The sequence below is a fragment of a genome, unplaced genomic scaffold (assembly GCF_019419815.1).
Source record: "Pyrus x bretschneideri cultivar Hongxiangsu unplaced genomic scaffold, Pyrus_bretschneideri_v1 Contig34, whole genome shotgun sequence".
Taxonomy (NCBI): domain Eukaryota; kingdom Viridiplantae; phylum Streptophyta; class Magnoliopsida; order Rosales; family Rosaceae; genus Pyrus; species Pyrus x bretschneideri.
The window spans coordinates 1923013-2066495 of NW_025999657.1; the positions used below are offsets into that span (position 1 = coordinate 1923013).

At 36.9% G+C, this 143483-nt stretch overlaps 9 protein-coding genes and 3 long non-coding RNA genes across 15 annotated transcripts; 3 read left to right on the top strand and 9 right to left on the bottom strand.

Annotated features, from left to right (window-relative positions):
• Positions 1-8351: 8351 nt before the first annotated feature.
• On the bottom strand, positions 8352-16889 carry LOC103960313 (CCR4-NOT transcription complex subunit 11-like). Its single transcript, XM_048591601.1, has 12 exons — positions 16578-16889; positions 16122-16232; positions 13578-13673; positions 12222-12275; positions 11888-12033; positions 11660-11810; positions 11442-11579; positions 9987-10058; positions 9828-9901; positions 9516-9657; positions 8793-8871; positions 8352-8601 (listed from the first exon to the last, which is right to left on the bottom strand). The coding sequence occupies exons 1-12, from the start codon at positions 16725-16727 to the stop codon at positions 8504-8506; spliced, it is 1311 nt and encodes a 436-aa protein (XP_048447558.1). The 5' UTR covers positions 16728-16889; the 3' UTR covers positions 8352-8503.
• Positions 16890-19076: 2187 nt separating this feature from the next.
• Positions 19077-25790, top strand: LOC103960314 (T-complex protein 1 subunit alpha). Its single transcript, XM_009372771.3, has 17 exons — positions 19077-19234; positions 19327-19391; positions 20066-20155; positions 20240-20326; positions 20432-20491; positions 20638-20688; positions 21030-21125; positions 21371-21436; positions 21570-21787; positions 22253-22349; positions 23023-23109; positions 23530-23664; positions 23865-23969; positions 24611-24739; positions 24834-24955; positions 25196-25286; positions 25387-25790. Exons 1-17 carry the CDS (start codon positions 19162-19164, stop codon positions 25465-25467), a joined length of 1653 nt encoding a protein of 550 aa, XP_009371046.1. The 5' UTR covers positions 19077-19161; the 3' UTR covers positions 25468-25790.
• Positions 25791-37360: 11570 nt separating this feature from the next.
• LOC103960316 (GATA transcription factor 26) lies at positions 37361-43375 on the bottom strand. Of its 2 annotated transcripts, none has more exons than XM_009372772.3 (8): positions 42879-43375; positions 40996-41367; positions 40146-40575; positions 39689-39761; positions 39224-39327; positions 38669-38855; positions 38475-38583; positions 37361-37936 (listed from the first exon to the last, which is right to left on the bottom strand). In XM_009372772.3, the coding sequence occupies exons 1-8, from the start codon at positions 42916-42918 to the stop codon at positions 37626-37628; spliced, it is 1626 nt and encodes a 541-aa protein (XP_009371047.2). In that variant the 5' UTR covers positions 42919-43375; the 3' UTR covers positions 37361-37625. The 2 variants fall into 2 exon arrangements, with proteins under 2 accessions (XP_009371047.2, XP_018506172.2); XM_018650656.2 differs by having other exon boundaries at positions 38669-38864; positions 42879-43374.
• Positions 43376-52546: 9171 nt separating this feature from the next.
• Positions 52547-53783, bottom strand: LOC125480623. Its single transcript, XR_007260962.1, has 3 exons — positions 52946-53783; positions 52707-52850; positions 52547-52606 (listed from the first exon to the last, which is right to left on the bottom strand). It is a non-coding gene; the product is annotated as an uncharacterized LOC125480623 (long non-coding RNA).
• Positions 53784-58933: 5150 nt separating this feature from the next.
• On the bottom strand, positions 58934-59632 carry LOC125480551. The gene is made up of 3 exons (XR_007260907.1): positions 59322-59632; positions 59083-59226; positions 58934-58982 (listed from the first exon to the last, which is right to left on the bottom strand). It is a non-coding gene; the product is annotated as an uncharacterized LOC125480551 (long non-coding RNA).
• Positions 59633-68099: 8467 nt separating this feature from the next.
• On the bottom strand, positions 68100-70683 carry LOC103960317. 3 transcript variants are annotated; one of them, XM_009372775.3, is made up of 4 exons: positions 70545-70683; positions 70267-70469; positions 68662-68772; positions 68100-68476 (listed from the first exon to the last, which is right to left on the bottom strand). In XM_009372775.3, the coding sequence occupies exons 2-4, from the start codon at positions 70381-70383 to the stop codon at positions 68246-68248; spliced, it is 459 nt and encodes a 152-aa protein (XP_009371050.2). In that variant the 5' UTR covers positions 70384-70469; positions 70545-70683; the 3' UTR covers positions 68100-68245. The 3 variants fall into 3 exon arrangements, with proteins under 3 accessions (XP_009371050.2, XP_009371052.2, XP_048447452.1); XM_009372777.3 differs by having other exon boundaries at positions 70267-70443; positions 70545-70677; XM_048591495.1 differs by having other exon boundaries at positions 70267-70679.
• A 1521-nt stretch (positions 70684-72204) lies between these two features.
• On the bottom strand, positions 72205-74522 carry LOC103935836 (bax inhibitor 1-like). The gene is made up of 6 exons (XM_048591494.1): positions 74328-74522; positions 73409-73552; positions 73212-73303; positions 72870-73056; positions 72599-72754; positions 72205-72468 (listed from the first exon to the last, which is right to left on the bottom strand). Exons 1-6 carry the CDS (start codon positions 74442-74444, stop codon positions 72418-72420), a joined length of 747 nt encoding a protein of 248 aa, XP_048447451.1. The 5' UTR covers positions 74445-74522; the 3' UTR covers positions 72205-72417.
• Positions 74523-85707: 11185 nt separating this feature from the next.
• Positions 85708-91797, bottom strand: LOC103960339. Its single transcript, XM_048591519.1, has 16 exons — positions 91315-91797; positions 91181-91230; positions 89870-90754; positions 89702-89768; positions 89536-89598; positions 88894-88957; positions 88711-88804; positions 88553-88636; positions 88381-88470; positions 88160-88253; positions 88034-88039; positions 87386-87913; positions 87235-87296; positions 86481-86590; positions 86312-86399; positions 85708-86226 (listed from the first exon to the last, which is right to left on the bottom strand). Exons 1-16 carry the CDS (start codon positions 91697-91699, stop codon positions 85990-85992), a joined length of 2907 nt encoding a protein of 968 aa, XP_048447476.1. The 5' UTR covers positions 91700-91797; the 3' UTR covers positions 85708-85989.
• Positions 91798-93571: 1774 nt separating this feature from the next.
• Positions 93572-97432, bottom strand: LOC103960319 (vesicle-associated protein 2-1-like). Its single transcript, XM_009372779.3, has 8 exons — positions 97289-97432; positions 96961-97099; positions 95920-95990; positions 95722-95803; positions 95317-95432; positions 95098-95226; positions 94450-94524; positions 93572-93877 (listed from the first exon to the last, which is right to left on the bottom strand). The coding sequence occupies exons 2-8, from the start codon at positions 97019-97021 to the stop codon at positions 93743-93745; spliced, it is 669 nt and encodes a 222-aa protein (XP_009371054.2). The 5' UTR covers positions 97022-97099; positions 97289-97432; the 3' UTR covers positions 93572-93742.
• A 9064-nt stretch (positions 97433-106496) lies between these two features.
• Positions 106497-109179, bottom strand: LOC103935839 (50S ribosomal protein L19-2, chloroplastic). Its single transcript, XM_048591520.1, has 5 exons — positions 109151-109179; positions 108107-108542; positions 107621-107707; positions 107401-107534; positions 106497-106732 (listed from the first exon to the last, which is right to left on the bottom strand). The coding sequence occupies exons 1-5, from the start codon at positions 109177-109179 to the stop codon at positions 106624-106626; spliced, it is 795 nt and encodes a 264-aa protein (XP_048447477.1). The 3' UTR covers positions 106497-106623.
• A 2252-nt stretch (positions 109180-111431) lies between these two features.
• LOC125480604 lies at positions 111432-112235 on the top strand. The gene is made up of 2 exons (XR_007260946.1): positions 111432-111749; positions 111888-112235. It is a non-coding gene; the product is annotated as an uncharacterized LOC125480604 (long non-coding RNA).
• Positions 112236-114554: 2319 nt separating this feature from the next.
• LOC103935854 (putative glycerol-3-phosphate transporter 4) lies at positions 114555-118361 on the top strand. Its single transcript, XM_009345660.3, has 3 exons — positions 114555-115585; positions 116724-117266; positions 117817-118361. The coding sequence occupies exons 1-3, from the start codon at positions 114559-114561 to the stop codon at positions 117849-117851; spliced, it is 1605 nt and encodes a 534-aa protein (XP_009343935.2). The 5' UTR covers positions 114555-114558; the 3' UTR covers positions 117852-118361.
• The last annotated feature ends 25122 nt before the right edge of the window (positions 118362-143483 follow it).

The window sequence follows — 143483 nt, forward strand, 5'->3', positions numbered from 1 at the left end:
GACCCATTTTATGCCATTGCAGGTGGCTTTTGTATGAGTTTCGTATCCCTCCACGAATTAATCGACATGTTTTTCCGCTCTCAGAGTAGTCTGTAGTTGTTTGGAGTAGTCTGGTTTAGTTTGATTTAGCATAGTTTAATTTAGTTTTGCTTAGTTAGTTATGTCGTCTTGCCTAGCGAGTGTTGTGGCCTCACTGCAACAATAGCTGGATATGGTTTTCGCATTGAGCGATGTGTTATGTGGTCTCATTTACCTACGATGACTTTATGTGGTCTCACTTCCGTGATGACTTTATGTGGCCTCGTTATTCAATGGTGACCTTTTTACAATTGCTGATACAAGTCTATTATACCTATCGTCTTATGACAGTTTTGCATGGATGGTTTGTGAAGTTTACATACGTGTGCTAGCTGCTTAGGGGTTTACTATATTGTCTTGTTTGAGCAAATTCACCTCCAGACCATTTTCTTAATCACTGGAGTTTTATACCCAATTGACACCTATGTATTGTTTGAGATGATTAATAAAATATCAATCTATTGTTGCTTGTCCCAAAAAAAAAAATATATATATATATTCGGTATATATATTCGGAACTGCTGTAGGTAAACTGACTTCCTTTCTTTTGACAATACTTGAGTCATCTTCGCCATTGGAGCTAAATATAGCTCGTGTCATTTTAGCCTTGAATATTGTAAAGCTAAATTTTTTTTTAATTCAGTTATTCTGAGCTATACTTTGGCCTTCTCAATATTGTATTATTTTTCAGTATATTTGGAATGTATATTGTTACCCAAAAAAATGGAAATACATGTACATCAAAATTATATATCTTTAGAGCCTATATTTAAAATAAGCTTTTAGTGTGCGTGGCACTTATGAATCTTAATCATTTCTCAAATATGGTTTTCAAATGAAACATGTCGGCTCGAGAGCAACTCTCTAGATTTTCGATGAGATTTTGTCGACGTGATACTACACTTCTTATCCTTAGCTTCACGTGTTAATAAATGGCGTGCATTGAGTTTTATGTCTCACCACTTTATCTGCTTTCTTTGCATTTTCTGTCATCTTGTAAAATTTGTCGACCAATTTTGCAATGTATGACAACTCTGAGTTCAATTCCAACTTGGAATCTGGAAGGGAAGAGCCGAGACAGCCGAATCATAAAAGAATAGGAAGAGAAATTGGCCATTTTCCATTTAGCCAGCCATTGGAGATTGGGTTTAGTGAGCATAATATAATGGGTGGAATGTCCAGCCACAATTTGCTTAGAATTTTAATAAAAACTATTAATTAACTTAGGGGCTAATTTTTTAATCTAAATGATGAAAAACTGCAATGGAATGTATAATTCCTAATTTTTTTTAGGACATGTATAATTTGTAATTAAACCTATTAAACTTATTGTAATTAAACCTAATTTTTAGGACATGGCTAATTTTTGGATTGTTTTGCATTTGGATTTAATTCCATGCAAGAACGTAAGACCATTCTTCGAGTAGGGCCTTGGTTATATAATAAGCAATATCTATTGGTGCTTGGCGAGGCTGATAATCTGGCTTACCCATCTAGGATCCTACTTTGCTTTCAGGAATTTTGGGTGCAATTTAAGGGACTATCCCACAGCCTATGGGGAAGTTTTTGGGGAACTTGCTAGGAGAATAAATCCTAACGGACCAAAGTCGAAAGAAGGAACAGTATGGTAGTATTCTTAGAGTGTGGGTGTGACTAGATGTGAGGAGGCCGTTAAGAAGGTTTGTGAACATACAATTCGAAGGCACACATATGCAAATTGATGCTAGGTATGAGAAATTACCACTCACTTGCTTCCTATGTGGAATGATGGACCATGTTGAAGACTAATGTGAGTGCTACGAAGGACAACAATTAGACGATAAGGCAAAACCGTATGGTAGATGGTTCCAAATAGATGTGCTTGATAAGGATTATAGACGTCCCGCAGGGAGACGATTCGGTTTAGATGCAAAGGGTGGCTAGGAAACGAAGGCTCCGCCATCGAATGAGGTGGATGAACCAATAGATGAGGAAGAAGATGATGACACTGGGGCAATGTCTCAATACCTGATTTGAATGAAATAGTCTACGATCAGGACACCAAGGTCAATAATATGGCTGTGATACCATTTATGCCGAGGGAACAGGGTAGACAATACCCGGAGCTTATGGATGATAGGAGGGAGGGGATAATGACAGGTATGAGGCAGCCCTTAATGTTGTTTAGGTCCGAGATTGAATCAACTATAGGAGATGAGGGAGTCGGTCAGGAGGCGCACGGAGGTGGTGTAGGGACTTTAGTTCTATCTTTGGCGAGCGGGGATACTGGAGAGCAGGCGAAGGCCAGGGGTGAATCTCCCCAGGCCATGGATTCCAACCCTTTCAATTTGGATCCGTTTATCTTTGGCATGGGCTCTGAACATGGCTATCGATCAGGAGGAAGGATATCTCGCAGGAACAAAACTAGGCAGTCAAAAATCGAACGTTTTATCCCCCCCTTCGGAGTTGGAAAAAAGATAACAGCTTGAGAAGGAAGAGAAGGGGCTGCTCCCGGTCACAAAGAAGCATGTTGCTTCTATTTGAATGAGTTCTACAGCGGTGGAGGCTGACGAAGATCAGCCCCACCGAGTCCAATGCGTTGTATTAGCTGAAATTGTCAGGGGCTTGGGAACCTCTGGGCAATTCGAGCACTTAAAAGAGTTATTCTCTTTAAAGATTCCATGTTGATTTTTCTATGCAAAACAAAAAGCTCGAAGAAGCATATGGAGAGGTTAAAATCACATTTGAAATTTGATTTTGTGTTTACAGTTCCAAGTTCGGGAAAGTTCAAGGGTTTATATGCTATTTGGAAAGCAAATGCTAACCTTTTGCTAAGGTCGTATTCGTCTAATCATATTGATTTGGAAGTTGGAGGAATAGGAGATGATTATCAATGGAGACTTACTTTCTTTTATGGTTTTCTGATAGAGACGGATAAACACAAAACTTGGAGTTTACTTCAAAGGCTGCATGACAATTCAGAGCTGCCGTGGTGTTGTATGGGGGACTTTAATGAGATTTTGTGTGCAGAAGAGCAGGTAGGAAGTGATAGACGAAGTGAATGTCAATGGAAGGTTTTCGGAATGCCCTTACAAGCTGCCAATTACAAGATTTGGGGTTCGTCGGAAATAAATTTACTTGGGTCACTACCAGGTGTGGGGGAATCGAAGTAAGATTAGATAGAGTTGTAGCAACATAGAATTGGATGGATGTGTTTTTTGGGTTTCAAGTTTCTCATTTGAAACCAAACTCTTCAAACCATATACCTATACTGTTAGAATGGATACCAAAGAACCAAGTTAGATTCAAGAAAACCTTCAAGTATGAGGAAGGGTGGTCGGTGGAAAAGGGTTGTGGAGCTGCAATACAACAAGGGTGGGCGACAAAGTTTCATGACTCACCAATGTTTAGAGTTACGAAGAAGATTAAGGCAACACGAATACAATTGGCTAATTGGGCAAAAACAACAAAGCGTTCAATTCCGAGGGAGATCTCAGAAACGGAGGATAAGTTGAATGCATTATTTGGAAGGCCTTTTACTGAAACCACTATAGCACAACAGCATGAATTAAATACTCGGTTGCAATCCTTATTGGCACAGGAAGAAGCGTTCTGGAGGCAGAAGTCAAAGGAAAATTGGTTAAAGATTAGGGATCAAAATACAAAAAATTTTCACTAGAAGGCTAATGGAAGACAATGAAGGAATGCTTTACTAGGGTTATTTGATGAGGTCAAGGTGTGGCATGAAGACAAAAGGGGTATGGAAGTGGTGATTGTAGATTATTTTTCGAAGTTATTTGACTCTTAGGGTGCAACGGATGTGTCGAAAATTATGCTGGTAATGACTCCCAAAATTTCGGCAAAGATGAAATAAGAGCTTATACGGTAGGTTTCGAATGATGAAATTAAAGATGCAGTGTTTCAAATGCATTCGACAAAAGCTCCAGGACGTGACGGTATGTCACCGAGTTTCTATCAAAAGCATTAGGAGACTGTCGGCCAAGATGTGTGTGATGAGGTAAGGCATCTTCTTTCATCTGGTCATATGCTTACGAAAATCAATTATACCCATGTCACTTTGATTCCAAAGAAACTTGATCCCACAACAATAACTCAACTTCAGCCGATAAGTCTTTGTAATGTGATTTATAAGATTTGCTCCAAGGTTCTTACTAACCAATTGAAAGTCGTTCTCCCGGAAATTATTTCACCCTCGCAAAGTGCGTTTATACCTAGAAGGTTAATTTCTAATAATTGTTTGGTAGCTTCAGAGATTGCACATTATATGCATAGGAAGAATAATGGGTGGAATCAGGTGATGGCAGTGAAGTTGGAGATCAGTAAGGCTTATGATCGTATTGAATGGAACTTCTTTGACCAAATTATGAAAAGGCTAGGATTTGCGGAGGAATGGATGCACTGGATAATGATGTGTGTTTCTACGATGTCTTACTCGTTCAAACTGAATAGGGAGCATGTGGGGCTAGTATATCCAAAACGGAGAATTTGTCAAGGCGATACATTGTCACCGTTCTTATTTGTTTTATGTGCGGAGGGTTTATCGGCTTTATTTGATTCGTGGGAAGCACAAGGCTAAATCCAAGTGGTTCAGGTATGTAACGAGGCCCCAAGTGTTCATCATTTTCTATTTGCGGATGATAGCTTCATATTTGCCATGAGTTCTTTTCAGGAGTGTTTGCAATTGAAGGAATTATTACGTACTTATGAACGGGCCTCTGGGAAAACGGTGCCAAAAGTAATGTTGCATTTAGTCGTAATCTCACAGAGATAGAGCGTGTAGAGTACCATGACCGGTATCTTGGTCTACCGGTGCTTATTGGTAGGTCCAAGAAAGATACATTTGCTTATATTAAAGATCAGTTGTGGAAAAAGTTGAATGGGTGGCGTGGATCTTTGTTGAGTAGTGCGGGTCAAGAAATCTTGATAAAAATGGTTGCACAGGCAATGCCATTGTATACAATGCAGACATTCTTGTTGCCTAAATCCTTCTGTGAAGAGCTAAACCAAATGGTGGCGCAATTTTGGTGAGGAAGGGAAGCAGGTAAACGTAGAATACATTGGGTGAAATGGCAGCGATTGTGTAAACCAAAAAGTGAAGGTGGTTTAGGATTTAACAATTTATTTGCGTTCAATTTTGCTTTGCTTGCGAAACAAGGGTGGAGACTACTACAGTAGCCTAATTCTCTTGTTGCAAGAATTTTCAAAGCCCAATACTACCCTACATCAGAGTTCTTGCAAGCTCCAGTCAAACCTAATTCTTCTTACTATTGGCGCAGTGTGGCAGCATCTCAAATAATTATTTTTTGAGGTGTGAGATTGAGGGGGGGGGGATGGTCTACAAATACACATTTGGGGGGATAGATGGCTGCCACAAGAGCATTTCTATAAAGTTCTCAACCCAGACCGATGGGGGTGCACCCATATCTTACGGTGAGATCATTGATGGTGGAGGATGATGGGGTTCGTTGGAATTCGAATTTAGTTCGTAGCTGGTTCTTGGAGGAGGAAGCAGATTTGATTTTGAGCATACCCTTAAGTTTATTTTACCCCGCTGTTTCTATGATTTAGGCAAAAGAACCCAAGGGGTTCTTCACAACTAAGAGTGCGTACTTTGTGGCAAGATTGTGTCAGGGAATGGATGGTGATGAGCCTACGAGATCAGTGGTTAATGTGGACACAATTTTCTTATGGAAAGCGTTGTGGCAAGCCAAAGTTCCAGGGAAAGTGAAAATTTGTGTATGGCATGGGTATATGAATGCGTTGCCTTCCAAAGTGAATTTGAAGAACAGACGCGTACTTACGGAGGATACTTGTGATTTCTGTGATAAAGAAGCGGAGACAGTAGCACATGCATTATTGTTGTGTCCTAGAGTGGCAGCTGTTTGGTTTGGAAGTCCGTTGGGACTTTGTTCGTTTCATAGAAGTAAGGAAGGGTTCAGAGGGTGGCTGGAGTATATGGCGTAGAATGTATCTAAGGAAAGCTTTGAGCTGATACATTTCCTAGTTTGGAATATTTGGAAGGTACGTAATGATTTTATTTGGATTAGTGTTGATGTCTCTCCGTTGGATACCCAAATCAAAGCACAAATGTGGCTGGTCGAATTTAAAAAATGGAATGATGCTACACCAAGAATATATAAATGGCACTCTCCGGCTTCTGGGTGGATAAAGTGTAATTTTGATGCAACATGGGATGAAAAGGGGTCGATTGGAGGATTTGGGATGGTAGTTAGAAACTCGGAAGAAGGTTTTGTGGCGGCACAAGTAAGCAGGGGGGAAGTCGCGCGATCAGCATTACAAGCAGAGGCTGATGCTGCACGTGTAGCAACGCTGTTCTTGAGCAGATGGGTCACGGAACAGGTCGAGGTGGAAGGGGATGCGTTGTAGGTGATTTCTACAATTCAGAATGCAGGTCGAGCGTATAGTGGTCATTACGGGCATCTGTTTGGTGGATACAAGGCACCTCCTACAATATTTCAAGCAATGGAAAATTACATTTGGTCGAAGAGAGATGAATAAGGTGGCTCATCGCCTTGCGAGGTTTAGTCTAACTATTGATCACCCAATTTCTTGGTTCAAAGAGTCTCCCGATGTAATTTCCGATTTATTATTGGAAGATAGTACTAGTAGTTAATTTTGGTGCGGGACACTTTTTTTCCCTTCGATCGAGTTGAAAGCCCCCGGCAAGGTTTTTATTGAGACCCAATGTAAGCACCTTATTTTCGATTTATACGTATTTCAATCTTCAATGAATATCGTACTTCTTTTTAAAAAAAATGATACAAAGATCTAGTTTGCACCATTAGTTATGCGAAAATGAAAAGGGAAAAGGAAAAAAAATCATCAAATTGAATATTAGGAAGAGAAATTTCACAATACACAAATGATAATTACACTTGTTTTGCTCTCTCTTTCTCTCTACCCACGCTCCTTTATTTTTGACAATTAAATTAAATAATCAAACAAAATAATAGACAATTTTATACAATGTACAAAAAAAAAAAGAAAGGATGTGTGGTTAACATTTCCAAAAAAAAAAATTATACGGATTGTTGATGGTAAATACTCATCTTCAAAAGCTATAAATTTTTTTTTTTTTCCCACCATGTAATAAGCCTTTGATTACCAAGTCACTGCTATGGGCCGATGATTGCTCATCATGTAGCGATAGTTTACACACACACACACACACACACACTAGCAAAGAGCAAACATTTTGTATGTGTAAACAACCGCTCACCTCCTTGCACGTTCTCTTCAAGCGCAACTGCTTCAGTTCATTCAAACTATCTAAAAAACATCATGATTTCACTTACGTGTATGAAAAAATGTTGATAGGACAATTTCTCTTAATAAGTGCATATTTTTTATCTTATGTAAATATTTTGATATAAAATTACTATTTTCCCCTCCTTATGTAAATATTATGTATCAAAAGTAAGGGGAAAAGAGAAAAAAAGGGGAAAAAAGTTCAAAAGATACAAAATTACTATTTTGCCCTCATGTCAACATTGTATATTCAAAAGTGAGCAAAATTGGAAGATAAGGGGGCAAAAAGTTGACAAGCTCTCTTCTCTTAATAGAATAGATATATATACATATATATATATATATATATATATATATATTAATCTTTTAACAAGAGGGATCCCCATTTTTCTAAAAAAATTGGGATACCCTTTTGACCGTTGGATTTAATTTTAATGAAATTGTGTGGTTAAGATTGTGTGGCCTGTGATTTAATCTCAACCATACAATTTCATTAAAGTCAATCCAACGGTCAAGAGAATGTTCCAAATTTTTTAGAAAAATGAGGAACCCTCTTGTTAAAAGACGTGTGCATACTCCTGTTAAAAGGCTTTGTATACACACACACACACACATATATCAGACGACATGCCGCCAGTTTTTTTACACACATTTTGTAAGAACCACTTCCTTGCAAGTATTAGGCCATGAGAGAACATCTCCTAGAATTTGTACCAGATCTGGTTTATTTGCACAAAATCATCCAGACTTTTCAAAATGATCGATCGGCAATAATCCTGAGAGTTGGGTAGAGAACTTGGGTGAGGAACAGCCTGAAAACCACCAGAATCAGCAATTTCAAGGAGACAACGGTGACAGATAAGGGTTTGGAGAAAGAGCGCGCGTTCATTTTAATCTTTTTTTAATTCAAGTCCCGCTTATATTTGAGCGTTAGGTTTGTGTATCTAAATAACATTACTCTGTTTTTATCGTACTTAAGCGAAAAAATAGCAACACTGCCAGCATAAAGGAGAAAATTTCATTAATTGACCTCTAAAATCTAAATGAAGACATCCTCTATCTACATGCTGAGCGGAAAATAGGCAGAGCAAAACATACAGAAAATAATTGCTAAGCATAGAAGAGTAGCAATCTTGCGAAGCAAAAACCAACATATTCATTCCAAGGACTTTAGGAGCCTGAAGAGCGCCGCTGCTTCCCTAATCCGCGAGAACTCTATGCAAAAAGCTTGGACTTCGATGAAAAGATCCTTAACTGCAAGGACAACCATTAATAAAAGTAAGCAACATAACGTTGAGATTAAAAATTGTTCACGTGTTGCTTCAATTGTTCTTACAACTAGTGTACTTTGCATCCCATTTACTGTTTCTACATTAAGCATGCGTGTTCAATCCGAATCAAATGACCAAGATAACATTAAATTGCAAGTAGAGTGTGGCGCTGACCATTGATAATGTTGTTTCGGATAAGGCTCTGAAGAAACACGCAAACTAGTCTCACAAGCCTGTTCTGCATGTATTTATCCTGGTAGTAAAAAAATTTAAACTGCTTAACAAGTTTACAAAATAAGAGTTTGGTAATGACCAAAAACCATCGTCTTAATACCCTCTCACACAGAGTGACAGAGGAAGAAAGAATTATAATCAAAATAGTTGGTGAAGCAAGCATATGGTGACCCTACTAGTAATATTGTTTCAAGCGTATAAGTGAATACCAAATAAAACCACGGCAACTTTAACAAGTAATAGTTTACACCACAGTAAAAGCCAGCCTAATTGAAGAAAGAGAGACACACGTAACTGTTCGTTCCTTCAACTTAGGAAACCAAACCAACCTATACTATTGAGGTTCAATCAGCAAACACTAACACATTGATTTGCTTAACTTTCCTAAAAATGCTAGGCCTTAAAACGAACCTTAAATAGATAAGCCCTCATTTGAACATCTTCAACAAAGAATAGGGGGAAGCAGGATGCTATATATTTGTATATTTTTTAAAGAAAGAGCGCAGAATTTCCTTGTGTTCAAGCAGGCTCCTAATTATTTTTCAAGTTAAAACCCTTGCATGAAATATTTCACCACATATAGTCTAAATCAAGACTTGAACTGTGCCTTTGAATCTCAGAATACCGATAAGCAGAGTCCACAGGCAAGGTGTAAGCAAGTACCTTGATGTTCTCACAGGATGATATACAATTTGTTATGTACAGGTGTATGAACTCAGAAGGAAGATCGACTGCTGTAGTAAGCCTGTTCACCACTTCCATAGAGTGCAGACTCATGTCCATATTGACAAGCACTGTAAAGTATCTGTGGCCACATATAAAAGTTTTACAAAGCATAAAAGCCTTGAAAATGAGGAAGTGAACAGGCTTAAAAGTTTACAAACCAAATAAAAATAATAAGAACAGGCTTAAAAAATAATTTCTGATTCTCTGTATATTTTGACACAAAGTAAATCATAGAGACCAAAAACATACTCCGCTATTTCAGGGGAATTTATCAGCTTGGTGAGGACTTCAACTGCAATTAGGGGATTATTTTCCACCAATTCCTGAAAACAATAATTGAGGAATAATACAAGTGTTAGATTAAATCATATTTATGTTGATGACTGATAGTTATGTGACAACAATTACCGGTAGCTTTCTTGGTGTCAGCCCACAGTGATATACAAGTTTCAGGTCATTTGCCAACTCCGAAAAGACTTGCTGAACAAGGAAAGGGCAAGCATTACGTCATCTCTTCCTTCAAAATTACTGACGTAACAGTTTATCAAATAACATGAACTTTTCAGTAAAATGAGGCCGTCAGAAACCCTTTATCATAAATAATTTATTTTAGCAAGAATAATATTCGGGGGAGGGAGAATGAGACCTTAGGGCCATCACTTTAGCAGACGTGCAACTACTAACTAGAGTATACCCTAGCCACATCTTTATCCCCAGGTTCAAGCATAAGACTAAAGTCAAAGATGCTTACAAAGTATCATTTCTAATTGACTCCAAAACTCCAAGGTCCTTACACTAATTAAGCTTCAGCGGATCTTTACATATAAACCTTGGGGTCCAAACAAGAAGGGCCTCCTTTCAAGTTTCAGCGTTTTGTTTTGAGGATAGGCGTCACTGTGACTTTTAGCCTGGCCAAAATCCTATAAAAAGTAACAATAATAAGTAATTCCATGGCTGGATTGGGTGACCTACGTTCTAACCCTGCCCACTGTTTGGGGTTTCTGATGCTCAATCTCAGTATTGCTTCAGAGTCTTGTTGTACTTAAATCTTTTTTCAGGTCCTGTTCCGCACTGCTTCCTCCCACTTCTATAACTATCGAATTTACTTTACCTCGTCACAACATTTAATACGGGCTATCCTTTCTCTTCAAAATCTAGACAAGCGTGCAGGCAGACAAGGTAATCTCTCCCATAATGAAAAACCCATCTCCTCCTCCTTTGGAAACTCTAACATTTCTTCCCAACCAAATAAATATAAGAATAGCTAAATACAATAAGTCCACAGAGCTTATGTCCTTTTTCCACCAGCACAGTATTTCACTATTTCTTAAGAAGCCAGAGTGCCCAATTCAATCTCCCCTTAAAAAGGTTATTCCACATTGAATCCACATTTGGGCTACAAAGGAAAGGATGATCAATATGCTTCACTCTCTTTTTGGCCATAACACAAGAAGGTCAGGTATAAGCATTACGCCTGTTTGTTAATCAACATCTTTATTATACTCTTGCCATGAACAATCGTCAAGGCAAAGTATGAACCTTACAAGGTACCTTAGCCTTCCAAATCACTAGAATGGGCTGAGAAGGTGTAAAGATGGTTCATCAATATTATCCCCCCCTCCCCCGCTCTCTTTTTTTATTAGGCCCAGCCCGACAATGGTTCATACACTAAATCCTAGGACCCACATCACCCAAAGGCGAAACACAAAATGTTTGACTTGACTAAATGATATGAAAATATTCAATCATTCAACATTTGGACTGATACATAGAAGTATAAAGGCATTTTTATATTAAACATGATTATATTGATTAAGATATATTAAATATTATGAAGGGTATACTGTATATACATGTCGACACCTCTTGTTGTGCAGGCGCAAGTGGTCCTTTTAATGCTTTTGCAATCAAGTCCCTGACAGCTGCCCCTCTGCTAGTGTCAATACACATGCCATCATCCCATAAAAGTTCATGATTGTCAACAGGGTTGAGCCACACTAGCTGAAACATGTTTGACAAGCGAAATCAAGTGAACAAGTATTCCCTTACAAATAATCAATAAATATACCCTTACGTCTTACTTCATCATCCTGAACTGGGAGCCTTGGTGGAATAGGCCTTTTCCAGTGTGGACCTAACCCTTCCAGCGCTAAATTGGATAGCAAGCCAAGCACTGTCTCGTCTCTATCTCCAGATCCAATTTTAGGTTTTGTTCCAGTTTGTAGATCAAACCTAGAACATGAATCCTAATGTCATTTGGAGAAAGAGCAAAGAAGACAAAAATAGATATCCATTGTTAAAGGTCTTACTCTAATGAGTTAACATCACAACCACGAGGAACATCAGGGTCTGCGACCACATTTCTGACAGAACCATCCTTGAATGGAGAAATAAATCGGTCTGGATGGACTTTATCGGCATACTGCTGCTGCAACTGTTCTTGTTGCGGGAATGCCTGAGAGAGAGGACAATTGAAAAATATTTATTATAGACATAGACTGAGAACGTTTCATAGACTGAGAATGTTTCTCAACACACTGTGTAACAAAATCCCTGAATGCAGGTGGATCCTACGTAGGCTTGAAAGTTTACTAATTATGAGTGTATTTAATAGTAAAATATACATAGGTCTACGTAACTTACATGTACTGAAGGATCAAAACTTTTGATGTACTCTGTAGCAGTTTGTTTAAGTATCTGAAAAAGACGATTCTCCTTCAGATAAACATAATCTTGCCAAAAAGGATTCAAGATAAGATGAGGAAGTAACAAAACAAAGTAATACAGCTGCTGGTTACAGTTCACACTGGTGTAGTTAAAATGGTTTCTGATACTAACGTTTCATTTACGTATACTACAAATATCAATGACAACTAATTATAAAACAATGCATCCTGCAAATAAAAACAACCAAGGTTGACAAACTTGAACAGATAATAAACAAGAATTCAGTCTCCTGGTGGGGTTTTTATTTCCTTGTGGAGTTGTTGAGAAAATGAAAGCTGGTATGAATGCTTGCTGAGATATAGGAAAATCAGTTCTCTATCCGACAAAATTTGTAATTTCGAGAGAAGAATCTACAACAAGAATCTTACAACAATAACCAATATAGGAACGAACACAAGATGTGTTTTTTTATCAAAACTTGATGAGCCAACAGCTGCAAGATAAAACTTCAAATTCAGACATCCAAATTTTGATTTGCTTTACAAAAAGAACTCGGTGGCTTCAAAAAATACTTACAAGCTTAATTAAAATAAAATAAAAAGACCTTAAAATAAAAAATAAAAAATAAAGACTCATTACAATGAGGAATTATAAAACTTAAAAAGTTTTTCTAAATGACTCTTAATACACTAACAATAGATTCACCCTTTCTTATTTTATCTTCTTTCTATTGAACATCATATGCCACGTGCAATATCTTCGGACCAAACAGGCCTTATGCTTTGACCTGGGCATTGGCATAGTCTTGGGCTTCCAAAAGGGTTATTTCTTTTGTAACCAAAGCTGTTACTACCGTCCAAGAAAGGAAGCATGAAACTCACAGGGATTATTGTTTTGTAACCAAGCTGTTACTACTGTCCAAGAGAGGAAGCATGAAACCCAAAGGGTTATTCTTTTGTAACCAAGCTGTTACTATTGTCCAAGATAGGAAGCATGAAAATTTTGCGGGTTACAATTCAAAGTAATGTATTAGAAAGGTTCTGAAGTTAACAATTTACTCGACACTAACAGACATCAATGCTAACCATAACTCATAATTAGCTGCTAAATGCCCCTAATAAGCACACACATTCAACAGGTTAAGTCAGATTCATTGTAAATTTGTAATGCTAATTTAGCAACATTCCTAGGGGAAAAGAAGAAAATAAAAAATTTCATATTGGTTGGCAGTTTTGTGTCACAGGTACAAACATAAAAGTAAAAGTTTGTAGAAACTAAATCAACAACATAATTTAGATTAACGAATTAAAAGGCTAAACAATAATGGAGAACCTCTTTGCCACCACTAGAGCCATCAGATCCAAATAGTTGTAATAGCTGCAGAACAAGTGCCCTCTCATACTTTTCGGCTTCAACATCACATGCAGCCTGCACCCCAAGCATAAAAGCTCACATCAACAAATTGATTTTTTTTTTTTTTTTTTTTTAATAAGAAAGCAGTTTACAATGTTATTGTACTAAAGCATCAAGAAAGCAACTTAAGTGCCAAATAAACTGTTAAGCATAGATTCAACCCCATATCACTTCAAACAATGGTCTGTCGCTTGTTTAACTATTGCTTATGTTGAGAATATCGCGCTTAAGAATGGGAAAAACAAGAACAAACTTCGGGAATCGAAAAACAAATAACCAAGATAAATAACACCAAGAATTTAAGTGGTTCGGCAATATGTGCCTACGTCCACGGGACAGCAACAACAATCTTTCACTATATCAATAATGAGTACAACCAATAATCTTACCAAATCTCTAGAACTAGGACTTGACAATAAACCTTGACGATAAACCTGAAAGAACAAGAACAAGAACTACACTATTTCTTTTCTTTTCTCTCACACACACTTTACAATATTTTCTCACTCTAATCCCTTGAGTGGCTTACAATTTATTGTTTTGCTCCCTCCTCAAAACTAGTACAATAGCCCCTTTATATTGACATAATAAAGGTCTTCTTCAATAAGGATTACTAATCCTAATTGGAATCTAGTTATGAATCCTTCTCCATTTGAGAAAACAATTTAATCCTCTAAGACTATTAATTCCCAATAGACTTAGGACAACTTATCATGGGCTGGAAAAAACCGAACAATCTCCCCCTCCAGACCATAAGGAAGGTATACCGAAATAGGATTGCTCCTCTTGACCAAACTCCCATTGATCGAACTTTTCATGACCAGACTCCCCCTGATAGAATTACCCATAACCAAGCTCCCCCTGATCGAACTACTCATTAACCAAGACCCTCTTGATTAGACTTCTCTTGACTAGGCTCCCCCTGATCGCAATACCCATCGTCATTGGCAAAGGCAATTAAAGACCTCTTTGCCAGAAAACATCACTTATCGTCATCTTGGTCCAATCAGCATCAGACATACTTGCTGGCTTGCTCTTAACAACTTCAGTAAAGCATGTCCTCCTCTTGATTTCCATGTAACCCAATTAAAGCGGGTTGCACCCTCCATTCTAAACAGATATCAGCCAAATCAGGCTCTGATACCACTTGTTGAGAATATCGCTTTTAAGAATGGGAAAAAGAAGAACAAACACCGGAAATCGAAAAACAAATAACCAAGATAAATAACACCAAGAATTTACGTGGTTCGGCAATATGTGCCTCCGTCCACGGGACAGCAACAACAATCTTTCACTATATCAATAATGAGTACAACCAATAATCTTGCCAAATCTCTAGAACTAGGACTTGACGATAAACCTGAAAGAACAAGAACAAGAAATACACTATTTCTTTTCTTTTCTCTCGCACACACTTTACAATATTCTCTCACTCTAATCCCTTGAGTGGTATACAATTTATTGTTTTGCTCCCTCCTCAAAACTAGTACAATAGCCCCTTTATATAGACATAATAAAGGTCTTCTTCAATAAGGATTACTAATCCTAATTGGAATCTAGTTATGAATCCTTCTCCAATTGAGAAAACAATTTAATCCTCTAAGACTATTAATTCCCAAAAGACTTGGGACAACTTATCATGGGTTGGAAAAAACCCCAACGGCTTCAAATTGGTAACAGAATCATAAACAGTAGAAGTATTGAGATGAAAATTAATGATAAATAATTTGAAACCACAAGCTCATCAAACTTTTCATACTTCCATATTTACATTCTCATTGTTTACTGTGATAATTTCTTCATATAGAAATCTGAAACTGATAGTAGAGTTATCAGCCCAGACTTGATCTAAATGGTCATGTAGGTTATTAGACCAACCAAACCTAAGAATCTTGAAAGTGTGGCCTTCAAACCAATTTATTCAGTTATAGCCAGTGTCTTAGTTGAGTTGAGTCCTTTCTTTTGCATATATCCTAATAGTATTTCTTTTTGTTTTGGGTCATTTAATTGATAAGAATATAATAAACTGAACAATTCAAGTGATTCAATAATCAAAAAGGTGAAAGATCAGCAAGAGATCTATTTCAGAGATTATAAAACCGTTGTACACAGGGGAAAAACAAAGGAAACGACAATCAGTTTTGTTCATAATTTAAATTAGTACTTGACTGAGTCTTAAACAATGAGGCAGATAGCATACATGTAGGTATATTCTCAGTTATATGTTTCATATCTTAGGTGTGATAATGTTCAATATCGAGGATGAGGTTGATATCATGGTAAATGATTCAAAAGAGCCTTTTCAGAGAGAAGTGAGGTTCCTTACAACTTTATGCATACTGGTGCAACATGCCTAGCAAATAGATACCAAGAAACTGATTTCAATCAGATACCGATCATTGTTTGTGAACCCTAAAGCAACCAAGACTGCCGATTCTTGAAAGACAAATGCGCAATGCTTACGTTTATAAGTAAACTAAAGAATGGATTTGCAGAAGGTTTCTGGGACGAATATGCCTGCTGAAGAATAGTGAACGCAATCAAACGTTGAGTGGAGTTCAGCATCTTCTTGTCCTGCGAAGCATAGCACCAGCTAGTTAGAATCCCACATCACAAAACCCAACATTTTTTTAACACAAAAAAATTTTCAGTTAATATCAATATATGTCTTCACTTTGGGTATTCATAATCATACATTCAAATTATAAAAACCCCATAATTGATACGCCATTGCACATAACACCCTAGCAACATGATGGCAAGGGATCTAGGGTTTTTCTTTCAATTCTGTAAAGAAATGAAATTGGGCACCTCTCAATGCTTGTCCTAAAGCAGGCGCCACGAGGGAGGGGGAGAGAGAGAGAGAGAGAGATAGAGAGACAGAGAGAGACAGAGAGACAGAGAGACAGAGAGACAGACCTGTAAAAGAAGGGAGAGAGAGAAGCAGGGAATGAATTGGCGGCCATGGGAGAAAAGGGAGTTGAACTCAGAGACGATCTCTTCGATCGGGCGCTGCTCTGCTCTGAGCAGTCCAAACACCGCTTTCGATTCTTCAAAGCCGAGCTTCATCTTCTAGCTTTTCACCAACACCCTCGCAGACGTCGACAGAGACAGAGAGAGACGAAAGGAAGAAGAAAACTATTTCTTTTCTTTTTCTTTTATTTCTTTTTTATATATTTTATATTTGAAGTTGGAGGAAGAAGAAAGAAAATCAATTATCCATCTGCGTACTGAATCCAGTGTGACGTAAGCAAACTGGTTCGACTTTCAACGGGTTCAACCCATTCCAGACTTCCGGTTCCATTCTTCACGCAGCAAAACAAAATTTTGCCAAATCCCAAGGGAGATTTTTCGGTATTATCGGCACACGAGGTGATACACCATATGTCATTATATAAATAATCATGAATTTTATTTTTTTAAGTTATAGATCTTCCTCGATTTGGCCCGATTTCACCTTCAAACGTTCGGTTTGGTACAAATCTACTTAAATTTATTATTAAAATTATATGGTTCAGTTGACGTCAAATTATGTTCAATTCATATGCGTTTATGGTTCTCAATAACAAATCATTTGGATATCAAATCAAAATGGTATTTAAAGCTTACTAGTACAATTATTATATTATTAATATCAGATTCAGGATTCTTCGGGATACATATTGTACTGGATCTAATTTTTTCTTTTTCAATTACTCCTGATCTTTGAAATATTAAATGAAGTAGAGTATTGTATGTTTCCGAGGATATATACTTGGAACCATAGTAGGGCTCTACCCATTTATTCACTCGACCAAATATCTTCTTTTTTTTTTATTCTCATAATTATCCATTAATATGACATGCTGCTTTTTCCATTCGTTGCTTTCATGATCACTCGTGGTCTTACAAACTCTACCAATGGTATGGATAAATATTTTGCTTCATACAAAGATAATTTATCAATAATAGCCAAAATTTAACACTCACTTTCATAAATGTCACTTTTTATAAAAAAATAAAAAAAAATCAAAAACAACAAAAAATTCACATGAATAGACCTAAATGCCCTCAACGTCCAAAACCCATTTACATAGAAAAACCAAAACAATTGAATAGATCTCCTCTACATCTTTGTTTGAGGAACTATCATCCCCTATGATGCACGAATACTTTACCTTGGTTGCGTATCCTGTATTCGATCCTTTTCGAATATGATAGTTGCTGGATACTCTCGAATACTCGTCAAATACATATCATAATTAAGAAACACACTTTGACTTGACGGATACACATATCCCACATTTGGAATACAAGTATCATGCTTTTACTTTTACACTTCCATATTAGAAATTAAAAAGAAAAAATTAATAAGAGACGGAGCTTTATTTGAAATCAATAAATATGAATTAAGAAGAGCCAACCTCTAATTGAAACTATGAATACAACTGTCACCCTTCTTTTATATAGACCAAGGGAATTAGATTTCTAACTTTTCTTCTCCAACAAATCAAATGAACTTGAATTTGGATGATCTTGTGTTATCAAAATATGTTCTAAGTTATATATTTTTATTTTATCAAAATATGTTCTAAATTATATATTTTTATCTTTGTTTGTTATTATATAATTTTAATTGCAGTATCTATCGCGTATCATATGTTACTTTTTAGAGATTTTTCGTATCACCGGGTTGTACAGTATCGCATCGCCGTATCCGTGTCCATGTTCCACAAATCATCCCCAAATTTCAACCTCTTTTTTCTGTTAAGTTGCACAATTTGGGAAGCTAGGAACTCAAGGTTTTGAAATGGAAAGATGGAAGCCCCGAACATCCTTGTATCCCATACCACCTCCTCATGGTCTGATTTTGTTTGCAGCAACTCAAACTCCTCCAAGCCTAGACCCTTTGCTCTTCTTTCTTTTCTTCTATTCGTGGTGAGATGGAGTTTCTCAATTTCTGCTGAGGACTTCTTTTTGTTTCCAAGTTACAGTTGGGTTGACATCATGAAATGTGCCTCTCTTTTTTCCTTAATTCTGATAAGGGTACGGACTACGACTCTCCAATAAACAAAAAAATGTGGGAGGTCCTGGGTTTGATACTCCGAAATGATGAGCATGTTTGACTGTGGTCAAGGACATGGTGAAATTCCGCATAGACTCTCCAGGTCCGAAATGAATGGCTTGAAACCAGTTATCTCCTCTTTCCAAAAATATAAAATAAAATAACAATCTCAAAAGAGTGAGCCCCATATAGAATAGCGGGCTTTTTGTTCTTGGTTTAAGGTGGACTGGACTGGACTCTCTTTGGTGTTTTGGCAGTGAGATTAAAACGACGTCGTAGCGAACGAAACCCTTCCGATTTAGCGCAGTCGGTTTTGGGCTGCCGAAGCCAAATTTTACGCGCACTTGCACTTTTACAGTAAGCACCTTCTACAACCCTCTCGTTTTCTTCCGTTCTTCCTCCAAAGATCCGATCTAGGGTTTATCTAGGGTTTCTGCTCCATCTCTCTCTCTCTCTTCTATGACCATGTCCTCTCAGACCCCCGATATCTTGGGCGACCGTCAGTACGGTCAGGACGTCCGCACTCAAAATGGTTCTGCCTCTCTCTCCCATCTGGGTTTTCCATTTTAGGGTTTCGTACTGAAATGCTGCTAATTTTGTCCGACTTTGTTTTGTTGAACACAGTGATGGCCTGCCAAGCTGTTGCAAACATTGTCAAATCTTCACTCGGCCCCGTTGGCCTCGACAAGGTCTCTCTCTCTCTCTCTCTCTCTCTCTCTCTCTCTCTATATATATATATATTTGTATGAGTCTGAGATGTTATGTGCGTTTAAGGTTTCAGTTGGGCTATTACTACTTTATACATCTAGTAACATTGTTTGGTGTACTTTACTACTTAAAAGCTTCAAAATTTTCAGTCAATGTTTGATTTGTCATCAATAGTTCTTCTGTAGAAGTGCTTTTACTCATTGGTGATTTTGGTAATTTCAAAATTTTTATTGAAACCCTATGACATTCCCTTATTTTTCTAAAAAAATTCACTTCCAAGGAGAAGCAACTTGCTCGTGCTTCTTCATATAATTACTTAAAGTTATTTAATTCTTATATAAATCACTCTTCAATTTTTTCTAAGCACTCTATTAGTGATTTGGCTCGCCCTAATCACTCCTAAACGGGGTCCCCACAAGGGTATGGAGTTTCATTCTTTTAGTTGTTGTCCTTATGGTGAATTTGTATGCTTAAAAATCAATGGTGGAGTTGATGTTTGTCTAATGGAAGGGTTTCAGCTAGTTGAGCGGGCCCCTCATAGTGGAGTCGATGCTTAAAATCACTAGTGAATTCGTATGCCTAATTGTGTAATATTATAAATTATGTATGCATGGGTTTCAGCTAGTTTACTATGTTTATTGATTGGTCATTTCAGATGCTTGTCGATGATATTGGTGATGTGACTATTACTAATGATGGAGCTACTATACTCAAGATGTTAGAAGTTGAGCATCCTGCTGCCAAGGTGTGTGAGAGTTGGTTATTTCTTGCAAATATGATAATATAGATGCGTTTATACATGTCTGACTATGCATTTATACATGTGTAGGTGCTTGTGGAGTTGGCTGAGCTCCAAGATCGAGAAGTTGGAGATGGGACGACATCAGTGGTGATTGTAGCTGCAGAGTTGCTTAAGGTGGCCCCACATGCTTTTCTAGAAGCAATATTATGTTCTAAAGGAATTTTTTTTTTTTTTTTTTTTTTTAACTGGGTAATCGACGATTTGCTTCTAATTCTGCAGAGAGCAAATGATCTTGTAAGGAATAAGATTCACCCAACATCCATAATCAGTGGTTACAGAGTGAGCGCCTCTTCTTGTTTCTTTTTCTATTTTTGATTCAATATTTAGCAACAGCCTATGCTTGTAAAATATTTTGTGGCATATAACATGGTGCTGTTCTTTTGTATTTGAACCGCTTATGTCTGACCGTATCACCCTCTGTGCAGCTTGCTATGAGGGAAGCATGCAAATATGTTGAGGAAAAATTAGCTGTGAAGGTAAGGTTCCTCCAGTAAATTCTTCTTTCAATGTGTGCAGTAAAAGGGTCTCTTGTTATTGGAATAAATTTCACTTTGGCTGTACAGAATACGTGGGAATTCTTTCCTGAATTTTTTTAGAGGTTTGGAAGGATTGCATATAGTGTGGAAAGAATTAATAGTTTTGGACATTCAATTCACTCTTGCCAAAAAGGCTTACTACTCGTACATTCATAGTCATAAGTCATTGATTGTCTCTAGGCCTTAAGCTTTGACATACAGAAATGTGTGGTTCATTTGTAAAACATTTGATACAAAAAATGTTCCTGTTTGTTTAATTGATTGTACCTTGATTTTCTTAGGTTGACAAGCTTGGAAAAGATTCTCTAGTAAATTGTGCAAAGACAAGCATGTCCTCAAAGTTGATAGGCGGTGACAGTGACTTCTTTGCAAATATGGTATGCTATTGTGAATTTATATTTCGTTAGAAATGAATTTTACATGAGTTGAATTTATTTTCTTAAGGGTTAATGTTACTGGATTTGTTACTCATATGAATTCCTTTTCTCATGTAAAGTTAAATAGTTGGCAAATCTTATTTGCGGTTTCAGGAGCAGAAGTTAAATCCATAGTTTTTTTTTTTTTTTTTTTTTTTTTTCCTGTGCATGTTTTAACGATCCTAGTATACAATTGCTTTTTCTAGGTTGTCGATGCAGTACAAGCTGTAAAGATGACCAATGCTCGGGGGGAAGTCAAGTACCCAATCAAGGTTGGTACTTGGTAGTTATGTATACACATGGTCATGAAGTTTCCATCATAAGCTCATATGCCTCCTTATATTATTCTATCTTTTCTTTGTTATTGCTTTAGTACTTTGTCTTAGTTGCTCTTTTTATTTTCAGGGGATTAATGTTTTGAAAGCTCATGGAAAAAGTGCAAGAGATAGCTATCTCTTAACTGGTTATGCACTAAATACAGGCCGTGCTGCACAAGGAATGCCACTTAGAGTTTCCCCTGCAAAGATTGCCTGTCTTGACTTTAATCTTCAGAAAACCAAAATGCAAATGGGTGTCCAAGTTTTAGTTAGTGATCCCAGGGAGCTTGAAAAAATTCGCCAAAGGTGATAAGATGATCGACCTTAATTTATACATCATATCATTGCATGTGTATATCACTTAACCAGCTTTGCAGACCCTGTCCATAGCATGTTGTTGGAGGGTATGAACACAGTTTAGCATGCTGTGGTATAGAATAGGTGATTCTGCTGTGATATTATGTAGTCCTTTTGTCCATACCGCTAAAAAGACTTGGCTCAATCACCCTTTAATCATTGAAATTGTTAGGCCCATATTGAATTATGGAATGTACCTAGGATTCAAAAACTGCTATGAATCCTCAAACATAATGGTAACTGCCTAAAATAGATAGGCTTGGGAAGTTAAGGATGTTACTGATCATTGCTTACACTTGGGAAAGGATTTGAATCACTTTTTCTGTATTGATGATTATCATTATGTTAAAAAGCCATCTATTGATGCTTTATTGTGTGTTTGGTAATGTATTGATGATATGTATATCTCTACAGAGAAGCTGATATGACAAAAGAGCGTATTGAAAAACTTCTGAAAGCTGGAGCAAATGTTATTCTGACTACCAAGGGGATTGACGACATGGCACTCAAGGCAAGATTCTTTTGTATTTGTTTCTCTAACTATTTTAGATAAGCCACTACTGATATTCAATTTTTCAGTTCTAGATTATTAGCACTCCAAAAAGATCATCCTGCAGTCCTTCCCCTTTCATTTTGTCTGTTACTAAGGAGTGCAGGAAGACTTTGATGGAGTGCCAATAGCAGATCCCTTATTATCATTTTTTTTTAAATTTAATATTATGGTTAATGTTAGCTTGGTCATACACCTTTGGACCAGGCCAAAAATTTGAATGGCTGAACAACACTCACGGTTAATGTTTTTGGCGATACTTTTTTTGTAGGTTCCTCTCTTATTTGAAAATTGTGTAATCTTTATGATATGTTACTCTTATCCACTTCAATACATCTTTATGACTATAAAATATGCTGTTGTTTAATACAAAAATGCAGAAGCTTGAGGTCTCAAAGTAACCATGTTATGAAACTAACGAGTAGTTGTACTGTCTTTATTTTAACTTCTTTGTTGTTCTTTGGCATACAAAGAAATATGATTTATATATTGGTGGTGTGGGTATATGTAGAGTCCTCTATGTGGCTTCACTGTTGTTAGTGTGCAATCTATCTACAATGAGTGGTTTATCAATGCACCGGGTGTATTGAGCTCATCAATTGCATTAACTTTATATCCTTGATTGTTTTTTCAGTATTTTGTGGAGGCTGGGGCTATCGCTGTAAGACGTGTTCAGAAAGAAGATATGCGCCATGTTGCTAAGGCTACAGGTGCAACAATGGTAATATTCTTCATGTCTTCTCGAATAATATAATTGTCTTGCAGAGTAATTTTCCTTTGGAATCATTTTGGAGTTCAGCTATCACTCGTGTTCAATGGAAATGGTTTCTTTTGCAATTCTATTTTCCTTTGGAATCATCACGTGTCATATCCTAATCATCAGCCTATAAATTGAAAACAATACATGAATATGTAAATTTTTTTTGTGAAGAACCTAAACCCAAATTTAGGGTGGAATACTTGATAACAGTATATCATTGGACTCTTGAAAACAGTACGTCGGTATACTACTAAACAATTTTTAATTGAAAACAATCAATCAGTGGACTACTTGTTCACTCATGTTGTATTTGTTTTTTATTGTCAAAAAGTAGATCCATATGCTGTATAACTATGTCATCTTGTGTTTTTTTATCTGTAGGTTTCAACTTTCGCTGATATGGAAGGGGAGGAAACATTCGATACGTCACTTCTTGGATCTGCCGATGAAGTTGTAGAGGAGCGCATTTCTGATGATGATGTGATTTTGATAAAAGGAACAAAAAATAACAGTGCGGTGAGTGAGTTCAATTAAATTTTTAACATTTTTCCCTGCTTGACTTGAGTTCTTATTCCTGAAGTTTTTGTGAAGTTTATGCATTTATGTGTAGGATATGACTTAAGATAACTACGCATGACCGTGACCAATCTATTCAAGAAGTAATGAAGTTACACGAGTATGACATTTTCTATAATCATATCGTATATTATTTTCAGGTGTCATTGATCCTCAGAGGTGCAAATGACTATATGCTTGATGAGATGGAAAGAGCCCTTCATGATGCTTTGTCTATTGTCAAGAGGACTCTAGAATCTAACATGGTAAAATTTGGCACTTCCTGAGTTCTTTCTCCAGTGTTTAAAATGGGTTGGTGATCTTTTCTTTTAATGGTGTGCATTGTTTAGTAGTGGTGATAAATTAATTATTTTTTTTCTTTAATTATTATGATTGCAAGAAATTTATGGAATACATTGTCTTTGAGTATTTGTGGTCCTTTTCTTTTAAAAGATATCGTAGATCCTATATCAGCAACTGGATTGTTGATGTTTTTGTCCCTTTCCTCCCTTTACTTGGGCTTTTCAATGAGATAACACATGGTAACATCTATTTAATACATCAATGACAAGAAAAGGATCATAACATTTTAAATTCACTCTCCTGAACTAAATTATTTTTGCTGCTATTTGCTATTAATAAGGTACTTTTTCATGATAAATGGATTTTATGTCTGTTTACTTGATTTGTGCAATGCAATTTTTTTTTTTGTAGATTCTTCCGAATCATGAGTGCATGTGTTTGTGCGTGTGTGTGTGTTGGGTGGGGGAGGTGTGGGAGAACTTGAAATGTATTTTTCAACGGAAAGAAAAAGATAAAACTGGGAAGGTTTCACCACCAAGCTTGATGATCGTGGGTTCTTTATGAGTTTCTTGTTATTTACATTCATTGGTATATTACCATACAGGTGGTACCAGGTGGAGGTGCAGTTGAGTCCGCATTGTCTGTGTATTTGGAGAGTTTTGCTACAACATTAGGATCACGTGAGCAGTTGGCAATTGCTGAGTTTGCTGAAGCTTTGTTGATTATACCAAAGGTTCTAAACATCTTAGAGCATGTTGTGTTTTAGTGGTCTTTCTGCAATTCTTGTCTGTTAACGGTGTTTGTATTGTGACTTTTATCTGGTTTAGGTGCTTGCCGTCAATGCTGCCAAGGATTCTACAGATCTAGTTTCAATACTACGGGCCAACCACCACAGGGCACAAACCAAGGCAACAACCAAGACTGACAAGAAGGATAAGGATTATTCTAGGTATTCTGATTATTGCCATGGCAATTCTTCCCGATTGCACATTTTTTTTCTTTTGGGGAATGCTTACTGTCAGTGTTGATTTTCTTTTTGGTTTACGTAGTCCTCTTTGTTTATGGTGTCTTTATATTGAATTTTATGGCATTGTGATCATGCATGCAACTGAAATTATTCTGTCTTGGATGCATAGATTGCACATTCTGTGACTGCATACTTATCGGGATTGCTTTAAAATTGTTGCAGCATGGGCTTAGACCTATTAAAGGGAGAAGTTCGTAACAACCTTGAAGCCGGAGTCATTGAGCCTGCAATGAGTAAAGTGAAGATAATTCAGGTACAAAATCCTAGATACAAATCAGTAATAATTTTGGATAAGTCTTGTTCAATAACAGCCTTACAATGTTTGTTAACTCGAAACATTTCTTGTTTGGCAGTTTGCTACTGAAGCAGCTATTACCATTCTCCGAATTGATGACATGATCAGGCTAGTCAAGGATGAAAGTCAAGAGGGTTAAGATGCGTGGAGTACCATTTGACCCTCTGATTTTGAAGCAGAAGGGTGGGAAGCGAATCTGTGCTCGGAGAGGATTTTACAGTTTGTATTCGTTCCATGCGCTAAAGATGGAGGATTTTGTTCGTGTGGTTGTGTGGGAATTGCTATTAAACTCTAATTTTCGCCCAACGGTTTTCTAGTTGAAGGGAGTGGGTTTGGGTGTGATGGAGAACGGATGGTGGCTTTCCCCTTGAACACACAAACGTGAAATGTTTTGTATGATTAGGTGACTGGATGGTTGTACTGGCTATATTTTCGAAACATAAATATCAAACTTTTTCTGTAGCGAAATGGCGTGGTCCTTGTTTAGCTTCTCTAACTTTTATACATGTTGAATGATTTTCTGTATCGAAAAGATTTTCGAAACATACTTGTTCGCTCCTCCTTGGGGGAGGAGGGGACTCGGACCAGAACAAGAACTCGGGTGCAGGGGCGAACCTTTTAAACCCGTTCAACAACAAGCGACTCTAAACACTCCCGATTGTTAGCCGATAGAAAACGCTTATCAGAACCTAAGGTTATCTCATAAGCTAAACAAATTCAGTTTCTTTGGAACCCAAAAATTAAGCCAGTCAGTCCAATGAACGCGCCCCAATTGGTGGTGCAGCGCCCGCAAGCGTGTTTGTTTGAGGAGGGTTTTTCCGAAAGCAGATGGATGCCAAAATCTTGTTCCAAAATTTTCAATGACTAGGAGTATGGCCTCTTGTTGTTTGGCTCGTTGGTTTAATGACTTGCGATATATTTTGACCCCATCAATATGAAACTACATCTTTATCTTCTTATATATAAAGCCAAGGGCCCAATGAACAGTGTTTTTTGCTGTCACAAGTTTCACAAAAAATAATTGGATAGAAATGCCCCTCAAACAAAAAACTTCAAAAGCAATCCAAAATAATGCATCAAATGTGGCAAGGGTATTTTCATCATTTTAACGGTATTTTTTTAATAATTAATTTTTTTTGTATAGTTTTTTTAAGTACCTCACAATAGGCTAGCAATAATATGATTTAATAAGTTGTCTATTAAATATTATTTTCTCTATTTTTTAAACACGTTCAAAACATCTTAAGAGTCGCGTAATACCAGTTATAAAAAAGGCCTTTCGCACGCAAATAATAATGTGATTAAATTAGTTGTCAAATGATTGTTTTTATTTTTATATTTTTTGAATATTATCCACACTAAGGGGGAGGGGGTGAGCTTAGCCTCACAATGGGCTAATAATAATGTGATTCAATCAGTTGTTTATTAAATATTATTTTCTCTATTTCTAATGTAAATTCAATAGAGACCGATTTTATTATGTAGATTCAGATGCTTTAATTGGTTTATTAGGGGTTTCTTCTAGCATGATCTAATATTATTCATTTACTTCAAATATTTGACTTTTCTTTTGTCAATTTACGTATATAAATACACCAAAAAAGGCTAGTATAAAACAAAACTAGTTGTTATATCGTATTTAACTGCTCAAGTGTGCTATAATTATGTTTTATTTATTTATTTTTATTATTTAAGGAAATATATCAGTGAGACTGCTAAAATTGGTAAACAATAATCACATGCTCTTCCTTGAAGTGAGCGGACGACGCCTTGTGGCTCGGAAGTATCATTGACTAAGCGGTTTACTGATATGTTTTTCTTTTCACCTGTTTCTCTTACTGAATTGATAATTACGATTTCTTTGAGAAACAACACCACCACCACAATCACCGCCGCCACCACCATCACCACCACTTATAAGTCAGAGATACGATTCTAGTCACTTAATTCAAGTGCATAATTTTCTTTTGATAGGCGATCCTAAATCTTTTCAATCCAAGAAGATCGGAGAATCTATACATACAAAAATAGTTAATATTCTAATATAATTTCAAACTTCCAAATGAGTTGTAACTCCCGCTATCCTTGCACTCAAACAAACAAAAAAGAAAAACACTTGTAAATTCCTCCCTCATCCTTATCTCTCCATTCTTTGGTGGTGATTTAAAATTTTGCAAGCGTAGCATTTCCATGTGTGCCTAAGATTTCCCATATGTAGATCGTACAACGAACAAGTGGGGAAAATTCGAAGAAATCGAAAAATCGTACCGAATCCATTCCATAAACAACCTATTCTCTTTAGCCATAAAATCACATTGTGACTCTCACATTCTTCACAATATATAGTCAGAGCAACCCTCTCTCTCTCCCTGGAATTTTTCCGTGGTAAAAAAAAAATCTCTGGTCCTTCTCCCCCACCTCAAATGGAGGCCGTTTTCGTTAGAGTGCTCTGAACCATCTTCCGCTTCATCTTGGCCTTCAAATGCCTCTAAACTGTCTTCTTTTTCTCAACGATACCAAAATCCAAGGCAAAGCAGGTCAAGATTTGCCTTTGTTGTAATTGTGCACAAACAAATTCAGTCTAGGAGTTCTTTTAATACATGAAGTGGAAAGCTCTAGAATGACGGTTTTGAAAATAAACTGTGGACCCAAATATGTATTTGGTGTTTGAACTCTCATGCACACAGATTTAGGTCCGCAGTTTATTTTCAAAATTGTCATTCTAGAGCCTTCCACTTCATGTATAAAAAACACCGCAAGACTGAGTTTGTTTGTGCACAATTACAAAAAAGTTATATCATGATCGGTTTTTCTTTAGGTTTTGGTTTGGTTGAGAAAAGATGCTAGTTTGAGAGGCCTTTGAAGGCCAAGATAAAGAGGAAGAAGGTATTAGCTTTTCTATTGCTTATCAAATCTATGATTTACCAAAATTACATATTCGACCACCATATTTTCACTATTTCTTGTTAATTTTCAATTTTAAGGATTAATATTGTAAATGCGTGCATTGTAATTATTTTTATTTTATTTCCTACAATTGTTTTCAACAAGCATTTTTTATTGCACGTGGGGTCGAGAGAGAGGTGCGCCAGTGTTGGGAAAAGGGTGGCTGTGGCCTGACGGTGAGGAAGATGTTCGTTTTTTTATAATTTTTAATAATTATTTTTTGTGGCACAAGTTTGGTAGCCACATCAGCATAAAAAATAGAACTAACTGTTGTCACGTTATCACTTAACTTTTAACTTAACAAATTTTCTAACAGATGTATGAAATTGAAATAAATAATAAGTAAATGTAGAAGATCGAATGTTTTAAAGATGTTTTAAGATATTGCAATTGATCCCAAATTTGAGGTAATAAATTGTAATTTACCCTATTTAAGGGGGGTGTAGGCAAATTAGGATTTTAATAGATTTTAAAATTTGGGTGTAGTCCATTAAGATTTTAAAAGACTTTGAAATCATGGTGTAGTCAAATTATGATTTAACAGGATTTTAAGGAATACATCCAAATCCACCGATAGTTGATTAGGATTTTAAAAACATCCACAAATGTCTAGGTGTAGTCAAAATACCAGTGATTTTCTAGGATTTTAATAAGTGAAGGATTTTGATGGATTTGAGGATGGTGGTATAAATACCAAATGCCATCAAGAATCCAACCCTTCCCCCTTTGATTTCTGATTTCTTTTCATGCTCTAGAATTAGAACAGTCTTCCTCTCTCAGATACACACGAGTAATGATTGTTGGTTTTCTTTGATTTCTGATTCCTGATTCCGTCATCCCTTAACGTATTGATTTTCTCTTCCAAATTCTTGTATGGTCCTATTTTTATTATTTCACAGAATACTGTTATTGTTGTTGGTTTGTAAGGAATGACTGTTGGTTTATTTGTGATAATTGTTTAGGCCAAATCACAGATTTTGTGACTTTGCGAATTTGTGATGATTGTTTAGGCCAGCTATTTCTTCCATCCCATAATAACCCACTCTATTTTGCATGGTCCCTGCAATACTTTCAATCCGAGCTTAATTACTTAAGGAGGAACCCTAATTTGGGTGCCAAATTGTTCTTTATATAGGTGTTTGGACGAGGGATGGGCAAATGGGCCCTAGGCCCGCGGGGCGAGTTGGTTCTATGCGGTTCGGGACGGGTCTTAAATTTGTAAAGACAAAATGGGGCAGGTGCAAAGGCCTGAGAAAACGGGGCCCCAGCTGGGCCCGTTTCTCCCTATTCTCATTATTAGTAGTTTGTTCACTCGCCCCCAAGTCAAGTTACTTTCCCTTACCCGTGACCCACACCATTTTTCCCTTATGTCTGCAATCAGCCTCACTCTTTCTCTGTAACATTTGAACTCTCTCTCTAAGCTTCGAGAAGGAGACCACCATCACCCACGCCATTTTTGTCCAAATCAAACCCCTAAACTTCTACTTTCGAGACTTATGGGACACAAGGAATTATATGGTGGTTTTGCATGCACCATTGGAGCACTGTGAGGTGTTCTTCCATGGAGTCCGAGAGCTTTAAGCTCTTAGAACTCAAGTGAGGCTACCTCTTTTCTATCTAAGATTTTCTGGGTTGTTCTTGATGTGTTGTGATTTCGAGGTTGGGGCGTGGCATCTATTGTGTTGTTTTAGGGCCTAAGGTTACTGATTTAGGGGTTTTCTATGATGGTGGATTGAATGGCTAGCAGGTGTTGGGTGGTGTCTCTGCCGGTTCAAAACTCAGCGTTGTCCTCATCATCGCGGTCCGATCATCGATCATCATCGTCACCGTCGTCGTCGTCGTCATCTTACTCAAAAGTCGACAAGCAAAGGAAATTGGACTGCGGCGCTGCCAACAAAGGGTTTAGGTGGGAAAAAAAAAACAGAGGACCCGTGTACCCGGCCCGAACCGGCTAGTTTCAAATGGGTCGGGTTAGGTTCGGTTCCAATGATCAGATTTGCAACGCCCGGCCCGGCCCCACCTGTTTCCTTTTTAAGCAGGTCCGATCCGATCCCTCCAAATTTGGGCCCGGCCTGGCCCATGCCCACCCCTAGTTTGGACCCAAAATTACACCATCAGTCTAAGTAATCGAGACTGTTGAATGAGTAGAGTTCTAGATCGTTGCATGAGTAAAATATCAAGGTGTTCGAATGCAATCACATTTGTGATACCAAGGTCACCTAACCAGGCCTAAGATCACGCATGCTAGCATGTTGTTATTCATTATTCGTTATTATTCTTTGGATAAAGGATTGAAATGGGATAATAGGATGCAAATGATATCTCCAAGCAAGCAGTGCGATTCAAATGGGTTTGGGATTCTTGTCATCGGATTGGAGCACCATGGGGGTCGATCAGAATTGTTGGGATGCATGGTCTTCATGCATGTATAGGTAACTTGCAGATGAGATGAATTCCAGTAGCAAATTGGATAGGCATCTGCAACATGTGGGGCATATGGGCATTGAGAAAAGTAAGGTGATTATTTTGGGAAGTGAATAGAACTGTGTGTGATTGTCCAACTAATTCAGTGATGGGATAAAAGATAAGTCAAAGTTGGAATGAAATGGATTAGCATGCAGAGTCCCCATTTGTCGTCCAGATTTGCATATAGTCATCATTTTATTTCTCATAACATTCCATTACAAAGTCTTCATGTGCAATTGAAATGCTCTATTTATCATTCAGGCCGCGCCAAGCAAGTACATCAGCTCTATAAATACAAAGCGATGCACATCATAAAAGGCCCCCTTCAAATCAACACACAAATTGCCCCGTGCAAAGCTTCTCCACAACCTTTGATATTTTATCCTCTTCCCCTTTGTTCATGCCAACACATCTTCAGTTTGGATAAACAGCACTGTGAAGGCAACCGGCGACATCTTCAGTTCGGATAGACAGCACTGGAGTCGTAGAATCAGCCGACCGAGGAGCACCTTCAGTTTAGATAGACAGCACTTCTTCAAGGTCGACTGGTTATTTATCCAAGTCTTGGTCAACAAGGATTTTTGAGTCCTCATTGGTAGAGGTCATCTTATTAGCCTTCTCGGCGAAGTGAGGTGTTACCAAGTTACTACATTCGGCACATTAAAAGCCAAATTTGAAATTGAATTTCGCATAACTAGCAGCCTTGTCTTCAGGCTTTGGAACCCGAAGGTCGAGACATGTTCCTTCCTCGCCCGTAGTCGTAAGATCAAAAAGTCAGCAGCGCGCCCAACACCACATCAACGTATTTTACTCCCCAGCCAAACTTGGTCGATGAGTTGGCACGCCCTACACACAACCAAATGATGTAGTTAGCTTATTAATTACTCGGCATGCGTGCCACGTAGGCTTGGTAGTTTTTCGGATCAACAATAGGTTATAGAAGTTCAAGTCCAAGTGTAATCCAATCTGCATAATTTGGGTTCATGCATTTTGACATTAAATGGCTTGTTCATGCGACTTAAATGGCTTGTTCTCGTGCATTTACGTTATGTTTCTTTAGTTATTTTAGTCCTTTAAGCTATTTTCGTGTGTTTGTAGGTCCAAAGGGCTAAAGGAGCAAAAAGATGCATTTTGGAGACTTTTGGAGCACTTTTGGGCTAAGGATGGATAGCTTATGCTTGGCGCCAAAATGTTGGACGAAATTGAAGACCAAAGTGTTGGAACTTTGTTCCCTTTAGTTTTAGGACATTTAAACCTTTCCAATTCCCTTATGCCGTGCATCTCCACCTTTCTCCCAAAACCATACACATGCATTCATTATTCATTCTCTCACATGCTCCCATTACTTATCATAATCACATATCATATCACTTATCATTCACCACTTATCATTCATCACTTATCACTTAACTTATCATTCACCACTTATCACTTATCTTATCATTCACCACTTATCACTTATCATATCATTCACCACTTATCATTCATCAAACACATGCATTCACATGTTTTCACAATCTGCCATCATTCCAACCAAAACCGTGCACATGCTATCACCATGCATTCACATGCACTTGTTCCTCCATCATTCCATCCTTTAAAACATTGCACATGCACTTTAATCATTCAACACATGCATTCACTTCATCATTGCAGCCACACATTCACCCACATGCTATCCCATTTCAGATTGCATTTCATTCATTTCACATGCATTCACTTCATCATTGCAGCCACATTTCCACTCACATCCATTTAATTCACATGCTTTCACATGCATTTTCAGCCATGCACATTCACCTTGCATTTGCAGAAAATCCACTTCCTTTGCACATGCATTCATCATCATCACTCTAGTTTTAATTCACATGCATTTCAGATTGCATTCCATTCATTCCACCCTTTAATCACATGCATCTTGGCAGATTTCACATGCACACACAAGCATTAGCACATGCAACCTAGCTGTCATGTTCCCCCCATTTCACCTATAAATAAGCATCCATTGCATTCATTCTCATACACACTTCCATTTCAGAAACTCATCCATTGCAGAAATCAAACCATCTTTGTGCCGTGAGTCTCCCTTACAATCCAAACACCATCCTTCCATTTCCACCACTCCCCAAACCATTCACACCATCAAACTATCCCTAGACCTTGTGCTACAACGAAGAGGAAGATAAGAGTGCCTAAACGTTCATACAATTCAAGTTTGAGTTGTTGGAATGTTTAGGTGTTTCTTTGATTTCAAAGTTATGAGGAAATTCAAAATATATGTTTATGCTTGCATTTTGATTTGATTACTTCTAATTGCGTTTCATAAGTTGTGATTCAATTTGTTTAACCGTTTGATTGATAACTTATTTATGTATGTTTATTGAGAGTGCACGCTTAATTTTTATGCATGAATATGACGCTAGAATATAAGTGAGTTTCACCTAATAGTTACGAACTTATATTCACAAGTAGTGGAGGTTGCTTATAAACAATCGCGTTAAACGAATTCTTGGCATAAGTTTCATGCGTATTCCATAGTAACGAATGCCTCGTCAACACTTATAATTTTCATAGAGCGTAATGATTCTTGCTTGTATCTCTATTATGCAATCATGTAGGGGACTTGTGGGGAATGTTTTGAATTGTTGTATGCGCTAACCCATCCAATTCAATAACGTTAGGAAGATTTGAAGGTTAATTAGTGCATCACGGTTAACTTGGGGTGTTGAGAATTCATGGTTTATTGAAATGCAATTGGAAATCATTTTATTATGCAAGTGTAACATGTGTGGAGAAGAACTTTCTAGCTAGCATTCATCCATTCATTTCATCACATTCATATATACTATCTGTTTTAATTCGAATCTGTACATTTTATTTAATTTCGTATAAAACTCAATCCCCCTTTACTTTATTGTCCAATTTAGTTAGAAAGTGTCTTAGTTTATGTTTATAAGTGTTTTGATTCATTTTATTTCCCAATTTCGTCCAAATTCACCAAAGTGCTCAAAACTGCCCAGAAAGTGATTTTAAGGCAGTTTTGAGTGTTTTGGGTGATGTTTGAGTCTTTTGGTTTGTTTTAATGTTTTAAGTGTTTAGTTTTACATTCTTTGAGTTAGTTTAGTGTTTTATATTGTGTTTTTACGTTCTTGAGTCAAGTTATTACTTAATTTCGTCCAAATTTGTGTTTGTGCTCAAATCTGCCCAGAAAGTGGTTTTTAGGCAGATTTGAGTGTGTTTGTGTTGTTTTGAGTCTTTTGGTTTGTTTTAGTGTTTTAAAGTTTAGTTTTGCATTCTTTGAGTCTAGTATAGTGTTTCATATTGTTATTTTACGTTTTTGAGTCAAATCCAAGTGGTTAACAATCCCTCCTAATCCCCGGTCCAGAACGATCCCTACTTATACATATACTACAATTTGACGAAAAGAGGGTTTAATTTGTGTGCGTATAATTCTCGCATCATCCTCATTGGTAGAGGTCATCTTATTAGCCTTCTCGGCGAAGTGAGGTGTTACCAAGTTACTACATTCGGCACATTAAAAGCCAAATTTGAAATTGAATTTCGCATAACTAGCAGCCTTGTCTTCAGGTTTTGGAACCCGAAGGTCGAGACATGTCCTTCCTCGGCCGTAGTCGTAAGATCAAAAAGTCAGCAGCGCGCCCAACACCACATCAACGTATTTTACTCCCCAGCCAAACTTGGTCGATGAGTTGGCACGCCCTACACACAACCAAATGATGTAGTTAGCTTATTAATTACTCGGCATGCGTGCCACGTAGGCTTGGTAGTTTTTCGGATCAACAATAGGTTATAGAAGTTCAAGTCCAAGTGTAATCCAATCTGCATAATTTGGGTTCATGCATTTTGACATTAACTTTCTAATTGTTTTACTAGCCTTAGCTTCGATTTCATGTGAATTGCCTTGCTTGTCATCATAACCAACTTTACTTAACCAATCTAGTTTCTATCGTGAGAAGAACTATCAATGCCATGTTCCATTAAGTACCGTTTGGTACGTGGGATATGACGGAACAGAGTGGGACAAGATGTTCCGTCCCACGTTTGGTGCGCCTAAAACGGGTGGAACGAGCTATTCCACGGGACGAGTTTTGGGTGAATTTTCGTTCCACCTCACCCCCCCTGGAACGACTCGTTCCACATCCGTGGAACACAAAACTATAACCTCTCCGTCTCCTTCTTCTTCCTCCTTGTTTCCATCCGAGGGCATCTTTGCTCCCGCTCCGTTCCGTTCCGTCCTGTCCCGTCCTGTCCCGTCCCGTCCCGTCCCGTCTGCATACCAAACGATACCTTAAGGCCTAGAAATTTATTAACAAGAAGACATGCATGGCTATTATTTCATCTCTAATATATTTCCCATCTTTCCAAGACATTGAAGCATCATATCTCAAACTTGTTGGAGAGAGTTGAGTTGTTGTTGAAGTCCGGACTAGTATGATATCCACTGTTATATATTCTTTTGGTGTTATAAAATCTTTTAAAATCCTATGTAATTCATAAAAGAAGTTCATACAAATCTGTAGAAATTTATTACAAAAATTTATATAAATCCGTTAAAATCCATATAAAATTATAAAATCCATTAAAATTTGTCAGCTATAAATAGTATTTTAAAATACTCTAAATTCCAAACTTACTGCGTCCCCTAAATAGATCGTTCTTTAAGCATTAAAGCGTCCGCCACATTTAAATATCCAAAAGTGAACCCGCCTAAACCCATCTCATCAGTCATCCTCCACCGTCGATCAGAACTTTGGCGGGAATCTCCTAAACCAAAACCCTTCAAATATTAAATTTAAAAATAAATAAAAATGAAAAATTCCAGACCCTTTAAAATGACAGGAGTGAAGACGAACGAACCCACCCCAAAGAAAGGCGGCCTCATGTACGACAACGACGATTCCTTCCAGTTTCCGGACGACTCGTCGTCTGACTTGAACTCCGCTGATGACGTCATCTCCACCGCAATCATTATGGTCTCGCCTCCAGAGACCTCGGACGACGAAGATCCCATCTGCAGTGGCAGCACCAGCAACAACAGAGCGTTCCAAGACGTCTTCCAGACCCCGCCCCAAGACTCGCATCCACCGGCCTCAGATGGTATAACCCCGCTGGCGGAAGTCGATCGGAGCGACGATGATGACGATCGTCCGTACGAGGATGCCGGAGACGGTCGCGGCGTGGCCGTCCCCTCCGGTGATGGTTTTACAGATGGCCCCGCCGGTGCGGCTGCGGGTGTGGTTGATTTGGGGCGGGACACGGATCTAGGATTTTCTGAGGCGGAAACGATCGAGGTTACGGGTTTCATAGCAGAATTGGCTTCGGAACGCGGTCAATTGGAGTCGCCGTTGAAGAAATTGAGGGTTTCCGAGGACGATTTGAGGAAATCGGAGTTTCAGGCGACGGTTCCGCACAGTCACGGCTGTAATTCAGGCAAAAGTCTTGAAATTGACGGCGCCAATGAGAAGTCGAGCGAGAAAGAATTGGAGGTGAGGAAGCTGGACTCTTCTGAAGACGAGAGTGAGAGTTGTGTCGAAGAATCTGAATCGGACGGTGAGGAAGAGGAAAGCATAGAAGACATAATGAAGAGGATACCTAATGTGACTATTGAGGAGTTGCGCCGAATGGACAAGCTGTGGATGCGGCGGAAGCTGCCTCCATCGATCAGTGGGCAGACAGGGTCGAGTGCGATGGACGGCAAGGAGGGGAAGGAGGAGGTGTCTATATTGGATGTGTTGAAACTTCTGAAAAACGGTGATGATAATGGTAACAATGAGATTGGCAAATGTAGTTTTTTGGAGATAAGTAGGCGCAGAGGCATGACTTTTCCCCAACCGGTGTGGTGGCCGAAAGGCGGGTTCGGATTTGAACAAGGTGGCCAACCTTGAAGAACAGAAGCATGGCAACTGAGGTAGGACTTTTGGAAGTCGTAAGTGTGGAACCTTTTTGTGTGAACATCTTGCTCATGTATAGTGTATCATTGGGCGCATGGAACCATTTTTGTATGAACATCTTGCTTGTGTATTGGCTTGCATCTCCTTGTATTGCATGTATGTCTCACCTTCTTGGTCTTTTCTTCTATTTAAAAGGCCAAATTTGCCATGTCTTCTTCCTTTGAAGTTGCACAATTTGGAAAGGTTCATCTTTTGGAAAGAATTGACATATGTTTTGGAATATGCACTATTTGTTTGATATTGCTAAGTTTGGTCACACATCGTAATTTTCCAAAGTTTGGAATTTTCTTAGTTATTCCCGGTTGTATATTTTCGATGCCTATCTTATGACATGAACGTTTCTTCCCTTAAACCTTTAAGAATAGTAGCAAACTAACAAACCTTAGTGGAGTGAATTGTTGGATAACGAAAAAAACCTTATCGTAAACGTGTAAGTCAACAAAATTGTACAATTCGAAAAAGGCATAAAAGCCGGCAAAATGTCCACTCCTTTTACATGCACCACGCAAAGTTATTTGTTTTCTCTCACCCTTTTTCTTTTTTTTGTTCAATCAGCAACGCTAATAAGCAACAACAACCAAAGCCACCAAAATAGCATCTAACTTATTACCAAAAAAAAAAAAAAAAAAAAAAAAAGTGGAGAATTCATACAAAAACTAAGGAACTTAGCAGTTGTGCAATATAAGTTATATTACAACCTGTTTGTCAACCTATACAAAAAAAACCCACCCAAATTTCATCCCTTAAGAGTTTCAGGTTCAAAGAGTTGAAGGGGCAAAAGAGAGCAACCATCGAACCTCATTCATGTCTTGACCATTCAAAATACATGAACCCTGTCATGGCTTTTGGCCGAAGGTGTACGGTTCCTACATAGTTGTATTCATCAACATAGCATATGACATATCCAAACTTGTCAGGGATGGAGTACATGTGGGTATATCGAGCTACTACTAGTGCTTGCCTGTGGGGCACCAAAACTCATGGCTGGGTGAAGGAGCTCTGCTTGGGCAAAAGAGCCATTGGACGGAACATCAAGGAGGAGATCCTGGTCAGAACTCTCGTCAACAAAATTCATAGAATCCATTAGGAAAGAACCCCCATCAGTAGGCAATGCAAATAGGCTTTTTGGACTAAAGCAAGAACCTCCATCGTAGTCCATGGGATCCTTGTTTTCATAGCTACCCTTCATAATTATCCTTTTGGGGCTTTTCATAATCTTTGCATCTGAAATATGCAAGATAGTTAAGAATAGTTCTAATTTTTCAAAATGATGAAAATTGCATGTACAGATAGTGGTGAAGTTGCTCTTCGAGCACATGGCTATGTGAGTATGAGAGGTTTCGTACCATTTTAGTTCATTCAATGTACAGGAGTGAGCATAAGTGCGTTATTGAACCCTAATACACTACGATTGTTATCTTATAAAACATGCCTTCGTTGGAATTAGTTCCAAGAGTTCAGCAGCACTTTATGGACCCATGATACTTCGTGCACATGAAAAATACAAAACCCCCGTAATGATAACTATAGAAGTTTAATGAAAGTGAAACTCAGGATTGTGTATTCCAGCAGTCCTCCCAAGAAATGAGTGCATAGAAACAAGGGAAATTTAAAAACATGGTAGACAATCTCTTGCAAATGTTATGTTACTAAGATGTTAACTTTTGTTTGATCTTATGTAATGTTTATGTATCGAAAAGAGATATAGAGGCAAGAATTCCACCATTCAACTAAATATAAGAAAAGAGAACTTTCAGCTAACCTGGGAAACTTTGAGTCTCGTTGTCCCACAGTCTCTTGACATGTCGAAGATTACTAGATGCCATGTTAAGCCCAGAAACAACAGACTTTCCAGAGCTAGTTTTACATTTCTGTGGAAAACAATAGATAGCAACTATTGTAAATTCACTTTGAAATTCCTTTGTAATGATATTCAAATTTCAGAAAAGCTCAAACCTTGAGAAGATGATAGCGTTCAACCCATTTAGATTTTGGAGAATTGGACAATGCAAGCCTTTTCAAAGTCTTACAGTCTTCGGTTTTTACCCCCGGGAAGGAGATATCAAACACGCCTTCTGCTAGCAATTGCTGAAAGGAAGTCAAGTTTTCTCTGAATTGAGGGCTATCAAACATGCTTTTGAGGCTGCACATACTAAAAACAAACAAACCACCATGAATGTCGTTTATTATGTCAATATGTCTAACTTCTTAAATTTTCAAATATAAATTTCAACTCGGTAGCTAATCTGTCCCAAAAACATACCATAATGACATTCCACAAGTAATTAAATTTAATTTAAGCATGTGGTGATGATTTAATCATGTACCATGGGATAGTTCATATTTTAGGGATCTGGAAGCCCATATGAAGCTTGCAATGTCACATGCATTGATAAATTTCTTTTGGAATAATATATGGTTCACTGCTATACTTGTAAACTATTTGTGGATTTCGATCTTCAGTGGTTAACCACAAAATATGCTACTAAATCATACAAGAAGGTTTCTAACCTATAAGGAAATTTAACAACATCAACTGGAGGTAGATGCTTCAGTAATTGCTGTTGTTCCTCATTTGTCAATTGCCTCGTAAACTCTTCAAAAGTTAAAATATCCTGCACCAAACAAGGACTGAAACTATATAAGGGCTCAAAATTGAACGAAGGACAACTATTCAAACAGATGAATTACGAGCTTGAAAATATAATAGAAACTCCAGACGCTGTTGCCAAGAGGAAAATAGTTGTAAGTTTTACAACCTAAACATGTTTGATAAATCACAATACTGGTTAGGATGAAAATTTACACATACATGGAACAAGTCACATCACTAAGCTTTCATTAACTTGTTGAGATATGATATGGGGTACATAAATTTAACGGCGAATATTGTCATGAGGCTTATTACTCTTTAGTAACAAAAAACAAAGGAATTTGAGGGAACTGCTTTCTTTTGTAACATACAATTCAACTTACATTTAAATCTACATGACGCAGTGGTGAATTATGGTTTCCCAAGATTTGAAAGTTGTCAAGTTGAGACTTATCCCTGCAAATCCAAACGATAACAGTATTAGTTACGGTGTGAGAAATCGATTTTACATCACCTTTCTTTCTCCAAAGTATCTGCTACTTTTAACTGCATGCAGATACTTCATATACAAATTTATCACAGAAAAAGCCGTATTTCCATCCTGCTACCACTAGATACTTAAAAATGATCCATGACTCGCAAAAAGGTCGGTTACTTTGTGTTTCTAAGGTAGTTGCTTAACCAAAAGTCCTAAATTTCTTTCAGAGCTTGATAATTACAAACACCTATCAACATGTACAAAGCATTGTAGTTGAGCAATATCACTCATGTTTGTCCTTTTGACATATAATTGACAAAAACACATATCAAAGTCTGTTAAATAGTACAGGAGAGTATTACCTTTTCAGTGGTTCATGTTGCATTCCTTGTCCTGCAACATTATTCATCCTTCCAGATACAGTACTGGCCATATTGACACCCTTATTATTATGTACAAAAAGGGTTGCAGAACGGGAATAAACCTCATTTGCAAGGCACTGTTTATTATCAACCGAGATCGAGCTAGCTTCAGATTCCTCTTCTCGTGCTATTGAGTTGGGATGCCTAATCAGAACACTTCCATGGCCTATCTCAACAGAAACCATTGGCGTTTCACTCTCAAAAAGCAGATCCTCTTCAGAAGACCCGGAGAAGCAGGAAGACTGTTGTTCATGTAAAATAGTATACAGATCCTTTGTGAGCTTTTCCACAGGAGATGGCTTAAGACGGCCTATACAGGTCCTTTTCCTAGAAGGTACCATTGAGTCCCATACCATCGACTGCGCAGGACCTGGAAAAGATCACTCAAACGATTAAGAACAGTTAAGAATTATTAGGTTACGTTATGAGAGATAATTTCATGAAGGATTGGAGGCCAATCCTAGAAATAATTCAATGTGCACAAAGTATTGGCGGCCAACTGCCTGAATAAGAGATTCTGAAATCACTTGACCAGTGAATATTTTCTTTTAGTGGTTCAAAGGAGGCCTAATTAGAAAGGAGGATAAGGTTGATCTCTGATCATGGACGTGCGAGTGCTCTACCACTAAAATCTACTACATTGGGCATGAGTTTCATCCTTCTTTCACGTTCTCGGTAATTGTCACCTTAAATCTAATAAGATCGAAGTAGGCTAATTTTTCATAGATAGAAAAATCAGAGGAAAGTTCAAACATCTTTAATTGAATATTAACTGTCAAAAGTATCCAACCTGTCAAATCACTAGCATCTCCACTGCCAAATTGTGCGCAGCTCTCAGAGTTAGACACGGCAGACCCAGAACTGGATCTATTACTTTTATCTTCTTCAATTATCTTTCGGAAACCATGGGAATAATCAGAATTAACTCCTCCAATCACCATACTCTCAGGATTCTGCTTTCTTTTAACCAGTTTTATTTCTTTGTTTTTGTTTACAGATATGCTCTTCACCCTAGAAACTCTGTGATCTTCAATATCATCAGGTTCTGCTCGAGCGTGTAGAGGAGTGTAATTTACTAGTGTTCCCTTAGTCCTCCATCGAGATCCACAAGCATTGCAAAGTACTGGCTTGTCGGGTGGTCCATTGCGCCAAAGAGGAGTGCCTGTTTCAATGCCCGGTTGTCAGCATTCAACGCGCAGAAAATTACTTAATGCAGATGAAAACAGGATGTAAAGCAGCTAAATATATTTGAATGAGCCTAATTATTTCTCTTAAAATGGAAAAACTACTCGTTGCCACTTGCCATTACTCTCGAAGCATATCTATTCCAAGTTAATTGTCGTATCTATGTAACGGATAAAAAAAAAAAAAAAAAACACGCACACACAAATTGCTTTAAATAATTCACAAACGACAGATAGTGACCACGGACAAATGAAGGCTACCCTGTTTTAGTTATACTGGCAGAATTTCAAAAGGCTAATCAAGGCACAACAAGTGTGTAACGTTCAACAATCAACACCACCCTTTCCCTGTGCTCAGTACGAGTAGTAGCCCTGAAATTCACTTCTACAAAAAATGATAAAGCTACTGCCCTTGTTTACACTACTGATTATACATGACAAGACTGAACACGAACCTTACAAGTTAAACCATAGAAGACACTAAACAAAGATTTTAGTCACAGAGAAAAGATAATGGCATTTCAGAAAGAAAAAAAAAACATGGATGACGATTCATTTTATTAGGCGGAATAGAGTTGTTGGAGTTGAATTTTGAAGAGATAAGAATCTTGGAAGTCACAGCGACTACACTTGCAACAAATGCACTACAAACTAAGTTCAGAAAATGGTACAAAAACGTTCGGGAATGACAAGGAATGGTGCAACTTCAACTGGAAACTAACTCTATTACAATACATATAATTTCAAGTGCAACTTATCAGTTTCAAGGTTTAAACTTGAGAACAAGTAGCATTCAAATAGATTGACTCCACAAAATAGCGCATTGTAGAACATTTTTGAACAATTACACAGGAAACTTGACCGAAAGCTAGAGAAGCAATGCAATTACTACATAGTTGGAAACATGGTTAACAAGGAGTGTGGGAAACAACACTGTCGCTAACTTACGGAATGGATAAACAAACTGAAACATGGGCATTGCTAAACGTACATTCGTTGACATCTGAATCATTTTACAGACACAAGTATTTGCTCTGACTGGGTATTTTTGGGATCATAAGGACCTCAAGAGCAATGAGCAAGTATACAAAATCAGACATTACTCTATAGTTCCTCATTACACAACAGATTACAAACTCAATATGCATTGCAGGACATGTCGAAATTCGAGTGAGAGTCAAAACCCAATCAAAATAAGTAAAGGGTTGAAAAATGTCATTGAACACAATCAAGCTCAACCCAGTACAGCAAATTCAAATAAACAAGGATGCTGGAAGTAGTGAATTCATAGGCAAACAAAACAGGTTTTCACTTTTCGTCACGCTTTCGCAAAGTTAATCTCTTCTATTCTGTGATTCCAATTCATTTCTGTGCATAACAACCAGTTACAAAATATATGCTCCGAACAACAATTGAAATGAAACCCAATTTTTTTTCAGTGCTCAAAATTAAAAGAGCAAAAAGAAAAAATGGAGAAACAAGAACTCACTTGTGACTCCACAGTGATAGCAAGGTCCTTGCTTGCCCATGTCTCTCTCTCTTTTACTCAACTCAAAAAAATACTAAATTCAACCAAATTTTACAGAAAGAAAAAAAAGAGGAAATTTATTGGGCTAAAAAGTGAAAAATAATCAAAATTTGTACAAAAATAAGATGATTATTCTCTCCAACTTTTTTTTGGTGGCATACAATACCAGTGAGCTTTTCTGCAGCAAACCCAGAGAGAGATTGCAGAAGAAAGCAAAAGCCAAAAGACCCAGAAGAGTTTTATGTCTTTTAGTCCCAAAAATTCACAGAAAATATGGAAAACAAGGAAAATTCAGGGATTTTTTAGATGGGGTTTTAGCTGGGAATCTGTACAATCCAATGGAAGAGAAAAGATCATTACAGGAATCTCATAAATGGTTGTGAAAAGGGAAGATGAAATGTGAGAGAGAGAGAAAGAGAGAGAGAGAGAGGAAAGAGAGGTTGAGTTGTGTGTTTGTGTTGTTGTATTGTATATGAAGTAAATGTTGAGCTTTCTTTTCTTTGCTTAAATTTTTTTTTTTTTTTTTTTTTTTGTTTTTGGACATTGAAAGATTTCTTCAACCTTTTTATTACCAGTTAAAAAAAAAAGGAGGAATTAAATCTTTTTGTTTTAATTATTTTTAACCAGTAATTGTTGTGATATGAGGGGTAAAAGTAAAGACATATTATTATTGCATATTTCCTGTTGACTACAGCCATAAAAATCTTTGCTTCCACACAAAATTTGAAAAACAATTTGACTAGAGAAATAAAATTAATAAGAAAAAATAAGGAAAAAGATAAGCGGTAGCCAATAAGAAAAAAAAACGAAAAAATAAAGAAACAAAAAGAGTCTGTTTGACATTTTATTTTCTTCCTCATTCCATTTCTTTCGCTTTTTGTTTGAGAAATGAATTACATCAAGAGAGAATAGAAAACAAAATTAAAAGCGAAAGGTAAAAATTGTGAAATCAAAAACCATTCCGCTTCGATTTTTATTTTGTACTCAATTTTTTGGTATTTTATGTGTTTGTGAATTGCGATGACATGATGCTGATGATATTAGTATGTTTCTTTATTATACAAGATAGTAAATTCCAAAATAACCTGTCACACTACCATTGGTAATCACAACAGTAACCTCTCACCTTAAATTTAGGGCAAAATGTTAAATGAGGGCCCCGTCAGATGTTAGCCACGTGGCTTAATTTTTGTAATCCGACGGTGATGTAGAAGCTGTCAACTGTTACTGTTTCTGGTGGTCACAGAATGTAATCTACAGAACCCAAAATGCAAAAGCACTACCGCATAAAAGGGAAATTTCCGGTTTATTTCAGAAAAGTCTCCCTCTTTTTATTTTTATTTTCTTGTTTAATACTTTTATTTAATTTTCTCAAAAAAAACATACTTTTATTTAATTAATTTCGATTTTTTGTGAAAAATAAAGAAGACAGAATTATACAGTTCCATGATGCATAGTGGGTATCTCATGAATTGGACTCATTTGGTGCCATGTGGTCTCTTTTATTTAATTAATTTTTTGTTAGCTATGGGCCCTGTTAGATCTAATTTGTACAACATGAACGGGTACACCACTACGATGACGTTTCAATACAATAATTTGATTGAGTTATCTTACCACATGATATCTTGTTATACGAATGTAATGTCACCGTGACGATGAACTCAATCTATTTAACTCTTTCTAAATAAGTATGGGAAACTTTGCCGTCTCTTTTGGGTCAATCGTTGGGAGCAACATTGGCCATCTGATTGCCTGGTCCGTCCTTCAAAAGATTTTGACCTGTGCCCAACTTATACGCACAAACCACGCCCTGTTGAAATCATGTTCTAATCCGACGGCTTAGGACCATATATTCTAAGATGCACATAAGATTAGAGAAATTCAACTCTCCAAATCCTAATGACCAATTCCATTAAGTTTTTTCTTAAATGAATAGAAATATCCCCCTTCATTTGTAATTATAACTTATTGACAAAGAAAGAAATTATTTTCATAAATTAAGTAGTAAGAAAAGGAAGGTTACAGTGAAGTAGTTTATGAATGAGTGAATATAATTCAAGTAGTGTTTGTCTGTATGGACATGTTAAACATGAATTACTGATCAACATTTAGTCCGAAACGTGAAAGCTAACACAACTCAATGACTCAATATGCATCAAGTGCTCACAAACTAGCACAACTCGTAAACCAATGGTTCACGAACGGCATGTATCCAGTAAAATCTTATTGGAAAAACTTATTGTTAGTTTAGATGTGTACTTTTATTTATTTATAAAATGATAGTGAAAGAGTGTTCATAATCACTTTTATAAGCTTGCTTGGAAGCATATGTGTGCTTTCAGTTTGGTATACATCGAACCTTTTAATCAGATTGAATCCGTGAATCAAGGCCCTTCATTTTATCAATCGGACTCAATGAGAAAAACTCTCCATCCAATAATCCTCACCCTCTGATTCTCAAACTTCCCTTAACACAATACATCTTACCTACTCCATGTTTTCTACAATCTTTTCTCAGTGTGCAATAAACAATGTGGATTTGGTTATGCTACCTTGTCACCTTAAAGAGAAATTCTACCATTAAACACCCGAGTTAAGAATGACTTATATGACATGAGTACATAGTTATTGTAGTGTTTCATGTCAAGAATAAAACGCAATATGTAAGTTTTTTTTCACATAAAATTATATCATTGGCACAAGACGCTACAATGACAATATATTGATGGAATGTAAGTTGCTTTCTCCCATAACACGTGATTGTGTTGTGTGGCACTACTCATAGAAACAACAAACCCCCTTGTATTTGGTTTCACCCACCATAAGTTGGACTTATCCAAGTCAGTTTGATGCCATATGAAGGTACATGCACATAAAAACTCCTTCATATTGATAAGAGATTCTTTCATGTCATAGTTTATAACGTGCCATTGTCTATTAGACAAATAATGCACTTTTTTTAGGAAACTTTAATGAAAAACTCTCGGTACTATTCATTTTAACGAAAAACCACATTTTTACACTAAAAAGTCAATTCTGATACTATTCACCTTACCCTTTATTTTGTCTTTATCGTTAAAACTCAAAGTTTTCAAGCCATTTTCATTAGTTTTCCCTTTTTTTTTATAACACGTGGCACATAATTGTTGAACAATGACACTTATGTGACTAAGGGGGTGTAGTTTATTAAGATTTATATCGACTTTTGTTGAGTTTTATAAATTCACAGATTTAAGTAGACTTTTACTGACTATTATAAACGTTTTAAAACCTCATAGACTTTAATGATTTACTTTTGTGGAAAAGAATGAGTTAAATGATGGACTTTACCAGAATTTTAGAGAGTTTAGTGCTAGAACTTTTTAGAATTCTAGTTGTCATAGACTTTTAATGACCAATTTATTGATAAGCTTTATTTTTTCTAAGTTTTTACTATTGAAATGGTGATGATGACCATGACAAAGTAGTCTTATGAGGTGGTGGTGACAACGATAGTGGGGGAAGTGTCACGTGGTGATGATCAGCAAGATGGTGGTAGTAAAGTTGGTGTCTTTAGTGGCGTTAATCATAATATGGGTGTTGATTGTGGTGGCGAGGTGTTGTTGGGGTGGTGGAGGAGTAAGGATATGGGTTTGGTGATTGGGTGGTGATGACGATGGTAGAGGCGGTGGTCACGGTGATGGTGGTGTCGGTAGTGGTCATAGTAGAATTGGCAATGATGCTCATAGTAGTGACGGTGGTGGTGGAGATGGTGACAGTGGTGCTTGTAGGAGTGGAGGAGTGGTCATGGTAAGGTGGTGTTGGCGAGATGGTGGTGGAAGTGGTAATAATAATAGTTATTGCATAGTGGTGGGCAGTGAAGTTTATCATTAGAGAATTGAGAAATAATGAAATCGATCAATATCTTAGGAGTAGAGGTTGAATTTGTTATGATGGCAAAAAATTTACCATAAAAGCACTAAAAGTCCATCAAAACTCGATTCAATACGTGATGACTTTTATTGGCTCACTAAAACTCTATTTTGAGTGCACCTAGATTTCAGAGTCAAGCAAATTCCCTCAAACTCCACATACAGTACACCCCATAAAATTTGATTGGATGAGAAAATGTGCTATATTACACTAATGGGGATTTTGCACAAGTACCACCTGAGCTTGCAAGCATGTGCACCAATACCACCTAAACTTTCAATTTTTAATTTTTACCACCTAGATTCTCTCTTAACTGTTGGAATCTACCACCTTCATTAAAACATGCCAGGCGCCCGTCTTGTGGAGATGTATATTTGTCAATTTATTTCCTAGAGATTGCTGGAATCAATTTGTACAAAGGCAAAAGACATTTTTTTTGTAGCAGCATTAGAATCAGGTCATGAACAGAAAGAGTGAAGTTAGATTCAAGTTTGATTTTGTCGAGAGTTGTTGAAGGATTGAAGTGAAAATTGATTGCTAGCATCTACATTGGCATTAAGTGAAGAGGGTGGAGTGTAATGAGTTCAGATTTGGGTAGAAAATTGTGTATTTTATGTTGTTTTTAAGTTTTATGGAATGAAAAGTATCATGCATAGAAATTATGCAAAAATCTAGTCTTTCGTTTACAGTGAGTCCAGATATTTTTTGCAAGTCAGCAAGTGAGTGTGTGATTCATATTAATTATTTAAATATTAATTTTTCAAATGCTTGTGGAGGGAATTACAGAATTGGGGCTATATTAACCCCCAATTTTGGAGTCATATTGACTCAGGCGGTTTATCTTAGAGCCAATTTGATTCTTGCCAGCCCCATGAAGTTAATTGATAAAAATATCCCTACAGGTTACATATGTTTTAATAGCAAAATGTAACCAAATCATTTAGTTGCGGTTCGGTTCGGTTTTAAACGGTTTTGGTTTTGGTTTCAAACCATTTACAAACTAAATGCTTTATGCCATTAATACAACCCAATTGATAAAAAAAAAAAAAAAAAAAAAAAGAAGCATGATCACTATACTAAAATTCAACTTGACTATTATAAACGTTTTAAAACTTCATAGACTTTTACTTTGTAAAAAAGAATTTGAATGATAAACTTTACCATAATTTTAGAGAGTTTAATGCTAGAACATTTTAGAATTCAATGGATTGTCATGGACTTTTTAATGACCAATTTATTAATAAGCATTATTATTTTTTATGTTTTTACTATTGAGATGGAGATGATGACCATGACAAAGTAGTTTTATGAGGTGGGGGTGGCAATGATAGTGGTGGAAGTGTCAGTTGTGATTATCAACAAGAAGCTGGTAGTAAAGTTGATGCCTTTAGTGGCGGCGATCACAATAGGGGTGCTAATTGTGGTGGCAGGGTTGTTGGGGGTGGTGGAGGAGTAGGGATGTGGGTTTAGGGGATGGGGTGGTGATGACGATAGTAGAGGTGGCCGTCATGATGATGGTGGTGTCAATGCTAGTTATAATATGGTTGGCGACGATACTCATGGAAGTGATGGTGGTGGTGGCAATGGTGATAGTGGTGGTTGTAGGGGTGGAGGAGTGGTCACGTTAAGGCGGTGTTGGCATTGTAGTGGTTGTGGGGGTGGAGGTGTGGTCACGGTAAGGCAGTGTTGGCGAGATGGTTGTGGAAGTGGAAATACAATTGCTTTATTTTGCAAGTAAATTAATTTTGAATCAAATAACATTTCTTCATTATGTGGGTATTTTATTTTGTCTGTATCATCATATATATTGGGCACATTTTATTATTATATGTACAAATAATAGGTAAACTAGTATTGAATAAAATAATAACATTTTTTTATGTAGGTATATTATTCTGCATATATTTGGGTTTGCTTTATTATGTAGGTAAATTATTTTGCATGAATTTTTATGTATATCATGCACATTTTTTGTTGTTGTTATATATATATGTGTGTGTGTGAAATAATTTACCAACATTTATATGTACAATATAATTTTATTGACTTAACTAAGCATGTATTACTACATTTATTAGGCATGATTTATTGTTATTATATATTATGCAATGAATTTATTATTTTTTTATTTTTGTAAAATCATTAATTCTCCCTTACAATTTGTATGGAATTAATTGTGTAAATCAAACATTCAAATAGGGGTGTTTTGGGCATTGAAATTTTTTAAATGTGTAAAGTTAAATATAATTAATAAATTTGCTGATGTGGAATCTAGTCAATAGGTTTTATTCCAGTAAAAAACTTATGTCGGGTTTTATGTGGAGAAAAATAAGTTTCAGGGACTAAAGTCATATTTTCAGTAATAATAATAGTCATTGCATTATGGTGGGCAATGAAGTTTATCATTAGAAAATTGAGAAACAATGAAATCCATCAAAATCTTAGTGGGGAGGTTGAATTTGATATGATGACAACAAATTTACCATAAAAACACTAAAAGTCCATCAAAATCCAAGAATTTTTAGATCCTTACAATGAATAAAATTTTAAATACACCTGAAATTTTTAGACACACAAAAAGTCATAATTAAGTACCACAAAAATTTTATAGACTTTTTATAAGTCATAAAAAGTCTTTATTCAATACATGATGACTTTTATTAACTCCGTAAAACTTTATATTGAATATATCTGGATTTCAGAATCAAGCAGAGCCCCTCAAACTCCAAATACAATACACCCCTAAAAATTGTTTGAATGAGAAAATGTGCTATATTAAATTAATGAGGATTTTGCACAAGTACTATCTGAACTTGCAAACATGTTTGCCAATACCACCTAAACTTTCAATTTTTAATTTTTACCACCTAAATTCTCTTAATTGTTGGAATTTACCACCTACGTTATTTTCTATTCAGATTTTCGTTAAAACATGTTAGGCGCCCCTCATGTGGAGGTATATTTTTGTCCCCATTTACTTCCTAGAGCTCGCCAGGATCAATTTGTATGAAGGCAAAATGCATTTTTTTGTAGCAACATTAGAGTCAGATAATGAACAGAAAAGGAGAAGTTGATTCAAGTTTGATTTTGTTAATATTTGTTGAAGAATTGAAGTGCAAATTGATTGTTGGATCTACATTGGCATTAAGTGAAGAGAGGTGGAGGATAATGAGTGCATTATCACTAAACTAAAATTCAACTTGAAATAAAGTTCAACACCAAAATACCTTATGACATTACTTTAGTACAACCCAGTTGAAAAAGTTAAGCTTACCGAACTAAAACTAAAGTTCAAACAAACTTCAACATCAAAATGCCTGAAAAAAAATAAAATTGTTCATGCAAAATAGTGCTTTAACTTTTCAAGCACTATTTTGCATCATTCAACCTTTCTCTTTCCCTTTCTTTTTGGACGCTTAATCTTTGAAGATTGAGGAGGCCCTTGAGCTTGTGAACGGGCTTGATAAGGTGATACTTGGGAAGACTTTGGACCATGTGAAAGTGAAACCGATGGATGAGAAGTCATTGAACCTTGTGAACTAGAAGCTTGAGATTATCTTGGAGCTTGTAATTGTGGTTGTTGATTAAGAGTAAGACAGATCTGGCATTCATGTCGTGTTTTCCATGTTCGTGTCGTTTTCATGACATATCGTATCCTGTAACACTCATTAAAGTAAATGGATAATATGACCCGACTCAAAATCGATCCGTTAATATTATCAGGTAATATGATCCGACCCGTTACCCGTTAAAGAAAATATATTTTAAATCAATAAATAATGAAAAACATAATTTGACCCCAAACAAATGGAAAACATAATATTTATATGCATACAACACTATCACGTAAATATTACTTCAAAATATTAAAATAAAAAAAAAAGGAATTTATCTTTCAAGTATTACATTCTCCAAAATAAGAGCATAATGAAAAAAATATTAGTATATTACTACAAAATACCAAATGTTAAAGAATATGTAAAATGAATGAAGTTGCGTTTCAAGGTTGAGAAACCTTGTACATTTATATATGCTTTCACATTTTTTAGACTTGTACATTAATGATTATGAATTTTATTTATTTCGAACTCTCTTAAAATATTATTCATGAGGTTTGTATGGTTTTAAAAATTTAAACGATGTTGTACCTATACTTAAAGCGTAGAGAATTGATCACGAGCGTTTGCATATTTTTTCACATCGTTCGTACTTGTAAATTAATTATTATAATTTGTAATGTGTTTGGTATTTTTAAATTACTTGATATTTTTACTTTTAGTGTGTTTTATAAATTTTCATATCACTCTTGGCCTATACTATACTATAAAAATTAATAAATAAATAAAATTTAAATGTTTTAAATTTATATAGAATAATACAATAATACATATTTAATACAATATATGACACACCCCGTCCCGAAGGAGGGCATGCTGGCCGTCACGTGAGAGTGACGTAACCATTTGCACAGTACGGAAGCTTTAAAGATACAATTTCTAAGATGAAACACCCAAAGGTGAGTCCTAATTTTTGGCCATTCTGTCAGAACACCGTTGAATTTCCTCGTAGTCACCACACCTTTTCAATTCTTGAACCTGGAGGGGCGCAAAACAAAGTTGAGTGGGTCAGCAAAACGAACTTATTCAAAACCTTCTTTTCTCTTTGAATATACTAACCCCTCGCCGTAAAACAAATATAGTTTCCCAGAAAATAAACATATATACGTATGTATAGATATGCCAGTCATGCTCAAAGATATATCAATCATGCTTGCAATATGCCATTCATGCTCGAGAATATGCCACAACAGAATCTCATAATCAAATGTAAATGCTCAAGCATAATTCACATCAATAACATATAATCTGGCAGCCGGGAGTCACCTAACGTGACATGTACCGCTGCATATAGAGCTCCAATCTCAACTCATCATCTGAATCTGCACACGAGTCGGAACCACCTAACGTGGTCTGTACGACAAGACTGGGTGTAATATATACGCTCTAGTGCTACGATCACGTGAAGACTGTGCGAATAATCGCGGGTCACCTACGAGTCGGAACCACCTAATGTGGTCTGTACGACAAGGCTTGCACCTAACTTGGATCCAAGGCGAGCGTGTGGTGCTGGTGAACATCACGTGAAGGACTGTGCCCTGGCCCTGGGCGGGAGCACTAACACCGGGGTGCAGATTATGAGCTCTCTAAACATCTCAACTACTAATATTGCATACCAACATGAATACCACTTACCTGGCACTTACCTGGGCCTCCTCAGCACCATGCAACAGTATGCATAATTATGGTAATGCACATATTAAAATATGATGCATATATGACAGGATATTTAATTCGTATTTCTTTTAAAAATACGTTTTCTGGGAAATACGTCAAGCATACGTATATATATATATACTGAAAAATAACTGCCCACTCACATATCACATCGACGTCTCGTAGGTCCCTGAGCCTCCCCTAGATTGGTTACATTCTTCCTCTGTATAATTTTCACCTATACAAAAAGTAACCAAATTGACGTTATTTAACACGCATACACCAAACATTCGTCCATAACTTTCTCATACGTTACTCAATTTGGGTGTATGAATATACCACGGTGATCTACACGACGTCACGAACGCGTGACAATTTTCAGAACTCAATTTGGAGCTCTCACGCGCCCCCACGCGCACTGTTCACGCGCTGCCCACGCGCGCGTCTTCTTCCTCGCGTCGCCGGACTGGTTTCGCCGGAAATAGTGTTTTGCCGGAATTTCTGGGTAAATTTCAAAGTGTCATAACTTCTTCATTTCTTAACCATTTTCAACGTACTATATATCAAAATGAAGGTATTGACGAGACGAACACATCCATACCTGTCTCGACCCCTAACTCGCCGTGGTTTCGCCGGAAAAAGCCCCGACAGCTCCGGCCAACTTTGAACACGACGATCCCGACGTCCAAACTTCTCCAACGAAGTACTCCGAGGCTCCTTGGGACCTCACTAACACATCTACAAGCTTCAAAAGTCCAAAAACTAACTAGATTAATCTTTCATGAACAGTACTCGAAATCGGAATACCTCGAATCGACACGAAAACGAAGGATTTCTCACCTGAAAATGGTATGGTTGCACTCGTACGAGCTTCACGAGTTCGATGGTGTCCTTAGTTTCTTCGATCCATCAAGGTTTGGGTGATTTGTGTGTTGTCCGTACGTTTTTGAAGAAAGAAGGAGGAAGAACGGAGCTTGGGAGAGAGAGAGAGAGAAGTGACAGAAAAGAGACAGAGGGAGAGGAAAACACGGGAGAGTGAAACGGGGTGTATGAGTGTGTGTGTGGTCCTACAACACCACACAACACAAAACTACACGTAAAATAACGAACTAGGGGTAAAATTTGTAATTTCAAATGTACGTTTCGATATTTCCGGGACGGGATGTCACAACCTACCCTCCTTAATAGAATTTCGTCCCGAAATTCAAAACAACCAATCAACAACCCCTAGTGGTCAAAGAACAATCTAGAATACAAATTCCTCGTCTGATCTTCTGTCTCCCATGTAGCTTCCTCGACTGACTGATTTCTCCACAAATTCTTTACCAATTACACTGTCTTAATTCTCAATACATTCTTTTTCCAATCCAAGGTCGTCCTTGGTTCCTCAACCAGTCTAATCCGGATTAATTCTCAATAGTTGCACCGGAACTCCATGTGACGAATCTGCCACCTAGTGACAACACATCGAAATATAATACATTATGCACCTTAGTCAATTCTGAAGACATCACCACTTGTATGCAACTTCATCGATTCCTTTAGTGGTCAAAAACGGTCTGATGTGTTTAAGACTTATTTTGTCTCCTTTCCAAATCTCACTATTTCTTTTCGTGATGAAATTTCTAAAAATGTTGAATCATGAAACACATCATGCTCTTACAATAACTCTGGAAGTAATTCAAGCAACTTCGCTTACTCTTCGATGATCACATAAAGTCCGATGTACTTAGGACTTAATTTGCTTTCCTTTCCAAGCCGTATCATTCTTTTCTAAAGTGAAAACTTCAAAATTATAAGATCATCTACGTTAAACACTCGATTAGTGACATGTTCAACTCTTAATCTCTTTTGCCATTCTTGGCTACTCTCAGGTTAAACTTAATCACCTGAATACTTTGAGAAGACTTATCCATAGTTTCAGGGCCTACCAAAACTCTTTCGTGATCGAATCTTCTCTATCCAGAAGCATTTCTTCCACAAATCAACAAAAATCGACACATTTCATGGTCCTTATGGCGTTACATCGGAAACTGCACAACCAACATACTTAAGAAACTCAGCAGTTCCGTAACCCAAATCTCTTCTCCATAAAACATATAAGTACTGTTGCACTGTGGTTGTTACTCAACACTGGAGTAAATGTACTAACTTGGTACATTGATCAACTATCACTTCAAGTTCAATCATAACCATCCTATTCTCGAACTCAGCAATCTTTCTTTTTCCCTTCTTTCTTTACCTTGGTTAATTCTTAATTTTCGTCGTTAACCATTTGAGTCTTGAGTACGACCTTACTAAAAAGACTTAACTTGAAAATTAGCAATTACAACTTCTTCTCAAACTTCCATTCTCAACTTTACTTCAGTTGATTTCCAATCCACAAGAAGACAATCTTAGCAAGCGTGCCAGACATTAATTCTTACCACTGTCTTTTCACCAAGTGCATCAGCTAGAACAATTTTATGATCACCCTGGTCGTACAATCATGTTCATTAAACAATTCAATCCACCTTCGCTGCCTCATATCAAAATCCTTCCAAGTAATGGATATTGGAGACTTTTTGGATTCGTAAAAATCTTGCATTCTTACCACAAATAATGTCTTCATAACTTCACAGCAAGAATGGTAATCATGATTTCCAAATCACCAGTAGGGTAATTCATTTCATGAGGTTCCTTTTGTCGTGAAACGTATGTAATCACCCTAACATTTGCATCAACATGCATCCAATACCATTCAAGAAACATCACTAAAAATTTATGATTACCACTATTCTCTGGGAATACTAAAATACGTGCATGAGTGAGGAAATACTTCAGTTGTTGAATCCTTTGCTCACAATTTCCTTCCCACTCATACATAACCTCTTTTCTCAACAATCTCGTCAATGACAAAGCAATGACTGAAAAATCTTTCACGAACCGTCCATGATAGCTTGTTAAGCTAGGATAACTCCAAATCCCAATCACGATTCGTGGTTGTTCTAAATTCTCAATTTCTGCTACCTTTTATGAATTCACTTGAATACCTGAAGCAGATATAACATATCTCAAAAATGCTACTTGATTCATCCAGCATTGGCATTTGCTAAGCTTAGCATATAATTGACGTTCCCTCGATCTTTGCAATACCAATTTAAGATGTTTAGCATACTTTGCTCTTGTCTTATCAATCTTTTCAATAGCAACAACAACAAATCGGTCTAGATATCATTGGAATACTTTATTCATCAAATTCATAAAGTAGTAGATGCATTCATCACTCCGAATGGCATCACCAAAACTTGAAATGACCTTAACGAATCCTGAAAGTTATCATAAGGGCATCCTCACCGATAATCTTCAACTAATAATATCCAGACCTCAAATCAAACTTAGAAAATATACAACCACCTAGAAGCTGATCAAACAACCATCAATGTGAGATTACGAATAACGGTTTTCAATTGTTACTCGATTCAACTGCTTATAATCAAAGCACAGCCTTAACGTCTATTTTCTTTCTCACCAATAAACTGGGGTTCCCCCAACGTAATGTACTAGGTTGAATAAAAACCTTTATCAACCAATTTCCAATTCTCTTAGTTCAAAAGGCAACATTCTATAATATAAGGTTTGTACCTGGAGATAAATCAATAGTGAACTTTACATCTTTGACTGGCGGCAATCCAGGTAAATTCTCAGGGAAAATGTCAGGTAAATGTTTGACTACTCCCACTTCTTCCACACTACTAGGAGTGACATCACTTAGCACCACATGATATAAATATCCTTGGCAGCCTTTTGATAATAATCTCTTTGCTCTCACAGCATAATTAACGGTCTGCCTCACTTCACTTTGCATACTTACAAAAGTAATCTCTAGTCATCCAGACCGATGGAAAATAACATATAATCAATTCAACATTCAGCTATAAACATAGCTCATACTCTTTCATTCTAATCAACTCAGCCCTCGGCTGCATATATAACTCATACTTAACTCATCATATCCTGTATATCTTGCACACATTCAGTACCACCTCGCGTGGTCTGCAACTCGTCACTGTATATAACATAATATGCTCTAGAATAACATCGAAATCCACAATCTAGTGAAACAAAAGTAGCTGGCAACAATATATGCTCTACTATTACTGAGCACTCTAAATAAGTACGATACTAACATAAGATAACCTACCGGTTTGCTTGCTTAACGAATCCACGAATAAGTTATTAATATTACGGTCTGCAGCCCGCAATACTGATAAATCATCGTTGTCTCGATAAGTAAGCAACAACTCTCGAGGGTGTAATATTACTATTTTGCCACTCATTAGAAAATACATACACACGTCTCAACCGCGTTTAAATACTACTTTCTAGGCAATAACAATAATAACGTAAAATTTCTACATTATTAACAAATAGACTCTAGCTAAGTCATTAAGAATAATTATCGTACTCCTAATCAAATCCGAATAATTCTGAGTATCTTGCAGTGATGTGTAGTTAACACATCCCTGGGCTTGTTGTTGTCTCCCACAACCTCTATTAGTGTAACTACTTCTTTCATGTACACCACGGCCTAACTGACCATAATTAATAGATCCAGGAACTTGCTGGATCGACACCAGTTGTGGCAAAGAAGACTGCTAGGGCTTCTGTTGGCTTTGGACATAATTTGCAGTTCTATGTCCCATCTATCCACTTGTAAAGCGTCCAATGCTTTCTCACCTACATTCTCAAAGGTGTCCATTATTGTACCTACAGCCCAAAGGTACATTTCTTTTACCAAAATCACCTTGTCTCTGAGATCTGAGATTACCAATACATCTATCACTTCACCTCTGGTCAATGGCATTAAAACCTTTGCCAAAAGAACTAGAATTAGCTTCACTTCTTTTGAAGTTCCGAATCTTTCGAGGTTCTCGAGATGACTGGCCTTTATCCTTGTCATCATTCCTCTGATTCCTATTCCTTTATTCTTCTTCATCATTATCGCTGGACATAATCTCAGAGTCCTTAAGGCTCAACAACATCTTGTATACTCCTGATAAGAATTACAATGGATAGTGGTCACCCAAAATACCACTGCCTTATGCCACCCAGCCTAAAACAATATAACACTTCAATCAAAATAGCAGCAATATTCGAATGGGACGAGGCAAGTCTGAGAACTTTCTATAATACTCAAACCAGGTAGTCGTCTCAACCCTTCTGTCAAAAGGAAGATTCCTTTGACTTGCATAATCTAAAACATCTTTTCCAATTGGTTAATCCATCACTTTGCTCCCTCAGGTTCATCATTTCATAAGGTGATTCAAATTCAACTCATAACCCATCTTAAAATGTCCCTTTTTGATAATATACTGAATCACCAAAATAATAGTTTCCCCTAATAGCTAAATCAGGGAGACTAAATTCCTCTAACTACGTGGTTTGCTACGAGGCGGTGTAGTTCTGACAGAATTCACTAGAACTTCTCAAGATGTCCAAGATTGAAACTTAGGCTCTGATACCAACTTGACACACCCCGTCCCGAAGGAGGGCATGCTGGCCGTCACGTGAGAGTGACGTAACCATTTGCACAGTACGGAAGCTTTAAAGATACAATTTCTAAGATGAAACACCCAAAGGTGAGTCCTAATTTTTGGCCATTCTGTCAGAACACTGTTGAATTTCCTCGTAGTCACCACACCTTTTCAATTCTTGAACCTGGAGGGGCGCAAAACAAAGTTGAGTGGGTCAGCAAAACGAACTTATTCAAAACCTTCTTTTCTCTTTGAATATACTAACCCCTCGCCGTAAAACAAATATAGTTTCCCAGAAAATAAACATATATACGTATGTATAGATATGCCAGTCATGCTCAAAGATATATCAATCATGCTTGCAATATGCCATTCATGCTCGAGAATATGCCACAACAGAATCTCATAATCAAATGTAAATGCTCAAGCATAATTCACATCAATAACATATAATCTGGCAGCCGGGAGTCACCTAACGTGACATGTACCGCTGCATATAGAGCTCCAATCTCAACTCATCATCTGAATCTGCACACGAGTCGGAACCACCTAACGTGGTCTGTACGACAAGACTGGGTGTAATATATACGCTCTAGTGCTACGATCACGTGAAGACTGTGCGAATAATCGCGGGTCACCTACGAGTCGGAACCACCTAATGTGGTCTGTACGACAAGGCTTGCACCTAACTTGGATCCAAGGCGAGCGTGTGGTGCTGGTGAACATCACGTGAAGGACTGTGCCCTGGCCCTGGGCGGGAGCACTAACACCGGGGTGCAGATTATGAGCTCTCTAAACATCTCAACTACTAATATTGCATACCAACATGAATACCACTTACCTGGCACTTACCTGGGTCTCCTCAGCACCATGCAACAGTATGCATAATTATGGTAATGCACATATTAAAATATGATGCATATATGACAGGATATTTAATTCGTATTTCTTTTAAAAATACGTTTTCTGGGAAATACGTCAAGCATACGTATATATATATACTGAAAAATAACTGCCCACTCACATATCACATCGACGTCTCGTAGGTCCCTGAGCCTCCCCTAGATTGGTTACATTCTTCCTCTGTATAATTTTCACCTATACAAAAAGTAACCAAATTGACGTTATTTAACGCGCATACACCAAACATTCGTCCATAACTTTCTCATACGTTACTCAATTTGGGTGTATGAATATACCACGGTGATCTACACGACGTCACGAACGCGTGACAATTTTCAGAACTCAATTTGGAGCTCTCACGCGCCCCCACGCGCACTGTTCACGCGCTGCCCACGCGCGCGTCTTCTTACTCGCGTCGCCGGACTGGTTTCGCCGGAAATAGTGTTTTGCCGGAATTTCTGGGTAAATTTCAAAGTGTCATAACTTCTTCATTTCTTAACCATTTTCAACGTACTATATATCAAAATGAAGGTATTGACGAGACGAACACATCCATACCTGTCTCGACCCCTAACTCGCCGTGGTTTCGCCGGAAAAAGCCCCGACAGCTCCGGCCAACTTTGAACACGACGATCCCGACGTCCAAACTTCTCCAACGAAGTACTCCGAGGCTCCTTGGGACCTCACTAACACATCTACAAGCTTCAAAAGTCCAAAAACTAACTAGATTAATCTTTCATGAACAGTACTCGAAATCGGAATACCTCGAATCGACACGAAAACGAAGGATTTCTCACCTGAAAATGGTATGGTTGCACTCGTACGAGCTTCACGAGTTCGATGGTGTCCTTAGTTTCTTCGATCCATCAAGGTTTGGGTGATTTGTGTGTTGTCCGTACGTTTTTGAAGAAAGAAGGAGGAAGAACGGAGCTTGGGAGAGAGAGAGAGAGAAGTGACAGAAAAGAGACAGAGGGAGAGGAAAACACGGGAGAGTGAAACGGGGTGTATGAGTGTGTGTGTGGTCCTACAACACCACACAACACAAAACTACACGTAAAATAACGAACTAGGGGTAAAATTTGTAATTTCAAATGTACGTTTCGATATTTCCGGGACGGGATGTCACAATATATATACACACACCCTATGACTATTGTATTTTTTTAGTAGTTTAAAGAATTGAAATCATTAAAATAACTTTTTCTTCTTAACGTGTTGAAATGGATTACCCCCATGTCACTTTCATGTAAACCTATCAAGGATCCGTTATTAACGGGTTCTTATTGTGTGACCCGATAACAACCTAATTAGTTATCGCGTTGACCCGTAACCTATTATTTTAGTGTCATTTATGTGTCGTGTTTATAAATCGTATAAGAAATTGCCAATCTAAGTAAGAGAGGAGATACTTGATTTAAAATTGGTCAAGTCTACACAGTACAAATACATAAACAATATAAATTATATTGGTTGTTATAAACTTTAGAAAACCTACAAAAGTAACAAAACACATTGAAAAAATAAAATAAATTTATATAGAATAATACAATAATACATATTTAATACAATATATATATACACACACCCTATGACTATTGTATTTTTTTAGTAGTTTAAAGAATTGAAATCATTAAAATAACTTCTTTTTTTTCTTAACGTGTCGAAATGGGTTACCCACATGTCACTTTCGTGTAAACCTATTAAGGATCTGTTATTAACAGGTTTTTATTGTGTGACCCGATAACAACCTGATTAGTTATCGCGTTGATCCATAACCCATTATTTTAGTGTCATTTATGTGTCGTGTTAATAAATCGTGTAAGAAATTGCCAATCTAAGTAAGAGACGAGATACTTGATTTAAAATTGGTCAAGTCTACACAGTACAAATACATAAACAATGTAAATTATATTGGTTGTTATAAACTTTAGAAAGCCTACAAAAGTAACAAAACACATTGAAAAAATAAAATAAAGCCAGCCTACAATACAAATTACCTAATATTTGTATTACATTAAATATTTATTTAATTTTACGGTGCGGTTTTAAATGTTCAAAACCGAAAGCAAACTGTTTTTCCATATTGCGGTTCGGTTTCAAACCGAAACCGTTTCAAAACCGCAAAAAAATCAAACGGTTTAGTTTGGTTTGTGCTTCGGTTTTAGTTTTCGATTCCAAATGCCCACCCTGGTATATTCCAAAAATTGAAAGAGTCCAGGTGATAAAAAAAATTAAAATAGAAAGTTCAAATGATAATATCACACATTCTTATAAGTCCAGTGATACTTAAGCAAAATCCCCTACATTAATTTATAATATAAGGTATATAAAATTATAAATAAATAAAAATATAGTAAATATTTAGTCATTGGTGGATCCCAAGTTGGAACTCATAAACTCACCCCTTCATCGACCAATTCTACCTTCTTTTATTTTCCTTTGTTTAGTAGTTTCCTTTCCTTTAAATAGGTGGCATATGATGTGAGCACTCACACAGCCAGAAACTTGTAAAAGATGAGACATAGTGGGCCCCAGAGAAGAATCCAACTCTACTGTATGCGGGTCCGACGAGGTCCACTAGTGCGACTTGTGTACATGCCAAGTGTAAAGAGGAGAGGTGAGGTTCATGTTTGGACCCATGCGCTGAGACACAGGTGAGTACTTATGTGAATAAATAACCCAAAAAAAAAAAAAAGGCCGGCTCTTTAATATTGGGAGCTTCAGGACATACTCTAATCTCCTTCCGGTATAAACAATGGGCACTAATGATATTCTCTGAAAATTGTATTTATATATTATATTTTAATATTGGGGAGAGTTATCAGTTTCGCTCAAACTAGATTCGGTTTAGACAATGTGGTCTTAAACTTCGGAAGAGGTTCTTCTCCTGCGCTCAGGATGAGAATTCTCCTGATCAGTATATTTAGACCGTTCAAATTTAATCCAACGGTTCTAAACAGGAGGACCTTTTAAAAGTTATAATAATTACAACCATTGGATTAAGTTTAAACGGTCCAGATAGGCTGGTCAGGAAGATCCCCATCCTGAGCTCAGGAGAGGATCCTCTTCCTTAAACTTCATTGAGATTCATATTTTTCTTAATACACTGACATATTTACATTAAGAGGTGAAGATAAAAATTGATATCAAATTCACTATAAACGAGATTCAAATTTAAACCGTTTAACTTGTAAATAAAAAAAAAATACCACTAAATCATATTTATTAGTTTGGCTGAATTGAAATTAAGGTAAAATAACACAATCCCTATACCTATCTAGTAAAACAAACAAGCCCTTGAAGTGTCCTAGAACCCGAATCTTCTGCTGGAATTCCCCTTCCCATATAATAAATAAAGGGTAGTGTTATCCATACATCCAATTTTACTTTTCGCACACTTCTCTCGATTACCGGATGTAGGATAAAATGAATTGAAGAAGACCAATGACAAAAATTAACAAGGATGTGGAAGGTAAATATGAGTATGTGAATATCTATCCTAAATAAAAAAATATTTGTGCACTTCACGATAATATGAGTGTGTGAAAGTGTTGTGAGTACGGAGATTACTTATGTATTGGTCAATATATTATGGTAATTACTTATTTCTTTTAAAATATAATGATATATATCTTATCATTCGTTGTTTACGTAAATAACTAATTAATTTACCATACATAATTCATTTGTTAAATACAGTAAGAAGTATTTTTTGTGTGTTTCGATTTAACAAAGAAAATATGTCATATATAAATATACCAGAACATGATATGGAATACTGATGTATTAAACTACTATGTTACTTATAATTCAATTTATTAAGAGCATTCATTCCTTGAACTAGAAGTCTTGACCTCTCGTTCACTATTCAATATCGCTTGTTTAAAACAAAAAATCTACTGTACCCTTTGATAAATAAAAAAGCTCATCAATACCAATGTTATAGTTAATAACATTTATACGTGATTGCATTACACAACCGATGTTGCTAATTACACTATGGATGTAGGTTATTACTAGGGGACGTTGTGAAATTACACAATGCAAGTCACTTATGACCTCCCTAGCTTAACTTATAACAATGTTGCAACACGAGGTTAACATTCAACTTGTGAATTATAAGAAATGTAAGGTTACACTATGTTCAAGTTACATTCCAAGGTTACATAATAATAGTAATGTCATAATTTTTATAGTAACAAGGTCGACATTTGCCTTGTGAGTGTCATATTACATTATAAAGATAAGATATTATACTTGGACGTAATTGCATTACACTACTAACGCTCACATTAAATGGTACCAACACCTTTACAAAAAGGTTTTTTTTCATGTCCTAAACTGTAATTCGTTATACGTAGAGTTTATAATAATAAAATTGTTCTTCCACCAGAGTATCACTTGACGTGTTCTTATTGAAACAAAATTATTTTCATGTCACATATAAAGCTTTCCAGGATAAAACTTGTATGCAAAGTAGTCTTGTTCCAGATCCTTATCTAACCCGTTCAGATTGACCGATTTAACAATGTACCTAATGTGCTTTTCGAATATTATATTTTGTTATATTTCTGAGCGCGTTAAACAGATTCGATTCAATATTTGAAGAATAAATTACATGATACAAGGCCCTTATCATTAATTTTCGTGTCAATAATTCTGTGTTAACTGTATATGACGTGTATATTGAATTGGAATATAAGTTTTACGTGGGGTGCAAAAATATTAGGCAAAGGCCTGTGCGCACTAGGAAGGTGAGCAACCTGCTTTTCCCCGGGATTAGATTTTAAAGCCATTGAAGCATCCTTTTTACCGTTTCAATCAAGTGGTGTCGCGACTCCAACTCTCGATAGCTTTTGGCTTTCCAAAGTCCACGCTGCCTCATCTCATCTCATGCATCACTTCGGAAAAAGAATTATCGCGGGTTCTTTTTTCTAGAAATTCTAGAGATCTTATGATTTCATCCGTTCATCGCAGATCTTGTGATCAGTTTTCGTTAGGTATTATTCATATTTAATTTTAAATTTTAAATTTTGAAATGATTTTTGATCGCACGATGTACGATGAAAGAATGAGATCATAGAATTCATAGAAAAATGATCCGGCGAAAATCCTTTTTCCACCACTTCGTGCCACATTTCACTGCAAACCCGGAAAGCAATGACACGTGGAAGGAGATCATTGGTTTAACATGACCATATTGAGCCCATTGATAGCGCTTGGTTGCATCATGGTTCATGCCAGTCCAAACCTACCTATCTGAACGAACGTTACGCGTGGGCGGGCCGCGGGCGACCACAAACAGCCTACTTTATTCAAACTAGCTTTTGTTTACTTAAATTAATTTAAAAAGAAGAGGTGGTACTCACATATTTTATGTTATAGATTGGGGGAGATAGTATTTGACGCACGATAAGATAATTTACCCTAAAAATATATATGTTTATATATTGTGAAAATAAATGAATATATAAAAAAATATGAATATAAAGGATTGAGTATGAGATAAACCACTCTCCGTAATAATCTTATACCTTCACTTTTAAGTATGAGATACCACTCTGCATTTATTATTTTCATTCCTTGATTAATTGTTAGTAAACATGTGAATGAAACTCATACTCATTCCTTTCGAATTCTTGATTTTTAGTAACACATTAATGAAAATGATACTCCTATGTAATCATGCCCTAAATACATCTAAATTGCGCCACTTAATACTATGATTTTAGTCATATTCATACCATGAAATAAATATATCATTGTATGGAAAAAAACATTTAAATTACAGGGAGAGGTAGAGTTTGAATCCGTGACACAATAGATCTAAAAAATATCATATTCACTAAGATATTTCACTACTTGCAGATGCGGTTATAATTAATATTAGTAAAAAAACTAGACACCCAAGCTTAAGAAGTAGGAAGAAATCATGGTTTTGTTTATCTATACATACATGACCACTATAATTGGAAAGGTTTCAATGAAAAAATCAGCATATTATGGAAATGAAAAAGAGTTTATCCCTTTGTTTAACCAATAACTGTCAAAGACTCAAAAGTAACTGAGTGCCTTTCTCTATCAATAGTAATGTATGGATACCTAACGTAAATACCTACATGCCTTCATGACTTCATCCTCCATTCTTGATCTATATTGTTTATATATATATATATATATATATATATATATATATATATGGAGGGTCAAAGACTCCAAGTTTTGGTATATGAAGGTTTTAATCTAAGTTTGAACTCACACTTTTATGCAAAAAAAAAAAAAAAAAAAAAATTACGGTTCTTGTTTCAATTTTTAGTTTGTGGTGGAAACTATATGTTTATTTTGAATTGGCAGCAAAATTTCTGAAAATGAATATTGTAAAGATTGAGAAAACTTATGATTATATCGATAATAAATAATTTACTATTTATCAATAAATGAATATTTATTAATTTAATAAGAAAATTTTGTTTTGTTTATAGTTTATTATTATTATTTTGACAAAAATATATGTTTTTTTTTAATAAAAAAGATGTATGATTTTTTTAAAACTTTGAGACAATTTAAGAACTAGAAGATGCTTGTTTCAAGATGTTCCATGTACATAAAACATAATCTCTTAGACTCCCTTAAAATGAGTGAGAAAATCAAGATTGATTGATGTGATAAGGAGAGCATTGTGGAGTATAATAATGAGCATCCCTCGTCACGTAGAAAAGATTAGTGGCAATGTGCTCAACAAAGGTTTCAGATCTCCGTCGGCCAATTAATAATATCAAACGCTCTTAAAAGGTCAACATATTATTTGTCAGATGAGGTGAAAAATGAATGTGGTGTATGCATTGCAAAAAATTAAGGGTGAGGTTTTTTTTATTTTTTTATTTTATGTCAAATGATAAATTTGTTAGATTGGAGACGACATGACTCAAATTCACACCATGGTGCAAGGACAACATTCATCTCTACCACTATGGTAGATGGCTATTTGTAGTTAAGGATGAGCTGAATTGAGAAAATGTAAATTGTTCAGTAAAAAATTCCTACATATATGTATTATGGGAATTTAAGTGTTAACTCTTTTATGTATGTATTATGAAATTGTACCTGTTAATTTTGTGTGTGTATTTCATTAATTATTAAAATCATATATTTTAAGGCCTTAAAGTATTTTATAGAAAATTATTATCTTATGCATTTTTTTAGTACAGTGACCTTAGTGGGGACCAAAATATTTTATTATTTAACCAGAGTTATTATTATATCAAAGATATATTTATTGAGGTTTTAGTATAGATACTTAATTTTTTTTTTTTTTAATGGAGAACAATAAAGTATTTCGAGTATTATGAATTTGACAATGTTTAAATGTGACATCCCACATCGCCTAGGGGAGTGATTCTTAAATGTATATTCCCATCCCTACCTAGCATAAGGCCTTTTGGGAGCTCACTAGCTTTGGGTTCCATGGGAACTCCGAAGTTAAGCGAGTAGCGCGCGAGAGCATTCCCAAGATGGGTGACCCATTGAGAAGTTCTCATGTGAGTTCCCAGAAACAAAATCGTGAGGGCGTGGTTGGGGCCCAAAACGGACAATATCGTGCTACGGTGGTGGAGCGGGCCCGGGAAGTGGTCCTCCCCCGGGCCGAGATGTGACATTAAACCTCAAGTGGCAAAGTTTGAAAACTCAAAGAGAAATCATAAACAACAATAACAGCAACAAACCTTATTCTACTAAGTGAGATCGATTGTATGATGAATCTTCAAACGTCATTGCACTTCTCATAATCGTTTCTTCTAACCGGTTCACGTGTCCAAACCATTATAACTGATTTTCTCTCATTTTATCTTCAATTACAGCCACTCCTACTTTACCTCGGATATCCTCATTATTAATCATATCATTTCTCCCATGCCCACATATCTAACGAAATGCTACACTCATTTTTTGAAATGTTGCTTTTTGGCCGCCCAACATTTTGTGCCATAAGGCATTGCTGGCCTTATTGCCGTCCAATAAATTTTCTCTTGAGCATTAGTGGCATACGACGATTGCACAACACTCGATGCACTCTTCTACTTCATCCATTTGGCTTGTATTTTATGTTTGTGATCTCCATCTAATGCTCTGTTATTTTGCAAGATAGATCTAAGATAACGAAAACATTCACTCTTTGATACTTCTTGATCTCCAATCCTCACCCTATCTTACTTGAGCCCCCGTTCTCACTAAATTTACACTCCATATACTAGTCTTTGACCTACTTATGCAAAGACTTTTAACTTCCACCGCTTCCAGCCAAAAGTTAAGCTTCCATCTTGTTTCATCTTGTCCATTAGTTAAGTTTGATTCATTTAATTAAATGATTAGAAATAAAAAAGAAATTATGAAGAGGCTAAAAATAATGCGAAAATCACTCCGCCTATGTACCCCTTCAATTGCATGTTAGACAAAGTGGAATGAGTAGAGTCCATCAAATTCAATTGAAAAGACTTCTGCTGCAAAGCAACGCTATTATTTTATGGCCCTTTTGAAATACGAATTGGACATATTAATAAAATAATTAAACTCACTGGAGTTGGCTTTTACTATCTCAATTAACAGAATCACACAGACGCCAACAAACAATACCGAACTAGAAATTCCAGACATCATAGAAATTCAACTTCTTCAACGGTAAGGCTTTACAAATAAGGGATGGTTAAAAATGTCTATCCAAAACTCATACGTGAAAATCAAGAACCAAAGTATAACCTCAATTAAAAGACGACCTGCTATATAATCACGTCCGACAAATACACAAAACCACGTCGGAAAAATTAACCATCCTCAACCATCCTCGATTTCTGTTAGAATAATATCCTTTCGAGAGGAATGAATTGACAACAAACATGCTGTAATGCGTTTTAACCAAAACTAGGAATGAACTCGCTACGACCAATTCAAATTGTTGGATTGATCGGCCTTATCAGTAAAATGCTTACCCCTTACCCCTAACTGGAAAAATGGCCCCTAGGTTAAAAGAAACTTGACCAGGCTAATTTCATTTTGTTAATGTTTCCAATATTCCAAGATCATATTTTCATTCATTTAGTTCTAGTCAAAAGTAAAAGTCAAACCTAAAAAAACCCTAAAAAGGCTTTAAATATTCCAAGATCATATTTTCATTCATTTAGTTCTAGTCAAAAGTAAAAGTCAAACCTAAAAAAACCCTAAAAAGGCTTTAAAATTACATGGTATGGTGAGTACGGTCATACCATTTTCTTTCCTGTAAAAAGGGCAAAATGGCACTCTCACAGTTGATTGGCTTGTGACCTAAGGAACAAGGGCTGAGTAGAAGCCATGACCGCACAGCCTAGTCTCCCAAAGGGCAAGAGGTGTTTTCAAAATTCCATACAGCCCTACAATTACTTAAGCCAAATTTTCAACTACCACATACTTCATTTGAAATTGGATTAGAAATTGGATTAGAAATTGGGAAGAAACGAAGGCAAGGTAAGAGAAGCGTGTTAAGTGTGGCGGTCACACGATATAAATACTCAGTAGCCAGGTCAAAACCCATTTTATAATCAAAGAAGTAGTAAAACTTGTAAGTACACTATGTACTTCGTTTATATTCATATCAAAGCACGGTTTTTGAAACAGTCAAAACTGATAAAACGCTCTTGTAGGAATCATCCTAAAGCTACACATATTCGTACTACAAAATCATCTCACCTAAGCTTCAAGGGGGCCGCTGTAGATGCTGGGTCTTGGGTCTTGACTCTTGGTTCTTCTGGTCTGTTTCCAATTTCTTTTGTGCTTCTTTCTCCGCTTCTGTTTTCTCAAGCAAAGCCTGCTGATGCATGGCTTTCATCATCTCCTTCATTGTCCTCTCCTCTCCTTCAAGTTGCGTTTTCATAATCATCTCAGCCTCTTTGTCAATCGGCTTGAAGTACTCTTCAATTTGAGCCTCCTGGTACATCAGCAGACAAAAGGACAAAAACAAATTAAAACAACATGACATTCTACATTGCTGGGATAAGCATCTGTTTAAAAGCAACAAGTATATTTGGGCCATATTCCCTAATGTTTCCGAAGGTTAACTTGTGAATTGTTTCCAAATGGCCTCACCGCCTCAGCAATGACAATAAAACTTACAGTTTCTTCCAGCTTCCTATTTAAAGTTTGCATCTCCTCGACCATACGGCGAACCTCCGATAATATAGTTTGTTCAGGAATCTTTCTTAAGGCTAACTTCCGCGCAGTTGCCTGGAGAGAGACAGTCAATAAATAAAAGAAATGGGGACAGTAAATTAGTACTCAAAGCATTAAGGCAACAAATGCCACAGATAATGTGAAAATCCTATTTACTAGAGGCAGTGAACGCTAAACCTGAATAAGACTAAAGCGACTGGGGAAAGAAAAGAAGGTACAAACCAAAGTAAGATATCCATATATAAGCTATTACATGCTGCTTAATTCTTAAGAAAAAATTCCATCGTAACTTGCATCTATTGCATATATTTTAGAGCTCGGAAAGCAAATATTATGCTTCTGAGTGTAATCAAGTTGCTTGTACCTGACTGATGAGCCAAACACTTTCATTTTCTCAAAATGCTTCAATAAGAAATTGGTGTACAAAGATGTGTTTCAATTGCTCCTCCATAATTAAAGTCCCACTTATTCTGCTGAACTTTTATCTTATCACCAAAAGTCAGACAGAATATAAACTCAGGGTTTAGGAGTAAAATTTTCACCTTTGTATCTGTATGTCCCTTCATCCTTTTGACGGTAACATCGTGGACACACAAGACAGCCAAAAAGTTTCCAGGGAATTTTCATAATCATTTGCCAAAGTACTTGAACAAGGTAAGCCTATATTACAGTAGTACATTTCCTGGATGAAAGAATGCCTAATGCCTATGCATTTGCAGTTTCGGCATTAACCTCTATGTTCAAGGGGTCTTTTTATCAGAAATTTATTCTATCACATTAACCGTTTCCAGAATAAGAAGCCAAGGAAAAAGAGAAATAAATAAACCAAGGGGAAGGGGATACAAATGGTGGCACTATTTCAGAAAGTAATGAAGTCTCAAACAAAGAAAGTCACGGAAGAAAAATCAAAATACACATGCTTCCCTCACACAACCAAAAAACACATCTTTGAATGCGTATGAAATGCATATCTAATAATTTTCTTCCAAAATGCTCATAATTTTGGGTGCACCTTATGTTTAGTCCTGATCTAACAAGAACCTAAGATAAAGACCTAAGTTAAGGTTATGAATCTCAGCTATTTACAAACGCCTGACATGTACGTACATCACCGGGACCGTAGGTCCTTATTGGATCTGGAAAAACAAACAAAAGTACTGTTTTCCCATTCTCCAATATGATTAAACCAACCGACGCATTTCCAACAAATTTTCAACTCTCCTTGCTCCATCATATAACTCTCCCACATTCCGTTCTTATTTAATTGAATTCATTTCAATGCTCATTTCAGCAACCAAACACCGCCTAAGCGATGAATTCTAGCACTCAAAGAAAAGGAACAATATGAACTCAACTCACATGTCCACAAAGATTGTCATCATACTTCATCTCAGCCTAATAATCTCCACATAATATGCCCACCATTTCATACAATTACGGAACAAAAACAGCGTCGATCGGACGGAAATGAAAGAATAACAAGAATTTCTCTAACAGAAGCTTAATTTTTACAAATGCAAGATCAACAAATAAATAAATAAAACTGACCTCTTTCAGGGGCTTTTCAACCTCCAACCGAAACGATCGGATTCTCCGTTCTTCGTAGCCGGAAAGAACCCTCGCATAGAACAGAGCTTTCTTTCCGAATTCAATCAGCTTATTCATAATTTTTCACTCTCTCATCCACCTCTTAACGCATCGATTTCAGCTCAAACGCAATCAAATCTTAAATTTAGGGCATTCAAAGCATCCTAATGGACCGACAATCAGAAATATATACTCTTTGGAATCAGAGAAAATTCGGAAATTCAGTCGACGTTTCTGACCTTTACGGGCGGCGGAGCGGGAGCAATGGCTGGCTGTTTTGCTGGAGGAGACGGAAATGAGAGGAAGCAGAGTAGGGCTTTGTTTGGGCGTCTGTGGGAGATGTGCTGTTTTCAGTTACACAGACGCACACCCGGGGGGGGGGGGGGGGGGGGGGGGGTGGGTGGGAAGGGTGGGTGTTTAAGTCCATTTCTATGCCCAAACTACCTGTTATGCCTCGTTACACAGACGGGGGCAAAGTTGGAATAGAATTTCATATTCCACCGTTGAAATTTCCAATCTCAACCCAACCGATTCCGAATTCAAATTTCACAAAAAAAAAAAAAACAAAAAACAAACAAACAAACAAAAAGGGGGAAATTGAGATAGATTTAGAATGTGAATTCTTCTTTTTTTTTTTTTTTTTTTTCCAAGTTAGCCAACTTATTTTGAAATAAAAAAAGTTCTGAAATATTTCGTTTTATTGAATTCTTCTATTCAAGCGTTTCGAATTTTTGTATTTTATTGCTAGTTTTGAGTTCATTATTTTCATATTAATCATATACTTCTATATTAAAATGGTTAAAACATACTTATACACTTTAAAAGTAACTGAATTTATAGATAAATATATGCCAAATATTAAAAATGAACAATAAACTTGATGTATAAAACAGTTCAATATCTTGTAAATATACCCATCTGTTTTATGTTACCTACGTAGCTAACCAATTACATTTTGTCACCTTAGAAAGAAAAAAATAAAAAAATAATGAAAAGAACTTGAAAATTTTGAATTTTTAACGATAAGGACATAATAAAAGATAAAGTGAATAGTATCAGGATTGACTTTTTAGTATAAAAATGTAATTTTTCATTAAAGTAAACATTACCGGGAGGTTGTCGTTAAAATTCCCTAGAAAAAAAACGTATCTGCATTGCACATGGTAGATTTTTAAGGGTATCTTTACTACTTTAAAGGCGGAACAACAAAATCCCTACAATAGATTTAGTCCCGGGCAGCGGCAAATCATGTTTCAAAATCAATTACCCGACAAAACATGAATAGAGTGTCCGGGATGAGTCCGGGCAGATCATGTTTCAAACAAGTGGACCCATTAACGAGTCCATCTTAGCCTACGATACCTATTAATGACCTGTTAAGATTATATTTTTTAATTGTATACTTTCAAACTCGTCATTCATGAAATTCAAACATTCTGACTTGCAAATAAAAAACAACTGTTAAATCGTAATACTAAAAAATTGTTATTAACACTTTAAAATACTCCCAAACTTTCTCTATTTGGCCAAAAAAAAAAACACTTATACAAATGTAAAATAAAAATTTTGAAGTGCCAATAATAATTCTAGTACTAATCGACTCAATTAAAAGTTAGGTAGTGTTACATGCTATACCATAACTAGTGTCAACAAATTTGCGAAATCTCCCAAGACTACAGGGCGTCGTAAAATTTCATAATATAAATCACTACTTCTGACCATCTTCATCGTAAAATTTGAGTCTTGCGAAATCTGGATTTTCGCTACGCCCACGCTCAATTGCTGGACGTGGCGAAAATCGTTCCATAAGGACTCGGAAGTTGGAAACCTGCTATACCACCAAACAAGTAGTGCAGATGGAGGAGCTAGCCAGTTTATTAACACAGCACAACAATAAACTTGGTCACGAATTAAAACGATGTCATTCAAAACAGTACGTAGAAGTTTAACGGCAGCAACACTAGACAACCACTATCAGTCTACCACCCACCAAAGAGTAGGGAATATATCAACTACACATTTTGTTTTTGAGGTCACCTGGAAAACTCTACATAGACAAGTGATGATCTCATTTTGCATTTGCTTTGCATCACCAGGGTTACAGGAGGAGCATCAATCCTTTCTTTTCTTCTTCTTCTCATTCTTCTCGGCCGAGTTCTTCAACTGCGGTAAAGAAACGATAGCCGTTTTAGTTAACAGGTCTATTTAGCCTAACAGATAACATCTGACAATATAAAATAGAAAACAAGACCGAGAGGAGGATTTTGCTCTTAAAGCATTAACGAGAACTTACCATGATAGCCAGTATACGGACGAACACAGCAACAAAGTCAGTGAAAAGCGTCAGGGCATGCTTCACATAGTCCAGGTCACCATGGTGCGCCTTCTCAATCATTTCCTGGGTGTCAACTACCATGTAGCCCACGAAAATCAAAAGCCCGAAATACAGCTGCAACACAATTTCAGAGAGCGATTAGATAACTGCATATATCACCCTGTTTTAGCTTTTATACGCAAAATGTAGCATTGCCCATCACTCACATGACTAATTGATAATTCCTTACCTCAAACTTGAAAAGAGCTGCAGAACCCCCAAAGACAGAAGAAGCAAACTGTAACCAGATTAGTATAGAAAGGCCAGAAGAAAGCAAACCCCCCAGGTAAAGGTATTCCCGGCGCCTTGCCAACATGGCTGCTGCTGAGAAACAGCCAAAGGCCAGAGCAGTTCCTCCAAATGCACTCATCAAGACACTGCCTCAAGAAAACAACAAAAAATCACGACTTTTGTTTAGAAATGACTACATACGGTCACTTCTTTCTTAAGAGATAGAAGTGTCGTTTCATTTCATGCTACTCAGCTCGAACATTCAATCAAATAAAGAAAACAACTGCTAACACATATGTACCTTGGGTTAATCTCAATGGCCAGTTCAATTAAAGGCCCAAGAGTAGCCCCCATAAAGAGACCAGCGGCCATCAGTAGAGAAACCCTCTTCTTCTGCTCAAAGAAAAAAACACAATACACGAAAACAAATAAAAAAATTGCGATAACACAAATACATAACTGCAGGAAGATGAAGAGAGTTTATTTAACAAATCCTACCTCTTGATAGGTTGGTGTGCAGAGTAACCACACCATGCATCCAGTGCAAGAAAGAAAGGTGATCATGCCTCCGATATTCCACAGGATATGCAGGTAGGCTCCTGCAGCTGATGCAATCAGGGTGCAGCACAAAGTGAGGTAGACCTGCAAGATTTAGGCTACCAATCAGTAAATCAAAGTTGGTATGGTTTGCACGCAACCACAAAATCCGGCAAACCAAGTTCCCCAGCCAAAACCATCCAATCAAAGAAAGTCAAAACCAGTAAAATGGGAAAATTCACACATTCCACTGTCATTCGAGTAATCAGCAATATCATAACATCCAAGAAAAGCAACTTGACAGAGAAAGAAGAACACGGGAGAGCCCTGCTCTTTCTGGTTTCTCGTTTCCACCACAAATAACAAATGACAAATGACAAATACCATACAATGTTTACACACAAATAACATACAATAACAAATAACACCCGCAGAAGCTATGAATCTCTTTTTCTGATTCTAGGTAACCAAACGAAACCCTAGATATCAAAATCAATACATCCAGCACGATTTTTGCAGCACATAATTGTAATTATCAAGAGAAATTGAAGGGGAATCAAAACCCTAGCAGTTCTCGCTCCACGCCTAAATTGTTCAGTCTAGTAGACAAATAGAGAATCAAACTAAGAAAACAGAGCAAAATAGAATGAAACTTTCTCTTCTTTCTCAATTATTTTCTCGACAACCAAACAGAAATAAACGGAACTAAAATTCACTTCCGAGAAAGAGGAATTCGTACTACCACGCCTAAATTGCTCAGTCTAATACACAAACAGAGAATAAAACCTAGAAAACAGAGAAGAACACAACGAAATTTTATCGGCAACCAAACAGAGTCCAAAGAAACTGAAATTCCCTTCGGAGAAAGAGGAATTCGTACCAGTTTGAGATGATTCTGAACGACGGGAGAGATCTGACGGAAATTCTTGAGAGACTCGGAGGCCCAGCGGTTTCGCGAAGGCGTTTGAGAATCGAAGAAAGACGTGAAGGCGTCCATAGTTGCTTGGTAGGCAAGAAAGGAAGAACGAGCAAGCAAGAAAATTTGCAGAGAAAAAGTGGGAAATTGAAAGCGGTTGCGGGACGGGGATGTGGAATTTATAGGGCCCTCCCTCGGGTGACTTGATTTCCTGGAAACTTCTAGTTGTTGCAGCGTTCATTTACCGTTCTACCCTTGTAGTGGGCAATGAGATGAGATCCATAAATTTTTGCGATCCAAAAAAATGGCGACTCTTGTAAGTTGAAATAATGTTATTTCTTAAATATTTTAAAGAAAAAAAGAAAAGTGTTATTGGCAGTTCAAAAATCACATTCTACACTCCTCACAAGTGTATTTTTTTTCTTCTTAATATAGAAAGTTTAAAGTTTAGAATGAGATTTTTAGAATAATAATAACAATTCTCTAAAAAAATTACAAAATATTCATGTGTTTATTTTTGGTTTGGCCGATGGAAGATGGAAGTTGCGAAATGAAGTTAATTTGTCACAACCCGTCCCAGAATTTTAATTCCGAGGACGTGAAGTTATGAAAATGCCCTTAAACGGGACTAAGGGGCGTAAAATATGTTGTAACTTGATGATTTGGGGATTGGGTAGGATCCCACCTCCCTCAAATCTCTCCCTCATTCCCGTGCCTTGTCTCTCTCTCTCTCTCCTCCCTCACAAATCTCTCATTCTCTGAGAGTTCTCTCTCTCTCCTTCGAACTCACACAGACCACCCACAAACCACCCCAAAACTATACCAACGAAGGATCTAAGACCACCATCATTCTCCTGAGGACCACACGAACACGATGGTACCAATTTTAGGTGAGTTTCACTTCGGAAAACATGGATTTCAATTTCACTGTGCGTGTGCACTGTTCATGCACACGTAAAACTTGATGTTTTCTGGGATTTTGAAGCTTGTAGGAAGCTTGGTGAGGTCCTAAGGAAGCTCGGAGTGCTTCGTTTGAAGGATTTGGACGTCGGGATCACGAACTGTAAGTCCGGCCGAATTTTCGTATTTTTGGAAAAGTTTGATTCCGTTGTTTTTAGGCCCTAAAACTAGTCCAACGTGGTAGATTATGATTAGGGCTTCATTTTGGTATAAATTACGTGAAAAATGGACATAGGAACACGGAGAATGACAAGTTCAAAGTTTGGCCGGAGCTGTCGGGGCTTTTTCCGGCGAAACCACGGCGAGTTAGGGGTCGAGACAGGTATGGATGTGTTCGTCTCGTTAATACCTTCATTTTGATATATAGTACGTCGAAAATGGTTAAGAAATGAAGAAGTTATGACACTTTGAAATTTACCCAGAAATTCCGGCAAAACACCATCTCCGGCGAAACCAGTCCGGCGACGCGAGGAAGAAGACGCGCGCGTGGGCAGCGCGTGAACAGTGGGCGTGGGGGCGCGTGAGAGCTCCAAATTGAGTTCTGAAAATTGTCACGCGTTCGTGACGTCGTGTAGATCACCGTGGTATATTCATACACCTAAATTGAGCAACGTATGAGAAAGTTATGGACGAATGTTTGGTGTATGTGCGTCAAATAACGTCAATTTGGTTACTTTTTGTATAGGTGAAAATTATACAGAGAAAGAATGTAACCAAGCTAGGGGAGGTTCAGGGACCTACGAGACGTCGATGTGATATGTGAGTGGGCAGTTATTTTTCAGTATATATATATATATATACGTATGCTTGACGTATTTCCCAGAAACGTATTTTAAAAGAAATACGAATTAATTATCCTGTCATATATGCATCATATTTTAATATGTGCATTACCATAATTATGCATACTGTTGCATGGTGCTGAGGAGGCCCAGGTAAGCTACGATTGAAATACTATCATCACATGCATTAGTAGTGGCATACATTTATATATGTGTATTGGTGCTGTGGACGCACAGGTAAGTGCCAGGTAAGTGGTATTCATGTTGTTATGCAGTAGTAGGTTGAGAGGATTAGAGAGCTCATAATCTGCACCCCCGGTGTTAGTGCTCCCGTCCAGGGCCAGGGCACAGCCTTCACGTGTATGTTCACCAGCACCGCATGCTCGTCTTGGATCCAAGTTAGGTGCAAGCCTGTCGTGGAGACCACATTAGGTGGTTCCGACTTGTAGGTGACCCGCGATTTATCGCACAGCTTCACGTGATCGTAGCACTAGAGCATACATATATATTACACCCAGCTTGTCGTGCAGACCACGTTAGGTGGTTCCGACTCGTGTGCAGATTCAGTGATTGAGTTGAGCGTGGAGCTCTAAGTGCAGCGGTACATGTCACGTTAGGTGACTCCCGGCTGCCAGATTATATATTGTGATGTGATTACGCTTGAGCATTTACATTTATTATGAGATTCTATTGTGGCATATTCTCAAGCATGAATGGCATATTGTGAGCATGAATGGCATATCATGGAACATGATTGACATATCTATACATACGTATATATGTTTATTTTCTGGGAAATTATACTTGTTTTACGGCGAGGGGTTACAAAGTTTTGAGAAGTGTTTAGAATTGGAAAAGAATTGTTTTACTGACCCACTCAACTTTGTTTTGCGCCCCTCCAGGTTCAAGAATTGCAAAGGTGTGGTGACTACGAGGAAATTCAACGGAGTTCTGACAGAATGGACCAAATAAGGACTCACCTTCGGGTGTTGCATTTTAGAAGTAGTATATTTTAAAGCTTCCGAACTGTGCAAATGGTTACGTCACTCTCACGTGACGGCCAGCATACCCTCCTTCGGGACGGGGTGTGTCAGTTGGTATCAGAGCCTAGTTTCAATCTTGGACATCTTGAGAAGTTCTAGTGAATTCTGTCAGAACTACACCGCCTCGTAGCAAACCACGTAGTTAGAGGAATTTAGTCTCCCTGATTTAGCTGTTAGGGGAAACTATTATTTTGGTGATTCAGTATATTATCAAAAAGGGACATTTTAAGATGGGTTATGAGTTGAATTTGAATCACCTTACGAAATGATGAACCTAAGGGAGCAAAGCGATGGCTTAATCATTTGGAAAAGACGTTTTGGATTATACAAGTCAAAGGAATCTTCCTTTTGACAGAAGGGTTGAGACGACTACCTGGTTTGAGTTATGAACTTGTATCCTGGTGGAAACAGGAGTATAATTCGTTGTCACCGAAGGAAACAGCCGATTGAGAATTGTTTAAGGATTTGTTTAAAGAAAAGAATTATTTCCTTTGGCATCTTATGATGGTAGAAAGCAAGAGTTTGCAAATGTGAGACAAGGAAAGCTGACGATCAATGAGTATTATAGAAAGTTCTCAGACTTGCCTCGTCCCATTCAAATATTGCTGCTATTTTGATTGAAGTGTTATATTGTTTTAGGCTGGGTGGCATAAGGCAATGGTATTTTGGGTGACCACTATCCATTGTAATTCTTATCAGGAATATACAAGATGTTGTTGAGCCTTGAGGATTCTGAGAACATGTTCAGCGAGAGTAAAGAAGAATGATAAAAGAATGGGAATCAAAAGAGGACGATAAAGTTAATGATTCGTCATATCAAGAATATAGAAAGATTCGGAACTTCAAAAGAAGTGAAGCTAATTCTAGTTCTTTTGGCAAAGGTTTTAATGCCATTGATCAGAGGTGAAGTGATAGATGTATTGGTAATCCCAGATCTCAGAGACAAGGTGATTTTGGTAAAAGAAATGTACCTTTGGGCTGTAGGTACAATAATGGACACCTTTGAGAATGTAGGCGAGAAAGCAGTGGACGCTTTACAAGTGGATAGATGGGACATAGAACTGCAAATTATGTCCAAAGCCAACAGAATCCCTAGCAGTCTTCTTTGCCACAACTAGCGCCGATCCAGCAAGTTCCTGGATTTATTAATTATGGTCAGTTAGGCTGTGGTGTACATGAAAGAAGTATTTACACTAATAGAGGTTGTGGGAGACAACAAGCCCAGGGATGTGTTAACCACACATCACTGCAAGATACTCAGAATTATTTGGATTTGATTAGGGGTACGATAATTATTCTTAATGACTTAGCTAAAGTCTATTTGTTGTTAATGTAGAAATATTACGTTATTATTGTTATTGCCTTGAAAGTAGTAAATAAACGCGGTTGAGACGTGTGTATGTATTTCCTAATGAGTGGCAAAATAGTAATATTACACCCTCGAGAGTTGTTGCTTACTTATCGAGACAACGATGATTTATCAGTATTGCGGGCTGCAGACCGTAATATTAATAACTTATTCGTGGATTCGTTAAGCAAGTAAACCGATAGGTTATCCTATGTTAGTATCGTACTTATTCAGAGTGCTCAGTATTAGTAAAGTATGTATTGTTGCTAGCTACTTTTGTTCCATTAGATTGTGGATTTCGATGTTATTCTAGAGCATATTATGTTATATACATGATATGATGAGTTGATTATGAGCTATATATGCAGCCGAGGGCTGAGTTGATTAGAATGAAAGAGTATGAGCTATGTTTATAGCCGAATGTTGAATTGATTATATGTTATTTTCCATCGGTCTGGATGACTAGAGATTACTTTTGTAAGTATGCAAAGTGGAGTGAGGCAGGCCGTTATTTATGTTGTAAGAGCAAAGAGATTATTATCAAAAGGCTGCCAAGGATATTTATATCATGTGGTGCTAAATGATGTCACTTCTAGTAGCGTGGAAGAAGTGGGAGTAGTCAAACATTTACCTGACATTTTCCCTGAGAATTTACCTGGATTGCCGCCAGTCAAAGATGTAGAGTTCACTATGGATTTGTCTCCAGGTACAAACCATATATTATAGAATGTTGCCTTTTGAATTAAGAGAATTGGAAATTGGTTGATAAAGGTTTTTATTCAACCTAGTACATTACGTTGGGGGAACCCTAGTTTATTGGTGAGAAAGAAAATGGACGTTAAGGCTGTGCTTTGATTATAAGCAGTTGAATCGAGTAACAATTGAAAACCGTTATTCGTAACCTCACATTGATGGTTGTTTGATCAGCTTCTAGATGGTTGTATATTTTCTAAGTTTGATTTGAGGTCTGGATATTATTAGTTGAAGATTATCGGTGAGGATGCCCTTATGATAACTTTCAGGACTCGTTAAGGTCATTTCAAGTTTTGGTGATGCCATTCGGAGTGACGAATGCATCTACTACTTTATGAATTTGATGAATAAAGTATTCCAATGATATCTAGACCAATTTTTTTGTTGTTGCTATTGAAAAGATTGATAAGACTAGAGCAAAGTATGCTAAACATCTTAAATCGGTATTGCAAAGATCGAGGGAACGTCGATTGTATGCTAAGTTTAGCAAATGCCAATGCTGGATGAATCAAGTAGCATTTTTGAGATATGTTATATCTGCTTCAGGTATTCAAGTGAATTCTTAAAAGGTAGCAGAAATTGAGAATTTAGAATAACCACGAGCCGTAATTGAGATTCGGAATTTCTTAGCTTACCAGACTATCTTGAATGGTATTGGATGCATGTTGATGCAAATGTTAGGGTGATTACATACGTTTCACGACAAAAGGAACCTCATGAAATGAATTACCCTACTGGTGATTTGGAAGTCATGATTACCATTCTTGCTGTGAAGTTATGAAGACATTATATTTGGTAAGAATGCAAGATTTTTATGAATCCAAAAAGTCTCCAATATCCATTACTTGGAAGAATTTTGATATAAAGCAGCGAAGGTGGATTGAATTGTTTAATGAACATGATTGTACGACCAGGGTGATCGTAAAATTGTTCTAGCTGATGCACTTGGTGAGAAGACTGTGGTAAGAGTTAATGTCTGGCACGCTTGCCAAGATTGTCTTCTTGTGGATTGGAAATCAACTGAAGTAAAGTTGAGAATGGAAGATTGAGAAGAAGTTGTAATTGCTAATTTTCAAGTTAAGTCTTTTTAGTAAGGTCGTACTCAAGACTCAAATGGTTAACGAAGAAAATTAAGAATTAACCAAGGCAAAGAAAGAGGGGAAAAAGAAAGATTGCTGAGTTCGAGAATAGGATGGTTATGATTGAACTTGAAGTGTTAGTTGATCAATGTACCAAGTTAGTACATTTACTCCAGTGTTGAGTAACAACCACAGTGCAACAGTACTTATATGTTTTATGGAGAAAAGATTTGGGTTACGGAACTGCTGAGTTTCTTAAGTATATTGGTTGCGCAGTTTCCGATGTAACGCCATAAGGACCATGAAATGTGTCGATTTTTGTTGATTTGTGGAAGAAATGCTTCTGGATAGAGAAGATTCGTTCACGAAAGAGTTTTGGTAGGCCCTGAAACTATGGATGAGTTTTTTTAAAGTATTCAGGTGATTAAGCTTAACCTGAGAGTAGCCAGGAATTGCAAAAGAGATTAATAGTTGAACATGTCACTAATCGAGTGTTTAACGTAGATGATCTTATAATTTTGAAGTTTTCACTTTAGAAAAGTATGATTCGGCTTGGAAAGGAAAGCAAATTAAGTCCTAAGTACATCGGACTTTATGTGATCATCGAAGAGTAGGTGAAGTTACTTGATTTACTTCCAGAGTTATTGTAAGAGCATGATGTGTTTCATGATTCAACATTTTTAGAAATTTCATCACGAAAAGAAATAGTGAGATTTGGAAAGGAGACAAAATAAGTCTTAAACACATCAGACCGTTTTTGACCACTAAAGGAATCGATGAAGTTGCATACAAGTGGTGATGTCTTCAAAATTGGCTAAGGTGCATGATGTATTATATTTCGATGTGTTGTCACTAGGTGGCAGATTCGTCACATGGAGTTCCGGTGCAACTGTTGAGAATTAATCCGGATTAAACTGGTTGAGGAACCAAGGACGACTTTGGATTGGAAAAAGAATGTATTGAGAATTAAGACAGTGTAATTGGTAAAGAATTGGTGAAGAAAGCATTCAGTGGAAGAAATTACGTGGGAGAAGGAGAATCGGATGAGAGAGATTTATCCGAAGCTATTGTACGAGTTTAGATGATTAGTTGGTTGTTGGAATTTCGGGGACGAAATTCTATAAGGAGGGAAGGTTGTCACAACCCGTCCCAGAATTTTAATTCCGAGGACGTGAAGTTATGAAAATGCCCTTAAACGGGACTAAGGGGCGTAAAATATGTTGTAACTTGATGATTTGGGGATTGGGTAGGATCCCACCTCCCTCAAATCTCTCCCTCATTCCCGTGCCTTGTCTCTCTCTCTCTCTCCTCCCTCACAAATCTCTCATTCTCTGAGAGTTCTCTCTCTCTCCTTCGAACTCACACAGACCACCCACAAACCACCCCAAAACTATACCAACGAAGGATCTAAGACCACCATCATTCTCCTGAGGACCACACGAACACGATGGTACCAATTTTAGGTGAGTTTCACTTCGGAAAACATGGATTTCAATTTCACTGTGCGTGTGCACTGTTCATGCACACGTAAAACTTGATGTTTTCTGGGATTTTGAAGCTTGTAGGAAGCTTGGTGAGGTCCTAAGGAAGCTCGGAGTGCTTCGTTTGAAGGATTTGGACGTCGGGATCACGAACTGTAAGTCCGGCCGAATTTTCGTATTTTTGGAAAAGTTTGATTCCGTTGTTTTTAGGCCCTAAAACTAGTCCAACGTGGTAGATTATGATTAGGGCTTCATTTTGGTATAAATTACGTGAAAAATGGACATAGGAACACGGAGAATGACAAGTTCAAAGTTTGGCCGGAGCTGTCGGGGCTTTTTCCGGCGAAACCACGGCGAGTTAGGGGTCGAGACAGGTATGGATGTGTTCGTCTCGTTAATACCTTCATTTTGATATATAGTACGTCGAAAATGGTTAAGAAATGAAGAAGTTATGACACTTTGAAATTTACCCAGAAATTCCGGCAAAACACCATCTCCGGCGAAACCAGTCCGGCGACGCGAGGAAGAAGACGCGCGCGTGGGCAGCGCGTGAACAGTGGGCGTGGGGGCGCGTGAGAGCTCCAAATTGAGTTCTGAAAATTGTCACGCGTTCGTGACGTCGTGTAGATCACCGTGGTATATTCATACACCTAAATTGAGCAACGTATGAGAAAGTTATGGACGAATGTTTGGTGTATGTGCGTCAAATAACGTCAATTTGGTTACTTTTTGTATAGGTGAAAATTATACAGAGAAAGAATGTAACCAAGCTAGGGGAGGTTCAGGGACCTACGAGACGTCGATGTGATATGTGAGTGGGCAGTTATTTTTCAGTATATATATATATATATACGTATGCTTGACGTATTTCCCAGAAACGTATTTTAAAAGAAATACGAATTAATTATCCTGTCATATATGCATCATATTTTAATATGTGCATTACCATAATTATGCATACTGTTGCATGGTGCTGAGGAGGCCCAGGTAAGCTACGATTGAAATACTATCATCACATGCATTAGTAGTGGCATACATTTATATATGTGTATTGGTGCTGTGGACGCACAGGTAAGTGCCAGGTAAGTGGTATTCATGTTGTTATGCAGTAGTAGGTTGAGAGGATTAGAGAGCTCATAATCTGCACCCCCGGTGTTAGTGCTCCCGTCCAGGGCCAGGGCACAGCCTTCACGTGTATGTTCACCAGCACCGCATGCTCGTCTTGGATCCAAGTTAGGTGCAAGCCTGTCGTGGAGACCACATTAGGTGGTTCCGACTTGTAGGTGACCCGCGATTTATCGCACAGCTTCACGTGATCGTAGCACTAGAGCATACATATATATTACACCCAGCTTGTCGTGCAGACCACGTTAGGTGGTTCCGACTCGTGTGCAGATTCAGTGATTGAGTTGAGCGTGGAGCTCTAAGTGCAGCGGTACATGTCACGTTAGGTGACTCCCGGCTGCCAGATTATATATTGTGATGTGATTACGCTTGAGCATTTACATTTATTATGAGATTCTATTGTGGCATATTCTCAAGCATGAATGGCATATTGTGAGCATGAATGGCATATCATGGAACATGATTGACATATCTATACATACGTATATATGTTTATTTTCTGGGAAATTATACTTGTTTTACGGCGAGGGGTTACAAAGTTTTGAGAAGTGTTTAGAATTGGAAAAGAATTGTTTTACTGACCCACTCAACTTTGTTTTGCACCCCTCCAGGTTCAAGAATTGCAAAGGTGTGGTGACTACGAGGAAATTCAACGGAGTTCTGACAGAATGGACCAAATAAGGACTCACCTTCGGGTGTTGCATTTTAGAAGTAGTATATTTTAAAGCTTCCGAACTGTGCAAATGGTTACGTCACTCTCACGTGACGGCCAGCATACCCTCCTTCGGGACGGGGTGTGTCATAATTAATGTTGGATTATTTCTTTTTGTTGGAGAATTAATGTTGGATTAAAAAATAAGAATTAAAGTTGGGTCCAATTTGTTGGAACTTAATAGAAGAAATAGCGTTCGGGTTGAATTCTTGTAGCTTGCAGTAGTAGTAATATTGTTTATAATAAAAAAAAATAGAGCAAAAATTTAAGGCCTATTTGTCGGATTCCCCTAAAATTATAAATCTACTCCCCAAACTTTAGTTTCAGTCAATTACCTTATGAATTTTTATTCACGGCTAAAATTATCTGTCATTTAACACTACGGTCTAGTGATATTTATATTCACTTGTAAGTGAGAGGTCTAAGGTTCGATTCTCGCCAAAGGCGAATTTGAACCATATTATTGTTAGTTTATTGTGAGGCTAAATCCATCCGTTAGTGTAGATAATATCATTTTAAAAAATAAAATAAAATAAGTCTGCAACTGTGGGTCATGTGGGTTGAGGGAGGAGCTGAATTGGGTATGAACTTGGAGTGCTAGTTAGGGAAGGGGGTGGGGTGAATTTGAACTTTGTAAAAATTATTTATGTATAAAAATTATAAACTAAGGAGATCGTTTAGTCATTGAATTGTATAAAAACAAAATGAATGAATGGATTCACTAAAAAGAATTAAAAACCGTCTATCTATTTGCAAAACTTAATTGATTAGAAGACCTTATTTTTAATTAATTTTTTTACAGAGATAATCTTTACATAATAATTTATAATATGAACCGTGTTAATTATAATCATAAAATTCAGTAAATCTCACACAAACTATTTTGAGGAACTCCTCAATCATAAGGAGTCAAGCCTCTTTGTAAGAATTATGTGAAACAATTGCATTGAATTGTTTAATCTTTGGATTACAAAGTTCCTGTACTCTCATCGGGACTTATGAAAAACAAAATAAAAATGATGATATTTGACCCATAAATTTTAAACTATTGGGAGGGAAAAATAATAAAAGAAGAGGAATGTCATTTTAGCAATTATATGCGTTATGGAAGGGCATATAGGGAAATAGGAAAGACAGTTCCAGTGGATACTGGAGTCTTCCGCGTGGATTGGTGTTTTGACCCGACTCCATGACGACCGTCGAATCTAATTCAATTTGTTGTCAAACGTGACATCGCTTTCTCACTAAGCAAAATATCAAACAGGGAATAGCCACGAAAGCAATGCATCCGTGAAAGGGACAGGTGTCCTTCCTGCCAATCGAATCTTGCCACATCAGCAACATGACGTGGCGCGTTCCCATTTGTATGATTTCGTCACCAATTTAGTTCTTGACCAACAAAACAAATTCAACTAAATTTTGCGTCATAAAAAAAATTCAACGAAATTTGGTTAAGGAAAACGATATGTAATTAGTAATTAGAAGAACACCAGTCCCCATTAAGAGGTGGACGGTTTAAACCGAACATTGAGTCAAATGCAAATGTCTTATTTACCAAGGTAATCTGAAAAGATTAAAAATAAGGAAAATTAACAAAAAATTCAAATTTTTTTTTATTTTAATGAAAAATGACAAATAAAGATATAGTGAATAGTATAAAAAAAAGGTAAAAAAAATAGTTTTTCGTTAAAAGTGAACATTACTAGAAATATTTTAGTAAAACTCCCTTAAAAATATATATAAGAGAAGAAGAGCGGAAAAAGAAAAATGTGATATTGTGAGAGAAAGGATGACAAAGAAAGAAGAAATTAAGGAAACTAAAAGTTAAAAATAATAATAATATATATATTTTAATATTCTTGCTAAGGATGTGAACTTATCAATTAGACTTGATTGTATAAAATTTATCATTTGATAAAAAAAAAATATATATATATATCTATCTAATTCTCAAATTGTGTGCATGAAAAATAGAGTTTAAAAGTTAAAAACAAAATAATTATCAAACAAGCAATATAGGGAGAAATCCTGCAAGGGGAACAAGCACGTGTGCAAATGATTTTCAATTTCTATTGCAGTATATAATCCAATTAATTACATATTTTATGCCATTTAATTCTACGGTCTAGTAGTATTCATTTTCACTAATTAGTGAGAGATCTCAAGTTTAAACTCGTTGACAACGAGTTCAAACTAAGCTTACTCCCCCACCGTATAGTGTAGCAAGGCCTGTAACTATACAACATTTTTCATGGATGCAAATTACCAAGACTGTAATGCCAGCCGATTAGTCCTGATGATGTTTTGTGCATCTAAAACAGGTGCCATTTCTTGCGTTCCAAGTTACCGCACCTGCCTCTGAAGCCTCAGCTTTCTGAGCTCTTCATGACATGGAGCAAAAAACTCATGTCGAAGTGCTTCCTCAGCGCTTATCCTAACCCTGGGGTTCACTGTCAAGCACTTATCCACGAGATCAAAGAGCGGTCTAGGGATTTGGTTGAAGAAATCCGGCCTCTTTGTGCTCCTTCTACACCAATCCTGCAATTTGAGAGATGGCAAAGACTCTGTACTATAGAGGTCCTGTGACAAAATATTACTTTGCAGTTTCAACGACTATGCAGATTGAAATATTATTTACTACATGGAAGTTATGAATGATTAATACCACTGGAAATGATAATTCGCGGTCGTGTAGCTTGGCAACTTCCCATAAATCCTCACTGCCTCTCAACTTTGCTATGTCCTTTATGTTCCTGATCATAATACCCACGGCAATGGTTAGCAAAATGTTTCATACGAAATAAAGAGAATTGAGATTACGAAAGGGTATTTACTGTTCGGGATCGCCACCAAAGGGCGTTCTGCCAATCATGAAGTAGAGTAGAGTGACACCGGCAGACCAGATATCAAGCTTGGGGCCTTGATGTGGGGATCTCAGGAGAACCTGCATATAAACCACACAGATTATGACAAACAAAATCAAGAAATGAAAGAGGTGGTCTCAATCATTTACTAGAAATTATCAAAATGAAACTACTTTGTCATAATTCCATCCCAATTTATTTGATTAATCAAACATCTTTCAGGCAAATAGAGAAATAAAACTATCCAACTAAATGGGTTCAACTCCATGTGCAACTCAAGTACTCCATATGCTTCTACAGAATGTATCTTCCGACAAAATCAACTACCCGAAATCTAAATCTAGAAAGTTTCAGGTTACATGTAAATTTAAAAAGAAGATGATACTTTGAAGGAACATATTGCATCTATCCTTAATCTTCAAACTCTCCCCGTTCACGGTTGACCTACTCACAAGTATGCCCTTTCCTTTTTGTATACAAATGACATAATGGAGTGGAGAGTCAAACACGCGACATCAGGTGAAGGGGTAAATGTTTTTAACAACTTGAGTTGCAAAGCGTCACAAGGAATATGTTGGTTATTGCTTGGCTAAGTTCCTTATTACGAGTAATCAGTGAGGTTCCGACAATGTATGAACTTACAACAATATTAGTGTAATGGCAGGATTAAACTGAGGCTACGCAGATAAACCAAGGTAAATATATTAAGTACATGAATCCTCACCTCCGGAGCTCGGTATCCTTTAGTTCCAGCACAAGGACCTTCTTTTTTCTGCTTTCCACCTCCTAAGACAAAAAATATGACAAACAGAAATAAAGAAATTTGCTAGTCCAACCAGATTGTCCAAGACTCCAAATCGATGAAAGAAACAAACCTCTGCTTCTGATCAAGGCTGCACCACCAACACCATTGCCAGTTGAGTGCAGAGGCATTGGAGTGATACAGAAAAGCTTGTCATCCACATTTCTAGGAGGGGCAGGAATCCTCTTTCTCATAGGAGCCGAAACACCTGATGATATATGGTTTCGATTCTGCATTGCTTCCTGTACTATGTTGATGAGCTCTTTCCTTCCCTGGGATGGCAAAGGTTCCATCAGCCTTTCTACTGAAGTCGTCCTGATATTACTCACATCCTTTACTGACGTTATACCTGAGCCATCTGCACCCTGACTTTTGATTACGCAACAGCTACCCGAAGAATTGTAGGGCTTCATTTGGCTGAAAGCCTTTTTTTTCAAGTCCTTAAGATCAAAAGTCGATTTGAGACCTTTTTTGGTCTCCCCATTGGCTATTATTGAAGACTTAGCAGTTGACAACTTCTGAAGTGGGGTTCTAGGTACAGATATCGCATTTGTAATTTTCTCATCATAGCAATTTACATCATCTCCGGATTTTAATTTGCCTGTGAAAATGCAAAAATTAGCTTCATTAATTTTACATTCTTTCTACCAGAAACTCAACAAAAAAACATTTAGCATGCATATGCAAAATGCTATTGTTTTATTCCTAATTATCCACATACATTGATCTGCAAAAATGAGTCTGGAGATTGAATTAAACTGAAAGCAAAACGGTATCTAGGTGCTCGTAACCATCATTTAGTACTTGTTTAACACCTGATTATCTATATAATCAGTAACACAAAAACATTGAGGCTCAATAACTAAAACCATGCCAACAATAAATCTATTACATGGAAGAGACGAAAACTGACTTCTTGTTCCAGGCTTCAAATGCAAATCCTGTCAGATAAGGAAAAATAAAATTGAGTAAAAACACTAATAGATCAGCAAATTTCAAGATGGTTGCAACAGAAAAATAAGAAACAAACTAAAAATAAAGTAAAAAGTGGGGACAAGTATGACCAACCGTTGCAAGATTGAAATCTATGAGGTAACCCTTGTTGGCCTTTCGAGAGAAAAGGAAGTTTCCAGGTTTAACATCTCTATGTACTACTCCCTGTGAATGCAATAATAAAATATTTTAGAAACTTTTACAAAAAGCTCTTGAATCCTCCTAGAATATGCATAACAGTAGTTACCTGTCTATGAAGGGTTGCCAATGCCTTAAACAAGCAATAGCCGTACCAATGTAGATGAGAAAGACCTATCTCTTGCTTTAAAACCTAAAAGTAAAATCAATGTCAAACAAAAGCTTCAAAAGAAGAGGAGAAGAATTAAGAAAATATCCAATAATCACCTCAGGCCTATCATGCTCAACGTGCTGCAGTACAAAGCAACTGGAACTTTCATTCTTGATATGGCCTTCATATTTTATCACAAAGTTTTTGCCCCTACATTACAAAATTCACTGGGAGGTAAAATCTCACCACTGCATGCCGCCAAAGATCTAAATTTTGTACTTGAAGTTTAAAACACTTACCCAAACCTTTCCAGCATCCTTAACTCATTGTTAACATGATGCTTATGAGCATTAGCATGCGGGCCTGCAGAGCAATTAAAGAAATATGAGATTAGGAACTTCTTTTTGGGTTCAACTAAAAGTGGGTTTGAGTAACACCCTCCCATTGGACCTGAAACCCCTTCCAGTAGGCCACTTTAAGTTTAACTATAAGGGGGTTTGGGGGGCAGCTATAAACCCTTTCATGCCTTAAACGGGTTGGAGTACACGATATGCAGAATGCAAACCACCTCCGATTGCAACTCCACTCTTTCTTTTCAACTGGGCTCACACCCAACTTAATTGAATTCCATTCTTTCACCTAAATTACATCATAAATTATCCAAAATATATCAACAAGCACACATTATTAATTAGCCAAGTTGCAATGTATTTACATTTATAGAAGGCACGTAGGCAGCATATGATGACAGTGCACAGTTGAGTGTTTAAGTTTATTAGATAACTGAAAGTTTGGGGTGTCACTGGATGGCTATAACATTTGGGTACATGCTTTCCTTTCCATTCCTTTCCTTTCGCTTGGTGTTTATTTAATATCTCCAAGTGAAAAGCTAGCAGTTTCTAGGAAAAAGAAAGTTGACTTAATTATTAAAAATTACTTACACTTAATGGCGACCTTTTTCTCGTCATTTTTTAACCGTGCCCTGTAAACAGTGCCATAACCTCCTACCAGTTTGGGAAACAAAATAAGAAAATCATTAACGACAAAGAGGTTGAAAGAGGTGTGAAAGAGGTGTGAAAAATCCCACGTAGTCAGATCTTTATATACCTGAACCTTCTTCTTCTTCTACAACATAAGATTCAAAAATTGGAAATTCCTTTTTCTCGGGTTGATCCTACAAAGTATCAGATACTTACTAAGCACAAGATCATAAATGAAAAGCATACGTGCACTCGTTGAAACAGAGAAGAATTATATTTCGGAAGCGTAGCATACCTTAAGAGAAACAGATTTATGGCGTCCATTTCTTTCATTAGTATGCATGCCATCACAATTCCGTTTTAATTTCTGTACTATGCTGATTGGCTTTTGATTTGTTTCACGCTGCTGGTTCTCTTTGGGAGTGGCAACAGCCTGGTCATGCTCTAAGTTGTGTGATTGCAGTCTCCGAGCCATTTTATCCTTGTCACTTCCCTTCGTCTTGGAGGAGGGCTTCAACAATTTCTTTTGCGAAACAGAAAATTCAGTAGCTGAACATATGATCTTGGTCTCATGTCTACTTGTTTGCCTTTTATTCAGAGGCATCATATCTTCACAATTTGCCTTTCTCAATCTTTTTAACTTACGTCTAGGCAACATATCATAACTAGCAGTATTTGGCTGGGAGAAATTTTCTCTCTCTCCATTAGGGCTGCGAGTAGCCACTAACAACTCTTCCTCCACACCTCCAACAATTCTTTCAACTTCAACGATTCCAACATTTGTAGCTTTACAACTACCATTAACATTCTCATCCGCGACTGGTGATATATTGTTCTCTATCATTTCTTCCAGAAAAAAATACCCACTGCAATCCATCTCATGTATGTTAGCTCCTTCATAAAGGACTAAATCATCGGATGCCATGATTGAAAGAACCGGTTCTAAACCAACTACACAATCCATTACTGGCCTGTTAACCTTCGTTTCAACAATTATATTGGTGCCCGCCTCTTGCTCCTCAACATGATCAACATTGTTCAGTCCTGAACTTGATTGTTCGGTTCTGTAATCGATAAATAACGAAGAACTTAACATCGATTTGTTCACCGTTAGTGTCATCCAACTTTGTAGCATATTTATGTATTTGCAGAAGTAGTAGTCAGCCATATGAGAATGTGACTGCAAAAATTGATCTGAATTACAAGCTTCCCAGAAAAGCAATATGTTTTGTTTCACTTTATTTATACAAAGAATCGCCTTTCAAACGAAATAGAAAAACCTCAAATTCAAACAAGATATAAAAGATGATAAATGTCAAAAATATATATACATATGTAAATACACACATATACATGAGCACATATTTCTCTATCATCAACAACGACAAAGCCTTATGAACACTAGAAACCCACTGCGCTCGGTTTTGCGCCAAGTCTTCCGTTACAAAAAATGAAAGCAAAAATTAAACATATTTTTGTGTTCTCTTAGGATTACAAATTCCCTGATTAAAGTGATTCTTTTTCTTTCGTTAGTTTAACATTTCCAGATTAAAATTTAAATTAAAAAAACACAAAAAAAAAGCAGAAATTACGAATTTAATCGTACCTTCGAACGAGTATTTCCAACTGCCTTCCGCGCTCTACACTCTTCATTCACTGCAGTTCATCACCACCATTACCAACCAAATACACTAAATCGCAAACAAAAAGCTAGAAACTACGACTAAATGTAACAGTTACCATTTCCAAAATCCAGAATTAATCTCTTTTCTGCCGGAGGCCCGAATCCGAAATCCCAAACGGCCAGTTTCCGCTTCCCCAAGCAGACTCTCACTGCATCCCCGGCACTGCGATGTGAAAAGAACTCTAGGAAAGTTGCCAATGAAGCCAAAGACGGCGTGACATAGAGCTGGTCCGATAAGTAGAGGGGAGAGCGCGGTATGGAGCAAAGGGATCGGACCAGGTGAGGCGATGCCGGGAACAATTTGCATCGGGAGGCGAGCTCGGAGAGGTGAGTCGGGCAGCCGAGTTGTAAAAGGAGGGCGAAAAGGTGCCAGGCCTTCTCGGACTCGGAGATGGTTGGCGTGATGGGGGCTGAGTCGGTGGGGCGAGTCGCCATTTCCATGGTTGATTGATGAGATTTGGATCGGACAGAGAGAGGGATTGGAATTTGAGGGGAAAGGATGGGCGCCAATTTTCGCACGTGTAGTATTTGAGATTTAGCACCCGAAGAGTTCCCGCCCATTTTCCCCTCTCTCTCTTTGTTTAAGAAGCAAAAAAATTAGTGTAACTTGGGCCTCTTAAGTCCAAACCTGATTGAATGGCCCAGATCCAGATTCAGATGGTATATCTCTCTCTCTCTCTCATAAGAGCATCTTCATCCGTTGGTGGAGAGCAATGGCCCAACGACAATTGGAGAGCAAAGACAATGGATTTGCCTCACTATTCACTCTAAAATGTAATTATCTTTGTGCAAGTCCACCATTCGGAAAGAAGAAGAGCAAGGGCAATGATGATTACTAATTCACAAACATATTTTTTTTTATTCTTTTAAGGTTTTCTTCATCTCATCTTAACATATCATTATCATTGTAATTTTTGGGTAATTTTAAATGTTTAATTAGCAAGTGTGTTGAACTCTGTAAGATTTTTAAAGTGTGAACTTTGTAAGTTTTTAAAAAAAATTATTTATTTATTTTTTAATTTTTAGAGTTGGATTAATCATGCCATTCCCACGATCATCTCCTAGTGGTGGGTTTTTTTTTTTTTTTTTTTTTTTTTTTTTTCACTTCTTCATAGGGCAGCAATGTGTACTGTGGTTTAATTTGTTGCTTATGTTCACTGCTGTAGTTTAGGATTAATATCTGTTTGCAGTCCTGTTCTTGTGATTTAACAAAAACAGGATTTTAAGGTTTTTTTGCGTCCAACTATCGGGATGGAACAAATTTTGTGCATCATTGAATTAATACTATTAAGTTACTTTTACACGTCTTTATTTAATCGTGCTGCTTCTTTTCATTTGATTTATTCAATTTAGTGGGCAACAATAAAGGGTGATGTGTGAGGAGAAAATGATATGTGTTTAGCATTTCCGTTGAGCTAATGTCAATAGAGTGTAATGACGCAGAATCGTGGTGAAAGTTAGTATACGAATATCACACATTGGGAAGATTTGCAGAAGATCTTGAGCAAGCAAAACTATTCCACTTGAAGCGGGTAAGGTTACAGAAATATCACCTCCCAAACTTCAAATTACCTTAGAATGATAACTATCAGAAATTTGAGAAAACAGCGTTCAATTAACTTGCAAAAGGGTATTTTTAAGTTGAAGTAAATTGTAGCAATGGTTCCTCTATTTTTATCGAATTGTAGCAATAATCCCTCAACTAAAAATCTATTACTATTGATCCCTCAACTCATCAAAATGTATAGATATGGTTCTTTTTATCAAATTCGTTAGAATTTTGTCAAAATAAGTTATGTTGGAATGACCATTCTACAATTGAGGTCCCTCAACTCATCAAAACGTGTAGCTATGGTCCTTTTGGTCAACTTTGTCAAAATTTTGTCTAAATGAGTTATGCTGGAAAAACCATTGCTACAATTGGGTTAAAGTTGAGGGACCATTACTCCAATTGGGTTAAAATTGAAGGACCATTTCTTTAGTTGGATTAAAGTTGAGGGATTAATGGTAATTAATTTTTAGTTAAAAAATCATAGCTACACGTTTTGATGAGTTAATGAACTAATGGTAATTGGTTTTTAATTAAGAGATCATTGCTCCAATTGAGTTAAAGTTAAGAAACCATTGCTGCAATCCACACTGACAAGCTGCAAACTAATTTCCAAGACGGGAAGCAGTGAGAAACTTCCAGGGCACACGGCATTGCATGTAGTAAAGGGATATGGAACATGTGATACGCAAGTTTTTCTCGGGAGACCTTCCGAACAATGTCAGAAACGTGGCATGCGGATTACTGAGCATATAACACGATGGTGAAACAGAAACATATTCAATAAATCAACTAATCATGATGCAAATTTGCAACAATCATCAATATACAAAAAAGGAAGTAAAGCAAACTTTCCAGCAAACGGAACATAAATAAATTATACAACGAATTTGTCAAGAAAATATTTCCTGATGTCCTGAATAAAAACGTCGAAGTCATTCTGTAGTTGGTGAAGACAACGAAAGGTTCAAAAGGAAGCCAACCATGAGTCCAATAAGTCCCACAAAAATTGCGAAGGTGAAGGAAAAGCCTGAGTCACCCTTCCGAAATCTTCGCCTCTTCAATATATCCTGGACAAAAGAGAATGCCAGTGGTGAGAGCGGGGTTTGAATCGTTTGACATATTTATCTAAACCATCTTCTGAAGGACATTTCCATATAGTTTATATGATTATACTTCCACTGCCTATTTCAGCTCCTATCAACATCGCCCGTATTACAGATACCAGGTCATTAACTTCCGGCAGTGTTCTGAGCATTAAGCAAATTATAAATACTGCCAATTTTATTTGACCACAAATAGCTCCCCGTCTTCAATTTTCCGGAATCCCTGAGGTCACCTCATAAAATTATATTCTTCCTGCTTTTATAAGTTGTGACAAGTCTGTCTTAATGTTGTATTATATATGTGTGTGTGCAAGCACGCTGCACGTGACTCTAGCACGTAGCTAATCATGTACCATCAGATTTGATATTAAAATCTTTCCATGGTCAGGACTCGGGATTAAAGCACCAAGTTCTAATGGTCGATCTCTAGCTATAGGAAAAGATCAAACAATCAAGGATAAGCTACTTAGGTTAATAATCGAGTCTTTCTGCATATGTGTGTATTAGAGAAAGCAGAAGAAGAATTAACTACTAACCAGTTCCTGTTGAAGTTGCTGTGTTTGTCTAACAGATGCATCTCTTTCTTCCTTCAGGCGCTGAAAAGCCTGATTCTACATATAAAACAAATTTTAAAGAGTTAGAATATGAAATGAATTCAAATATATTATGAATCGCTGCAATAAGCCTATCAAGACATTTTATACTGGGCTGCTACAAGTTCACAGTAGGCACGGAAAGAAAGTCAACTAAACAAATGGGAGCGCATAGTTTTCATATAATTCCAAATACAAGTCAGATGGTTCAAACTTCACATGATTTCGTAATTTTTTTTTTATTATTAATTTTTAGACATACGATTTTTCTGCAGATATCTAATATGTGGAATAAACTTTGAACAAATCCTAATAAATTGTGATTAAAACATGCTAAACCACTCACTTCATTCACCGACCACATTTAATCACTAGAAGTCATACTTGATGTTTTTTTTCTTTCTACATACACTTTGTATTGCAAGTGATGAAATGTAACATGCAACACAATCTTTGGATTAAGTTTGTGAAGCAGTGGATTAATGAACTTCCCTAAGCCCTGAACAATAAGATACACAACCATGATTCATTATTATGCAAAAACACAAACACATTTGAGAAAACCCGAAGGGAAAGCACCACAAGACTCACAGAATTAGCATCAAGACTACGCATGGAGCTCCTCGTAGCTTCATCTTCTGAGTTTCCTTGAGCACCCGAAGCGACATACACAACTCTAAGCTTGCACTCCTCTAAAACCCTTCCACTTTCCTTAGTGAACTAGAGTAACATTAAAGAACAAGTAGTTATTTAAAATGACAAATCAAGCTAGTCAAACAGAGTGACTGCTGTCCAACTTAAAATTCTTACAGTATCTTGTGGAAGGTCATCAACATCAGTATTTGGAGGCACTGTTGTACTCTGTAGAAGAAATTTATCTTTGCACTGCATATCTGGAGGATATTCCCGTTGGGCTTGGAGGGTGACTGCACACCCAGCAGTTAGTTGGACGCCAGTATTACAAAAGCTTTTAAAGATATTAAAGTGAGTATAATAAACACTTGTAGACAGTACATGAACAATATGTTACATTCTTATGACTGGCCATAATACAATCTTAGATTGTAAACTTTCCATTTGAAATTATTGCCTGAGAGGTTCAGCAATACTGGAGATCACTTGATGGGCAGTCTCAGAGGTTTCTGATTTGCGAGGTGAAGAAATAAGATTATAAAGCAAATGAAAACTGTAAAAACGTGATGAGAAGAGTATTACCTCTGATAACACATGAATCCCAAGCTTGTATAACACCAGTGTTGGGCCGTACAAAATACTTCTTAGGTGAAGTAGTTTTAACCTAGAAACAAGAGTAATAAAAACAAAAAAAAAAAAAAAAAAAAAAATACACTAGCGATTTCTATATTGAATAAACATCGAGTTATTAATAAATTCATTTATGAACAATATCGGTACCTTAAAAGCAACATGGTGTTCTGTGTTATTGACAACTTTTAGATCACAAAAGCTTTGCTTTTCCAGCTCAACTGATCAAGAAAGTCAAATTAATTAGCATTTTATCCAACAACATTAGCAAGAAAAGAAGAAACTTTCTATGCCAGAATTTGAAAAGAAATTGCCTGGCCATAGCACTAACTATAATCAAAATTATGTACAAGTCCAATATGTATTTATGAGGTTCACCCTATTAGCCGGAACTGTTTCAATTTGAACCCTTCCAATAACCAGAGGAGAGCTGGAACCACTTATCACACGCATAGATAGGTAATTAGGTATACGTGTGTCTTATTTATGTGTATATATAGAGCACAACATAAGTATGAAACTTAGGGCAAGCAAATTCATGGGAAACAGTTAAGACAAAGGTTAACAGGTGCAGCTCAAAAACCTAAAAGGATACAAATCCAGAGGCCATGAGGTACCCAACAAGAGAAGCAAAATAACAATCAACAAAAAGGACTGGTGTCGGATATGAGAGGTCAAGCACACATCATTTGTATAAACTAAAGAAATCCCCCTCGAATTTTTTCCTTAACACATGTTTGAATTCCATTTGTCACGCATCAAATCATCTAAGTAATCAGTTCAACCATAAATTTACCGTCACTCATAACGCAAACGTTTTAAGATCTTAGAAATCATCGCAGCCTAATTACCTTTGCCTCTAGATCATAAACCTTGATGAGCTATAAATATAGTCGAACAATCTATTGTTTAATTTTAATTAAGAAAAGAAAACTAACAGCAATGATTTTTTCCCCTTCAATTCACCCAGAAAAACAAACACAATCATCATCAAGGAAATTCCAGTACTTTTGTGTTCATGCAATTCAATAATTCTCCAAAAAAAAAAAAAAATCATCTTTCCATGATCAATTCAGTATAATCATGATCAATTTCCCACAAATAATTCAACTATAAACCCTTCTGATTACCCAGAGCGGCATGCATGTACGTATATGGGCAGTGAGATGGGAAGAGAGAGAGAGAGAGTACATAGGAATTTGAGCTCATCAGGAAGAACAGAAATCAACTGTTTACCACCACCGGCACTCATGATGGTCCACCGCCAAAAATGCAAAACAATTTTGCTTCTTTCTTTTTCTTCCAAAATTTCACCAAACAATCTCAAACCCTGCCATTCAAATTACCAGAACAAACCCTAGCTCAGAACAACAGTCACAAAAAGATGAGAGAGAATTAAAGCCTCTGCGAGTGCATGGTTGACATAGAGAGAGAAAGCAAGAGAGAGGGAGACAATGTGCGTATGTGTTAGTGAGAGAGAGAGAGAGAGAGTGAGAGAGAAATTGAATTGGGAACTAACATATGGCAGAACGCAAGGAGAGGAAGAGGGTACGGATTGCTCGGTCCAACTGCAAATTCGACCTCAGCTTCGGAGATTCAGCCACCAAGATCGGGTTCGGTCCGAGCGAGCTTCAACACCAAAACCAAAACTCACCTCCTAATTTGATTTTAGAGAGAGAAAGAGGAAGAGAGAGGAGGAGAGGGTCCGATGGAAGTGGCGGAGCTTAAGGCGAGGCGGGGGAGAGAGAGAGAGAGATGGAGAAGGGCACGTGTCAACAGGAAGAGAGTGATGACGCCCGCTTAGGGGAAAGCTTTTGTGTGGGCTGCAATTTTGAGAGTTGAGATCTGCTGTGCCCAAATATACAATGCCTATCCTGTGACAAACATGTTGTTTTTCAGACTTTGACACCCGTCCTTCACACGGCAGGAGTTTACAGTGTTAAGTTTACAGAAAAACCTGGCCTCCACCGTCAGCCACTCCGGCCGCCGATTGCAACCGCAACAGATATCTGTCCCCCTCTTTTCTCTTTCTCCCCGCATCCCGATTTCCGCTTCGTTCCCTTTATATTTGAATTTGAATTGGAGGGGTAAACGATGGAGCCGGAGACTAAACGGAGTAATAAATTCAAGTTTCTCATGGTTTTTTGTTAATGGGGAATTCTAAGGAAATTAAATTTATACACAAAATTTTGTAAATTAAATGACATAAAAGTTGATAATTGGGTTATGAGTTAAGTGTTGATAAACGTGCTCATTCTAATTGGTGACAAATCATTTAGTTTACAGACTTTGTCTACAAATTTAATCTCGTTAGCATTATCTTTTTTTATTTTGTTTTGTTTTTTCTGTAAACTTAACATTGTTAAAGCTTCTGTTATATGGAACAGGTGTCAAGTAACATGCTTGTCACAGGTTGAGCAACAGTTAATTGAGCACAGCAGATCTCGGTTCATACCACTTACAATCGACCTTTTTTTTTTTTGGAGAACTGTAAATTATATAACCAGGGCAAAGATGCCAAAGATTACAACGAAAGCCCACAGCGAGGCAAGCAACCAAAAAACAAACCAGGAAGTGCAAGGGGAAAAAGAAACCCGAACCCTACAAAGAAAGCAACAAGCGTCACCCCTTGCACAACCAAAACAAAGTTAATGCGGGCAAGGTAGTCCATTTTTGTTTAGTACATGAACAAGTTAAGATGGAGGTTTTTCGACCCAAGTAAAGTCACACATCTCCACGCAACTTCGCAACACCAAATGGTCAGCCACTATATTGGCTGATCTTAGAGTCCAAGGCTAGCAACAGTCATGGAAGGATTCCCCGACTTTCTTGCACCTCATTAAGGTTGGAAACGCCTCCCATCTGCCATTTGTTATCTTTCCCCTCAGGCACAAAATGGAATCCAAGGAACAGATTCTACAACCACATGGTTCAGGTCCAAGGATAAACCCAAATCACATCCACGCAAAATGACCATCGCCTCAACAGCAGCGATGCTTGGAGCATTGAGACGGAATCTGCGAGCAGTAATGAAATTGCCAGAAGAGTCCCTCACCACTACCCCAGCAAATCCCTCATTCGTGGCGACCACCCAGCTTGCGTCGACCTTAATTTTTACAGATCGATGGCTGGCTTCGTCCAACGCTTCTGCACAGGATTGCCAAGTCTACGCTGCACCACACTCCTGGTGGAAGCCCTCGAAGCCTCCATGAAAGCTCTGATGCTTGTAAATATAGTTGCCAACACCTAGGACGGGATGATTTGTTTCTGTTAGAAGAGGAACTAACGTCTAGCTTTCCAAATATACCAACAAAAGAAAGCAACACAAGTCAGGATCCTCCCCTTATCGGCCTTTGACTTATCGTTGGCCCTGAAAATTACAAAAAGGCAATTCGTCCACGTTGTAATCTCATTCCGATTTACCTTGTAATTTAAGATTCCACCAAAGCAAATAGTTTCCACCCACGGGCAAAGGAGGAAAATGTGCTTAATCAATTACTCCTGAGAGTTGCATAGCGGGTATAGAGGTGAGGAGGCAAATTTCCGTCTATAGAGGGCCACCATAGTGGCCAGGGCATTATGCACCATCTTCCACATAAAGCATCTAATTTTTGGCATGGTTTTAAGTTTCCACACCAAATTCCATAGCGAATCTAGGATGGTTATAAATGACGACGATCTGAGGTTGGTCCTTGAAATCACCCGTGAATGCACAGTGGTAGCCCTACTTAACTGAGTAGAGCCTATTTTTATCTAAAGGCCACACGAACTTGTCTCAGAGTATGAGATCGCCAATATAAGTTTCCAAGATTACCTCATACTCAACTGTCGAAATAAACGGTTTTAAGAAGTTGATATCCTAGTTGCCACTATCATGATTAATTAATGAATGCATTTTAGTGTTGTGGCTAACCTATACCGACTCGGTAGGGATTAGGTGTCCAAACCATGAGGGATGGTAACCACTTATCACTCCAAACCTGAATCTATTTCCCATTCATGACTTGCCAGTGGGTCCCCCTTAGTAAAAAGTCACATCCCGTAAGTAAACTTAACCACGCCCAGGACGCTCAGCCTCCTTGCTTGGCATCCAAAAAAGAACAATAGGGGAAGTACCGAGCCTTCAGAACCTTCACCCACTGGGAATCAGGTTCATAGATGAAACGCCAACATTGTTTCGCCAAGAAAGCATCATTAAAATCCATGAAGCATCTGAACCTAAGTCCCCTATTGCCTTCAATAGCCCAATAGTATCCTTGGAGACCCAGTGAATGTGTTTCTCTTCCTTGTTATGCCCCCACTAGAAGGTTAGAGATCAAAGAGTCCATTTCTTTGCAAATGGTAGCAAGAAATTTGAAAAGGTTCATCGAATAGGCCTAGATAGCCTGGACCACATCCTTAATCAAAACCTTTTTACCCGTCTGCGATAATGTTGCATGTTTCCATCCCTGAATTTTCCCCAAAATACTCTCATTTACATAAGCCAGCCCCATCCTTTTGGATCTTCCCCACATGGTTGGCACACCAAGATAAGTCCCTGGGTCATCAACAATTGGCATCCGAAAAATGCAATCGAGTTATTCGGATAAGGCCACCGGGACATTGGCACCGAAGAAAACACTAGATTTCTAGAGGTTCACCTGCTGCCTAGAGGCCTCACAATACTCGTTTATTAACTTCACTAGGTTGTTGCAATTCACCATATTAGCATTTAAAAAGAATAATGTATCATCCGCAAAGAAAATGTGGGAAATAACAGGCCCATGAAGGTTAATTTGAACCCCCATAATCAATTTGTCTTCATAAGCCCGCGTGATGAGGAGGGAGAGTACCTCACTTACGAACATGAAACGATATATGGATAAAGGTTGGCCTTGACAAAGGCCACGAGAGGAAGCAAACTTCTGTCTAGGTTGACCATTTAACAGAATGGAAAAGTCAACCGACGAAATACATTTGAAGACAAGACAGCGCTAGCTTTGATCAAACCCCATCCTCTTCATGACAACCAGTAGGAAGTCTCATTCTACCCTGTCATAAGCCTTGTGTATGTTTAATTTGACCTCGAGCTCGAATTTTCTTTTTGTTCATCGCGTTTTGAGGAAATAGAAGAGCTCATGAGCAATGCCAATATTATCCTGAATATGTCTTCCTACAACAAAGGCATTATGCAAAGGGAAAATCAGCTCCGGCAACAACAGTCTAAGGCGATTCGCTATGACCTTCGACAATGTTTTGTAAGAATAGTTATAGAGGTTGATTGGGCAGAATTGGGAAATAGAATCCGGATTTGGGACTTTCGGGATGAAGACAACATGTGTGGAATTAATACGGTTATGATTGATATTGCCCTTCATAAGATTAACTAACCCATTGACGTCTTCCGCAATATTTCCCTAGAATGACTGGTAAAAAAATGCCTTGGAAACCATCAGGGCCGGGGGCCTTTAATCCCCCTATTTAAAGTGCGCATCATTGACCTCCTCTGTAAAGACGGGGGCGATGAGGGAAAAGTTTATATCAGCAGTCAACTTAGGCTGGATACAATCTAAAACCGTTCCCCATTCCCTATGGCCCGTCGACGTGAACAGATAGACAAAGTGTTTGTCAATAGTTTCCTTCACTCTCTTAGGACATTTAATACATTCCTCATTTTCGTCTTTAATTTTGAGCATTTTATTCCTCATTCGCCTCTGCAAGGTGGATTGATGGAAAAAGTTAGTGTGTTGCATCTCCCTCTTGAAGCCATTTCACTCTTGATCTTTGTTGCCAAAAGCTTTCCTCCTGCCTCTACAACGTATCCACCACCAGTGATAGATCCTTAATCAGCTTTTTATCCTTTCCCCAGTCTTCTTACAATTTCCCAAGGTGTGTCAACTTTTCCTCAATCTGCCGCCCCTTGAGCTTGAATTTTGTCCTACTCCAACCGATTAATTTTGAACGACAATCATTCACTCTTTTGTTCTATCTATCCATGTTATCTCCCAAGTAGTGCATTTCCCAGCAATTCCTCACAATTTCTTTGCATTTAATCTCTTTGGACAAGTAAGCTTTAAACATGAATAGTCTTTTACCCTTTCCACAACTAGGCTCACCTTAGACTATAATCGAGCTATGGTTCGAACACAATACAGTACCATGAGTAACAATGGTATTGGGCCACAAATCCAACCACTCCTTATTTACTAAGTTACGATCCAATCGAGCCTCAACAACTTAACTGTTGTGATGTCTCCTCCAAGTAAATTTGGGGCTGTTAAACTCCAGATCCATTAATTCCATAATGTTCATGAATTCCCCCAGGTATCTATACCTGTTGTGTTGGACCTCCGCTTATCTCAACTTTTCCCAATCCCACAGAAAATCGTTGAAATCACCTCTGCAAATCCAATGGGTGGTAGATGGGTAGAAGTCATTGATCATACCTTGCCAGAAAAGCCGCACTCTATGTTCTGTAGGAGGTGCCATAAACCCCCCGTTAGTCGGAAAGCATGCTGTGATTCCATAACTATACATTAGGCATCAATGAAGTATTTTGATGAATCCACCATGTCCACCTCAACTGATTCATCCCACCATAAACTCAAACATCCAGCCGTCCCGATTGGAGCAACATTGTAGCCAGCCGAGTAACTGATCGGTCTTTAACACTATTAGTTCTATGATCTTTCATCTTTGTTTCTGATAGAAAGATCATAGAGGGCCTATACTTCCTTATTAGCCCATGAAGGGCCTAAACTACCGTGTCTGACCCAAGACCACAACAGTTCCAAAACAGGGTTATCATAATGACCGTACAGCTGTTGAAGGCCAGCTGCCACCACCTTGGGAAGAACTTCCCTCTTTCGTAATGCTCATTGACTTCTTTTCCTCTTCTGTTATTGCCTCCATATAATCCCACATGTCTTGGTACTCCACTGGGATCTCCTGCAACTCCTCCTTCGCATAGATTGCTCATTCCATCATCAAGCATCTTTTCCTTACACTCATTTTCCTTAATTTTTCCGCCGCTTTCATTTTCCTTTCAATGATATTTTTAGATCCCTCTGTCTGTTTGTTTTTTTCTTTTTTTTTATTTTTTGCGGGGATTGAGTCAATGCTAAGTCCATCTCACAGGCATTCGCCCCTCTTTTGGAGTTACTGCCTCACAAATCCCCACAAGGTTGGGGTTGCATTCTTGCTAGGCTCTTTGATTTCCACTATCTGCCATTGGTATATGGGATGAAATATTCAAATGACTCACCTTGCTTATCACTTCATTTCCCCTCGAGGCTTGCAAGAGCTGTAAATGGTCTCTCATCTAAGACACCCCCAATGGTTAAGAGTTAATCTCATATGGGATCTCCTCAATCCAGATCGTCGGGATTCGGGCTTGCCTTCTATATAGGTCCATAGTGTGAGTGTTTGGGAAGCCCAATGGCCCATAATTCAGTATCATCTGGTAGTTTATTTGAGAGTTGCTTTCATTCAAACCCATTGGGCCGGGTTGAATGATGTACCTTCCATTCGTCTCTCTATTATGTGCCATCTTTTCTGACTTGTCTTCCTTCCATTTGTCTCTATTGTGGGAGAAGGCATAGTCAAGCTTTCAGTTTATATCCCCTCTCCCCAACCCTATTCTCGTCTTGCCTTTGGGCGAATGACTTTACTCCACTTCTTCGAACTATTGCCTGCCTACGATCACTCGAACTGCCAGCTAAGAATCATTGAGTTTCTGTCGTCTCTCGAATTGGCACCGTTCTAGTCCAATCTCCATACCATGCATCACCCCTTTTCGTGGGTTCAAAAGAGCACTCATTATTTGAATGCCCAATTCTACCGCATCGGTAACAGAAATTTTGGAGTCTTTCATAGCGGAACTCAATCCAAGTGTCATCGTTATTATCTCTTGGTAGCCAGCAACCAGTGATTAGAAGATTTGGCGTGTTCACTAATACTTTAACTCCAAGGAAGCCCCATGTAGTAGACAGGTTTTCAAGATCCAGGAATTCCCTAATTTTCCTTACAAGTTACTTGACATTTACTTCCGAGCATAGGTATAGCGGAACCCCATGTATCTGGACCCAGAAAAGAACAAGCTCCAACTGTATTTCCTCCAAAGTGAGTTCTGGTGACCATCTTTGAACAAAGAAATTTTGCTTCATGACTAAGGCACTTGATTAAGGATTTTTGTTGTCGTACTTGCATCATGCACAATAATGATAAACGTATTCTCCCGAACCCATTCAATTTCTATTCCCCCATTTCATTCCACGTAGTGCGGAGAATATTTCTAACCCCCCATTTGTTGAGATTTCTGTTGACCAGAACCTTCCTCACTAGTTTGACCCCATTTTCCATAGTTGCCAACTCTATGGATCTTTCAAAACGGACCACAAGTTCCTCAACCTCTGGATTCGCAATCAATCCCTAACTTTGCCGACTTGGATGGATTGTTTGCACGAGTACATATGACAAGTAAACGGTTTGCTTGCTTTGATACTTGTTGTATGAATAACCCTTGATTTTCCTTTTCGCCTCACAGAGTGGTGAATCTTTTTGTAAAAACAGTAGGACCACAAGAGGAAAAAATGATTGTACGTACCTGTTCATTGGAGGTTTAAAACATTTATTCTCTACTCTGTTAGGTACTCTGGTAGCTAGGCTTTCCTTAATTGCCATGAATACCTTGGGTGGTTGGGGGTAAATGTTCATTCGAAGTAGGTTGGGGTATTTATTTTGATTCCTTTTGTCATATCCTTTCGATCTAACCCTCTTGAGATATGTTGTGTTCCTGGTACTTCCCTCTGGAGTTATAAGGTTCAGTGGACCCCTCCCCTTATCTCTGCAATCCATACCCACAACGCGTAGATCCAGATTCAAAGATTAGGGTTTTAAGGGTGAGGTTGATTGGGTACCGCTAGATGCAAACCTAATTGGACAATGAAGGGATTGGAAAGGGGAAATTGACAAGTGGGATTGAATATAAATTTCGGTGGGATAGGTTGGTTGGGCATAATAAAGGTTGGACGAAGGGGATTAAGGGAGTGAAAATAGACTCTCACGAGGGAGAGAAAATGGAATGGGTTGGTTGGGATTAATAAAGGTTTGAAGGGATTTGGTGAGGGGATTAAGGGAATGATTATAAAACAGACTCTCACGGGGGAAAGAAAAACACTCATTATGGAGGGCTCTCACGGGGGAGAGAAAGCCTGATACAACCTTTGTGCCAACCTTATACTGGTCTTATTCGATTTTTTTTTTTGAACAAACGATAAAAGATGAGGTGGACTTAGCCTCATGATGGGTTTGTAATAATGTAGTTGGAATTCATCTTTGACAATAGTCGAACCTGAGAACTCTCACTTATAAATAAAGAAGAATACCACTAGATCGTAGTATTAAGTGATATTTTAATTGTCACGTACACCCTCTATTTAGATAAGATAAATAAATTTAAAATTTGGACGAAGTTTACAATTGTTAAAATGACTTAGCATAATTAACTTATCTAGATTTATAATCATATAAATTAAGAAAATCTTTAGGGATTAAAACTTTGATTTTAGAGCTAACATTTCCCCCACCTTAATAGGATTTTATCAGTTCTTAGAATATGACTAACTCATCATTTTGATGTCTCACCTTTCAAATCAATTGAAGTCGTTCTTGAAATTTACCTCTGCAAATCAATTTAATCATTGGCATTCAATTCCATTAATTTTTTTTTATGTTAAACAAATTATGGATTGTCAATAAAACCTTAAGGCGCAAGTGGCCCTTTATTATAGTAGTGAAAAGATGTTGAGCCTTGCATGACAGCGTAGGTTCGAACCCCGTCAGTGGTTAATCTAACAAACCACTCAGTACTACGGTATATTCCTCTTCACTTAGAAGTGAGAGGTCTTAAATTCGAATCTCGTGGATAATGAATTCAATACCAAATTAGGTTGCCCACTGTGTGGCGTAGCCAAACTCCCCATCCTCCTAGTGTAAAAATATCGATGTACTAAAAAAAAAAATCTAATCCAACAAAATCTATCTTTTGACCGAAAAAAAAAAAAAAAAAAAAAAGTTAAAAACCTTAAGGCAGATCATAAGTTCATAAATATTACAGCCTTAAGGCCGACCATCCGAAACCGAAGGGTGAAAATCATGAAAACATACCAATCGTTTTTTTATTTAGAAGAGTTGCGCTGCCTGAATAGTGGATGCATATTCGGGCATAAACCGAAAAAGGGTGGAAGGCTATTACGAACTCACCACCGATCACAAAATTCGAACATTAAGACTCTCATCTACAAGTGGAAAAAATATCATTAAACCGGAGTACTAAGTTACCTCGTTCAAAAAATTTTACACGTTATACTTTTACTATTAATAATTTAATGTCAAATTGCTAGTATCAATTTTAGCACTCAATTTTAAACTGATCATGGCATAGGTTGTAAGTAGTTTCCAAATGGAAAATGATAAAACACTCCTTTTAGCTTCTCACAAATCTCTTTTAAATCATGTGCATTGATTCTATTTGATTTCTCCAATCCGATGGCTAGATAGGGTATGTGAAAATCACCTCCATTTCCAAACACGAGAGGTTTCCATAGGCTAGGGAAGAAGTCCAGGAGGGAAGGAAACATAACTTACATGCAAAAGAACACAGATTTCCTCCCAATTAATCAACTGAAACAGCATGAGAACGAAAAGGCGAAAACAACCTAGTATTGCTATAGCAGATACAACAAAAATTGGGGAGAACTGATACACATATCACATTAAATGGATTCCTGGATACATAAGTTTTTTATAATGTGACAGTTTTCATGAGACTACTCTGAAACCGAAAACAACCAAAGAAGAGCCGCGTACCATTTCTCATTTGAAAGTCGATAGCCTTGGAAGCTTGTCTCTCAAATAGTACAACCTTGCCCTCCTGACCTTCCTGTGACTCAGTACCTTTAGCTCCTTAATGTTTGGTGAGTATCTGAAATAACAAGCAACAAAAATAAAAAACATATCATATAAAATATATTCTTCACGGAAGATATGATTATAACGCTCGAATTATTTCAAAACTCGAGGGAAGGCTTTAAGGGGAGAAATTACCAGTAAGCAATCTAACACTCATTCGAGCCTAAGCATCATCATCATGAAGTCAAAACTGAATTCTAGCATATTCTACTAAAGTAAGGGGTTTTTCTTCTCTCGCATATATTATCAAGTACAAAAAGTCGAAAGAAAAAAGAGAAAAAGAAAGCCATTTGGGGGTGTTTGGGATGAGAGAATCCAATAATACAATTAGCATAAACGTTTTTCCCTCCAAGCATTACAACCTCCTAGGTTATGCATGTTTCTGAAAAGTTTTGATCACCTATGCACCCAACTACAAAGATGGATCAAGTTGTTTAATTTCGAGGAAAGGAAACGTATGATTATAATACATTAGACTCTAGAAAATCTTTTAATAAATAAACATCAGCGACAATAAGTATCCCAGCTAGATTTCTACATGTTAGCTTCTTCAGAGTCATGTCATCAGAATCCAGGGAATCATGTATAGCCCAACAAGTTATTTGTGAAGCGGGGGTATTATAAACAATAGATTCAGCATAAAAATCAAGCACAAAATGCAGAACACAAAAGAAAACTTACAGCGGGAACACAATCTCAACCCCTATGCCAGCAATAATCCTCCGAATGCGAACAGTTGTGTGAATACCAGCATTTTGTCTGGAAATGACAATGCCTTTATAGATAGACAACCTTCTCTTATTTTCAGGAACTTCCTGTAAGTCATACACATAAAAAGAATCACAACAGGTTCAATGTTGTATGGTATAAATCTGAAGAAATAAAGCAGAACCACTGTTACCAGTTTAATTTGCACAACATCTCCAGTCCTAATGTCCGGAACTGGCCTTTTCTGCTCTGCCGCCTCAACTGCCCTTTTATTTAATATCTAACCAAACAGAAGAATTCCGGTCAACATTAATCTCACTTACCATACGGTTGAAGGGCAAAAAAAACAAATGACTAATAAATTAAGAAAGGTTTACAGTAACAAGGAAGTTAGTGTTTCAGCTTTCCTCAAAATACCGTGTTTAAACATACATTCCAGCCGAAAATACCGTGTTTAAATCTACATTCCAGGCAATCCCCTTTATTTAATTACGCATTTTCTGCTGAGATCAGAACTCAACACAACCTTGATGTCATTTTCATTTCCACATTACTTCACCAAACATAATTTCGGTTTCGGTTTCGGTTTCAAAATTATGTTCAGTTCTTCATACTTATTATTTGCACTTTTCACATCAACGAAGCAAAGCAGCAAAATAGAGAAAAGGGAATAAATTACCCCCATTATATCTCCGAGCTTAACCCGAGACTTTCTCGGCGGCTTTGGCTCTTCGGGTTCAGACTCCAGCACTGCTTCTGCTTCTGCTTCAGATTCTACCACGGCCACAGAGGCCTCCCCGCTCCCAGCTGCTTCATTCTCTTGGGCATTATCGGTGGCTCCGGTTTCACCTTCAGAGCTCGGCTCGGCTCTCACAACAAAGTTCCGTTTCGACATTGCAGAAACAATGGGACTGAAAACGGACCCAATTGAAGTCGATGAAACCCTAGAGAGCGAAACCCGAGAGCAATTGGAAGAGCGGCGACAGAGGGCAGCTGAAAACCCGAGCTTTACTGGCGGGAATTGGTTAGGGTTTCGTGGAATTGTTGGCCGAACTTGGATCGTTGTTGCAGGTGAGATTCCTTGATTTTTAGGCCTTAAAAGTAGTCCAACGTGATTCTACTAGTTCTAAGCTTCATTTTGGTATAAAGAACGTGAAATTTGGTTGAAAAACGAAGGAGAAAACAAAGTTGGAAAATTACCCAGTTTTTCGGCGCCGTCGCCGGAGAAGACAGAGGAATATTCCGTTAAGTTTAACGGAATATTCCTAACGGCAGTTAACGGTAACAGTTGGATTTAACGGAATATTCCGTCAGTTTAACGGAATATTCCTGACGGCGTCAGTTGACACCGTCAGTGTGCCTGGCACGTGGCCGCGTAGGTCCGTGCCTTGGCCGGCGCGTGGGGGCGCGTGCGTGGTCCAAAAAATTTTCTAAAAATATGGGCGTGATCCTGAGGTTGTGTAGGTCACGTTGGTATATTCATTTGTCCAATTTGAACAATGTATGAGAAGTTATTACGAGAAGTTGCTTAGGTGCTTTTAAATTAATGTTTTCGTAACTTTGTCGCGTATAGGTGATTCGTTCTCCGAGGACGAGCGTACACACTCGAGGCAGGGGGGCTACGACCCTTCTAATTACCAGTGAGTGGGCTTTTGTTTTCCGTATATACCTATATACATATTAATTCCCAGAAATTAAATAGAAAAGGTTATATGTTTTATGCCATGCATCATTTGAATATTGTTTACGCATCATCGCATGTATTAGTAGTGGCATACATATATATAAATGCGTATTTGGTGCTGTGGATGCACAGGTAAGTGCCAGGTAAGCGGTATTCATGTGGTTATGCATTCCTGTTTATTATGCAATGGTAGTTTGAGAGGTTTAGAGAGCTCATAATCTGCACCCCCGGTGTTAGTGCTCCCGCCCCGGGCCAGGGCACAGCCTTCACGTGTATGTTCACCAGCACCGCATGCTCGCCTTGGATCCAAGATAGGTGCAAGCCTGTCGTACAGACCACATTAGGTGGTTCCGACTTGTAGGTGACCCGCGATTATCGCACAGCTTCACGTGATCGTAGCACTAGAGCATACATATATATATTACACCCAGCTTGTCGTACAGACCACGTTAGGTGGTTCCGACTCGTGTGCAGATTCAGTTATTGAGTTGAGAGTGGAGCTCTAGATTCAGCCGTACAGGTCACGTTAGGTGACTCCCGGCTGCCAGATTATATGTTATTGATGTGAATTACGCTTGAGCATTTATATTTGATTATGATATTCTGTTGTGGCATATTGTGAGCATGAATGGCATATTATGGTGAAGCATGATTGACATATCTATACATACGTATATATGTTCATTTTCTGGGAAGTATACAGGTTTTACGGCGAGGGGTTAGAATGTGTTTTGCTAAAGAGTTTTCAAAGAACTTTGTTTTTGCCCACTCACGCTTTTGTTTTTGCGCCCCTCCAGGTTCTAGTGGTCTAGAAGGTTCGGTGGTTTATCCCAGAGGGCGTCCCGGCAATTTCTGACAGACATTCACCATTGTAGGGTCACCTTCGGGTGTAATTATGTCGTATCTTTTCCTTTGGACTGTTGTAGACTTGCTCTGAATTGTGTCTCACATACACTAGTACTTTGTATGCTATTAGGTTTTTAATTATTCGTACTTTTATATTACTATCTTAATAGCTTCCGCACGCGCACATGGTTACGTCACCTTTGCGTGACGGCCAGCACGCCCTGATCTTGGTCGGGGTGTGTCAGAGAGGCTGGAATCGAGTGGTTTAATCTGGGGAGGAAAAGATTGGAATGGAAAAGGGAGAAAAAAGGGAGGAAAAAAGGGACAGAATGGGACGGTAAGGGTGGAATAGAGGGATAAAAAAATAGGATGAAAATAAAATATTAATAATTATGGATTAAATAACATAATATTAGAGTTTGTTAATTATCCTGCTTGTTAGTCCGACACTGCACCAAACACTTCACTAAGTTAGTCCAACTTAGTCTAGTCTAAGCCAGTCCAACTTAGTCCCTGAAGCTAGTCTAATCCGAGATAGTCCGGTGTAACAATGCACCCAGGGTTTTAGAAGGCACGTCGAGGTTTGTGGTTAATCATTTTAGGTTTAAAGTATTGGAATGTCCTTGAGATAAGTTTAGGGCTTATGCTATAGGTTTCAAATTTTGGGAGGAGCTCAAATTTTTGAAAGGCTTATTATAATTTATACCTAAATAATTGAAAGGGGCATTTAGATTTGGGTCCAAAAATCAACGTGGTTATTAGGTTAAGTCCAATATTAGCTGTTCTCCACCTTTATTTTTTTTACAATTATTTTAAACCTAAAGATAGAAAAACATAGTATACCTATAAAAAAGATACATTAATTTTTTTTATAGAGTTGATTATAAAAAAGAATATGTCATATACGTAGATAAATAAAATTAGATTGATTATAAAAATTAAAAATAAAATCTATGAATGAGGTTTAGAGCAAAAAAAGAGAACAAAAAATAACAAAAAATAAACAAAAAAAGTATAATTAAAGAGATAATTAGGAAGAAATTTAATTTTTATTATAATTTTTATCATTAAAAAGATAATGATTGGTTATAAAATAATATTAAACTTAAGATACTAAATTTATCTATCTATATATATAAAGTGAGAAGGACAAAATGCTGAAACATTCGGAAATGCCAAGAATGTCCTCACTTCACACACAAAGCTAACGTATAATTGCTCATAGAAATAGGGTCAAAACGATAATATCACAACATTAATAAATTATCTACAAAAAGCGGAATGCTCCGCATATGTGCCTATCTTAACCATGGACATTCTGGACTACTAGATGAAAACATCCACGCTTTAAAATTCATTGTCAACCCTTAGATTGATCTTCGTATAACTACTACATTGCACTCTAATATTTTCACCATATAAAAAAAACAAAAATAATATAAAAAAAATAAAAGAAAACCACTCCAGATGGAACAGAAACTCTCCACACTTCCACTCAGAACAGCAGTTGCAGCAGTTGCCAATATCGGAGAAGGAACCGCCATTTACCGCACGTTCTAAAGACCTCAAATCATCACTTAACCCCCACAATATATACAAAAAGTAAACAAACTCACTTTCGTTTTCTGCACAGACTCATCTCCTCCGAGTGGTTTTTAGAAGTCTCTTCTGAATTTCATCAGATCTCTCCCGTCGGTTAGACTCATCTTACATTGATACGACTTACTCTTTCTCCAAAGTGAATTTCAGTTTCGTTGGATTCTATTTAGTTGCCAAGAATCATCTCACACTGGTACAAATTATATACTGGTTTTTGGTTTAATATTTTTTGAATCTTATCCTGTAGCCTGTAGCTTTACCAGATCATTCTGTTTGTGCATATCCCAACAACCCAATCACAACCAATCTTTTCTTTTCGTTTTCTATGTAGATTTTGGCTCTCTAAGTATTTTCGTAGTTTCCAATGGCTTGAAGCTCTTCAAGGTTCATCAAGTGCGTGACTCTGGGAGATGGGGCTGTGGGGAAGGCCTGTATGCTTATTTGCTACACCAGCAACGAGTTTCCCACTATATGTTCTTCTTTTCTGCCAAAAAGAATTTGACTAATTTGTGTGACTTTTGGGTTTTTTGGATTACTTTATGTGGTTATGTATCTGGGTTGAGTTATTTCTTCACACACTCATTGAGTCTTTTTTCTTTTTAGTTTCTTGGCTATGTGCTTCTAGTTCTGGAATTGGGTCTCTTTATATTTTGTAAATCTATAAACTAATATTTACCAATTTGGCTGTGTGCTTCTAATTTTGGTATAGGTCTCTTTATTTTCTTGGCTTTTAAGTTTTTAGTTTATTTGTTATATTCTCGAAGGCTCCTAATTTCTGAGTTTGGTTGCGATTAGTTTTCCAATTCGCAAGAAATGACATTCTGGAAGTGCAGAGGATGCTTGAGATTGAACGGACGCGAGTCTGCATACGATACAACATGGGATGAACATAGACTGTCGGACATGATCTGCGTCAGGGATGTGATGAAATACATGGGACAACTGGTTGGACTGATGTGATTCGGAGCAAATAAAATGGGGAAGAGTGTGAGTGCATTGGCTTCGTTCGAGCAGGTGGTGGATCATCTGTTCATATTGTTGTGCGAATAAGAGAGTTGACGCAGTTAGAGGAGTGAGTGAGTACATAATTATGGGTGTACCAATTCGGGTTAGGTATAGAATGTTCAACATTAGAGGGTGGATTTTATGGTCCTGGAGCTCATTCATTATTCATGCTATTGCAGTATGGGCTAGGCTGTGCAGTTCCGATTGCTTGAGTTGAAGAAAGAATGATGAAATTATGATTTTGTAGAACATCTCATTTCTGTTTTCTGGTAATTTGAATTGTTTGTTTTTTTTTTTTTTTTACATTCTTTTCTTGGGCAGTTTAAGGATTTGCCTGATAATATTTTTAGTTCACATTTTTTATGTTTTTTTAAACGAATAGTAGGGTGGACATGGTTTGAAGTTTGATTTCTTTCTAACCAAAAATTTGTTTATTACTAGCCCTTGGTGATAGGATACGACCACTTCTTCGACGTCGTCGTCGAATAAGGTCTGAGGTGACCATGGTGTGCAGATTTACAGACTCTGACACAATCACGAGTGGGATTAAGATAAGAGAGGGTCAAGTATAATAAGAACCTAGGCATTGTACTCTGTATACCAATTGTAATTAGGGATTTAATTACCACAGATTGGCACGTTAGTTTTTAATAGCACATGTTTAAGAGTTTTATTCATATTTGTAGAGAAGAATAATGTTAGATAGACTAATTTTTAAATTAAATATGCAAATTATTTGATATGTCACCAATAGAAAATAAGTACGTTAATCAATGCTTAGTTAATATTCCAATTGTCAACAACCACTTCAAATGTTTGCCTAAGTTCCAATAAGAAATAAGCATGTGAGCAAGTACGCATGCGTGTCATCACGTAGCGTAGTCATCTTATTATGCCTAGGAGAACAACATATATAAGAATATGTGTGCCATCACGTAGCGTTCATGTTCACTAGCCTCTCCACATGGGCTCACGAGCATGTGAGAGACATTTTTTAATCACGAGCGCTACGCACCACTTAAAATATGTTGTGTTAGTTATTTTTATATAAGTCGTTCTCCTAGGCATAATAATGAGATCCTATTCATTTTCAGTAATCACTTAAGAAATATAAGAATATCTAAAGCAACACATCTTTGGGGGCGCGCAACGTCCGTGATACAAAAATGCCTCTCGCATGCGTATGAGCGCGTGGTGAGAGACTAGTTTTAATAAACTAAATTATAAGTAGATACTATCGTTTGTTAAAAAAAAACTTATATCATGTTTATCCTAATTAAAAATGATTTGAGCGGTTTAAGATTTATCCCAACTATTGGAGATAGTTTAGAGTTTAAATAAATTGGAAAATTAATGAAAATAATTTGAAAACTTTGAGTTTTAACCGTAAGAATAAAATAAAAGGTAAAGTAAATAGTACAAAGATTGAATTTTTAACGTAAAAATATGATTTTTCGCTAAAGTGAACATAATGAAAGTTTTTTTGGTTAAAGTTCCGTTTATAAATTTGTTTGCTGTTTTGTACACATGCGTGATTCATGTTTCACAAAACCCAACAGAAACCGCCACGCGTTTCTCGCAGCCGAGCAAATACAAACACTCCATCATCCACTGTGTCACCAATCGTCACAGTCTCACACTATGGAAAGAAAACGTGGCGCCCAAGCACAGCAAAACCAGTTCCATTCCATTACTCATATCCCTCCACTTGTCCTCCCTCTGCCTCCCCGCCCTCTACGCTTTCCCTCTCATCCTCTCAGGGATGCAAGCCTGAATCTTTGGCCTCTTAAGGCCTCAGTTCTTCTTCGTCAATTCAACAAGCTCATCCTACTCTCTCTCCCTCTCTAAAGCTTTTGCTCTGATATTTTGACACATGAAACCTGCAATTTTGCGTTCTGGGTAGTTTTTGAACATGAAAAATGAATGCCATATGAAGGTCTTGTGAAGAATTTTGGGTTGTTTTGATTTTGGTTTTAGTTTTTTGTGGGATTGTTAAAATGTCTCAGAATTCTGATACAATGAGAGGAATCCCACCTGGGATTTTGCTGATTAGAAGCATTAGAGGCAAAGACTGGAGTCTTTCTACATATAGATATGTGATTTTGCTTGTTACTTTCATAGCTTATACATGTTACCATGCATCTAGAAAACCCAGTAGTATAGTTAAAAGTGTTTTGTATCCTGACCCCAATAAAGGCAATGGCTTGGACCCCTTGTTTGGCAAAGTCTTTGTCAAGAGAGAGTTTGAGGGCAATGAGAATTATAGGTTAGACAAGGGTTGGGCCCCCTTCAATGGAACCGATGGGACGTCGAAATTGGGGGAGATTGATCTTGCATTTCTTGCATGTTACTCTTTGGGAATGTATGTTGCTGGTCATTTGGGAGATACATTGGACCTCCGGTTGTTCTTGACGACCGGGATGATTGGGAGTGGCATTTTTGTTGCCCTGTTTGGGATGGGATACTTTTGGAATATCCATGTGTTTGGTTACTATCTTGGGATGCAAATGATTGCCGGGTTGTTCCAGGCAACAGGTTGGCCTTCGGTTGTTGCTGTGATTGGTAATTGGTTTGGAAAGGGTAAGAGGGGTTTGATAATGGGCATATGGAATGCGCATACTTCGGTTGGGAATATAAGTGGTTCACTTCTTGCTGCTAGTGTTCTGGATTATGGGTGGGGTTGGTGCTTTATTGTTCCAGGTGCTTTTATAGCAGTTGGAGGCCTAATCGTTTTCTTCTTCTTGGCTGCTTATCCTGAAGATATTGGATTTTCTTTCCCACCAAATTCAGCTCCTAATTTGGAGGCAACGGCCGACGACGAAGAAGCTAATATAAAAAAAGGATTCATTGTCGAGGGTGAAACAAAAACTGTTCGCCGAATTGGGTCTGTGAGTAGGACGAGTATTGGACTTATTCAAGCTTGTACAATACCAGGAGTTATACCTTTTGCGTTGTGCCTCTTCTTCTCAAAGCTTGTGGCCTACACATTTCTGTACTGGCTACCATTTTATCTAAGTCAGACAGGTAACATAACATTCATGGTTTTATATATAATCTGAATTGACTGATACGACGTAACAAATTATAAGATTTGGGAATGCCATCTACATTTTCAGATATCTTCTGCCTTTGTATTTTTATTATTTTAATCTGGAACAAGAAGATTATAAACGTTGCAGTATCCATGGGTTGTTATTTATAATTTTATAGTCAAGAACATGTTGGCAGAACATTGGTGCTTGGGGTCTAGGGCCTCTCTGTTATACTACAAGTGCACAATAAACTTCCTTATGAGTTGATAGAGTTAATGTTACTTATGTCTCCATCTTTCTAGTCTATGCAGTTGCGTGTGTTAATTTTCTTATCTAATTGCCTAAAATGGCATAGAATGTTTTTCAGGACTTGGGTTTTGAAGCCTCCAATTGCCATTCTCCACCTTTTTGTTGTTCTGAAAGGTGCAGACAAGGCTGCACTTATATGCCTCTTTCCGTCTGTATTTCTTTGCCTTTCCATGTGTAGGATGGAGCTGCAAGTGAGGGAGGGTATTTGTCTGACAAATTTCTCATGTTTCTTGTGATTTTTGTTTTATACAAGTTCCAAGAGAGAGAGAGAGAGAGAGAGAGAGAGAGAGTGGCCAATCTATTTTCTCTGTAAACATCCTGTAGATGGTGATAGGTTTTTGAGGGAAATTTTTACCAATTCCTTTATATGATTTCCAGATGATTTGCAAAGAATAAACATGTACTCAAATAAGGAGTCCTAGTAGCCTGCAAAAGTTTATCTTCGTGAGGTTCACCTGGTTTCCAACATTATTTGAGTACTAGTAACAACAGAGGAAACATGTCTTTTGATGAGACCTAGTTATTTATGCTGATCCTTTGCATGAGTGCGTCTGTTCTTTTGTCGATGGTAATGTCTATTAGAACCTTATCCGCACGCACTGTTCTTACTTGTTAGTAAGTGTTGTTATTTTACATTGCCGTTGGTAATTGATCACTCTTTGTTGTCTAATGTTATATCACATTGCAACAATGTTCATGAACTGGCGAAGTGACAGCAGAGTCATATTTATTTATTTATTTTTTTTGAGGTATTTATTTTAAATTGTGTTCATGCATCTGATATTTTGTTCCTCATCTTGTTCCCTCTTATGCTTTTTCAGAAATAGGAGGAGAGTATGTTTCTGTGAAATCTGCTGGAAATCTCTCCACTTTGTTCGATGTGGGAGGCATAGTTGGTGGAATCCTTGCTGGCTACATATCTGATAAACTTAATGCTCGAGCTACCACAGCAGCAGGCTTCATGTCTTTTGCAATTCCGGCAATGCTTTTATATCGGAAATATGGCAGCATTTCACACAATGCCAACATTGCACTTATGATGGTTGCTGGCTTGTTTATTAATGGGCCCTATGCACTTATCACCACTGCAGTTTCTGCAGACCTTGGTACGCACAGCTCCCTTAGAGGGGATTCTCGAGCACTGGCAACAGTTACCGCCATAATTGATGGTACAGGATCAGTTGGTGCAGCTTTTGGCCCTCTTCTTACTGGTTTCCTTTCAACAAAGGGATGGGATGCAGTATTTGTGATGTTAATGATTTGTGCTCTTATTGCGACGCTTCTTTTATCACGTTTGGTTATAGCTGAAATTTCTGAGAAGATGTGCAAACCAGTACCTGTATCCAGTGAGCAAAGTTTTGGAGGTAATTCTTACTTTTTTGCATTGTTCCCTTAATATTTGCTTAAAAGGAACTTCCTGCATTTCTTCCTTTCCTCAGCCAATACTGACAATATAGAATGACTGGATGGTCTGCGTAATCAATTCCATCCATGTTGTGAAAAAAGGCCAGATCATGATTGATTGAAGGAAAATAATCTCCGCGAGAATTAGTCATACTTAAAGATGAGTTTCCATTCCATGATCGAACCATCCTGGTCAGTGGAACCATCATCTTAGTAGTATATAAAGTTATGCTTAACACACCCGGAAGAGTTATCTTAATATTTGGGAAATATGAATACAAAACGTTTCCTAAATTAATGTAGCACAATACTTTAAGTTATTTGTAGAGAGGCCTAAATTGTATATAAAGTTATGCTTAACACACCCTTTCATGCATGCCTTGATTCAGGTGATCATAGACGTCAAAAATTCGTTCTTGGGTAACTAGAATTCTTATGTGCAGTCCTTGCCAAAGTGACCATTACATTTTCATTCCATACTGTACTTACTGGTATTATTTCCTTCTGCAGCTCCTGCATCACAGCCACTTCTAAGTGATCAATGATGATACTAAAGTACAGCCTCAAGAAGCTTCATCGTATGCTGGAAATCGTGAAAAACAATCTTCGTTACATTGGTAAGTTCAAGCTCAGCATGTAAGTGGCATTTTGTGGTCTTCAAAAGCAATTTTCTTTTGGACATTCTACAAAACGAAGCCAAAGCATCAGTATAGTCAAAACTGAACGCCTTCAGAAGTAGCTTTTTAGCAGTCATTTTGGGGTTCATTGACCGTAATATAAGCAAACTAATAAACGATATTAAGATTTTCCCTACTCTGGATAATCGCTCTCCCAAGTAGGTCTGTTATCATTGAGGGACCGGGTGAATTGTGTTTACGGCTATTGGCTAAGATATAATTCTTTCTTTCTCGACTTCTTTTTCGTGTGACAATTTTGAATTACTGTCTCGATCCAACTAGGTGGCACTGATGCTGTTTAGCTTTCTGTCAAGATTCAAAACATTTCTGTTTGTAAGTTTACAACTTTGGTTTAATACCAATCGACATTTGCCCGAATCGTAGTTTCATTTCTTTGGTTCCATATTCGTTGATAATGTAGCTCTGTAGAGCTGCTGGGGAGAAGTTAGTGTAGAAAATTTTGTTGAGAGTGTTACATTTGCAGGAGTTGGAAATAAAATGGAGCTATTAATAATGTTTGTATTTTGTAGTTTTTATGTTTCAGTGAAAGGGTATGATTGCATGCTGTAAAGTATGTCACATTGTTTTATATGATTTTTTTGTAGAATAATTGTGATTAACAAATGAATCAATTCAGTTGACGAGCTGGATGTAACCAAAAAATTACAGGATTGAAGGGAGTAAAAGAAAAGGGAATATGATACCCACATTTTTTTCTCACCCGTGTTTAATTTGTCTGTTGTTTTTGTTTGATACGGCCAAAATGAAAAGAGGTATGTAGGAGGAGAAAAACGATGCGTGATTATCATTTCTCATAGAAAACCAGCGATATGAAGATTTTTCGAAAAGAAATATCGCACTTACAACAAAAGTTCGATTCTACATTGATTGAATAAAAAAGGAAAAATAGACGAGGGTTATTTCTAGAATCTCAATGTTACGAGGAAAATGTTGTTGAATAAATTTGGAAAGTGTAAAACGTGATTTACATATACAAAAACCCTTCAAAAAGAGATCCCCATTTTAAATATATTTTTACAATGATTCCAAAAACCTGTTTTTAGTTCTCCATCAATATATCGCATTTGTAAAAGGTCAACTCATTATGAAACCTTTAACCAATTCAATTCTCATGTTGGAATTTTAATGTTTTTTCGAGTGCTATGTTTGTTAATTTCTTTAAATACAATTAGATGTCTTAATCATTTATGATTCTGACTAATATTTTTGCTAATATTTTACAAAAATAATACGAAGTGAAACTTAAAAAATAGATTACTCGAATTGTTTGTAATACGTCGAGACTCGAGAGGGCTCCATAATTAGCCTCCAGTCATCAACTATACGCACTAACTCTCAATAAATAAAGATTTTCGATTAGTCGCATGAACGTCCAATTAGGCAAAGTGCACCATTGTAGTAGAAGCTTTGGGCAAATCTGAAAACTGACGTCAAAAAAACCACATTGGAATAAATCCTCCTTGTAGGAAATAAAATTTCTGTTTTAAAATTCCATATAAAACCCTTTCATCACAGCAGTCATAACATTGAAAACACTTTAATTGGCAATTCTTAATCTACCCTAATCTTTTCATTTATAAGTATAAGGTCTTGATTTTTATTTTTCTGGGTGACGAATTTGATACCAATTTATTATAGCTGGTTTATGGTGTGATTTAACACAAATTTCTCACTTGGTGTAAATATATCCTATAAAAAAAATATTAACATCAGGTTCTTAAATGCAACAAAATCCCACAAGTAATCCTTCACTCACTGCAATACTTAATTAATAATGTAGAGATGGGTGCATCACCATAATCATATATTAGTGCTTAATTTCTTTGGCCAGTAATATGTGTTTTCCCCCCTTCTTCATGAATATGGTCTGTAGTCATAGTCTGTGGTCCCAAGTTCTAACACTGGTAATGAAACAAATGCTACAAGCCCTCCATTTTGCTCAAAATTATGGGCAGCACAAAAGTTCTTGATATCAAAATATACATATTTCTTTGGTTTTGAAATTTTTTTTATGCTTGAGTGAGGTTTTTTCAAGTACCGAGGGATTAAGGTCAAGTTATTAAGAAATTGATCACAAAATGTTAGACAGTAATGATTACAAAAGCCGTCCATGACCATTATTGAGAGGGATATGCCAATCCCTACTCTTTTTTTTTTTTGTCAAACAAAGTCACTTCCACTGAAAAAAAAATAGTACAAGGAGAAGAGAGGTCCAAAAGCATCCCACAATCTAAATACAAGCAAAACAACAGGAAAAAAAAAAAAGAAGGAAGAAAACAATAAAAAGGCCCAAAAAGAGCAGCTAAACAACACCATACAAAGTAAAAAGCTCAAGAAAAAGGTGAGCCACAGCCCAAATGAGGGGAGAGCAAGGAAAAATAAATACCAAAAAGTAATAAAAATAGGCGAAAAACGTCGGATAAGGGGCATGAAGTCTAAATCTGAGACAAGCTTAGAGGATAAGTGGCGATGAAAGTCAAAGCAGGGGCATGAAACCCAAAACTGAGACAAGCTTAGAGGGTGATTGAGACTGAGGCCAAAGAAAATTGAGATAACACTTAGAAGAGAACCAAAATAAAGAAGAAGAAGAAGAGAAGGACGAAAGGAGGAGAATAAAAGGGGGTTGCCACCCAAGCCAAAGGCTAGGGTCGGCGGCTTTTGCTTGTTCCTTTGTTTGTGTTTTCAACGAGAGAGAGGTGTTTTTTCTTTGTAGTCGTACTTAAAAGGTGTCATTTACAAATCCCTATTGCATGTTTTTATAATGATCATGAAGTGCATTTTTTAATTCATCCTATCAATTTTTTGTTATCCATTCTTTAGATCCTCTTCGGATCCTCTTTGTGGGCATCTGGAGGATCAATTAATCGTGTATGTTTATCGTACATTGTGCGGTTAGTTTTCGTTAGGTACTATTTATATTTAATTTTAAATAAAAAATTTAAAATAATTTCTGACTATATGATTACGATGAACGAATACAATTAATTGATCATTCGGATCCCCTAAAAGAGGATTCGGCTAGGATCCTAATCCCCATTACTCACCACCTTGTTCTCAATTCCTCAAAACTTCGAAATCCCTTGAAACAGCAACAATAACATGTACAATCTTTTGTGATGCCTGTCGGAATTTAGGTGTGCCCTAATACAAATCTAAAAAGAGGATGCCTTTTATGGGGGCCTAGTAGCCAGGGTTTTTGGCTTCACATTCACAAATAATTAAATAGATAAATAATAATCATTTGTTAAGCATTATCGTATGATCACAATTAAGCATTCTAGCATCAAGGATTTCCTTCACGTAAATATTTAGTATCATCATCATGTATTTGGTTTTCATAATTTTCTTGCACAATTTCTTGTCAGATCGCTCACGGATCGTTTGATAACTAATTAGTTTTAATTTTCAATTTGAAAACTGAAAATAGTTACCAAACATGTTTTCAGTTTTAGAATGAAATAAAAATTAAAACTAAAAGCTAACAACAAAATAGCTATCAAATGACTGTTTAAAAAATTCATAATCATCTACGATAAGCCATGAATTTTGAGGTCATAAGCTAGATGTGGTCATAAACCTTCCATTTAAAAAATGACGGTTCCTCATGACCAAAAAAAGCAAAATTATTTGAAAGCTCCAACTCAGACATAACCATCAATCTCTATCATGCATGCTGGAGATACAGAAAATCATTGATATTTAAATAATTTGGACAATAAGCATACGTATAAATGTGTGTGACAAAAACCTTCAACTCATTATTCTACATTTTCTTATCATTTAAGCTAATTCCAAACACAATTCGAAGAGGGTTTTAACATTGTATGCTTATTGTGAATTAAGAAAAGTGTTAGTTACATAATTAAAATATGCCTTTTTTTTTTCATCAAAACTAACAAAAATTACCTCATTTATCAAAAATGGCCATTAATCTTTATAAACATTTTTTTTTCTTGGTAAAAATCTTTTCTACTTTACTTGTGAATTCTGCTTTGCTTTTTCGCTCATCTACAGAAACAATGAAACCTGTTGGTAATACCACACACTTGACCAATCCCAAAACTACCAAGTACCAGTCAACTTCATACTTTCAAGGACCCATTGAAGGATTCATGCTGAGGCATCCCTGCCGAAGCACAAGAGTTTCCTTCCAACCAGGAGGTCAATCATGGTACGATACATGTCAACATTAGAATAAAACTCATAGAATATACTTCTTATGAGAAAAAGGATCTTATATTAATGAGAAAATTGTACCAATAGTCCCTCAATTTTAATCCAATTAGAGCAATGGTCATTTAACTAAATGTGTAGCTATGATCCTTTTCGCCAACTCTGCAGAACTTCTATCAAAATAAGTCATGTTGAAAAGACCATTGCTACAATTGGGTTAAAGCTGACGCACCATTGCTACAATTTTCTCATTTGGGTTTCTATATTTGCCCCTTGATTCAATCTCATGTGCATGACACGTGAATCATTTTGAAAGAAGCTCCGACAGAGTTGACAAAAAAAAGCCATAGTTGCACGTTGAAGGACTATTGTTACAATTTCCTCTATATTAATTGTGTCAAGAGTTCTAAATTTAATTTAAGGTCAATGTTGCTCATGTACATGAATTTCGGAACTATTCCAATGATTTGTGTGGAAAAGTCAGGATTGTTTTTGATAGAAAGTTGATAGCATGTCAGGATGAAGGCATGGAACTATTACAACAACTTGTAGTGTTCTCCATTTCTTCTTATCCCCTCATTCCATACAAAACTGGTAAGCTGCTGGCAGCGGCATCGTATTGTGGTGCTTTGAATGTCCATCTAGAAACCATAATCCAAAGCACAAGTTTCAATTTTCCAACACCCTTTTTTAGGAGCAAACATCGATGGGGACTCTTTTGTCACATCATCGGAATTGTGTAGATAATACCTCTCCTCATCTTGTTATGTAGTGACAAAGTTCCTACCTAAAATTTTCACCTTTCATATGCTCAAACACACAAACAAACACGCTAGCCAGCGGCATTACATGACAAAGTCTACGGCTACATAGCTAGTGCCCGATGGCTTGGGTCTTGGGGCAAAAATTAGAACCACATATCACTGCACTTGCATTCTCTTCTCATGGCTACAACTAGAGTGTGGAACAAGTGGACTGGTTTTGGTCTAAAGGTGATAAAGCTCCCATGGTCATCTTCAACTAGAAAAAGTTTATAAACATGTGAATGATTTTTCTTTTAGTTAAGTTTCTTGACTTGACTATCTCTAAGTCTTTGATGCAATGAAATAATTTCAGTTGTTGGCCATAAACTAGTAACTGGTCTTAGACTGTTAGTTGTGAATTTGCATCGGCAATTGTTATTGACACTTCAAAAATCTCATTTTGCACTCTATCTTTCTATAATTAGAAAGAAAAATACACGTATGAGGAGTGCAAAATCAGATTTTTGGAGTGCTAATAACAATTCCCTTTACTTCTTCTAAGCCAATATATTATGGGTGAAAATTCTATGATAGTATGGACTGAGATCAACCATCGTTAATCTTTAGCTAAAAATTCAATGATTAAATTAAGGTTCAATGGTTATAGATTTTGATTGATGATATGAGCCGGTTCATGCTAGATAAAATTCTCCAGACAAACTTGAAATTTAGAAAGAGAACAGTGGAGAAGGGAAAGAAGGTCTTGGATGAGAAGTAAAATAGTAAATTAGGGAAAAAAAAAAAGGACCGGCAAATTGTATGTTTTATAAAAATAATTAACACTTTGAGAATTTAATTGGAGAAAAAAAAAAAAAAAACCTTATCATTGATTCACTTGTCTTCATTGAGTAGTTTTTAGATTTTAATCGAAGTCTCTAGCATTAATGTATTAATGAATTTATATGTCAGTTACGTAATATTTTAAAATAAAAATTAGTAATTGATTTAGAATTTTAATATGCACACCCTTATTAACCTCCTAATTAATTTTTAATGCAAAACATTTCAAAAAAAAAAAAAAAATTAGAATAAGTTTGTACCATGGGCTTTTTAGATATAAACCCATGCAACACTTATTTTCTTGACAAAAACCCATCTCGTTTTAAACATTCAAATAAAACCCAAATTTGAAATAAACGGCCATGTAAACAAATAAATACCTATTATTTTTAAAATATTTACAATTGTACCACAAGACCCTAATTATGTTGATGAATTTAATTATCCACCATAATTATGGCAAATAAGTGCTTTATAATCACAAAAGTATCTACTTCATACTTGTCTTGTCATCATCTGTCCAATTCTTATATTTGTTTGACAATCATTGTAGGTAAATTATTTTGCATGTATACATTAGGCACATTTCGTTATTATTATATCTGTGTGAAATAAATTACCTATATTTTTAATTAGATATAGGTAATTAATTAACTTTGAATCAATTGGCTAAAAACATCCTTTTATTTTGTAGGTAAATAATTTTGCATGTATTATTACATATACTAGGCACATTTGTTATTATTACATATACTAGGCACATATTTTCAGTTTTTTAATCTTCAATGTACTCATTCATATATATATTTTTCAATTTATTTTAATCTTAAATGTAACCATTTTTAAATATACTAATTTGTCATATATAAAATGTGCCATTTTTAAATATAAATGTACCCATTTTTTTTTTAATATAAAATCCATTCAATTTTGTTCTAATTCAAAATTTTAACTTATATGGGTACATTCAATTTTATTTATTTGAGAATGTATCCATGTCAAGTTTAATGGACGAAATTTAGTGATGTTATTAAGCCGAGTATCTGTTATTTATTTTTTTGTGTTTTTGAAAAATGTTTGGTTAGTTTTAACGAACGTACCCATGTTTACACACACACACACACACAAAATATGGTGGAGAGTATAATTTATCCTTTAATATTTTTAATCTAAAAAATTATGGGATTTATGTAAAATCTCATTAATAGGTCTGGTGGTATTCCTTTTATTTGGAAGTGAGATGTGTGAGATTTGAGATATCCTTAATCTTGTCGAGTTTATCGACAATTGGTTAGCGATTTTTTGGCTATAGTGTTTTTCCTCACTTATCGGCTAAGGAAAGTTAGTTAAGCTTGGGGTGTTGATTATGAATAAAGTTTTAGACTACCGAACTGTTGTTCTCACCTCATCATCTCTTTACACTTTTCGATGATGTTGGCATGACGAAATGTCGCTTATATTTTCCAACGATTAGAACCGTTTGAAATGAACCATCTTATTCATGACCTAGAGTCAATTGTCTTCATTTTCATTTGGAAAACCGGATGACACTTCTTTGTGGAGAAATGTGTTCAGAACTTTCACCAATCTCACAAACTTCTTAAATGCACTTTCTTTTGAAAAAGTATTAAATTTTCGATAGCGGCAGTGGAAGAACTAAATCAATGTCTATGATTGCACTATTGAGTATCGTCCCAGTTGTGTAAAAAGACATTAATTACCTTTTAATATTTTCAGCCTGTCCTATTCCATTTTAGTTGGAATCCACAAGCTTGGTTTGACGTTACCTACAAATATTCAAGAATCATTCGAATAGTTGTAATCGTTTCCTGTATCCGAATAGAGATGGGGAAATATCACCATAAGCTCCTAGTACAAGGTATCTCATACATGTGGAGATTATGATGACGTTTGGTGATTATAGACTAACTTGACAAGTCAACCCACCTCTTATTGGTCCAGATGGACAACATTGTTGATCCCTTGAAAGAATATCTCATTCTTGAATTCTTCAGATTTTCTTGCGCTTTGATAGGCATATATTCTGACGGTGTTTCATCTTCTTGTGTTGGAAAGCATTTCAGTCAATCAAGAGTATGTATCTACTCCACCGTTTTCCGTTTTATTTCTGAGGTAGGCAGACCGTCTAGAATAATCGCTCGGACATTGAAATTTTAGTTGCAACCATTAATTCTTCAATCACCCAACAATTACTCTACTGAGTGAACCTTTACCATTGGTGATTGAATATTCTATAAACTACCTTTGTAGTGTGAGGTCATACAATCAACCTAGATATCTTGAACTCTAGATTTGATGGACTTGTGTTGATCCTCAAATTCTTGAGTGTTCTTTTAGCTTTTTTGACTTAGCTTTTCGCTAAATCGAGAGAAACTCACTATGAACCTGTTCGCTAAGGTGTTGTGGATTACATTGTTTGATTATATGGTGCGCATGTCACTACCGTATCTCACTGTGACGTGCATATCACTTCTAAATATTAGGAAGTCCTCTTGAAGGCCATGCACACTAAGTTTTTGGTATAATACCATGTTTCTTCCTCAGAGTAATGGCCAGTTGGAATGAGTTATCTTGACCTTGGTGGACATGTTGCGTTTATGCGTACTATGGTTTTGGTATGATTATGACTAACACCTATCCCTCTAGAGTTATGTGTAACTACGGTTACAATTTTCGATTTTGAGTTTGGCACTGTTTGAAAACGTTGCATGGAGACTTTATGCACAATATATGATTGATAGAGGAGTAATACAAAAAGGTATTTGAATGATTGAGATTATGATGTAAGAAATTGTGTAATGTTTATGACGTTGCCCGAGAAGGTAGTGCGTGAGCACGATCGCGGTTTTGTTCAGACGATATGAGTATTTTCCCAATGAGGGGCATGATGGTAATATTGTACCCTCAGGAATTTGTTACTTGCTTATTGAGACAACAGTGAGTTATCGGTATTGCGGGCTGCAGACCGTAATATCAATAACTTATTCGTTGAGTTCGTTAAGCAAATAGATAAGTAGGTCCGTTCACGTTAGTATACTTAATTAGTTACTTATTATTTGGGCTTAACCCAAAGTTATTGCGAGTACGTGATGTAACGAGTTCGTAGGTGAAAAATATTTTATATTCAGTTTTCATTTCAGTACAATTACTTTAACTTTACATTATCGGATATATATGTATTTTGGCGGGATGTTATATTACATATATAAATATTTTCGAAGTTATGTTTTTATAAAAGCAGTATATTATATTATTGTACTGAAGGAGATGGAAAGTATGAGTTTGGAGGCATGAAAGAGGAATCACTGCACTCCGATCGCGACGGAATGACATTCTCTTTTATACAACCACTCTAACTTGATATCTTCTTTACATATTTATTTCCCTGCTGTCTTTTCACTATTTTTTGTATTATAAGTGAGTTCAAATTTTGAGGACAATTTTTTTTTAAGGTGGGTAGATTGCGACAACCTGTCCCTAAATTTACGTTTTATTTATTTTAATTGAGAGAATTGACGAAAATGCCCCTAGAGGCACGGACTTTGACTTCCGTGAAGTATCGTCTAGAGAAATGTATGACTTATTCCTTTAGCGCATTTGTGTAGTACTCGTTGGTACAAACATTTAGGCGAAAACCGCTTGCGAGTCCGGATTATAACAGTATAGTTACGGACATTTGAAATTGGTTATTTATATTTTAGGTTATAAAGTGTTAAACTCCCACCTTGTAGGAAGACTGACCAATCAGATTAAAGGGTAAGGACCAATTAGGAAAGTGGGAGAATATAAGCAACCAATCAGAGGAGAAAGAGAGAGAAACATCCTTCCCCATTTCTTCAACCTGCCGGTGACCCGTGTTGTTTCTGACCAATCTCCACCATTTTTTCAAGCCAACTACACCCATCCATCACCTGCAACCTCTTCCACAGAGGGAAGAGAGAGACAGATGGGTGGGTAGTGTCTCGACTCTTTTCCAATTAAATCCTAAAAAAAGGCTTTTTTTTTTCAATTAAACTACCAAAATTTTAACAATTGCGCGATGCAGTTATAAATTATGACGTCGCACAAAGTGCTTTTGCGTAATGATACATTATGGCGTCGTGCTAGGTATTTTAAAAAAAAAATATTAAAAAATTTACTAAAAATTGACGGGTTAATTACACTAACACCCCCTGATATTTATCGTGTTTTCACCAAACCCCCTCACGTTTGAAACATAACATTTACACTCCTTGAGGTTCTAATTCACTTTCACAAAACCTCTTCAGGGCTGACATCACCTTAAAATAATTTCTTAAAGACAAATTTGCCCCATTACTAATTACTTTAAAAAATAAAAAAGCCATTTAAAAATACATATAATAATAACCAATATAAAGAAAATAGATTATTTTTTGTTGGACTTCAAACACATGCATTAACCATAAAAAAAAAAAAAAATTTACTGAAAATAGAAAGCCACCTATGCATCTTCGGATCTTTCTCTTAATTTTTTTTTTCTTTTTGTTGTTGTCCTCAAATCGCCACCTCCATCTATTCGTCAACCTCCTTCACTCCTTGTTCACCCAAACTGAAACCAATTTCGACGAGAAAATGATATGGAAGAAAGCCTTGATTTCAAACATGGAGAAGAATACTTGATTTGGCTTCTTGGAAGAAATTACCCAACCACATTCATACTCTGAAACTCCCAAAGGATTTAACAGGAGAAAGATTTGTTATGCTAGGGTTTTTCTAATTAAGAAAAGAGGATTGGGATATGAATTAACAGCGTAGAGGAAGAAGGTAACAAGATTTCTTCAATTTTCTTTTATTTCCTTTTATTGTAAGATTTTAATTTGAATTTTTATTCTATTTATTTATAAAGGATTTTTCATAAAGTAATTAATAATGAGGGCAAAATTGTCTTGAACAAATTATTTTAAGGTGATGTTAGCCCTAAAGGGGTTATGTGAAAGTGAACTAGAACCTCAAGGGGTGTTAGTGTTATGTTTCAAATGTGATGGGGTTTTGTGAAAACACGATAAACCTCAGGGGTGTTAGTGTAATTAACCAAAAAATTGACTTTACTCCCTTCAAACTCATTTTTTTTTTACATAAAACACACAATAATATATTTTTCTAACAAAATTCAGACCCAAACTATAATAATAAATTTAAAGCTACTTAATAAATATACATACCATTCAATTTCTTAAGTGTTATACATACAAAATAAATAAATTTAAATCTACTTAATATATATATATATATATATATATATATATATATATATATATATAAAGTCGATGACCCTGATTTAAAATCTTTTTATTTGAAGAAACTCAAAAATTTGATTTCTCTTCATGAACCTGGCACTAGCCAAACTTCTTCTCAAAAGATTTCTCTCAGTACCACTTTGGAACGTTTTAATAAACCCAAAAAGGAAATCACCATCAAAGATTTGCAAAAAGAAGTTAATCAAATCAAATCGGAAATTAAGTTTTTAAAATCCGAAAATACCGAAATTCGCTCACAACTCAGTAGGGTTCACACTCAAGCGCTTGAATAGGACAATTCTTCTTCACATTCCGATTCCGATGCCCAGTCTAGCAAATCTTCTTCTTCAAAAGAACTTGTTTTAAGTCTTTTAGACAAAATTAGAATTAGAAAATGGTATTCTAAAATCAAGATAATAATTGAAGATTTTCATTTAGAAACCATCGCTTTAATTGATTCGGGCGCAGATTTAAATTGTATTCAAGAAGGGTTAATACCTACTAGATATTATCATAAGTCTACCGAAGTACTTAGTGCGGCAAACCAATCCCCAATGAAGTTAAAATATGAAATTCCCAAAGCTCATGTTTGTCAACAAAATGTTTGTTTTAAAACTCCATTCGTTTTAATCAAAAATATTTCTGATCCAGTTATTTTGGGACTCCCTTTCATTGCATTAATTTATCCTTTCAAAGTTCATCATAACTGTATTACAACCAAGGTTTTTGGCCAAAAGATTACTTTTGAATTTTGCATAGAAACAGATCTTAAAAAGTTAAAACAACTTCAAAAAGATAATGTTTCAAAAACCCTCAACCAGATTACTGCAAAATCCCAACAAATAAAGTTTTTACAAGAAGAAATTCTTCACAACAGAATTGAAGAACAATTAACAAACAAATCTTTATTAAAATCTATTAGCCAGTTTTCTGATAAGCTTTCTAAAGAAATATGTTCTGATCTTCCTAATGCTTTTTGGCACAGAAAACAGCATATTGTTAAACTTCCTTATGTTAAAGATTTTGTTGAGTCAAAAATCCCCACAAAAGCCAGACCCATTCAGATGAATCAAGAAGTTTTAGAGTTTTGTAAAACAGAAATCAACCAACTTTGGAAAAAGGAATTATCCGTAAAAGTAAATTTCCATGGTCTTGTCCTGCTTTTTATGTCCAGAAAAATGCAGAATTAGAACGCGGTGTTCCACGATTAGTTATTAACTACAAACCTTTGAATGATGTTTTAGAATGGATCCGATATCTAATTCCTAACAAAAGAGATTTGATAAAGAGACTTTCTCAAGCAACTGTTTTTTCTAAATTTGATATGAAATCAGGCTTTTGGCAAATTCAAATTCATGAATCTGATAAATACAAAACTGCATTTGTAACTCCTTTTGGACATTATGAATGGAATGTAATGCCTTTCGGCTTGAAAAATGCTCCAAGTGAATTTCAAAATATTATGAATGAGATTTTTAATCAATACAGCCATTTTTCGATTGTTTATATTGATGATGTGTTAATTTTTTCAAAGTCAATAGATGAGCATTGGAAGCATTTGCATGCATTCATTAGGATCATTAGGTCTAACGGGTTAGTTGTCTCGGCAACCAAGATTAAGTTGTTTCAAACCAAAGTTAGATTTTTAGGTTACCACATCTACAGGTCTACCATCCAACCCATAGATCGAGTCATCCAATTTGCTGATAAATTCCCAGATCAAATCTTCAGCGTTTTCTTGGATCTCTCAACTATGTCTCAGAATTTTATCCACACCTTCGTCAACAATGCAAACCTTTGTTTGACCGCCTCAAGGAGAATCCTCCATCATGGTCACAAAATCATACTTCCATTGTCAAACAGATAAAAAATCATGTCAAGACTTTGCCTTGCCTTGACATTCCAACTCCCGGCTCTCTCAAAATAGTCGAAACCGACGCATCTGATATCGGTTATGGCGGTATCCTCAAACAGAAAACTTCTTCCGAATCTCCTGAACAAATTGTTCGTTTCCATTCAGGAATTTGGAATCCGGCTCAAAGCAACTATAGTACTATTAAAAAAGAGATTTTATCTATTGTATTATGCATTAGCAAATTCCAAGATGATTTATTAAGTCAAAAATTTTTAGTTCGTGTTGATTGCAAATCTGCAAAACATGTTTTACAAAAAGATGTTCAAAACATTGCATCAAAACAAATTTTTGCACGTTGGCAAGCCATATTAAGTATTTTTTATTTTGATATTGAATACATTAAAGGTAGCCAGAATTGCATACCAGATTTTCTAACCTGAGAATTTTTGCAGGGGAAGAATGGGTACTAATCCTAATCAAAGACGGCTTCCAGCCACTCTCACCCAAACCCCAGCACCAGTAAAACAGGAATCTATTCCCGATTCCTCATCGGTCTTAGCCATGACAAACAGATTCACCCCTCTAGGATCAACAATAGGAAATATCCGCCCAAACTACCAAACGGCCTTAGCCACCCCTTATGATTCTTACTCCTCAGCCCGTTCTCCAGTTCCTTCTCAACCAAAGACACATAGCTATGTTAAAACTTCTCCATATGTCCAGAATCCCAATTCAGAAAAGCTTTTTAGCATCCCTTTTCACATAGACAAAAATCAACCTCCAGAGCGCATTGCCAAATTACTCCTTCCTCCAAATTTTCATTTCTTACCAACAGAATCCTACAAAAGCCTGAAATATTACCAGGCCATTCTCTCCGAAACAAAAAGCATTGCTATTAAGCCTATCTACAACACCACTCACCAAAACAAAATATTGTACCATTCACTCCACATTGGAAAATTTCTCACTGAACTTGAATGGGGAATTCCCCTTTACCACACAAAACCCGTCCATACTCAGCATGTCCTTATCCCAAACAACCACTATAATTATTATGATTACATCCAAACTTGGACTAACATTTTTCTTCATCAGACAGAAGATTTCAGCCATTCATGGTTCATAACCTTTGATAAGAATTTCAAGCTTCGGTTTCCCGCCTGGTTTCCAGACTGGTGGGCTTCTCATGGCCCAAGTTCTTCCATCATTCCAGAAGACCTTCGTCATGTTCTCATCAACAACTTTCAGCCCCGATTTGACCAAAGTCGTTTCGACAACAGAGTTGCAATCTTTTCCTTACTTATGGCTAAGTACAAGATCCTTTGGATTCTCAAATGGAATTTTGAAGTAGACATTGTTGGTATTTACAGATCCCGATGGGTAAAATGGTGGGATAAATTCAACCACCAAAAAATTATTGATATTATAAAAATGGAATTTCCCCAGGTTTCTTCTCAAGCACTGCCAATCAAGGTTTCAGCTTCTTCTTCACAGGCTTTGCCAGTTAATCAGCAATTTCCTGAGTTACCAAAGGCCCAGGAACCAGTTCAATCTCTGTCGGACATTAGTCCATCATCTTCCCTCAAAGGAAAATCTTCCAAGTCCTCCAGTTCGAAAAAATAGGAGAAATCCGAAAAGTCTTCTCAGCTCTTGGATTTGGCCCAGCAGCTAATGGCAGAAGCAGCAATGTTGCATAAAAGAAGCTTAGACTCGGACTTAGACACCTCTGATGCCTCATCTCAGCTTCCCGCCAAGTGGGCAGATCAAGCAGATCTTCAAGATGCCGAGGACCCATTTGATTTTTAATTTCAAAGTGTAATAATATCCCATGTGATCATATCCATATCGTCTTCATCAGCAGTAGCTATCATCATTTCAGATTCCTGACAAGACACTATTTATCAACAGTAAAAGTAGATGTTCCATCCAGCTTTTCCTGTAGCTCAGCGTGAATCCACAATACACTTTAATTATTCAGCCATCTTTGTCAGCTTTCATCACATGCAAGCGGGATTCCCGGATCTCAGTTCCTTGCCTCAATCATTCATCTAAGCAGCTTATAAGCAGACCTCTGCCTCAGTTGGAAGAGAGCGAACATTAGTTCTATCTTCTCTATAGAGAAATATTCCAGTAAAAATCAAACACTTGTATTACATAATATTATCAGGATGCCTGCGAGCTCCACCTTGTTTACATTCATCATCTGCCATTAGGCAAAACCAATTTGTAAATCTGCTTTGCAGTAAGTTTTCAATAAAACTTAGTTTCGAAATTATCCACATCATTAATTTTAAATCATTATTTTATGGAAATATCATCTATGATTAATTTAATCTTCTGTTTTCATGTTATCATCAGTCATCCATGGATGTTCCTTTTCAATCAACCAGAATTTCTTTTAATTCAATATATTGATATGTTACTCTGTTTCTATATGTTTTACTTCCGCACTCTGAATTCTATGGAAGGCTTTGCCTCCTATTGGTAGTTCCGCCCCATTTGGTATCAGAGCCAAGTGGTTGGTAATTGCATTAGCATCTATCTAGTCTGTTCATTGATACTCACATACTTGTATCTTATCTGCATTTCTTAATCGTCGGTCCTCAGTTCTTCTTTCTTCCAGCCAAACAGTAAGACCTGGTCCAAACAATAAGTCCCAGGTGAGGCATGAGTGGAGCGCATGAGCGGGGGAAGAGTCTAGACATACGAGGAAGGTGAATCTTTTAAGACTTGCATATAGTATACTTGTTTTGTGCATATCATGAGTAGATCATTTAGATCTAATTCAATGGCCAGCACTAGCTCTAGATCCAACTTAGGAACTATACCTGACATTGTTAATGAGGAACAAAAACTTGATTTTCAAACGGATGAAAGCATTGATTTTTCTGATTGGAATATTCCAAAAATTTCAAGCACAAATATTTACAAGAAAAAATAGTCTTTAACCTCTTTTAAATCTGAGCATCACGTCAAAACAGTTGAGAAGGCTTATGCTCTTAGTAAAGAACATGAGACTTGTCAATTATTTTCTCCCGAACAAATTAAATCCCATAGGAAAGATGGTCATAACTATATTCATATTGGTTTGGTTCAAATTGCCGTTAAACCATTAACACGAAAAGGTCTTAATACTTCAATTCTTTTATGTCTTCGCGACGCTAGGTTTACTAATTTTAACGATAGTATACTCGGCATGATTGAATCTAGTCTTTACAACGGACCTATCCATTTTGATTGTTTTCCGGATCTTACGATAAGCCTTTCAGATCCACATATGCTGAAAGCACTAACACTCAACATCAAAACTTCAGGATACCACGTCCTGGAAGGAACACAGCCTTTGGCACTTATTTTCAGAATTTATTACAAAGTCACTGGCACAAACATGAATTTTCAAGCTTTAAACAAAAGTCCTCAAGACCATACTTTTTTGATCCAAACAACACAAGAAAATGCAAATATAAAAGTACCCAGAACCATTAGGTGGTCAGACATCAGTCTCCATTCAGATTGGTGTTTAATTAGCGAAAGTAAACCAGTAGCCATACAAAACAGCCTTGTTAACCTTGACAATGTTGAACAATATTTTGATGGCACTGTAAAAATTAATTTCGATAGACCAGCAAGAAGATCTTGTGAATCAGTACATTCACATAAATCTTTTGCTCCTAGCAGACAATCTTTTTCTGGATCCACGTCAACCGATAGACTGGGTCGAGATCAAGATTTGATCAAATCGTTAGTAAACAAAAAATTGAAAGGGCAGGAAACTGCGCAACAAGAATTAATCAATGATTTTATCAAATTAAAGTCTGTTGACACTTCTTCACAAGTTGCTCATCCTGTTTATCATCCTCCAAACCAAGAATAAATAACCAACTTCTCCAACTGCTTCTGATTTTGAAACAACATCGGTGAATCACCAATTACTTGTTTTAAACAAACCACTTAAAATCCGATGGAGGAAGCTTAAAGCTGACATCGCTTCTGAGGAAAACATCCCCAGAAGAAATGTTTTTAGAAAAAAGTATTGCGATGAAGAAAAGCTAGCCATTTATGCTGAATGGAAAGCTTTTGTAGAACAATACCAATTTGAAATATCTTTCTTTGATTTTATTGAAAAACATTATGAAACCAAGAACAAAGTTACGGTTGTTACCAAAGAAAATTGGGTTAAGGAAGACAAAACTTTGGTTTCCTCTAGTCATCCTCCCAAAGAAACTATTTTGATTTCCACTGGTAATACCAACATTCTTGCAACTCCTTTCAAAATTCCAAAAGAGGATTCTGGTTTTAAACCTGTCATTGAACAGAACAATTTTACAAACCAAAGTCTTCACACCATTGGAAAACAGTTAGACAAAATTAAAACCAAAATCGACAAATTGTCTCAACCAAAATCTTCTCAAAAAGAAAAACCTTTAGTAAATTTTACTGATACTTCTTCAAGTTCTACTGCTTTAAAGTCTATGACTACTTTGTAAAAAATAGATCATATGCTCACTGAGCTCAAAAAAGAGAAAGTTGTTAATGTTTTGCAAAACAATGATGTTTCTGTCGAAGAAGAAAACACATCTGATCCAGATTCTTCTCAGAACACAGAAACTAGTTCTGCTATTCAAAAAATTGAAAATGCTTTTCAAAACATTGATCTTCAGCCAACTTTTGATTTAAAACGTATTCGTACTCATCCAGTTAATCCCACTTCTCTTACAAAAAACTGGTATCCCAAACCAACTCATCCTGATCTTCAATTTGAAGAAAGAAATAATAAAAATCAATTTTCAGTCTCTACTGATAAACTCTATGAATGGAATATAGATGGATTGTCAGAACAAGAACTTTTAAACAAACTCCAACACATGTCCTTGGTTGCTAATAGCTACATTTCAAATCACAATTTTACACAAACACAAATCGTTGACCTACTAGTCACTGGTTTCACCGGAATGCTTCATTCTTGGTGGGAGAAGCACTTAACTTCCCAGTCCAGAGATGAAATACGCTTTGCGGTCAAAAAGGATGAGGAAGGACTTCCCATCTTTGACGAAACGATAGGACAGGGAATACCCGACGGAGTAAATACTTTACTCTATACGATTATAGAACACTTTATAGGAACACCCAACAACGTTACTACTCGTATTCACGACCAACTGAGTAATTTAAGGTGTCTAACCTTAAGTGATTTCAGATGGTATAAAGATGTTTTTATATCCAGAGTTATGCTCCGAGAAGATAGTAATCAACCTTTTTGGAAAGAAAAATTTATCAATGGTTTACCAAATCTTTTTGCTCACAAAATTCGAAATGTTTTAGTAAACGAAGAAGGTGTCATACCTTATCATACCCTTACTTATGGTAACATAGTTAATGTTATACAAAAGGAAGGATTGAAAATGTGTATCGACATGAAGATTTCAAAACAAGTTAATAAAGATAAATCTATTGCTAAATATGAACTTGGAACGTTTTGTGAACAATATGGTTTACCTCCAATCGCTCATTCGAGTAAAAAGAAAAAAGCCCAACAAACAAGCAAGTTTTCTAAACATCAATCCATATTTTATAAAAACAAAAGATCTTCCAACAAACCTTTTCAAACAAATAAATTTTATGAAAAACCATCTTCAAACAAAAAACCTTTTCGAAAGTCTAAAAAGGATTTTCAGAATAAAAAGGGAAAATGCTACAAATGTGGCAAATTTGGTCATTTTGCAAATGAATGTAAAGTTAAGAAGGTTATTAACCAACTAAAAATCTCTGACGAAGAGAAAGTTCAACTTATCCAGGCTTTAGAAATTAGGAACACCGACTCTAGTCAATCTGATAAAAATTTGGATTTTTCCGCCTCAGATTCTAGTAGTTCTAGCGACGTTTCTTCGCCAAACATTAAGCTTGGATGCACAGACACTTGTTGTAATAAAATTTCAATGCTTAATAAGCAAGAAGAACAAGAAGAGTTTTTAATGGAATTAATTAGCAAAGTCGATGATCCTGATTTAAAATCTTTTTATTTGAAGAAACTCAAATTGTCATTAATTAGCAACCAAGATTAAGTTGTTTCCAACCAAAGTTAGATTTTTAGGTTACCACATCTACAGGTCTACCATCCAACCCATAGATCGAGTCATCCAATTTGCTGATAAATTCCCAGATCAAATTATTGATAAAACCCAGCTCTAGCGTTTTCTTGGATCTCTCAACTATGTCTCAGAATTTTATCCACAGCGTTTGGTTGACCTAATTTCTAAAGCCTGGATAAGTTGAACTTTCTCTTCGTCAGAGATTTTTAGTTGGTTAATAACCTTCTTAACTTTACATTCATTTGCAAAATGACCAAATTTGCCACATTTGTAGCATTTTCCCTTTTTATTCTGAAAATCCTTTTTAGACTTTCGAAAAGGTTTTTTGTTTGAAGATGGTTTTTCATAAAATTTATTTGTTTGAAAAGGTTTGTTGGAAGATCTTTTGTTTTTATAAAATCTGGATTGATGTTTAGAAAACTTGCTTGTTTGTTGGGCTTTTTTCTTTTTACTCGAATGAGCGATTGGAGGTAAACCATATTGTTCACAAAACGTTCCAAGTTCATATTTAGCAATAGATTTATCTTTATTAACTTGTTTTGAAATCTTCATGTCGATACACATTTTCAATCCTTCCTTTTGTATAACATTAACTATGTTACCATAAGTAAGGGTATGATAAGGTATGACACCTTCTTCGTTTACTAAAACATTTCGAATTTTGTGAGCAAAAAGATTTGGTAAACCATTGATAAATTTTTCTTTCCAAAAAGGTTGATTACTATCTTCTCGGAGCATAACTCTGGATATAAAAACATCTTTATACCATCTGAAATCACTTAAGGTTAGACACCTTAAATTACTCAGTTGGTCGTGAATACGAGTAGTAATGTTGTTGGGTGTTTCTATAAAGTGTTCTATAATCGTATAGAGTAAAGTATTTACTCCGTCGGGTATTCCCTGTCCTATCGTTTCGTCAAAGATGGGAAGTCCTTCCTCATCTTTTTTGACCGCAAAGCGTATTTCATCTCTGGACTGAAAAGTTAAGTGCTTCTCCCACCAAGAATGAAGCACATTCTGTTGACAAACATGAGCTTTGGGAATTTCATATTTTAACTTCATTGGGGATTGGTTTGCCGCACTAAGTACTTCGGTAGACTTATGATAATATCTAGTAGGTATTAACCCTTCTTGAATACAATTTAAATCTGCGCCCGAATCAATTAAAGCAATGGTTTCTAAATGAAAATCTTCAATTATTATCTTGATTTTAGAATACCATTTTCTAATTCTAATTTTGTCTAAAAGACTTAAAACAAGTTCTTTTGAAGAAGAAGATTTGCTAGACTGGGCATCGGAATCGGAATGTGAAGAAGAATTGTCCTGTTCAAGCGCTTGAGTGTAAACCCTACTGAGTTGTGAGCGAATTTCGGTATTTTCGGATTTTACAAACTTAATTTCCGATTTGATTTGATTAACTTCTTTTTGCAAATCTTTGATGGTGATTTCCTTTTTGGGTTTATTAAAACGTTCCAAAGTGGTACTGAGAGAAATCTTTTGAGAAGTGGTACTGAGAGAAATCTTTTGAGAAGAAGTTTGGCTAGTGCCAGGTTCATGAAGAGAAATCAAATTTTTGAGTTTGTTCAAATAAAAATATTTTAAATCAGGGTCATCGACTTTGCTAATTAATTCCATTAAAAACTGTTCTTTTTCTTCTTGCTTATTAAGCATTGAAATTTTATTACAACAAGTGTCTGTGCATCCAAACTTAATGTTTGGCGAAGAAACGTCGCTAGAACTACTAGAATCTGAGGCGGAAAAATCCAAATATATATATATACCATTGAACTTGATAGGATACGAATTCTACGAAACTAATTTCAATGATCCAACTATCAAACTTGTTTGTATATACTTCAAGATTGCATACACAAAAAATTGCAAAAAACAAACATTCAGATATCAAGTAACAATACAAAACTTTTCAACGGTTATAAATGAAAAATCACGATTTAACAGTAGTTTTAACTTCGATTTTGATGGTTTTTTTTACAGCTACACTCCTTGATCATATATGAATACAATGGACTAATTTGATCGTCAATTTAAAATATTTACAGTAGTGGATACCATAAATGAAAGTATAAATAAACTCTAACTATTAGTGAATCTATCATTTTGATGGGGTACACATTCTACGAAACTAATTTCAATGATCCAACCGTCAAACTTGTTTGTATATGCTTCGAGATTGCATACGCAAAAAATCACAAAAAACAAACATTCAGAGATGAAGTACGGGACAAAAAATTTCAATGGTTATAAACAAAAAAATCACGATTTAACGGTTATTTTTGTTGCAGTCCTATTAGATTAGGAATGTGATTGTGTAAATCGTAGTATATCTTGGAATATCTCTTATATTCCTATTAGGAGTAGATTACCTATTAAATGTTGTAATCCTAACGAGAAAGGTTTTACCTATCTTACTACTATAAATAAAGGCACAATGGGGTGGAATAGAACACACCTCAATTACACATCTCTCTTTCTTTCTATCTATGCCGCACCCCCTCTCTCTGGCCTCCTTAATTGTTCAGTAAATTATGCTTGCAATACGTTATCAGTACGCTCTTGACGCTGCACTAAAGAGAGTTTATTTTTCAATCAGGGGAGTATTACATTTTAATCATCATTTTCATGATTTATTAATTTATTATTTGGAATTGATCTACATGCTATTGATTCAATTTAATTTTTCTTTGTTGAACGGATACAACGCATTGGAGAAGCAATTTCGGCTTTTCAAGAAAGATCTTCAACAAATTCAAAGGCTTTTATCATTTTCTGCCAATCCGGTACGCTTAAAATAAAGTTAAATATTTGAAACGACCATGAAGCATGAAAACATTCCCTATGATGCATAAACCCCCTACATTTATATTTACCTTCCGATATATATATATATATATATATATATATATATATATATATATATATTGTATATGTTTCATATATTTGTCAATATATAAATTTGTTTCATGCATTACGCAATTATGCTATATGGAATTTGTAAGTCAAAGAATATAAATAAATTAGAAGCAATTTAAGGTTTGTCAAACCCTAACTATGTCCAAAAAAAGCAAAAACAATTTGCGGTTGAGTAGCATGCTATCACACCAAACTCAACCCAAGCCCAGCCTGCAGCTCGAGCCTTGGGCACTGGAACTATAAGGTAACAGCCCTTTGGGCTTTGTTGCATGTATTAGACCAGGCTCGACTGACTGGGTTCCTTGATGCTGGGCTTCGGGCCTGCGGCCTCTGACCCAAAAGCCAGCCCAGGCTGGGCTTTTGCTCACGCCTTATGCCACACTTCCTGCAACCCTTATACTGATGGGCTTTGTCTCCTGGCCCGCTGATCTGCAATCAAATTGGGTTGCTATGCAGCTGTGTAATGTAACCCAAGGCCTGCATTTTTTGCAGGGCTGTGTATTGCAGCCAACCAAAGTGTGTTGGGCTGCATTCTTTTTTAACCCAATGCTATTTTTTTGGCATTTTAAATAATTTTAACCCGAATTTTATTATTATTTTTGCTTCTACGATTGACCTCGAATGATCCCGATCTATTGAATTGATTAAAAGTGACTTGCAGTCCATTAATCTGATAATGAATCCAAAATTATTGACCTGAAGATCACTTTTGGACACTAACGATTTAATGATTTATTTTTATACTTTGAACCATTAACTTACTTTCGTAATCCCGAAGCACTCACACTTGAGTTCCTGAAGCAACCTCAAATCCACTACACTTAAATCAGTATATTGCATTTTGTGTTCTTGCAGGAACCTCTCTTTTATGAATTAAACGTTCATAAACTAAATTGAACCTGTAGTTTCAAATTTAGTGCCTTTGAAACCCGAAGTTTTCATAAAACAATACACCCATGAAAACTTGACGTTTTTTTTCATGAAAACCATATCTTAGAACTCGAATGTTCTAACTTTGATGCTTATGGATGATTCCTTCCCATAGCACTAATCACAATCTTGTTCCCTCCATTCAGTGGATTGTCGTACCGTAACAAGTTCGATTTTCCTAATTTGGACGTTTATAATAGAAATCACTTCATGTGGGGTACAAGACGTGAATCTTCACTTGACTATCAGGAAGGTGAGAAACCATTAAAGCCAACAATGGCAAGGAATAACTGAATAAGCCTCCACCATGATCTTCATTCGAGGACTTATGCCCGAAGCATTATCAATGGAAATACCTCCCGAAAGAGGATTCCATGGCTCTTTGGCTCGCTCCTATGAACCGTGTGATCATGAGACATATTTCCCGAAGCACACAATGATTACATCCATGAATGAGTACAATTCTGAAGTTTATAAATTCGATCGAATTTTGACTGGAGAATACTTTTCTCGTCCTTCCATGTCTCTAACTCGCTTTTGAAGTAGTTGTGTAGAAAACGGAAGTTTACCAAATTCTCGGATCTGATTACTACCACAAACGTGAGAGAACGGTATTGACTCAGTTCAGCTGGAGTCTACCGAATGGCTCGACTCAGTTCGATCAAAGCCTACCGAATGGTGATGCACTGCTTTGGCAAGGATACACCAAATGGCATATTTTCTCGCAATCCAATTTCGAGTTTATTTTAACAACATATGGTAGAATCAGGGCTTGCCAAGGTGTGGTATCATGCTTGAAGCGTGATCCTTGGTATCTAAGACCTAAAACTTCAAGAATAAGGGAAAATATTCTCAAACCTTAACCCTACAGAATCTAATTCCATCTCGATGGAATAGATCATTGGTTATGCACCTATTTATGCCTCTACCAATGTTGTTAAGGAGTACCATTCTAGTAGCCAAACACCTTTGGAAGAGCTGAATTTTGACATGGATGACCTTGTTGGCCGAATCCCCTTAGTAAACCATTTACTGTGTGAACATTTTTCTATGTTATTGGATTCAAATTTGGTGTATGTTTTACTTATGGATAATCTTATTGATATTGTCCTCGAATATGAGTTAATTGGATCATGTTTTTCTTAATACATGTGACCGATTCAATTAAACACATGATTAGGTGAGAATGTGGGGAAGTTAGTTGTCTGGATGAATGCGTACTACGCACACTAACTGTACACTTAAATCACATCTCTAACAATGACTTCAGGTCTATGCAAACTGATTAAGAGCACTGGCACGCTCCTCGTTGTATGAATGGTACTGAATCACCATTTAAGGGACCTTAAATTCTCTTTGACGTTTAGTTTTTAAGGATATTTGAGATGACAATGATGATAAATGAAATCACTGAAGAAAATGAGTGAAATATCTTTGCACCACCTCCAAAAATGAGCCTGAAGCTTTGATTCGGGGCCAATGGGTTGTCTCCCAATTGGGAACACACCACATGTGGCCGGCCTGAAGCCTAGTGATTAAGCAGTTTACTTGTTTTGGCATGACCTTTTCGGACACTTAGGTTGAACAATGATGCTATGACGCATCTCCTTACCTGAAGTAAGGATCTTGTGCCTACAAGAACACTTTGCCAAGCCTGCTCATTAAGGAAATTGATTTTCTAAATCATCTCTCGCAAAGATACGAAATGACTTTCTTTTCACAATGGATTCAAGGAAATATATGTGGACTAATCCAACCAAAATGCGGACCATATAAATACTTATGGTTTTGGTTGATGAATCAACAAACTGGTCATATGTTTGTCCATACACATTGCCGCTAAACCTCATGGCCGATTAAGGGCTCACCACCCTACTTATCCCTTAAGGTCCAGGAGACTGGATAATGCCGAAGAGTTTATATTGACGATTTTCGATAAAGTATTGCATGTGTTTTGGGTTTATAATTTGAACATCAAATTCCCATGTTCACCCCAAATAGCCTTGCCTAGCGATCATAAAGCGCAATTTAAATGATTGCCCAAATTTTGGTAAACGTATCAAGTTTTCGATTTTTGCCTAGGGCTATGCAATCTTGTACACAGCTATGTTGGTCCGCCTTGAGGCCCATTGCCACCCAACCTATATGACATTACAGTTGGTTACTGGGTACAAACCTGATGATTTTTGTATTTACACATTTGGGTGTGCATTCCATGTGCCAAGTTGTGCCGCCGCAACATACCACCATGGGCCCTCAAAGAAGGATGTGCATCGTTTATCGATCATGATTCTCCTTCACACTAGCTCTCTTAGAGCCCTTGTACGCAATCTCTTTACCGCTAATCTGCGGGTTGTCACTTTAATGAGACAATCTTCTCGCCGTTATGGGGAGATAAGAACGTCAACGTTCCTGTAGAACGGCGTGAATTTGCATGGACGTTGCCCACTATGTCTCAACTCGATCCCTACACCGCACAAGAATGATAAGCAAGTATGATGAATTCTAGCTTTCAGAATGTTACCCCGGATGTATTCTTCTGATTTAGCTAAAGTGACGAGATCATATACCAACTGCAAACATGCTTGCAAGAATAGACGTACTTAACGAACGTCAAGTCAACATCCCTAGAGAGTGTG

What these genes read in the sequence shown, in the direction of transcription:
- LOC103960313 (XM_048591601.1), bottom strand. Translation starts at nt 16,727, where the DNA reads ATGAAGCTCGGCTTTGAAGAATCGAAAGCGGTGTTTGGACTGCTCAGA. An exon ending in GCTCTAGTGGTGGCAAAGAG is followed by an intron (nt 12,276 to 13,577) that starts GTTCTCCATTAT and finishes CGTCTTTTTCAG; the next exon opens with ATACTTAAACAAACTGCTAC. An exon ending in AATTCCCCTGAAATAGCGGA is followed by an intron (nt 9,658 to 9,827) that starts GTATGTTTTTGG and finishes ATGTGGCCACAG; the next exon opens with ATACTTTACAGTGCTTGTCA.
- LOC103960314 (XM_009372771.3), top strand. Translation starts at nt 19,162, where the DNA reads ATGACCATGTCCTCTCAGACCCCCGATATCTTGGGCGACCGTCAGTAC. An exon ending in GTGACTTCTTTGCAAATATG is followed by an intron (nt 21,126 to 21,370) that starts GTATGCTATTGT and finishes TGCTTTTTCTAG; the next exon opens with GTTGTCGATGCAGTACAAGC. An exon ending in GTAAAGTGAAGATAATTCAG is followed by an intron (nt 25,287 to 25,386) that starts GTACAAAATCCT and finishes CTTGTTTGGCAG; the next exon opens with TTTGCTACTGAAGCAGCTAT.
- LOC103960316 (XM_018650656.2), bottom strand. Translation starts at nt 42,918, where the DNA reads ATGGGCAAGCAAGGACCTTGCTATCACTGTGGAGTCACAA. An exon ending in CTATCACTGTGGAGTCACAA is followed by an intron (nt 41,368 to 42,878) that starts GTGAGTTCTTGT and finishes GCATTGAAACAG; the next exon opens with GCACTCCTCTTTGGCGCAAT. An exon ending in TGCGTCATGTAGATTTAAAT is followed by an intron (nt 39,328 to 39,688) that starts GTAAGTTGAATT and finishes TGTTTGGTGCAG; the next exon opens with GATATTTTAACTTTTGAAGA.
- LOC103960317 (XM_009372775.3), bottom strand. Translation starts at nt 70,383, where the DNA reads ATGAATAAGCTGATTGAATTCGGAAAGAAAGCTCTGTTCTATGCGAGG. An exon ending in TTGAAAAGCCCCTGAAAGAG is followed by an intron (nt 68,773 to 70,266) that starts GTCAGTTTTATT and finishes GTCTCTCTCCAG; the next exon opens with GCAACTGCGCGGAAGTTAGC. An exon ending in ATAGGAAGCTGGAAGAAACT is followed by an intron (nt 68,477 to 68,661) that starts GTAAGTTTTATT and finishes CTGATGTACCAG; the next exon opens with GAGGCTCAAATTGAAGAGTA.
- LOC103935836 (XM_048591494.1), bottom strand. Translation starts at nt 74,444, where the DNA reads ATGGACGCCTTCACGTCTTTCTTCGATTCTCAAACGCCTTCGCGAAAC. An exon ending in TTCAGAATCATCTCAAACTG is followed by an intron (nt 73,553 to 74,327) that starts GTACGAATTCCT and finishes TAAATCTTGCAG; the next exon opens with GTCTACCTCACTTTGTGCTG. An exon ending in CAGCTCTTTTCAAGTTTGAG is followed by an intron (nt 72,755 to 72,869) that starts GTAAGGAATTAT and finishes ATTGTGTTGCAG; the next exon opens with CTGTATTTCGGGCTTTTGAT.
- LOC103960339 (XM_048591519.1), bottom strand. Translation starts at nt 91,699, where the DNA reads ATGGAAATGGCGACTCGCCCCACCGACTCAGCCCCCATCACGCCAACC. An exon ending in TTGGAAATACTCGTTCGAAG is followed by an intron (nt 90,755 to 91,180) that starts GTACGATTAAAT and finishes CAATTTTTGCAG; the next exon opens with TCACATTCTCATATGGCTGA. An exon ending in TTTGGTGGCGATCCCGAACA is followed by an intron (nt 86,400 to 86,480) that starts GTAAATACCCTT and finishes TATTATGATCAG; the next exon opens with GAACATAAAGGACATAGCAA.
- LOC103960319 (XM_009372779.3), bottom strand. Translation starts at nt 97,021, where the DNA reads ATGAGTGCCGGTGGTGGTAAACAGTTGATTTCTGTTCTTCCTGATGAG. An exon ending in GTAGTCTTGATGCTAATTCT is followed by an intron (nt 94,525 to 95,097) that starts GTGAGTCTTGTG and finishes TTTTATATGTAG; the next exon opens with AATCAGGCTTTTCAGCGCCT. An exon ending in AGCAACTTCAACAGGAACTG is followed by an intron (nt 93,878 to 94,449) that starts GTTAGTAGTTAA and finishes TCTTTTGTCCAG; the next exon opens with GATATATTGAAGAGGCGAAG.
- LOC103935839 (XM_048591520.1), bottom strand. Translation starts at nt 109,179, where the DNA reads ATGCGTAAACAATATTCAAATGATGCATG. An exon ending in CAATATTCAAATGATGCATG is followed by an intron (nt 108,543 to 109,150) that starts GCATAAAACATA and finishes GAACTAGTAGAA; the next exon opens with TCACGTTGGACTACTTTTAA. An exon ending in ATGTTGTGCAAATTAAACTG is followed by an intron (nt 107,535 to 107,620) that starts GTAACAGTGGTT and finishes TATGACTTACAG; the next exon opens with GAAGTTCCTGAAAATAAGAG.
- LOC103935854 (XM_009345660.3), top strand. Translation starts at nt 114,559, where the DNA reads ATGTCTCAGAATTCTGATACAATGAGAGGAATCCCACCTGGGATTTTG. An exon ending in ATTTTATCTAAGTCAGACAG is followed by an intron (nt 115,586 to 116,723) that starts GTAACATAACAT and finishes ATGCTTTTTCAG; the next exon opens with AAATAGGAGGAGAGTATGTT. An exon ending in CAGTGAGCAAAGTTTTGGAG is followed by an intron (nt 117,267 to 117,816) that starts GTAATTCTTACT and finishes TTCCTTCTGCAG; the next exon opens with CTCCTGCATCACAGCCACTT.